The sequence below is a fragment of the Thrips palmi genome, unplaced genomic scaffold (genome assembly GCF_012932325.1).
Source record: "Thrips palmi isolate BJ-2018 unplaced genomic scaffold, TpBJ-2018v1 HiC_scaffold_12, whole genome shotgun sequence".
NCBI classification, from domain to species: domain Eukaryota; kingdom Metazoa; phylum Arthropoda; class Insecta; order Thysanoptera; family Thripidae; genus Thrips; species Thrips palmi.
The window spans coordinates 2,858,637-2,997,279 of NW_023144623.1; the positions used below are offsets into that span (position 1 = coordinate 2,858,637).

The following is a 138,643-nucleotide window of genomic DNA, read 5'->3' on the forward strand; positions in this document are numbered from 1 at the left end:
CTTTCTTGAGATTTGTGGGCCCAAAAAGGACGATCCAATCACCTACCTTCAGGGCATGGCTTTCGGAGGGCACGACCTCAGGGATTTGAAATTGACAGTTGTGTCACTCTTGCGTCTTTTTGAGTGGCAAAATCCATTCAAAGACAAGGGATTCTTAAGGCCAGGGACAGGTGAAAAAATGATCTCAGAAACTGCTGGTCCAAAACTTCTTATTTTCTGTCAAAATCTTACTCTTGATGATAAACTATTTCACCCAAAATCCCATCCCATAATATCAAGCGGTTCCTGAGATACAGGCTTTTTTATAATTTTTTAAGTGTTTGTTAAAAAATTCCTGTGCGTTTCCCATTTTGGGTTATTGACCTGACCGACATATTTTTTTGTTCGTCTAAGTCCAAAGAACAAACGCAAGTGACAGATTTTAGTTTCCGGCACTGATAGCAAAATACCAACTTTTCAATTTTGACATTTTTCAAAAACCAAAGATTTTCCCTTTTTTTGTAAAAACCGATATCCAAAACCATACTTCTGGGTGGAATATACAAAATCTGTCACTTGCGTTTCCTCGTAATAACCTACTGAGTCAGTGGAAAAAATATCATTGACGACACTTCAAACTGTATGCGCACAGGACCATTCAAATGTTAAAAAAATGTCTTCGGAGAAAAGGGCGTTTAAAGTTTGGTGACAGATTCTAATGGATTTTCAGCCAAAAAAATCTCCTTGCGCATACTATTTTGTCGTAAAAGGTTGACCTGGATATTTTTCACTTCTTCGATTCATTTTTAAAAGATCCCAGCATGCACAACTGAAAATGTCCATTACATTATCATTGGCAAGCTTCTAAAGCATGCATTTCACTTAAATTGATCAACAATGTACAAAATAGACAAGTTTTAGTGACTTCTTAGATGAAAAAGCATGTGATTACTAATATAATAGAAATTTTGAACTAGGCATGCTGGAATCTTTTTAAAATGAATCGAAGAAGTGAAAAATATCCAGGTCAACCTTTTACGACAAAATAGTATGCGCAAGAGTATTGTTCAAGATACGGCTAAATAAAGCCAAAACAGTCCAATAAAGACAATTCGACTGGGTTCAAGACCTAGCATATGCCTTCAAAAATCAAATCTTAGTCTCTTTGAAGTATGATTTCATATTCCCAACAAATTATGACAGTGGGGTTCATTTTGAAAATGGCAAGATTTTCGCTAGAACCCCCCCCCCTCCCCCTTGATGGCAAAACGGACAATTTTACTAAAGTGTCGTAAATGCAGGAGTGTGCGAAAAGATGTATTTTAAGCACTTCCAGGTCCCGGATAGTCGAAGTCCCGACAGATCCTGAAAGAGGAAGGTCCAAAGGACCATTTTCCACCCAGAACTCATTTCATTCAATTTCACCAAACTTCTTCATTTTTTCACCTGTCCCTGGCCTTAACTTAACATGTAACTAGCACTGGTTTCATAACGTAACATAAGACAATGTTCGCTTAAGGTTAAGGGTACGGACTTCCAAAAGTATCTCCACACAAATTCGAGACACAAGAAAAATAACTTATCCTTTTGAAAAGAATTCAGAAGTTAAGGGTTATAACTTTAACTCGTACGATATCGTTATGATGCCCTTGTGAGGTAAGTTAGGGATCCCTGTCAAAGACGCATTGTTTTTAAAAAATGAAGGTGTAAAGGTATTATAGGCGAATAAGCTCAAGTAAACACGGAGGCGAATTCGAGAAAGCGGTACAGTAAAATCTCCACGAAGGATCGCTTCGCAATACGAAGAAAACGAAGGCATAGTAAAATCTGCGAAGGAATGCTTCAAAGCAAAATCCTTCGCAATACGAAACATTTCTTCATAATTTGAAGCATTTCTTCAAAGTACGAAGTAATTTTAACAACGCCTTTATTTTCTTCGAAGTTATGAAGCCAATGCTTCGTGAATTTGAATGTACTATGGGGGAAAGGTACGGAAAATTCTGTTAATTTTTTTTGCCAGGATTCTCCGTAGCCCTCTTATCAATATTCTCCGTAGGCTCTTAGAGTATTCTCCGTAGGGCCGTACAGTGTTCTCCGTAGGACTACACAGTCTTCTCCGTAGGACCTGGAAGACTGTGAGGTCCTACGGAGAAGACTGTAAGACGGAGAATACTGACAAGGGGGCTATGGAGAATTACCACAAGCTGTTAACAGAATTTTCCGTAGCTTTTTGCCACAGTGTGTGCGCTGCATGACTCGCGTACCGAATGCTTTGGCCGGCTGATGACTTTGAGCCACTGGCATCAGCTGCAAGCGCTCCTGGCGTGCGTACTCGCAGGCACGGGCAGGGTCGGCCGCGACCGAGGCGGATGCCAGAGCGGAGCAGTCGCGCCTCAGGTCGGCGCTCAGCCCGGCCAGAATGATGACAGGGAACGTGACGAGGACGTAGTAGATGTTCCACTGCAGCCCCGTGATGGCAGTGTAGAACTGTTCCGTCGGACTGCCGCAGTCGCTCGCGAACGCGAGGATGCCGACGCTGGTGACGGACAGAGAGGCTGCCAGGATGACCACCACCACCGGCCACCACGCGGAGGAGGCGGGCGGGTGCCGGTCGCAGACGATCCACAGGCACCTGGAAAACGGAGGAGTGCGCTCCGAAGTTACCACGCTCTGAAAATGGGCACCCAGATTCTGGGCACCTTTCGCACCTTAAGCGCTGCCGACCATGGCCTATGGGTGAAGGCATGTTGCTTGATGATTTGTGGACCCTGAGACGAGGCGTCAAAGGTGCCTAGAACGGGGTGCCATTTACGTAACGTCGTATCAACACGGTAAAAAAACGGATCCTGGTTTTCCCAGAAAGAGTACTGTACTGTCATACGAATATTGACAAGAATGCTATACAGAGAACTACCACAAGCTGTTAACAGAATTTTTCGTAGCCTTTTTGTCAGTGTAACCCTCTAAGGAGTCTCATATCGTCAATAGAGGGTTATCTTGAAAAGAAACAAGGGCTAGACGGGATCGTGCCCGAACATTTTTCGGTGATACTTTTGTCAGGGGGCGGCAACGGCCTAGGAACACTGCAAGAAAAAGTGTGGATAGTACAACAAAAGTACAACAAAAACTGTACAATAAAAGTACAACAGGGGTTGTAGAAAGTACAACGAGAATTGTACAAACCACAACCAGCCCTGGACTGCCCAGCACTCGTCATGCCGGTTCCGTTGTACTTTGTACAACAATTGTTGTACTTAAAAAGTACACTAAATTCCTGATAAAAAATTTGCCAGAAATTTGTGTACTTTTGTTGTGGTTATTTTCTGCAGTGAAGCGCGTGAAGCCATGTGCGAGGAAGGTGCAGGGCAGGGGTTACTTATTTTGCTTCGATTGGAAGATCTAGCCCATTGATTGCAAAACGTTTTTCGCAGATCAAAAGAGCACAAACTTTAAGGTGCATTAGGCGTAGTAGACTGCCCGCTACTTCCAATTCAACCGAACACAAGGGCGGAATCATTTACATCAACATGGCGCATTCGAGTTTTTCCTGAATTTTATGATTTCTCGTGTTTTTCGGTGTTTTCACTGCACCTTAATATAAAATCAGAGGGGAGTTTCGAGAAGAGGAATTAGCCTAATGCACCATAAATTTCAAGCCCTATCCATCGGTGCAAAGCGTTTTGAAAAACACTGTCTAGTTTTCATGATCTCGAACAAGTGCGCAACCTCTGCACTGACAGCGCGAGCATCGCTTCACGCTCTCCCTAGGCCGTTGCCACCCCCTGCTTTTGTGCGTACATCAGGCGCGGATCTGGCCGTCCGTCCTAGGGGGGGCATACATGGTGGGTTGCCTACTTTCAGGGGCCGCCGGACAAAGACAAACACGGCAATGAGGGTTGCCTCAGGGGGTTATGGGGGGTTCAGGGGGTCTCAGGGGGTTCTGCAGGTGCTTTTTTCAATTTTTAACACAAGATTGAATGTATTAAGGGGAGGTTCTGGTGAAAATCTTGCCGTTTTCCAAATGGATCCTACAGTCATAATTTGTTCGGAATATAAAATTTTTCCTTGGGGAGACTAAAATTTGACTTTTGAAGGCACATGCCAGGCTGTAAACCCAGTCGAAGAGTCTTTTTGAGCCTATTTTGGCTGTATCTTAAAAAATCTCCTTGCGCATACTATTTTGTCGTAAAAGGTTGACCTTGACATTTTTCACTTCTTCGACTCATTTTCAAAAGATTCCGGCATGCATAGCTCAAAACTTCCATTATATTATTAATTATTAGCTTTTTAAGCTGAAAAGTCCCTAAAATTTGTCTATTTTGTACATTTTTGATCAATTTTAGTGAAATGCTTGGTTAGAAAGCTTGCGAATAAAAATGCAATTGACATTTTGAGATGGGCATGCCGGCATTTTTAAAAAATGAATCGAAGAAGTGAAAAATGTCTAAGCCAACCTTTTACGACAAAATAGTATGCGCAAGAAGATTTTTAAAGTTATAGCCTAAATGGGAGAAAAAGGCTCTGCGACTGGATTCAGGGCATAGAATGTGCCTCCCCAATGAAAAATTTTAATAAATACTTGATAAGAAATTAAATTTTTAACAAATTTTCACAGTGGGACCTATTTAGGAGAAAATAGCATTTTCACCAGAACCTCCCCTTAAAGGAGTGGTAAATGTAAATTGTGTGCGAGCGAAGCAAGCTCAGAAAATTTGCAGTTCAAAGGATCTTTTGGTACTAAACGTGTGCGAGCGAAGCGAGCTCAGAAAATTTGCGGTTCTTAGGGCTTTAAAGGGTGGCAAACGTTATTTGTTTGCGAGCGAAGCGAGCTTAGAAAATTTGCACCTCTTAGGACTTTTTAGAGTGGTAAACGCGTTATTTTTTTAAGCGAAGTGAGCACTGAAAAAATTTGCGGTTCTCACGACCTTCGAGGGTGGTCAGCGTTTGTTTGCGAGCCGAGAAAATTTGCGGTTCTCAGAGTTATTCAGGTTGGTAAAAGTGAATCGTTTGCAAGCGAAGCGAGCTGAGAAAATTTTCAGTTCTTGTCTAGTTCCACTAGTCAATGACAGGGCAAATGCGTGGTTCTTTTTTCAGCATGCCTTAGCTTCTGGGGGGGGGGGCAAAACACCCTTTGCCCCCACCCCCCCACCCCGTGTATCCGCGCCTGGCGCACATGACCTTTTCTTCGATGATTCTGTTTGTGTCGCCGAATATCAGTCAGGTGTCTCACCATTACGAGTTCAGTGCTGGTGAGTGTTGGCGTGGCAAAAGTGTCAACCTTAATAGATGAACCTAGCAAAGAGTACTGCTCACAAGGGAACCTATTCAGGGGGTACACTCAGATTTCGACCAAACTTTTTTTTTTCGTAAGAATAACCTATAAGATTAAGAATGCACCTCAAAGTTGGTGCCAAGAAATATATCTTCACCCTGTACCAATTTTTTAAAACCTAAACAAGCTAGGGCCCGCCCTTCCGTCGAACCGAGTTGCCAGCTCCGCTTCGCTGCGCCGGCAACTCGGTTCGACAGGGGGCCGGCCCAGCTTGGCCTGCCGGCGGCCTTTCCTCGGGCCTTCGGCCCTCGCATCAGACCCAACTTGGCCAGTCGAAGGCCCGGGCCTTCGGCCCGCTCGCATCACGCACACCGTGAGCGGGTAAAGCAAAGTTATCGATGTACCATCGTGACTTAGGCCCGCCCTTCTATTCACAATATGCAATAGTCCTTACACTTTTTACTCCAACTGTCCTTAGAATATGCCCATTTCATTTGTCTCTTCGCCCTCATTCCGAAAATACCCGTATTTGCCATGCTACTGCAACTCCTTGCAATAGAGGCACAGCAGGAGCTCAAAACGAGTCCGTCGCACTTTTTCCCATAACTCATGAAGGCGGGCTCCTGGACCCCCCTTCTGACCCCTCGTTGAAGAGGTCTTGCCAAGACCTATCCAAAACTTAAGTAAAAATTTTCAGTCGGTCGACCCCCTTTTTTCAAGATCCTGATGTGACTAATAGACGAAGTCGGGCTCCTGGACCCCCTTTCCGACCCTTCGTTGAAAAGGTCTTGCTGAGACCAATCGAAATCTGCAATAAATTTTTTTAGTCGGTCGACCCCCTTTTTTGAAGATCCTGATCTGGCCAACTGGTAAAATCGGCCGATGGGGTCGGGACCAGGTCCATTCATCTTGTCTCGTCGCCCCGATTCCAAAAATACCCCTATGTGCCCTGCTAGCACCAATAATGGCGGAAATCCCCCTCCCGCTCATGTTAACCATGATGCACCTGCAGCAGCCCTTGTGCGACCCGGACGGGATTTGCACCACCGGATTATTTGTTTGGACGGTACTCCTGAAGTACCCTCCAAATCTGGTTACTCTAGCTCAACTCCTTCCTTGTACACAGACGCCAACAACAACAACAACAACAACAACACACAGACACAAAGGCAAATGCATAGGCCCTCCCCCTATTTTTTGAATAGAAGGGCGGGCCAAAAAGGGGTAAAATAAGCCTTTTAGCATTGTATGGGTCATTTTCGGACATCGAATCGGAAAATTTGAAGTCGAGTTTTTTGTCATTTCCTTCAATGTTTGGTCCCCTTGTGACGAAAATGAGAGAAAATTTTGGTCTGTATCATATCATATTTTGCTCAAATTTGGTGCGACTGCCCAATTACGACCGAAAATCTGCTCGTTGCATGTAAAATCATGGGCCATTTTACCCCTTTTTTTCTGTTTAAAAAAGTCAGGAGGGGTGTGGATATGTATCTTGGCACCAACTTTGGGGTGCATTCTTAATTTTATATGTTATTCTTACGAAAAAAAAAGTTTGGTCGAAATCTGAGTGTACCCCCTGAATAGGTTCCCTTGTCAGGCATAAAGTTTGCTTTCAAAAGCGGAATGGACGAGCAATGGTACAAACAACATTTGTACACAGAAATTCAAGGGTAATCTATAGTAACGCTCAAATTTCTTCAAAATTCATGAAATCTTGTAAAAGTTCATAGAAATTCTTTAGACTTCAGTGAAAAGTTCATCTAGCAATTAAAAGACATTTGGCTGTCATTCATTAAACATTATGTAAAATTCAAAAATTTGTTCGCTTAAGTTCAATATTTTGTATCCTAAAATCCAAATATTTGTACCCTGAAATTAATTTATTTTACACTGAACTTCAAAAAATTGTACACTGAAGTTTAGAGTCCCCTTGGGTCAGCGTACCGCATCATGTCGCAGGTTGTTTGGCGTTGCACGGCTTCCTTGACCACCAGGACGGTCTTGTACAGCGAACTGCCGACCGTCGTCATTCTCGTGAGGGTGACGTAGGATTTCCACAGGACGCCCGTCATTTCGACGGAGACCAATTCTATCGAGGCGCATCCGTAGGCCGCCCAGGCCGGCCAGGGCCGCGGCTCGAGCAGCCAGTCGTGCAGCGGCAGCACGCCCACCGGCCCGGCCACCGCGCCCAGCGCACGCAGGGACGCCAAGGAGAAGCGGCGGCACAGCACTGCCAGGAAAGCCAGGGCTGCGAAAAGGGGGGACAAATTTGAGGGCAGCCTGCATTTCTCCCGGATCGAAATGTGGAATGAGAATTATGGTGGATGCTACTCGGTCCAAAATTTAAGGTCTGCTCGGCAAACTCAAGTGTGTGCCAGGGATGCACTTCTTGGTGCATGCCTGGCAGGCAGGGCACCGTAACGTCACAAAACTGTCGTTACTTTTCATCAGTTACCCGCGGTACGTTACAAGTTTTAGACCAAGTTCCAAAGCAACCATCGTTACGTTACGCATAACGTACCCGGTGAAAAAGGTAGTTCTGTAACGTTACGGGAAAAGTATCAAAGCTCTCGGGACGCCGTGGTACCGGTACAATACCCTTATCTCCCAGAAGTAACGTTATCAACGATTGGTTTAACCCTGCGGTACGTTACGCGGAACCGTTCCAGCTGGAACTCATTGAACGGTCACGTTTGGAACGGAAATGTAACGTTACTCCAGCAATGCCCAAAATTGTGAAAATGAGACTGCTGCACCTCCGATCCCCCGTCCTCGCCACTGTTACCCTTGCCCACTTCTCCCATAAATTTCCCCTTCCACCATAGTGACGTGGTCAAAATCTTACCCCGCCACGGGCCCCAACCACGAACCAGACGAATGTGGGCGCGAGCCGCTACCGAAGTAGCGACAACATTTCCTCGGTGGAGAGAAAAGCTCACGCTATTTTGTTACGACAGTGGAGAAGATATGATCCAGGAAGCGGAAGAAGGGGATAACTCAATTTTGGCCATTTTTCAGGAGAAACAAAAAACTGTTAGCAGGGAAAAGTAAAACAAAGCAAATGAATGTTGCAAATGTTAATAATTTCAAAAAGCATTAGTAAAATTTTGGAAAAAAATCAAAAGTGTAAGGTCACTCCGTAGAGGATTTCTGCGACTTATCACTTTCCGTTGAAATGGAAAACAGAGTCAGCTCACCTTATATTTCCTAAACAAAGAGGAATTTGGAGACAAGTCAAGTGGAACAATAGTCTGCATAAAGTGTATGCTACTCTGGTGTATTTTTTGGACTTAGCTCTTTTTTCCAAATTGAAATTTAAAATTTAGGGGGGGTTAAGTTGAGTTGATTCTTTTTACACTAGATTCATAAAAACACAAGTTGAGTTATATCCTTTTGCCAATTTGTCAAACGGACTCATGTAGACTAAGGTTGAGTTATCTCCATTTTCCAATGAAATTTAGACTGTAAAAGGGGTTAAGTTGAGTTATACCCTTTTTCCATGTGGATTTTCTCCTAAACTGCTTGGAATTCAGTCAAATAATTTGGTGTAATGATGTAAACCATTCTAAGGCACAATAATTAAATAAAAACTCAATTTGGGGATAAGTCAAGTTATTCCCTTCCTTCGCTTCCTGGATCATATTTGGCTCGGCCAGCAGTGTTGCCGTCTCCCATGAAGGCGACATCGCAACGCTGCACCTCGTCTGCTGTTCGCGACGGATTTGCGACGGCGACGGGCCCGGGCCCGCCCGCTGGACTCTGACTCTGGCCCGTTCAGCCAGCAGGCCGCAGCAGGGCTGAGTTCGGAGCGCGCCGGCAGAATGACACTCTACTAGACCACACCTCTCTCAGACGTCGCTCTGGCGCTGCGGCTTCGAGCACCGGTATCCCAGGCGAAAGGTCTGGGGATCGATTCTCGAGCGGTTTGTTTTCGTCCGCCGCGTCGTTTTCCTCGCTGTGGACCCATTGCCGTCTCAACTTTTCAACCGCATGTCTGCTTCTCGTCTTTATTTCGAATAAATAAAGTCGCAGACCACTTTGCGACGAGAAAAACACACGGACGCGCCCGCCGCTCACGCTGTTTCTGTTTGGCTCCCGTCTCAAAGTCGTCTCAAAACCGTCGAGCAGCCGTCTTGTTATGCTCTTTGCGCCGTCTCAGACTTGACTTCGCTCGAAGACCTTCTGACCGAGTGCAGACGATTTTCAGCCAACTCCTTCCGTACCGGGCGCCATCGAGAAGCTAACTTGGTGAATTGCCGCCGCCCCGAGCCAGCCGCTAGATGGCGTGCGCGCCATGACGCGGGGCTTGCCTCGCGTTTGTAAGTTCTTTGTCATTTTGACTAGGTCCGGGCGGGTTTCCGTTGAGGGCGCGGGAGTCCCTTTCAATGCGACGCCCCATGACCACCAGACGGGAGGGCGGGGGAATTCAGCAGATTGTTGCATCCTGATCTCAGGTCTGGCCCGAGTCACCGCGGCTGCAGTGGTCCTTCGGTTGGTCATTGGCCGACCATCTCTTCCATCTTCGTACTGCTAAACTAGTTGCAGTCGAAGACTGGTGGAGGAGCGTTAGGGCCCTTCCGGGCGAACAGTTTAAATTTTTTATTCATGGTAAAAAGATTTAGACTCAGATTCTCATCTCGATGGGACGATTCGCACGAAAAGGGAGCTGCGCGTAGGGCGCGTGGTTGGTTAATTTGTTTCCTGCGATGAGGTGTCGTGGGCACTAAATGATATTCGCAAGTACAAATCTTGAAAACTATCTAATGGGTTGCAAACAATTCTAACCTAACCTAACCTAGTCGTGACAGATCTTTCGCTATTCTCGACAGATCTTTGCTTTCCTGCGAATAGCGTTTTTTGCATGTTCCCGCCTCTTTGCAGGATGATTTTCCTGCACAGAGAGATGGTTGTGCAGTTTCTCATACGTCGTCTACAGTGTTCCCACAACGTTGTTAGCCCGTTGTTTTTTAAAACTAAAATCACAATTCCATCAAATGAATTATTAAAAAAACAGCACAAATAACATTTCACAAATATGATGATAAAAAAACCCATTCATATTCATTCTGTAGTCAATTTCCAAAGTCAAAAAAGGGCGAAAATGTTACATTTTAAGTTGGCGACAGTGGATGTGAATCTTCAGGAAAATGAAAGGGTCCCGTACCGGGACACCGATAACCAGGGACTCGCTGGTCAAGGACAAGACTGGTTGAAGTCAAAGTTTAAGTCCAAGTTTATGTTTGCTCCTCCAAAAACGCACTCAACAACTCATTCAATCTCAACATTTGTGTGTCTTTGTGAAATTTTTTTGGAGGGGGGACGGTCGAGGGGCTGGGGTTTGTAACGTACCCAAGCATAAGCAGTTCCCGTTACGGTATACGTAACGTTCCAAAAGGTAACTGAACATCTTACGGTATCCCTCTATGGTACACAGATGGAACGGGTACTGTAACGTAACGCGGCGTCAAAAATGTAACGGATCGTGACAAAATTTGTAACGCTACTGAGGTAACGTTTAAGCGTAACGTTACAGTTTGTAACCGAACCGTTACTGAGGATGAATTGGTCCACGGTACAAAAACGTAACGAACCGTGTATCGAACGATACGGTACCAGCCAAATTTTGTAACGTACCCGCGTTACGGTACGTTACGGAGCCCTGCTGGCAGGCACACACTTCACACACTTGAGTTTGCAGATTGTCTCGTGGAACTGCACTGTTAAAAATCGTCGTAAATTTACGACAATTATGTCGTTTTAAAACGACATATTTTGTTACGACTCAAGTCGTAAATATACGACTTGAGTCGTAAATTTACGACATATTTGTCGCTAATTTTGATAGTGAGACGTTCCGTTTTGAAACGAATTAAGTCGTAAATTTACAACTTAATCGTAATTTTACGAACGATCGTAATTTATCTTTTGAATATGTCGTGCAGTTATGACTTCAGTCGTACATTTACGAATCTTGTCGTAAATTTGTGTCATGAATCGTAAATGAACGACACAAATCGTAAATAAGCGAGCACAATTGCAACTTTTCATCAACTTTTCGGGGATTTCAGATTTCAAAATATGTAATCGCGATTACGACATTGTCGTAGAGAAATGATTTTTTCGTCGTTCAGTTACGACGAAGTAGTTTCAGAACGATTTCTGTCGCTATCAAAATTAGCGACGTTTTTGTCGCTAATTTACGACAAAATTTCTAACAGTGTGGAATGACCGAACCACTCTTTAATTTGGAATTTTCTTCGGCTATCAAAAACACACACACTCACACACACAAATAAATAAAGAAAAAACAAATGGAAAACATCATTATACATGACCCTGGAACACAGAATGTTAAAAATGTTTACATTGTACAACTTGAAATTAAAATTCCGGGGTCACATTGTAAACTCTCCGGAATTCTGAAAATTCTCCCTAAAATTGGTGAGATACACTGTGAAAATTTGAGTCGTCACTTTATGACAATTTCAAGGCTAATTTTCCCTACAAATATGTCATCAAAAAAATTGATGACATTGTTGTCTCGCCCATGCATTAAGTATAGGAGCTTTGATGAAAATGTCATTAATTTGTGATGAGATTGTCATGATTTTAAAGTGATGAAAATGTCATCCGCGTTTTTGTCATAAAGTGACAACAAATTTTCACAGTGAATTTGAAAATTTGGGAAACGGAAAAAGTTCTTGTGCTGACCAGATTCGAAGCGGTGCCCTCCAGGAATATCTTCGGGAGCCATGCTGCCGTCAAGGTCCCTCCGCTGTCTTGGGCCTGCTGCCTTCTACTGCCCTCAGGTCGATGCGCCTCAGCCCATGGAAGTGCACAATTAATTTCGAAAGGGTTGCTCACGAGTGGCCGCGCGCGTCCATTCGCTTGATTGTATGCACTCAAACAACCTGATGTCAGTTCGCCTAAACCTCTTCTCCGCGTTGGACTTGAGTTTCATTTTAAAATCTGAATATCGTATATAGCACTGGACTGTTGCCAGTCCCTACCCACCAAATGTCTTACGGTGAAAGGCTGCAGCAACCAACCTATAAGGGTGGAGATTTTATCCAAAATTCCAAGGAGATTTGACAAAATACCTGTAGAATACAACGAATTTTCGAAGGCAAGTCAGCTGCACCAACACAAAATAGAGGATTTCCACCAGAATGTGGAGCATTTTTTCGATAAGACTTCCAGAGTGCGGAGTTCAGCAAGGTTCAGACAGATGTGACGATGCTGCCGACCGTGGGCGCGAAGCAACGTCGCTCCACTCGGGGACCGCCGACCAACGCCACGTCGCGCCTCCGAGGCAGGCAACCCATCTCACTCGGCCCGACCTCGGCATGGCCTAACGTGAGAAGGGATTCCGAAGTCCTATGCAGGCGCGTTGGAAACAACAGAGAAGTCACGAGTCACGCTTAATGAATATGGTGAGACATCTCTCAACTACGGTGATTTTTGGAATGACTTTTTCCTGTCATGCCATTTTTTAGCACACTGTTAAAAAAAATTAATTACATTTTCATTACATGGTAGTGAAGCTATAATCATTACAATGTAATTAAGTTTTCATTAAGTTTAAATTTAAACATTTTGTGCTTACTGACCTATCCTATGAAAAGGATCTACTGTTGATAGCTCAGCCAAAAAAAAAAAAAAAAAAAAAAAAAAAATTCCAATGCTAATCGCATTGCACGGTGTTCCCGTTTCCATAACTGGTTGAAAATCGAGGAAAACATGACAAGACAACCGCAGCCTTTGAGAGCATGCCAAACAATCCAACCTCAGCAACAATGGAGGGGCAGTTTCAATGGGCGCCTGTTCGTTCTTTCAGCCTCGCGATTTTCGAAAGGGCGCAGACGGGAAGCATATTCAAATTTCACGGCGTTTAGATTTTTTTAATGGGCGACTTTAAATTTTGACGGGTGGTACGATGGGACCATGCCGTTGCCATGGAGATTTTTTTTCATGTTTTGACCATTTGCTCAGAACATATACGATTTCTTGTTACTTTGATGAGCCAGGAGGTTTAGTTTTGAGGATTGGCACATTTTTTATTTGAACCATTTTTTCATATCATTAACGGTTCTCGTTTTCGATAGTTGCAAATTTATGTTTTTCGCGTTTACGGAAAATTTCCACGATGAATTTTCGAAAAAAATTGGAATTTTCGTTTTTTTCATGGTTGAAATAGTTTACAGTTGTTTATTTGAAAATCGGAGAGGGGGGGGGGGAAGAATCCACGGACCTCGGACAATAGGGGTTCTTGGGAACCCCTAAAAAGTATAAGACAAGGTAGGTTTACGCCAGACCGCGTCTTGTCGTAACAGGCTTCGCGATGTCTCGCGGCCTGTTCCTCCAATCCGCGCCTGGCGCACCTACCTTGGCCTTCGGCGCTAGCCTGCCTTCGGCAGGCATTGGCTTGTCCCTCGTCGGTTACTTCTTACTTGTTGCATGCTGGGGGCCTACGCCCCCAGAGCCCCCTTTACTCTTCATAGAGTTGCTTCATCTACAAATTACACGACCTTGACCCTTGTAACTTTTCAACTTGTCAGGTTGGGGGGCTCCGCCCCCTGACTGTGAATTTTTCTTGTATTCTTGAAATTCTACGATAGGATCCTCGTGCTCACTCAATGCAAAATGAGAGATCAGAGACTTCAAAAGTCCTTTCTTCATGCTAGCCTGGATATTGTTGAAATAAGCATTTCAGAGATTTAGAAGAACCTACTCTTATATCAGAAGCAGTAACAAAAGAACTTACTGGATAGAAGGGCGGATGCACATTACTAAGTTCAACAAAGCTAGATTGCGGATTTGAAAACCCTTCTGAGTCAAACATGCAAGTTGACACCAATTCGTAGTTGTACTCAAAATTCTTCAGCCCGTTTACTACCTCAAGGGCAGCATCTGGAGATTCAAACTGGCAAGGAAGAGGGAGCAGTGTTCAATCTCAATATATGACTTAAATGCCAGCAAAATTAAATTATAATTACCTTCACAACGACACTTTTCTTTACAGCATCATAGCCTTCGAAAAGCATGAAGCGTTCCTCATCACTGGATTTCCATTCACATGTTTTGTCCAGGAGAACCTTCAACCCTTTTCTCAGAGTGACCTTATCAAAACAGGATCACATACAGAACGTTATAAGGAAATTTCATAAGACATTGCACTAGTTCAAAATTTACCTCACTGAATGGTGGCACAACATTTTCAAACAAAACTTTGCATGACCTTGGTGCGCTCTTTCGTTGCAACTGCTGCTCACAAACAAGTGAGCTGTTTCTGTATTTGAATCTATTTTCTGTGTTGAAGCTGCAAAACTTGGTTGCAGCAGCAGCATTTTCAAACTAGAAATGAAATGCGAATGTTGGGATGTATTGGTGACTAAATAATAACATTTAAAGTAAGCAATATCCTCAACATTTTTTGTGTACCTCAACAATGACAGATGAATTGTAAGCACAAGGTAGGTTTACGCCAGACCGCGTCTTGTCGTAACAGGCTTCGCGATGTGTCGCTGCCTGTTTCTCCAATCCGCGCCTGGCGTACCTACCTTGGCCTGCGGCGCTAGGCTGCCTTCGGCAGACAATGCTTGTCCATCATCAGTTACTTCAGAACTGTTGCATGCTGCTGGGGGCCCCCAGACCCCCCTTCATTCTAGATAGAGGTGCTTCATCTACAAATTCCACGATCTTGACCCTTGTAACTTTTTAACTTGTCGTGGCTGGGGGGCTCCGCCCCCCCAGACCCCCCTTTCATCCAGACAGGAGAGGTCTACCGACAGAAAACTCGATTTTTCGCCGTTTTTTAGGTGTTTTTCGGCTATAAAAACTGAACCACTTGAGATAGGATGGTGAAATTTCGCGTGTGCCGAGCCAAGAACATACCTAATAACCCTGCGAAATCTCAGCCAGATCGGCCGAGCCGTTCAGGAGGAGTAGTGTACACACACACACAGACAGACAGACAGACAGACAGACAAAACTTTTCAACCGCACTGGAGTAACAGGCTTCGCTATCGCTCAGCCAACAATATTCTCCAACTCTAAAATCTCCTGGTATCTCCCCTAGAGTCATGTGCATCTTCAGCCTTTCTTTGAAATACAACTGCATCAAGGAGAAAGGACAGTAAATCGAAACCGTTTTGAGATCCTATGGTACACATAGTGAAGAAAATGCGAATCTCACCTCAAATTGTTCACAAAAGGGCCCCGGTACACCTGTCACCAGGACCTCTGGGGAAGGTTCAGTTGGCTGAGGGGCAGGCTCGGAAGGATCATGTCGGGATAGCTGAAGCTCCTTGCCTTCAAAATCAAAGTACAACCCTAGCACATCTTCGGCTGCTTCAGCATCACTCATCTGTAAAACATGATGTAAACAAAGGGGAATAAAATGCCCTCAATTATTTAATACAACAATGCAGCAAAATTTGTGCCATACACCACTGTACCTCCACAATAGCCGTATTGTTGCCAATGTACTGTATGTTTCTCACAAAGTAATCAGAGTGAAACTGGTTTACCTTGGCATTGAAATCACGATCAAACACAGCCTGTAAGTACAAGAGGGAGAAAAATTAGGAACACTGAAATGAAAAGGAATGCATAATTAAGAAGCGCTCTTGGTCTCAAACAAACCCTTGCCTCAAAATAAGGGGTGTTTGGATGTTGGGTGTTTTCAAAACTGTCTGCTCGGCATCCAAAATTGAGTTGGTCTACCACGAGAGGAGCGCGTTTAAACAGTCATAACAATGTCGACTGTTGACGACGAAAGTAAAACTCGGGGTCGATTGGCTTCATAATCGATGTTGGTACGCGTTCGGTGTCACTCCTCACCTATTATTTTCAAAACGAAACGTAGATTCGTTCACTTGTGTGCACACACTGAGTTTCCAGAAACGTTTCCTGCTAGCAGGCAGAAGTGCGATAGGATTGTATGCATTGATGACGTATGATGCATTAACGATGTACGTCCACCCTAAATGCGTTTGCACAAAATTTGTACGAGACATCACAGTTTTTGTGCACATGAACTTTTCGAACAAATTGGTACACGTGTGATTTTGCACAAAGATAAAGGCAGTTTTATGTACAAAATTTGTACAAAAAGTTCGTGTGCACAAAAAAAAAACTGTGATGTCTCGTACAAAATTGTACAAAACATTTAGTGTGTCGTACGGCGATGAGACTTGGGAGGGAAACTTGCAATGACTGCGGAATAGGAAGAGAAGGCGCTCGAAACATAGGCTCCGGTCAAAAAATTCTTGAGACAATCGTTCAAAGTCGACCGATGACAACTTAAACCTTGGTCTGCCACAATCCTTTTGTTTTCCCCTGCCATTTGTGCTTCGGGTCGCTGCCTACCTCCGCTTGCCATGAAGTCCGTCGCGCCTACTCGGTCACAAGTTGTTGTGCGGTCCTATATAAGGCATGTGGTGTCGCGATGTTTCGACCCGAAAGCCACGTCGCCCGCGATAAGAAACCCACACATTGATGTAGGACGGGTCAAAAAGAGCCCTTCAGAGAAGCCGGAGAAAGCAGGATCAATAGGCAAGGCAATTATTGAAGGTTTTAGCTGTGGCAGAAAAGAAGCGCATTGAGCTGCCTAAGCTGTTGCATTATACAGCGGTAAGTATTCCCAGCAAAATTCAGAGGCTTCAGCAGTTGAAACGACGAGTCGTAGTTTAGGTTGAAACACTTTTTCTGTATGTATGTGTGTGTCACTTCTGAACGGCTTGGCTGATTCGACTGAGATTTTTCAGGGCCATTACGCATATCCTTGGCTCGCAACACAGTAAAACTCTGCCTCAAATCTCAATCCATTTAACAAAAATAAAAAAACACTGTATAAAAACGGCAGGAAATATGGAATTTTTCAGTGACATATTTGAAATACTCAGATTTATATCATTTCCTGTCCTTTTAAGAGTGCTGATAACGAAAATGGAATCCATTTTGACTTTCAAACCAGGTTGAATTCTGGTGTGGCTTATTTAGATGAAAATTTTTACAACGACTTTTATTCCTTCCTATCCCTCGTTTGCGAAGAAGTGGAGCCAATTGACATGTTGTTTAACCAGCGTACCTTCTCCCTCTGTTTCCAAATCCCGGAGTGGGAGTTTGAGACCGGAAGCCCCCAGCATATGACCCAAAGTCAAAGGCTATTTTTGCCTAGTGCTATCATGTCGATTTGATTACAGGAGCCTGCCGAAGGCACACTAGCACCGTAGGCCAAGGTGAGGGTAAAGCGCCGGCGTGGATTGTCGCCACTAGGGCAGCATTGTAAACCCTGTTACGGCACACAGTAAAAACTCTACGAAAAATCACTTCATAATACGAAGAAAATGAAGGCATTGCAAAATCTACGAAGAAATGCTTCGTATCATGAAGCAAAATGCTTCGTATCATGAAGCAAAATGCTTCGCAATACGAAGCAAAATACTTGGTAATATGAAGCAATTCTACAACGCCTTCATTTCCTTCGCAGTTATGAAGCAAATGCTTCTTTGGATTTTTAGAGTGCAAGACTCGTTCGTAAATCGATGGTTAATCCCGTAGGTCTTCTAACTTATTCGCCGTTACACATTGCGAAAATCCTGCTGTTTTAGGTCTTCTGGGAATGGGTGATGACGAAGCGGCATCTAGAATCAGGCCCCGACCTTGGCAGTGGCAGATGGGTTGCCTGAACGCTAGGCGCTCGCCTGGTGACCATGCCTTCTCCAAAACATACGGATAAGGTAAAAATTCAATTGTGGGTCACGTTTATGAAAAATGCACATTTAACGTATAAATATTTAACATGGGTCGCCAAAGTAGCTTCGGCCGTTACGAAAATAACAGGCTGTTTTGGCTCACAATTAATTTTTGGGAACCAATTGTTGGTCACCAATTTTTAAAGCTTTCGGCAAGGGCGTTCCCCTTCACTCCATAATTCGATTTTCTGAAAATGTTCCTAAAACATCTCTGTTTTCCCTTTTCCTTGCCCTCGGATAGGCCCAATTTTAGGCACGAAGTAGCCTTATAGTATACCCAGGATTCAGCCGGCCCGAGATTCAATTTGTGTGGCCCTTTATGCATTTCGGAAATTTTCCATACGATTTTAATGAGATTTTGCAGACTTGTAGAACTTGAACGCTGATTCTTATGCTGAAATCTGGTTAAAAAGTTAACGGCCAATTTTGAGAAATTTGCTGTCAAAATCGCCGTTTCCATGGCAAAACTCGACTCGTCAAAGGGAGTGGGGGGAGCCGAGCCGGGGAGGACCAATAGCCGAGCTTCATTTTGGGTCTGTACAGCTTACTCCAAAAGCTGAAATGGCACGTTCGAAATGAAAAATTTCTTTGACTGCAGGTAGACAAGATGCAACAATAGAATTGGTGTCGGTTCGAACGCAGTTTTTCGGGTAGAACTATCCAATAATACTTCTTGATCGGAGTGTTTTTGGACATGCGCAGTAGGTTTGCAACCTGTTAACAGTTTAACCAACTGTAGCATTTGAAATCTGTATTAATTTTGCTCTCTTTTTTGTTTTTCTTTGTTTCCTGCTAATGAAAATTCATATAAGACAAATTTTCAATTTTAATGTGATAACTTTCTAAAAAAATTTTCACAAAAAATTAGCAATACAAAAGTTCTTTTTTTCTGACATAAAGTTTTTCAAATATCACTTTTTTTTCTGTCAACAAAACAATTTTGTTGTTGTTGTGATTCAGTTAGCACTAGGACCACTTCGCTCCACCTCGCGACTTGCAGTGCTCATGTTCCTCGAACAAGACTCACCCGCGTTTCGAAACCTTCCCTCCCGAGTTTATGAAGTTTGTCAAACCAACCGTCGTGGTGTTAATACGTTGTGAGTGAGAACTATTACACAGAATTGAAGAAAACATGACTAGAGAACCATAGCCTTTTGAAACAACCCAAACAATTCAACGTCAGCAACAATGGAGGGGCATTTTTAATGCGCGACTGCTGGTGCTTTCAGCTTCGCGATTTTCGCAAGGGCGCAGACGCCGAGAAGATGTTGCCAACCCGTGAAAAAAATTTTACTGCCTTCTTTCTGCTAAGAACATTTTAATAATGATGGACTTTAAAGATGTTCCATTGTCAGAACACTGCGGAATACATTAGCATTGGAATATTTTGAATTTACCAGCATTTTGATTTCTATTTATTGTCAAGTTTAAATTTCGACGGGTGGCACATCGACCACATTGGTACCACTGCCATTGGTAGTCCCCTGAGCCACAACTTCACAACACCACTTCTTTTCTTTCTCCACACTCTTACACAATAATCAAATTGACTTCGTGACTCCTAGGATTTCTTGAAATCGTATTTTTTTTTTTAATTTCAGGGCCTTTCTCCCGCTCCCGCAGGGAGCGTTGTGGTCGTTGCTCGGACATCCGCGACATTTCGGGTGATACAGGAAGGCTGTGGGAAGACCCATACCGAAATTAAAATCGATTCGCTCATATTCATGAATTTCTAGCGGCCCGTCAAATCTAGGTCTCTAGTCAAACCAAATGGCCGATATTTGATTCGTGACCTACAATTGATATTTTACCTTCTCAGCTAGAGCAAACGCGGCCACTTTTAGATTCTACATGAAATTTTATCTCTGATAGTTATAATTACTTTTCAATTTGACGAAAAAGTGCGCTTTGGAAGTGGAGGCCAGCGCTCGCAGCATCTGTCAGCCTGTTTCGAGCTTACCTCGTTTCCGAAAGGTGCTTTCCGTTCGTTTTCCTCCCATCAAAATATTCGCTATAAAATCGACACAATGAAAAGACACACTCTGTTACACATCCCACGTCAAAAGGGCACGTCATGCAAGGCTAGAAAATAAAGAGTCGTGGGCTGCTTCACAGTTCTTTATTGATAAATATTCTTTTTGGCATAGAGATAGGGTTTCACGTCAGGCGAAGATTGCTGTACATTTGCACTTCGAAGCGTAACAATTCATTCTAAAATTGTAAGTGACTCACAGTGCTTGATTTCAGAGTATTGTTTTAAAGTACCCCAAACAAAGTCACTTCATCTCTCGTAAAAAGTAGCCCATTTAATTAGGAAAAATAAATACTAATGCTCGTTTTTAAACTAGTGCCTAACTATACCCGTGACCACCTTGACTGGCACGTTTATTGATTAAGGCCCGGAGGAACTGTCCACGTTCGCGTTTCATACAACAATGATCCAGCAACATTTCTGCAATGCAGGACTGGACGTGCTTGGTAAAGTCCACAACGGAGAAATTATTCCGTCTATCCGTGCGACTGCAAACTTCCTGGAAGCCACATTGCAGGGGGCACGACAGAACGCCCTTCTCTCCGAGTGAGAACACCTTTGCTTTAACGTCGCTTCTCGCAAAGCTGGCCCATTCGAAGAGATTTCCGATAGCACTCAGAGCCGCGTCTGCTAATTCCTCCTCCTCTTTCGAAACTTGTGATCCGCTCTGAGAGCCAAATGGTCCCGGGGGCGATGGCAGGCCTTGCGCTGCGACCGATGTGCCTGGGCTGTTGTAAGATTCGTTGCCGTTGTCATTTCGACTCCTTTTCCGTGAGGGAGTGCCTGAGGTTCCAGCGATCGGCGTACTAGCTTCTTGGTGGACAGGTCCCGTACCGCGCGCCACGGGAGGTGTTTGAGACGCAGACTGAGCATAAGCCAGTAACTGACCGAGGAGCTGTAGCTGTGAGAGCTGTAGCTGCGCCATCACTTCGGGATCGGTCTGAAACAAAAATCGAACCACTCGGTTAGGTTGTGACAGGTTGAGGCTCAGGTCTGAACGAGGGGTAGTCTAGATGCTGTCGGAACCTGTGACCTGACTATTATGCTTATCACTCGCTTATCACGCTCTTTTACGCCTCAAACTCATCAAGAATTGGCTAACAGCCAAAAGCAACCAAAAACTACTTAAAATTTTGAGGATTAATTTTCGGGTATCACGCCGCTATTTCGCGTTATTATGCGAGTGCACCCGTCGTCGGTTTGTGATGTGATAGCCTCAAGAGTCACAGTAAAAACTGTACGGAGCGATATCGCTTCGTATATAACGGAAAACGTAGGCATTGTAAAATCTACGAAGAAATCCTTCGTAGTACGACGCATTTCTTCAAAAGTTGTTAAACCTACCTGTGAGTTTCCGTTGTTGTTGGATACCATATCGAAGCCTGATAAGCGCTTGACTTGGAGTGACGCGAACACCGGTACGCACTGCGTGGGGACTCAGGAGCAAGTGGCGGCGAGAGGACACTGGCGCCTCGTTTTATGTTCGCCAAACGGAGCCGGTTCTCCCCACGCGCTAGAGGCAGTATTCCCCCTGTTCTACCGTATATTCCCCTTCAGCTGTTTCTGAGAAAGAATGCGTCATCGCGAGGGCAGCCAATGAACTGGGTGAATTTAAATCGTTCTGTGTAATCTTTGAAAGGAGCGGAAGCACGCCCCGTCCACCCACTGGCCTCTATCTGACTTTATCAGGCCTGACCATCGAGCATACACTGGTGAAACAAAGGCATAAAAATTATGCCCTTAAAGGGCGTAAACGATTTAACTTTGGGAAGGGCATTAAAATTTTGCTTGAAATTCCTATACCATTTACGCCCTTCCCAAGGGCATAAAACGATTTATGCCCTTGGGAAGGGCGTAAAAGAGTATTTATGCCCTAAAGGGCGTAGTTTTTATGCCTTTGTTTTACCAGTGTATAAATGCAATGAGTTGAGGATGCATTGGTGTCATTCCACGCCAAGTCGTCAAGGTTTTGAGGGACGTGTCGGCCGAACCCAGCGGTATTTTCAGGGATTGTAGGCACTACGGGCCCATTGAAGGCCCGGTACTTTTTTCCCCGGAAAGTCGACAGGGGTCTGAGATATCTCAAACTTCATTTTTGGTAAAAGAAATTACCTATCAACCTAAAAAAAAATATATTTCGGAAAGTATTTGTCCTTTCTCAAAACCGCTTATACCGTTGGAAAGAGGAAGAAAAACTGAAAACGATAGGATTTTTTCCAAAAATTCTTGGACACTTTTACTTTTTGCACTTTTATAGTGAAATGTTAAAAATTATGCAACTTTTTTGTACCCTGATCAAAAATGGCGTTCTATGGCTCAAAATGTACCTTGATATGTCCTCTAAACGAAAAGATCAACGCCCCAATGTATTTTGTTTAGTTCGAACTAAACAAGAACTCGAGAACGAGCGGTTCTTGTGGACCACTGCAAGGCTACTTTCCCGCTGGAACGGCTCCCACGCCACGCTCGCCTTCTCTGTGTTAGCGGACGTGATCGCCAGGGTTCGGCGACCGTCAGGTAGGATTCCCACCTCACTTTCCAGCCCACTAAGGAAGCGCTGGACCTCAGCGCCTGAAGGGCAAGCAAGGGAGAGACTGGGAAGCACGAAGGGTCACCTACACACACATTTTTGGGGGTTGGCCGCGACTGTGCTCCGCGGTGCGCGTCGCCGCCGGTGGCGGACTGCGGAACTAACGAACTTGGTGGTGTGTGTTGTTTCTGACCATCGCTTGTTTGGATTAGGTGTCAGGCAGAAAGGTTCGGATACTTGCTGAATCACGCCCTGCGTTTGTTCCTGGCAGTTTGGAGGTGAACTATATAAGTTCTACACTGGAGAATATCTTTGCGTGGCTTAAGTCTGATTCATTTGCTGGTTCAGATTCACGACGGGCTCTCTGCCGTAGTTTGATTTTTGTTTCCCTTTCCAACCCAACCACTTTTTAGTCATCTTTTACTGGCTTTGTCACTCTTGTCAAAATGTTTCAAGTATGCACTTGTTCAGTGTTCTCGGAGGGGTCAGTGCGGAGAAAATATGGGCAGGGGAATAACTGAACACCAAATATTTTACTTTGACTGCAGGTGTGTTTTTCATAGTTGATATTTGTTTGGCATAGAGGACACGATCCTTGTACCCCTGTGACCAGAAACCCAACCTGAATCCCAACCCCAAACCGAGTTGAGCCCCGGCGTGAGCTTGATACGGCCCCGATCTCAGCCCGGACTCGAGCCTCAGGTCGGGGCTCAATCCGGGCTCATGTCGGACCTCCAGATATTAGGGCTTTGGGTCAAGGCTCAAGTCTTGGCACAAATAGGTAATACAAACAGGCATATTTGCAATATTTTGACAGCAGTGACAAAACTAGTTAAAGATGACTAAAAGCTGGTTGGGTTGGGAAGAGAAACGAAAATCTACATTCAAGAAACGTTCATGGAAGCATACGATACTCGTTTGGTGCTGTCCGCACACGCCGAGCCGTGCCGACCCGTAGGGCTGTACCTGGGGAGTATCGGTGTTCCACGCAGGCTGCGAGCCACCCATTTACTCACTCTCCCCCCCGGCAGGCAGCCCCTAAAGTTGTTAGGATACGCACTTGGTTTCTGGACGTGGTCTATACGCACCAACTGGTGTGGTCAAATGGGTGCCAACCACGTTTGGTGCGTTGCAAATATTGCAAATATGCCTATTCTATAGAACTTACATAGTTCACCTCCAAACTGCCAGGAACAAACGCAGGGCGTGATTCAGCAAGTATCCGAACCTTTCTGCCTGACACCTAATCCAAACAAGCGATGGTCAGAAACAACACACACCACCAAGTTCGTTAGTTCCGCAGTCCGCCACCGGCGGCGACGCGCACCGCGGAGCACAGTCGCGGCCAACCCCCAAAAATGTGTGTGTAGGTGACCCTTCGTGCTTCCCAGTCTCTCCCTTGCTTGCCCTTCAGGCGCTGAGGTCCAGCGCTTCCTTAGTGGGCTGGAAAGTGAGGTGGGAATCCTACCTGACGGTCGCCGAACCCTGGCGATCACGTCCGCTAACACAGAGAAGGCGAGCGTGGCGTGGGAGCCGTTCCAGCGGGAAAGTAGCCTTGCAGTGGTCCACAAGAACCGCTCGTTCTCGAGTTCTTGTTTAGTTCGAACTAAACAAAATACATTGGGGCGTTGATCTTTTCGTTTAGAGGACATATCAAGGTACATTTTGAGCCATAGAACGTCATTTTTGATCAGGGTACAAAAAAGTTGCATAATTTTTAACATTTCACTATAAAAGTGCAAAAAGTAAAAGTGTCCAAGAATTTTTGGAAAAAATCCTATCGTTTTCAGTTTTTCTTCCTCTTTCCAACGGTATAAGCGGTTTTGAGAAAGGACAAATACTTTCCGAAATATATTTTTTTTAGGTTGATAGGTAATTTCTTTTACCAAAAATGAAGTTTGAGATATCTCAGACCCCTGTCGACTTTCCGGGGAAAAAAGTACCGGGCCTTCAATGGGCCCATAGTGCCTACAACCCCTGAAAATACCGCTGGGTTCGGCCGACACGTCCCTCAAAACCTTGACGACTTGGCGTGGAATGACCCATTGGTGCAATGGTAGGCCGCTGCTCGTGAAGTGCGAAAGCGCACGCACACTTTTGCAAACATTTTTGCAATGCCCACACGGCAAAAGTACCGCCTGGGATTCCCAGGCGCATCATGGGGAAAAGGGCCTATTTTCCAGGCACCGCCTGGGAATCCCAGGCGGTAGTTTTGCCGTGCATGGGCATTTTGGGCACTCGTTTCGATTGATGTAGACAACACTCCGAATGCAGAGTTAAAATTTCGATTATTTTCTTGCATCGGAGCTAGATGTACTTCGTTCGTTTCTTATTCGCTCGATGTTTTCTCAGCCATACGCTTGAAGGATCTTCTACAGTATTTGAAAAGGGTAGTCTAAGGTGCCGTCCGTGAGTTTACGAATTTTCGAAAATAAACAATGCATGTGAAACATTTGAGTTTGCACAAAGTGTACAAGAAAATTTACGTTCAGAGCTACTGGCGAGTCTCATGGGCATATCCTTAAGTGATGGGACGACTGAATGGCTACACTGCAAGAAATAACCACAACAAAAGCACATATATTTCTGACAAATTTTTTATCAGGAATCAGGAACAATTGTTGTAGAAAGTACAATGGAACCGGCATGACGAGTGCTGTGCAGTCCAGGCCTCGTTGAGGTTTGTTTCGTTGTACTTTACACAACTCCTGTTGTACTTTAATTGTACAGTTTTACTTTGATTGAACTATCCACACTTTTTCTCGAAGTGTACTCCGGCCGAATATCAAAGTGACCCAAAATCACGGGAAGTGCTGCGCCTAATATTTAAAGCGGCACCAAACCTCTTTAAAGCGTAATGTGATCACTCTTGATATTGCCGTTTTGTTAACTGCCTATACTTTTTTGTTGTTTGGTTTTGTTATTCTTATTTAACTTTTTTCCTCTCTGCCAGCACCAGAAAAACGTTTCATTGCTGTCCCTTGAAAACCCTTCTAAAAGTGAAATAAACCTCTTTTTAAACAAAAATATGCCCAAATGCTGCAAAACCAAGAGTGTGAAAGAGGATGGCAGTGGGTGCCAATCGGAGGACTCCTGTTCAGGATCCAACCAACGGTGGCAAAAGGAGACTAAGTATGGTGCGCACCCAGCGACTCAAGAACATTTAGTCGTCGCGCGGTAAAAACGGTTCCTGGTTTTCGCAGGAATCAACGAAATGCCTGGAAATCGCCTATATCTTTACCATAGGCGCTCTGGGAAAGCCATGGTTTATACTATTAACACTGTAACCGTTTTTATCGTGCGGCTTGCGTGACTTTACAGACTTGCCTTCGAGGGGCTAGAAGAGCCCTAGTGGCGGTCAACTTGGAGGTCCTCATGAACTCGCCGATGTGCCCGGTGCTCGCAGGCCTGTCCCCCGCCCCCCCTTAATGCCTTGAAAGGAAAAGGGGGGGGGAGGGGATGGCTGAAACAGCTGTTAAGTTTTAGCGTGTGCCACTGCCATAAAAGATCTCTCTCACGTTCCGAGGAGGTGCACTACAAGATCAAATGTGTGCTTAGTACACAGCTATGGGAGCGTACTTGCAAGCACACATCTATAGCTGTATGCTTGGACAAGCACACATCTATAGGTGTGTGCTTGGCAAGCACACAGCTACAGGTGTATGCTTGGCAAGTACACATCTATAGGTGTATGCTTGGCCAAGCACACTCTAATCCCACCCATTTAAAGGCATACTCCTACACCTGTGTGCTTGGCCAAGCATACATCTATAGATGTGTGCTTGTCCAAGCATACATCTATAGATGTGTGCTTGTCCAAGCATACACCTATAGATGTGTACTTGCCAAGCATACACCTATAGATGTGTACTTGCAAGTACGCTCCCACAGCTGTGTACTAAGCACACATTTGATCTTGTAGTGTGGGCAACTCCACCGCCGCCACCCGTTGCTTCCAAGACTCGCCTAAATGACGTCAGAATCTCGCCAGGCTGATCGGCGCGGACCAGCTGGGGCCCCACCACACTCCGCTCCACGAAACCGTGGTCAGGGATCACCCAGAGCTAGCGCACGTGTGAGCGGAGAGGGGAGCGGGTCCTTGCCAGAGAATCGGCCGCGTGCCTCGCTCAACAAAACCGGTGCGCAGTTCCCCCTCCTCGACACTTCGTCTGGTGCGCGCGGGCGAGGCACACGGCACACTGGCATCTCGCAGTCGGGAAGAAAAGAAGACGCTTCAGTAGAAGTTCTCAACATCGACAAAATTAAGCAGGTACGACTCATGCATGCACTCCCATCACGTTGAAATGAATGGGACAAAATGTCACGTTACTTTGAGCATTTTGTGCTGGACTGAAGCCCAACTGCAACGTACCAAGTTACCGTGGAGACGCTGTTGGAGTCGGCAACGTACTGGACTCAGCACACCGTCACCAAGTGAACGCCTCCGCCCAAGTGACTCATCCACGTGAACGTCTGAGGAAATCTTTGAAAAGACCCAAAGCCAAGACCTAACCAAAAATGAAGTCTGAAGACGGAGTATTCAAAGTACTGACACTTAATACCTCTAGAATTTCATCCCGCGCAAAACTGGGAAAGCTCGCTGACCTGCTACGGCGGAACGACGTTGACCTTGCCCTGCTCCAAGAGGTGGCCGTTCCTCGCCTGGCCATTCCTGGGTATGACGAGTTGGTGAACGCGAGCTCCTCACGCAGTGGCACTGCCGTCCTGGTGAAGAAGGGCGGTCCCTTGCATATAAACGAGGTCCACTGCAATTGGTGGACGCACGGTGAGCGAGCGATCATCACGCTCGTCCGCAATCTCGCGGTGGTCAACGTGTACGCGCCGTCAGGGCCGAAAGCGCGCCCTAGACGGGAAAAGTTCTTCGCCTTAATTTCCTTGGAAATGCAGCGACTGCTCTCCGGTCGTGCTCCGGACTGTGTCGTGCTTGCAGGGGATTTCAATTGTGTGTTCAGTAAGGCAGACACGACGAGTACAGTTCGCTCGTCCAGGGGACTCAAGAGCCTTGTGAAGAACCTGGACTTGAGAGACGCGTGGCGGCAACGCCACCCGATGTCGCCCGGCTTCACGTTTTCAAGGGGAAGCTCGGCTGCCCGGCTGGATCGGTTCTACGTTAGCCGCAGGTTGGTGAATTCGGTCCCAGCCGTGACCGTACTTCATCCGGCTTTCATCGACCACCACCCTGTGCTGCTTTCCATGACTCTTGGGGCAGTTGGACTTAGGCCTCCTCGGATACCAGCTGTTTTTGCCCAGTCACCATCTCAGTACGCTATTTCACCAGCCCAGCGTTTCTCTGAAGTTAGTGTATCAATTGACTGTAAATCGGCTGTCGCTGCAAAGATATCTCGAAACGACTACAGCAGGGTTCACGTCAGTGTAACGTCATCACAGCCAGCATGGCAAGGACGCAAACCTACTTTGGCGCAGTTGTCCCACAACGCATCGCATTTTTCTGAGCAAGAGTTAGAACTAGCAGACGCTGCCTTGAGTGCACTCAGGACTCTGTTTGAGTGGGCTGAGTACGAGAGAGCCGACGTGAAGGTGAGGGTGATTTCCCGGGGCGAGAAAGGCATTTTGTCCTGCCCCTTGCGGTGCGGCTACGAGGAGTGGTCCAGTCGGAGCGGCAGGGCGAGGTGGTCAGTTGTGGACTTCGTCAAACACGTCCAGTTGTGCACTGCACAGTTATTGATGGAGTATTGCTGCACCAATAATGATCCTTGCCGAACGTTAAAAGACTTGATCGCGAACCGAGTGCTTGTTAAGTGTGGCTCAGGCATCAATAGTTACTAGACAATTCAGCCAAACTTTGTGCCTAGTGTCAGAATTGTTAAGAGGATGTTTGTAAATATTGTTAAACAACAGTTATGCATGTAGAGTGAGCTCTGGTACAAAGGGTGCACTACGTTAACTTCAGTTTTTCAACAAGAATTACATTATTTTAACATTGTTACGTGTTTTTAAATTCCTTAAATTTGTAAGGCTCTATTTAATTATTTATGAATCAAAAAATAAATATTTATATTAATTTTTATGAAGTTAAAAACTTACTATCTGAACTCCAAAATCCTAACTCAACATCGAAAGAATTTGAATCGTTGGTGTTCTTAACGATTCGTCAGTAATGTTAGTTCACAAAAAGGAAACACAGGCCAAACGAATAAAGTCTCGCTGCTTATTGACTCAATGTTTTCTCTTCCCTGATAGAAATGAAGCTCTTATGACTGCTGAAAAAAATTACAGGGAACACGGTAAAAACGGTTCCTGGTTTTCCCAGGAACTCCCTGGAAACCGCCTATGTCTCTACCACAGGCTTCCTGGGAAAACCAGGTTACGTTTTTACCGTGAAAGTAGCGATATTCATCGGCAACTTTGGCCCGTCCCGTACATTAAGAAGCGTACAAATTTCGCCTATGTTTGACCCTGACGGGAATTAAACCTGAGTCTGGGGTTAAAATAAATGTAGTTTTCGTCATCAGTACCCTGAAAAGCATCAGAAACAATGCGAACACTCGAATAAAAAGAATGTTCAAAATATACCCCACTGGGATTTGAACCCGGGTCCAAACTTCTCCGATTTGCTTGAAATTGGCACCATTGGTTTTGTCTTGTCACCCTGATTCCAAAAATACCCCTACATGCCCTCCTAGCTGTATCCGTCGCCGAAATCCTCCTCGACCCCATGTAGGCCATGATGCACCTGCAGCAGCGCCCCCGGGGCTCGGATTTGCTGCCACCGGGCGGTTCTAAGGATCACCCAAGGAGGCTGCATACCAAATTTGGTCAAGATCGGACCACGGGAAGTCCTCGGACGGACGGACGGAGGCACAGCAGGGATCATACTATCCGTCATTTTTTTACAAAAAATAAACGGAACGGGCCAAAAACCTTCCAAACATTGTTGACGATTATCTCAAACTCTTCTGACAAACATCGGAGCCGACTGGATCCTCCCTATACCGTAAGCCGGGGTAATATGGGACAATTTCGGAGTATGAGACGGAGTTTGGTTCGCGTAAGATTCACTCTGAGCCCGCTTTTCAGCCACAAAGAGAGCCACTTCTGTAAAAAGCTAATTACTCTAGACGGTACTATTTTTCGCCGTGAAGTTTGACAGGGATGAGTCATCAAATGCCTCGAGCATTATAATTCTAACGATAAAAATCATGCGTCTCATATTACCCCGGCTTACGGCATTTTCACAATGGTAGTACAAAAATATAGGCGATAAGGGTGATAAAAGGCGATACCATACCCAATTTGTCATCAAGCTACAGGTTAAAAAAAATCCGTCAGTGACAGTTTCTTTTTTGGCACAAAATGTAACAAAGTTTCGGAAGTATTCCAATAGTTACTTTGAAAATCCGGTAAGCTGTCTTAATAAAAATTCAGTGAAAACCGCGAAGTTTGAGACATCCCACATTTTGAAATAGACACGTCCAAACTGTGTACAGGAATGTGATTTTGAAATCATTACATTGGAAACTCGCAAACGTAAGTTTCTTAAAGATGTCACATGCAATTACGCTTTCAAAGATAACTTTTTTTCTAACGTCCACAAAGATCCTTGTGTGCTTACACATTACAAGTGCAATGCGGAGCATGAGGTTAACAGGGCCAAGGCCAAGAACGCAGTTGTGCAGAACAACGTACTTATTCTAAGTTCACACTTAAAAAAATGTGTTCTCGCCAAGTATGCATTTGTGAGTGCGTTCTTGGCCAAGTATGCATTCAGTTAGTAGACAGCCAATTGTAAAGTGTAACTTTATTAAGAATGAAAGTCGTCAGTAGCTTACGGTCGTGAACCTTCAGCTTAACCCAGGATGGTTTTCCTCAAAACGTTCCGAGGCTTCAGCGGTCGAATGGTGAGTCATGCTTCTGAGAACTTAACGAGGTCGGTCCGTAGTACTTTTACTTACACCGCCGCCGTTGCCCTTGGCAAAACCCCGCAATCTTCTCGGTTTTCTGGGGATCATGTGTGGTCTAGCCCGTAATGGTAATGGTAATGGGTGACGACGAGTCATCCATCCCGACCCCCCCCCCCCCCCCCCCCCCGACACCCCCTCCCCGCCGTCGCCGCCACCGCTGCAGTCAACAGGGGACGCACGGCCTGCCTCCTGCCGAGGTCGCGGTCACAGCGGCGGTGCGGCGCCAACCACCCACGCGCCCGGCGTGTAGGCAGCACCAACAACGGTGGGCTCCAAGGGGTTGCCTACCTATCGGGCGCTCCCATCGGGAGCACGACAAACCCCGTCCGCATGGCGCGGCCGGCTGCCAGCAGGGGCCGCGGTTTGGCGCTCAGCAGACAGACCGGCCGGCCAGCCGGGGCCCGAGGGCAACGCGCTGTCCCACACCCCGAGAGCGGATACAGCGCAACGCCCCTCCAGCCCCCACGACCCTTGTGACCGAAGAACACCAGCCTCGCACCTAACCAGTCGTTGCATGTTGTGTTGCACGGATGAGACGGGGCACATGCCCTCTCTCTCGTAGTCGCAGGCCTGCAACAGCATGCAGAGCGACACAGAGAAGCATCGCGGGGAAGGGCTACAGGCCTCACACCGACGGACGCCGTGGCGGCCGAACACGAGTATGGGGTGGGCGTAATGCCTCGGGTTAGAGTCCTGTTCCAGCCGAGAGGTCGCATCAAGAAAAGGGTAGGGGTGAAGCAAAGTAACAATTGCCAAGACGCGTCAAGAAAGAAGAGAAGAAGACACCGAAAGTGCAACTGTTCCCGAGAACAAGGGACGAAGCAGGCGGGTTCCGGACTCGGTCAAGCTCAAAAGAGGCTCAGGGTTGCCAGATTAGGCTAGAAACCGCCACTTAGGCTATTTTTTGGTCTCAGTCGGCGGGTCGAAATTCCGATTTCCGGGAAATCGCAAATTAGGCTATAAATGAAAAAAAATTGGGCGGTTTTGATTTCAAGGGGTCAAAATGGCCTTTTTTGGTTGCTTCGACTTGTTTCGAGTCCCAGTCGCGAGTATCGATACCTCGCCGCAGAGACAGGTAGCTGCACCGTATTATTTCTCATACCATACACCTAACGGTATCTGGCGGCCATCCAGTAAAGCTGTGCATGCGCTCGAAGTTTTGAATTTGTGTGTGAAATAGCAAGTCAATGTTGACTCACTTACAATAATGGGTAAGCACGGGAAGTATAAGAAAAAGTATAATAAGGAGTGGGAACAAGAACCAGAATTCAAAAGTAAGTAACCTAACCTCTTACTCCGGCACATAAATAGGCTTTTTCGGCGTTTTCTTTTATACATTGGCACTTGTTTAGATTGGCTTGAGAAAACCTCGCAGACTCTACAAAATTTGGGACAAGCCGAGGCATATTGCAAGGTGTGCAAGTGCTGCTTGCGGCCGCAAAAAGCTGATCTGAAAGAACATGCCAAGACAGCTAAACACCGGCAGAACATGAGCGCTGTTCCCACTGTACGCAGCAATAAGCAAAGCACTCTAATGACACATGGTTTGTATCGTTTCTTTACGTTTCATGAATTAAAGGCAAATCGTAAAGACATCACAATAAATTAAATTTATTTTTCTTACATTTCCAGGGTTTAAAGTTAAGTCAGCAGAGTCCAAAATTAATGACTTGAAACTTTCTGCTCATGTAGCATGTCATTCAAGTATCAGAACTATTGACCATTTGGGAGAGCTACTGAAATCTTTGGGCGGCGGCAGTAAGCTTGCTGATTTGAGGCTTCATCGCACTAAGTGTTAGGGATGCAAAAATACCGGTAAGATTCAAAGTTACGTAAATTACGGTAAAATACGGTATTTTACCGTATTATACGGTAAAATTGGGTAAAATTGATTTTTCTTGACTTAAAGAAGTAACTGTGGTTCTTCTTGTGAAATAGGGGGAAAAGAGGTTCATTTGGGTGAGGGTGTATCATTAATTATCGGCCGCATCGTTCCAAACATGGTTGCAAACCATCATGACTCAAGGACAATGTCGCATATTTGAAATAGACAAGGACGAAAGACCCTGTGGGTCAAAAATATGAACTATTCTCCCACTAGACCCTTCCAAATTAATTTTGAATCTGACTGCTTTTCACTTATTCCTACTGGGCTGGATTAAGAAATGCGTAGAGCAGCAAAGTTAACTGCCCAAATATACTTAAGAATTAACAAAACGGGCGCCGTTTTTCTCGTAATCCAAGTAAGTTGTCTCAATTCCATGAAGAAACTTTTTTCCTTAAAGGCTGCAAGGTGTCCAACAACCATACCAATGTTCATTACACTTTTCAGCTCAAATTTCTAACAAATATCTACCCCTAGATTTACCTCTTTTCAATTTTAAGTTAGTTAAAATTATATGAACCTTGGCAACAAAGAAAGGTTTTTGATTTGCCTTTCGGAGATTTGGGTCGCGTAAATGGATTTTGATTTCCACAAGTTTTGCAAAAGAAGAGAACATTAACTTCACATTAATTTTAAGTGGCTAGACGTCTTACACGTACACGGGGTGGCACGAGGGGCAGATACAAACCAAGAGTTTAAAAGAAGCGCTATTTTCAGTCCGTACGTCCTGTCTAATCGTATGGAAGCTAAAGAAGTTCAAATAAGTCAATATTTCAAAATTACCGAAAAATACCAATTTTACCGGGGTCTCCGTAAAATACGGTATTTTACCGTATTATACCGTTCTTTACCGGTAATATTACCGGCCTTTACATCCCTACTAAGTGTAGCAAAATCATATGTAAGGTGATGGCTCCAGCTATGCTAAAAGAGTTGGTGGAGGACATAGGAGACGGCTGGTACTCCCTTATAATAGACGAGTGCACTGACAACACTGCACTGAAAGTGATGGGAGTGATGGTGAGGTACTACAGCTTCAAAAGGAAAAAAATGGTAGTGGATAAATTGGGTATTATTGAAACCCCACGAGCGACTCACGATGTACTGTACGAAGCGCTCATAGCGTTTCTTCTGAAAGTAGGGTTGAAGCCCAACCGCATCTTTGCATTAGGCACTGACGGAGGCCTAAATCTCTGTGGCTCAAACCACTCCGTTTTTGCTCTGCTGAGAAAAAATGACAATCCTAACTTACACCTGATAAAATGCATCTGCCATGGCCTAGACACTAGCGCTAGCAAAGCAAGCGGCGCTATTCCCGGCAGTGTGGAGTACTTGCTTCGTGAATCAAGAAACTGGTTCTCCCATAGTGCCTTGAGAAAGTTTGAATATGAAGAGCTGTACAAGGTAATATATTTTATAATATTTTCATGGTGGTGTTGCGTGAGTTGTCGGTGAGCAGTAGCATAGATTATTAACGCGCGTATTTCTTTGCTTACAGTCAATTACTGAAGGGAATTCCCCGCCTCAGCTTATCAAAATGGGCGCCACCCGCTGGTTATCATGGTATGGAGCTGTCAAGGCACACGCTGCACAATATGACCAACTCAAGACCCTTTTCAGAAATGTGGCCTTGAAGGACCCCAAAATGGACTGCCCCATGTCTCACAAGCTTGCTTCCTTGCATGATGACGGTACTCACGCCTTGTACCTCGCTTTTTTGAATCCAGTCTTAAAGGAATTGGCATCTATCAATGTCACATTCCAAAGCGCCGTGGCAGATATTTCTGTCGCTTATAGTGAGCTGAAAAGACTTGTTTTTACTATTGCCAAATGGTTCATCAAGGACGAAGCCCTCAAGCAGACTCAGTCCGGGATGTTGCGCCTCACAGAATTGCAAGCACTGCAAACTGCACTTTTGAGGGAAGAAAATCTGAAGCCTGTCGAGTTGGTAGAATTTAAAGGCAAATTCTGGGAAACTGCAGCCAAGTACAAGATCCAAGATGAACGTTTGGCCACTGTGCAGCGCAACTGCCGTGACTTTCTCTTCAGACTCTTGCAAGACATGGTGAAGAGACTCCCATCCTGCATTGCAGCTGTTGAGAAAATGGGTGCATTCACGCCTTCTGTTGCCCTCGGTGACAAGGGACGTCCGAAATTCAGAGACCTCCCTTTGGATCTTGTCCGTAAGTAATGTTTGATAAACTAAACAAGTGCACCATTGTTGAAATTGCTGTGTCTTATACCTTAATCTTTTAACACCAGGTGATGATCGAATTGATAAAGAAGCCATGGAAATGCAGTGGGACAAATTGGGATCATTCAAGCTGGAGCAGCTCTGTCCAGGTGAAAAGGATGCGAAGAATATTGACATAATCGAGTTCTGGACGGCCGTGTCCGAGCTCAAGACCGGCGCAGGACAACCTGCCTTCCCCGATCTTTCAAGGTTCGTGCTTACCGCACTGACTCTCCCACTAAGCAATGCCCTGGTGGAGAGGCTTTTCAGCCTGCTGGGGATTGTTAAGACCAAGGTGCGCAATCGCATTGGTCTCGAGATGCTTGAAGCGATTCTCAGAGTCCGCATTCACTTGCAGGTAAGTACTAGGTCTAATGTCATTACTCTGCGCGCGAGAGACACGCGACGGACGCGGAGTATCGGCAGCGCAGCAAGTCTGTAAATTCTCCACCTTTGTTCCAGTCATTGGGCGTATGCTGTCACACATTTGAACCGACCGATGACATGGTGAATAACTTTAACTCAAAGGTCATGTACGCGCCCAAAAAGAAAGTCAGTCACAGTGATCGCGAGCAGGCAGAATCCGAGGAAGAAGATGACCCCGAGGAAATTATCCCAGAAGCTCCAGGACAGGTCCATACATGAAACTTCATTTCTACCCGAGGGAAGTCACCCGAAGTCACTGTAAAAATAATCCATTAATTTCGTGTTCTTATTTTATTTTGAACAGATTCCCATCGGCCTAACCCTTGAAGACGGTGACTTGGACGCCGATGATTTGGCTGCCATCCCAGAATGGGATGAAATGCTTAATCTTGTAGCCGAAGTGGACGCTATGATGGATGGCAATTTACTACTTTAAGTTTTAAAACTTACAAATTTTTACTTTGTTTTTTGTATCGGGCATTAGTCTCCCTTATAATTTTGTAAAGACTGACTTTATTTTTATTTTCGGGAATTAGTCACCCGTTTCATATTTTTATTGATTGGCGAGCCTTAGTCTCCCGTTCACGCACTGTTCCAATGAAAAATAAAGACTGATTACAGCATTGAAATCTGCTTCGCGTTTATTTTTCCCGCGCGCTTGGAGTGGCTGATCGTCTGTGGAATTTCTCATACCACCTGTTTCCTCGACTGTAGCGTCATCGGACGGCGGATTATAGAAGTTTTATTGCGCACGAGCATTTGAATTTGCACCTTGCACCGGTGTGACTTCAAGGAAAGTATAAGTGGACAAGACTAGACCATGGGTAAATACGGAAGAGGCCTGGAAAGGTATAGCCAAGAGTGGGCAGAGCTGCCTGAATTCAAAGGTAAATAACATAACCACAATTTACCCGTGCACCCTTTGTAGGCTATCATTGTTTTCTGTGATTTCAATGGCAACTTTGCTCCAGATTGGTTGGAGAAAACTTCCCAGACATTAATAAATATGGGAATGCCCGAAGCCTTCTGCAAAGTTTGTAAGCGATGCTTGAGGGCCCGACGGTCATGTCTCATTGATCACGCCAAAACGGTCCAACATCAGAGCCGGAGCCGACAGTTACAGCAACAGCAGGATGCAAACGCTGCTGTTCCACAGCCACAAAATTAGGTAGGCAAATCACCGTATTCTCAGGGTTTGTATCTGCTTTACTTTTCATGACTTGAGGCCATTGGTCTTAATCACAATATACTAATGTCATTTTTCTCATTTCTAGGGCTTAAACAAGAAAACTGCATAGGGTTAGGGCCCCCTTTTTATTGTCTTAAAAAAAGAAAAAAAAATAAAGCCTGAAAACATTGAAATGTGGTTTTTTACTATTTTCCCCGCCAATTTAGGCGGGATGGTGCTTTTGTTAGGCGGTTTTAGGCTATTTTGAAAGGTGGCGGGAAGCGGCGGGTTGAGCGCGCTCTGGTGGCGGGACGGTGCACTAGGGGTCTGGCAACCCTGGTGAGGCTGGCCCAGGGTAGGGACGGCACAACCCTCATGGGAAAGGCCTGTCACTAACCCGCGGGGAAGGCACTCTGCGAGCCAGGGGCATGTAGCCGCTTGAGGTTCTTCCCCGCCGAGGTAAAGTTCTCCCCTAGTAAGGACGACCATGTCCCGTTTTGCAGTGCAGGCGGGCATGTGTCGGGCCCGAAATGGCATACGATAATATGTGGTCTAGCCCTTAATGGTAATGGTAATCCCCGACACGGCGAAGGCAGATGGGTTGCCTGAACGCCAGGCGCTTGCGGAGGCCGTCCGTTCCTCACGTTCCGTTCCACAGTGGGCCAGGAGACCAGCACTGGCGCGGGCGGCCAAAACTCTAGACGCGTTTTGAGCTCAAGAGTTGCTAAACAGGACTCGCACCCAACATGTGACCCTACCAATGGGTTCCTCGTTCAAAGAGCAATTCATTGGTGGGGTCACTTGTTCGGTCCTAGTCCCGTGACTCTGGAGCTCGAAAGGGGTCCGAAATTTCGACCGCCTCCACCGGTCTTCTGGCCCACTGTGCGTCCGTTCAGCAATGCAGCTGTCGCTTTCAAGAAGCGTGACGTCACGTCACTTTGAACGTAACTGGTCACACTTGAAGGAACGTGGCAACGTGACAGGCTTGGTTGCTTTGTAGCCTAGCGGCCGTTATTTGCAAATCGTCTGAACACTGCGAGAAAAAAGTACGGAAAAAGTACGGAACATGTCATGTCTGGTCAATAATTTGCCTGGACCGTCCGTGCCTGTCATACTACGGAACTTCTGTACTTTTTTCCGTACCCGATTACATGAGTTCTCATGGGGCAAGTACGGACGTTCCGTACTTTTAACCGTACTTCCATACCGTTTTCGCCTGTACATTTTCCGTACAAAACTACGGAATTTTTGGCTGAGCGATAGCGAAGCCCGTTACTCAGGTGGGGTTGAAAAGTTTTTCCTGTCTGCGTGTGTGCGTGCGTGCGTGCGTGCGTGTGTGTCCGCACTACTCCTCCTGAACGGCTCGGCCGATCTCGGTGAGATTTTGCACACTTTTTGGGTATGTCCTTGGCTCGGCACACGCGAAATTTCACCATCCTAGCTCAACTGGTTCAGTTTTTATAGCCGAAAAACACCTAAAAAACGGCGAAAAATAGAATTTTCTGCAGATAGATCACTTCTGGCTTGGAGAAAGGGGGGTCTGGGGGGCGGAGCCCCCCAGCCTCGACAAGTTAAAAAGTGACAAGGGTCAAGATCCTGTTATCTGCAGATAAGACAACTCTATTCAGAATGTAGGGGGGTCTAGGGGGCGGAGCCCCCCAGCATTCAACAAGTTAAAAAATAACCGACAATGGACAAGCCATTGCCTGCCGGAGGCAGGCTAGCGCCGCAGGCCAAGGTAGGTACGCCAGGCGTGGATTGGAGGAACAGGCAGCGAGACATCGCGAAGCCTGTTACGACAAGACGCGGTCTGGCGTAAACCTACCTTGTTTTACAGTGCAGCTCAACCCCACTCAGCGTTACGCTGGACGTCACTTATCGATTGACATCCAGCAAAAATAGCGACATAGCAGATACCAAGTAAACTAAAGTAAATCGAGAGATACAGATATACTAAGGTTATTCAGATAAAGTATAGCTCTTATACAGACCGGATATACGTGATTAGTCAATGGATATTCAGATCACTGGTAATACTAGAGCGTCTTTGTATGCATGAGTCAAGCATGAAGTTACACTGTAAAAAAATTTCTCGTAAAATAACGAAAAATTTTTGGGTAATTTTCTTTTACGAACTGTTCGTAATTTTACAAAACTGTCGTTTATATACGACACATGTCGTATATTTTCGAAATGTTTTCGGCCCATTGTCAAGATTTTCAGCTTCAACAAGCGTGCTGTAAAAAAATTTCCAAAAAAAAATTTTTTTCTTCGTTACAACAACTGTTTCAGTTCAAAAAGTTTACGAAATGTTTTCATATATAAACGACAACTTCGCAAAAGAAAATTACCCAAAAAATTTTCGTTGTTTTTAGACAATATTTCGTAAAGCCTCACTGAACTTAACATTTCGTAGTGATATTGTCTGTAAATTCGCCAATTTGGGAAGATTTCCCTCTCTACGAAGTAATTTTGTAGGATTACGATACATTTTGTAATGATTTTGTATAATTGCGATACATTTTGTAAATTGACAAAACAATAACCCTTTTTTTATGAAACATATCGTGTAGTAATATTTCGTAAATTCACGACATTTTTTTACAGTGTACGCTTGAAATCAAGCATAGACTAGAAATTTCACCAGGCATAAGATGGGGGATAAACCTGTGACGCTTGATTTCAAGCGTGAACTGGTTACGCTTGAAAACAGTAATACTGCGTAGCAAGCGTAACTAAGTAATATCACGATCTGTTCCTGTCTATGGACATTATGTTGTATATATCTTGTAGAGTGTTTAGCAAGGCTTATAAGCCGTCTATTTAAAGACGGTTATCTTCCGTCTGATACGAGACCCCCACCCCCTTTAGTGTATCTTTACTCAGAATTTCTTATGTAAACCAGAGTGAACACTATTTTTACCCAGATGCGTAATCCCCCTCCCCCATACAATTTTTGGAGTTTCATTTCGGGAACGGTCAGAGATTGAAAGAAGTTACGCAGCGAATTACTTAAATTAAAGATTGGATTTAAAATTTGAGAAATCCTGTGCGAATCCTTTCTTCAATAGATATAAGAGCTTAAAATAATGTCAATAAACGTTAAAAGTGGGCTACCTATGTAAACGAAAGTTTTCTCCCTATGAACTTAAAGTATTAATTACGCCCTGTTTTTACCCTCGTTACCTGTTTGAACTTCTGAGATAAGCTCCCGCATTTAATGTGTTTACCCTAACTTACGCTAGCTCGGACCCAGCTGATCTGCGACCGACCGTTGCCCCGCAGCAGCAAAGCGAGCGCCGGGCTAGGGCCGAGGGTCGTGGTCGGCGGGCCGGCTAGTCAGGACTTCATGACGTCCGAATTCGCTCAAATTAGACAGTGGCGTGTCTGGGCGTCCTCTTACAGAAAAAGCGGGAATCCCTGAATACAAATGGACCCGGCGGCTCATATGTACACTTGATATTTCTGCAAACAATCAGCAGCGGTAAGGCCAATGTGATTCCTTGAAATCATCGCGTCTGTGGCAGCAAACAAAAATTATCGCGTCAAAATGTATTAGGGTCCTTGAGTGTTCGCCGGTTTCGGCCCCGATTTTCACATCGTTATCAGCACCTGAGAAAACGCTTAATATAATGTCAAGCTTGTAATGACTTGAGCCAGATCGTGGCATTTTTGGCCCATCCCGTACTTATGAATTAAACATCAGAGGTCAGGTAAAGATGTGCGCCGTTCCTCCAAGGTTCAATTGACGAGTTCGATGCTAAATATGAAGCGTGTAGCCGGAAAGGCAGCCGTTCTGAAATCGCATTGCGCACTGCAGCATGATAATGAGAAACTCTTTGAAATGTCACTTTCTTTAGGGATCCATGTTTGGGTGTGACCAAAACAGCACCCCCCCTCCCTTCGGGCGTTTTGTCACGAACTTCGCACTTAGGACGGAGCTTTTAGACCTTTTTTATCAGTGGTACGCGTGACAAGCAAGAACTCTTGCGCTACAACAACGCACAAGATGATGTATAAGAATGTGAATGTTTATGCCAAGCTATGCACAAATGTGTGCGTTTTAAAATGCATGCTCAGTTCGGTGCAAAGCTACGCACGAAAAAAAAACTATATAGTAATTAAGTGAGTGATCCTCCTTCACCCCTGACACTTGACACACAACTGGCGCCGCGCTGAGTGCGGCTTACATAATTAAGTTTGGTTGCGTCAATTGCAGGGCACGAACTGCATTAGGCGTACGTAATTACCCAACTGCTTTGTACCAGAATCACGGTTCCACAGTTGATGCTTGCGACCTTAATCAAGGTACGGATCTGTGATCCATCCCACCATCTGCCTCACGCCACCGCGGTCGCCAGTGCCCCGGACGCCACCACGATCCACCCGTGCCCGTGGATTCAAGAGATTGAGTGGCATCTAGCTGAAGAGTTTTATGCATTCAAGAATGGCTGCAGAAGTTCGGCAGCCGGATCACCTAGTTCTGAAAAAGAAAAACAACCCTTGGTTCGAGACAGACATAGTGTGGATTAACGTTTTTCTGCTGGGGCTGGCTCATCTCGTTGCACTTTACGCTTTGCCCCGCTTCGTCCTGTTTCAGGTTAAATGGCAGACGTGGATATTTAGTAAGTATCGTGTTTTTACTGTCGGAGTAAACTAGCGCCGGCTATTTTGTTCTCTTTGTCGTATTTCCTGGCTGTTAGGGTGGGCCCACAAACGCGGCTTTCTGAGATTGTAAACGAAAAAGCCCGTCAAAATAGACGTATAGCGTCATAAGCAAGGCGCAATATTTTTAGGTTTTAGAGTTGAGGCTTGACCTAGACCTTCAAAACTCCGACTACAATTCTATGACGTATGTTAACATTTTTTTTTGTCTCGTGAGATGAAAGCCACCTTACTGGAGTTAAAAAATAAAGCAATTTGGGCGCGAGACTTCCGAATTTCGATGAAAAGAGATCAGATTTCAAAGAATTTTCGTCAAATCGAAAAATATGATATGGAATTAACAAAATGATGAGAAAGTACGTTTACAGTCGAGACCTCAGTCAGCCATGAATACAGGACCACGTCGAGTCCGACTTGACGGACATGCGTCTTAAGGGAAAGATCCTTACTGTTGGGGCATCGCAAGAAAGTTCCCACATATCATTTGCTTTGCACAAAAGTCATCTTAATCATGGTTTTGATGGTCTTTCCCGCTCAGCATGAATATGGACTCGTGTAAATTTTTTCAGAACGTCAGAAACATGTCTGAAATCCTAATGAAAATTCGCGCACCTATCAAACTGAAATTTTGAAAACTTTTTCTATAATTGATGGCTTGAGTTCTACAGTATGTCACATTGGGTTTTCAGCTTTCAGAGGTGCGCGAATTTGCTACATTTTCTGCGGCACACAAACAATTAGGATTTTTCCATTAGGGCGCGTTGTAATATTTTTAGTTTATTTTCCAGGCGTTATTCTTTACTACTTGTCGACCGTGGGCTCAAACGCGGGAGCACACAGACTCTTCTCTCACAGGGCATTCAAAGCGACCCTACCTTTAAAGGTCTTCCTTCTGGCAATGGGTTCGTTGTCCTTTCAGGTAACAACCAACACGGTAAAACGGTACCTGGTTTTTCCAGGAAGCCTATGGTAGAGACTTAGGCGATTTCCAGGGAGTTCCTGGGAAAACCAGGAACCGTTTTTTACCGTGACCATCATCTTTCGCTCTCCTCTTTTGCCCTTCTCTCTAATGCTTGACTTCGGCATACAGCTTTGCTTTAGTTTAGCCAGTCTTCTGTCCCAAAACGCACCTGTGTTGCAGCCATGTGCCTGGAGCTGGGCCAGAGACCACCGCGTTCACCACAAGCACTCGGACACGATGGCCGATCCTTACAGTGCAGGGCGGGGATTCTTCTTCGCCCACCACGGCTGGGCTTTGCTCCGAAGACACCCCGAGGTTTTGGCAAAGTATAAGACAGTCGACATGTCTGATCTCGAAAATGACCCTTACGTTATGTTTCAAAGGAGGTAGGTAGAGGTATTCGATGCATCCTTTTAAATTACACGAAAAAATTCACGAGAGTGTGTACAAACAGACAGGATGTGCGTCTAGCGCACCCAAACACGGAAGGGCTTCGTTACCGCCAATCCACCAAAAAATTAAAAATCACATTAATATGTAATTTGAGCCTTTTTAAAATGAATTTTGGTGATACGGCTCAACCAACTTAAAAAGCTGTTTTTGGTGTGGCGAGCGAAGGCCATGTTTAATGACCCACAAAATCTTATCCAGATCGGTTCAGCCGTGAGAAGTCCGGACAGGCAAAGTTTCCCAGCCCCACTCGGGGGCCTCGCTATGGCTAAGGCAACAACAGTGGTCGTTCTTTTTCAGGCACCAGTACAAGCTGATCCTGCTTTTCGCTGTAGCGCTTCCATTGATCACTGCGGTATACGGATGGAATGAAACATGGCTCAACAGTTTTCTCGTTCCCGTAACTCTGCGTGTTGTGTGGTGCTTGAACTGCACTGCCATGATAAACAGTTGGAGCCACCATTTCGGTACGAAGCCGTACGACAAGTAAGTACACTTCAATGAACGGGTAGAAGTCTTCGGCACATACGATCGTCAACGTACACTCTCAAACTCGTCTTGACTACTTTTATGAATAAGGCTGCACAGAATGAAAATACTTACAGAACTAAATAGCTAATGGGGAATTTTCTGTCTGTCGAAGCTATTTACTGTCATAGAGCTGAAGAAAAGAAATTCTTTAGAAAAATGAACTATGGACAGACATTATGACGAAACCACGAAATCCACCATTGATGCACATGCTCTACAAACTGAAGTGTGTACACAGTATGCGTCTGTAGACGCATACTTGCAAGTACACACCTACAGATGCATACTTACATGAGTACACATCTGCAGATGCATACTTGGGGTAGTTGGGTATGCATTTGTAGGTGTGTACTCAGCCAAGTATGCACCTGTAGACGTGTACTCAGCTAAGTATGCATGTGTAGGTGTGTATCTGCAAGTATGCGTCTACAGACGCATACTGAGTACACACTTCAGTTTGTAGAGTGGCCGTGTAAACGACTTTGGAACCCGTTGCTCTTCTCCCTCAACTGAAAATTTCTTTATGTGCCACAGGACGATTTATCCAGTGCAAAGTTCACTCGTGGCGCATCTGGCTCTTGGAGAAGGATGGCACAACTACCACCACGCGTTCCCCTGGGATTACAAGGCATCTGAGCTTGGGCTCCAGTACAATCCGATGGCAACCTTCATCAAAGCTTGTGCCCGTCTGGGGCTGGCCTACGACCTCAAAGAAGCATCCAGTGACGTCATCAAGGCCAGGATCGCTAGGACAGGCGACGGCACACCTCCACTTGCATGATTATGACTCACGTTTCCATCCTCAACCAATCTTCAAAACTCAAGAGAGTACATGGCATGTATGTATGTATGATGTATGTATGTATGATACCCAGTTGCTTTCTTGGCTTGCTCACTGAGAATGAAAGAGTCATGACCATGACTAAAATTTTGGGTGAGGAATTCTTTATTGCCCAAATTTGGGTGAGGAAAGTTTCCTCACCCAAATTAGGGTCATAATACTATGGAGCTATGTAGGGAGCTGATACACCCTTCCTCGCCCAAATTTGGGTGAGAGAGTAAACCTCGCCCAAAATTGGGTATTGATCATGACTTTTCCATTCTCAGTGGCTGTGTGAGATACTATCGAAGAACAGAGATTCCTTTGTCGCCCCTTTTTCTGATATTTTTTTCAATGAAATACGGTAGAAACAGCTTCCAGGTCTCCAAGGCGCATGCTGGAAAATGCTAGAATAAATTTATTTATTCTAGTAATTATTTAGGCCTTGGAAGCCCGAGCACCGTCTTAAGCCGTGCAAGTCTTTTGTGTGCAATTTATGATGGTTTCGAGAAGGGTTCAAAAACAGAATCGGGAGACAAAGGGTTAAATTATTGCACGACACGCAGTCACTTTATTCTTAAGCATCTATGAAGTATTCCCGTAGTTCAGCCTGAGTTGGACTTTTGCCAGCGAATACACGTTTATAAAATCGAGATATAAGACACTCCTGTACGTGTTTTGAGAAATCCAAAACTGACCACGCTTTTTTCTTATCTGTACGCTTTGTCTCAACAGATTTTGTGCACAGAGGGCAGGTGAGGAGCCCCATTTCCCCGTTTACAGTACTGTGCAGCGTCCCGCACAGATTCTCCCAGTTCCAGGGGAACCAAGGAATGTCCTTCTTGACAGCATGCCAAGCCCGATTCGCCAAATCTTCAGCAGACTCAACTGCGGCCGGGGACGCCGAAGCAGACGCACATTGGTTTTTGACGTCAGAATCGGAGCAATCGTTTCGCGACCTTTTCCGATGTGTGCCCGAAGGTGGAGTGGTCGACGCACTAGCCTCTTCAGGAATACGGCCAACGCTGTGTACTGGGAGACTTTGTCCTCGTGAGCTAGGCTCAGTTTTGGCTGGAGCCTGACTCATACTGGCAGCTACAAAACGAGCAAGGAACGCGAACGCGGGATCAATCTGTAACATAAATAAAACTAGTTTTCTAAAATGCAATGCGTACGTCACCGATTTCTTTGTTAGCAAAGGGAAACACTTTGATAGGAAAATCACATGATACTGAATTCCTCCGAAAGTGGTCAGTCTGGGATGGTAAGAAGGAGCGTCGTGTCAATCCGACTCTCTAATAACTATGTGGCGGCAGAAAGACGGGCCAACGCTGTTGGGTTGTCATATTTCCATTTCGCACGAGATCAGAAAAGATCAGATCAATTTTAAGCGTGATTCCTTCGCTATGCCCGAAGAAGTGCAATATTTACGTTTGGACACAACTTTGGGGCCGTCAAGAAAGTAGTAAAAAGGTTTCCAGGGTTAAAAAAAATTTGGTCCCTGTTCCTGTAGTGCCCTGATACACCCACACTGTGAAGGAAGATTCGACTTAAGTTCCAGCGCTCCACCCTGCTGTACATGAGGCATGGTGATTGACCCCGACCACAATATTGCGCGTATAACCAAAAGAAACGAAATACAGCTTAACATTTTCTGAACGCTGCATTTTGTTTCCAGGAACGTGACATCACGTTGAAACGAACGTGACAAAGTGTCACGTGACAAAGTGTCTCGTGACAAAGTGTCACGTTCGTTTGAGCATTGTGTCACGTTCCTCGAATGAGAGTGTAACCTTACCTGTTCGCTGGCGTTCTTTGATGCCATCTTGAAGGTTTGAACGTCTGTCGACTGTGTGGAATGAAGCGTTCACTGTGCGATGCCAACCCAACAACTGGCGCCTCAGGCAGCCACACGCGGTTTTAAGTGCCTGAGCTCCTGGCTGAATCGCTCGCAACCGGTTTCGCGCTGGAAGCAGTATTCCCCATCTTTTTACAGAAAGCAGCTAATGAATTTTGTGAATCACTCATGTACTGTATTTTACTCTGACAGTTTAAAAGAGCTGATCAATTCCCCATTTTGGGCGAGGTTCACTTCATCACCCAAATTTGCTGAGAATTATTATTAGCACGCAAATTTAGGTGACAAAACCTTCCTCATCCAAATTTGGGTAGCTACATAAATGGTCAGATATTATTATGACCCAAATTTGGATGAGAATGGTTTCGTCACCCCAATTTGCCTGATACAAGGTAGGTTTACGCCAGACCGCGTCTTGTCGTAACAGGCTTCGCGATGTCTCGCGGCCTGTTCCTCCAATCCGCGCCTGGCGTACCTACCTTGGCACTGGCGTAGCCGATGCCTTTATCGGTTAGCATTGACCTTTCCATGTCAGGTAATTGCGTTACTGTTGCATCTGGGGGCTGGCCCAGCCCCCCTTGATTTAGTTAGAGTTCCTTCTGTCTACAGTAACACGTTTACCCTTGACACATGCGTTCACTCAATTACTTAACTTGTCCGATAGTGACTGCGGTCAATGTCGCCCCAACCCCCTTTACTTCAAGACAACGGTGATTCTACCTTGAGAAAACTTCGATTTTTCTGACAGGCACTTTTTTGGGTTTGTTCGGCATAAAAGCTGAACCTTTGAGCAGGTATTGTTGCGTGTGCCGACACCAAGAACTCCTAATAACTGCAAGCTGCGCAGAGGGCCGAGCCGAATTCAGGAGCAGTCAGCTAGTAACACACCGACCACTTTTACACATCCACCCAGCCCACTCTAGCCGTTCACCAGACCGAACGGACAGTTTTCGCAAAGTAACGTTGGAAGTATTCGTTGGTCAACCGCACTGGAGTAACGGGCTTCGCTATCGCTCAGCAAAAAATGGTACGCACCCAAATTTTGGCGACAAAAAAACACCTCAGCCCAAAATTTTAGTCTTTTAGTTCCAGCGAACTGACACAGACAGTATGACAAATGTGACTACGCATTGTCAAAAATGTCATGTCACATCCAATCGAATGTGACACTTAGGTAGTACTATCGTTTTCGTGTTTGAATGTGACCATGTGACTGAGTTTTCAGATTTTCTGACAGAGTGCACATATGTTGGCTGCACGTGACGGTACAAAAAGATGATCATTTTTCCAAGAATCGTTAGGGTAAGGTTACCAAACATGGATCACTTTTAAAATAATCTTCTCTAAATCGAAATTAAGTATGGGTTGACTTCTATTTTTGAATCTAATGTTGATGTTTACCTTACTGGTCATATGGCTACCAAAAGTGGTACCTCTAACTCGAATACTTTGGAGTTGTGAGGACAAGAAAATATGGCTATTTTAGCTAAGGTTAGGTTAGGGTGGTCCAATCATGGATCACCCCACCAGCGTACGGACACAAAGCAAGGTATGCATTCAGTAGTCCCAAAATATCAAAGTAGTCTGTCCAAAGTGCACGATGAAAAATTCTGAAGTGACTGCGGTGATTGCTTGGCCCAGAATCAGGGGTGCAAAAATCACCTTTTTGAACGTCATTTTTCCATCGATTTTCGGAGGCCTGTTTTAGGTGCCTTTCTAAACGCAACCCTGCAGAGTAGAGAGACGCAGTTGCAAACTTGTGAGATTCACATCGAACAGTCAAAGGGTCAGTCTAAGAGGAAAGACAGAAATGTTGGAATGAGCTTTGTCTACACAGTTGTTCAAATTGTACCCGTCCATGTGGATTCCTCAGTACCTTGGTGCACTGGACAAATAGGCAACTTTCCTAGGGATGCGCGTGAGGATGATCCGCCCAGTGCGGTTGACTTGTTCGGATCACTGAAAACTAGGTGCTTTTTGATAAACGCTTGCACACATGGAAAGATCCATGAAATTTAGGTAACCCCTGATCCTTCTCGCAACTTCTACCCTATATTAAGGTGCAGTGAAAACACAAAAAAACACGAGAAATCATAAAATTCAGGAAAAACTGGAATGCGCCATGTTGATGTAAATGATTCCGCCCTTGTGTTCGGTTGAATTGGAAGTATCGGGTAATCTACTACGCCTAATGCACCTTAAAGTTTGTGCTCTTTTGATCTGCGCAAAGCGTTTTGCAATCAATGGGCTAGATCTTCCAATCGAAGCAAAATAAGTAACCCCTGCACCTTCCTCGCGCATGGCTTCACGCGCTTTCTAGGCCGTTGCCGCCCCCTGACTTGGAACACCAAACACAAACGTGACACACGCGAGAAAAAAAAGTACGGAACATGTCTGGTCAACAATTTGCTTGAATCGTCCGACCCTATCCTACTACGAAACTTCCGTACTTTTTTCCGTACCCGATTACATGAAGAAGAAAAAGAAGTACGACAGAGTAAGAAAACCAAGTAAGAAAAAAGTAAGAAAAAGGTTAGAAAAAAGTAAAAGTAAGAAAAACGAGTACGGACGTTCCTTACTTTTCCGTACTATATTTTTCGGTACATTTTGCGTACAAAAGTACGGAATTTTTTAGTTTACTTGACGGTAACGTGTGCCACCATGGCGTCATATTTAAAAGAAAACGCGACACTTGTACTGCTTCTATGAATTCACACTTAAACATGCGTGGCAGCTTTCACGATGGAACAAATTTGATGTCGTTTCCACAGACTACCACTGCCCAGGTGCCCAGCGCCAAGAAGATAGACAACCCATCCAACATCACCAAAGGCACAAGCCCGATAAGTTGCCTACTTGCGGGCTCTGGCCCGCAGTGGACTGTTTCGAGCGATTTAAAGTTGACGTCTTTGAAGATACCAAATAAATGTGAAAGTTTCCCAACTTGAATAACCCACACTATTTTAAAGGCTTATACCTGTGCACTTTTCATTAATGTCTTATTCAGACTTAAGTTTTCTTCCTCTTTCCAAGTCCTCTTCGAATTTGGAAATCTTGAGAATTGGCCTCTATATTCAACGAAGGCTATGAAAGTTTGCCCCGGAACCTACCGGAACAGCCGCACCTCTGCTGGTTGAGCCATCCCCGGCCTTGCCCTCGGCGGGTGCCCTCGCCGCGCGTCGCTAGTCACTTCTAAATAGTGGGGTGCGCGCAGCATCTAGTCAGAAGTGCGCCATGTTGCTGCAATGCCCGCCCCACTTTGGGTGCCAAACTGTCCCCAGCGTCCGCGCAGCGATCTATTCTCGGTACTCGCGTCGAAACCCCAACGTCCCCCTCGGCGTGGACAAACCAGGTATTAAGAAACTTTTAACGCCTTCACTATTGGCTTCACAGCGACCTGGAGACGTGCCTTAAAGGTGCCCAGAATCTAGGGCCAAAGCCCTTAGTCGGGGCCCATTGAGACCTTTTCTGCAGATAGCATTGGCATGCTGGCTACCATGGGAGAGGGACGGTTACTGTATGATTTGTCCACCCGAGACTGGGCGACAAAGGTGCCCAGAAACTGGGCGACATTTGGCACCCTAAAAAGTGGGGCGGGCGACAAAGGCACCCAGTTTCTGGGCACCCCATATTTAGAGTGTAGTTCTCTTGTACGGGAGGCTGTGGGTGCTCGGGTCGCGCGCGCCGCGCATCGCCTCATCTGTCTACGAAGTGCGTACCATGTGTCGCGCAGTGCCCCGGCCCCCTCTGGAGACGCCACGCCCCACCGCGCCGCGCAGCGATCTATCTACGTACTCGCGGACTTGAGACTTAAGCACGCATCGTGCAGCGGCCCCGACCCCCTCCCCCTCTCTACACTCCAAATCCAGGGTGTCTAGAAACTATACGCCTTAGGCGTATGCCACAGAAATGGAACTGCCTTAAGGCGCCTTGACTCTACACGCCAAAGGCGTATACCCCATTGAGCACCTTTTGCAGATGGAAGTTAGCATGTGAACACCATTGGTCGAAGGAAAGGTGCGTGCATTGTATACACCCTGGATCATAGGCACTGAGCTCAACAGGACTCTAGGTGCGTTGAATGCAAACACCGCCCTTGTCCGAGGCCATGGCTACCGAGGCCTTAAAGGGTGTTTACATTCTACGCACCTTGAGTCCTGTTGAGCTCAGTGCCTATGATCCAGGGTGTGTACAATGCACGCACCTTTCCTTCGACCAATGGTGCTCACATGCTAACTTCTATCTGCAAAAGGTGCTCAATGGGGTATACGCCTTTGGCGTGTAGAATCAAGGCGCCTTAAGGCAGTTCCATTTCTGTGGCATACGCCTAAGGCGTATAGTTTCTAGACACCCTGGATTTGGAGTGTAGGCACCGCGCGTCGGGTGTGCGCGCTACTCCTGCTTTTCTCGAGTGTCGAGTGGTGCTCGGAACCGGCTTGCAGACGCCTGAAGGTCGCAAATTTCATACCGACATGCAGCCTACACTACAAACCTAACTGTCTACTAAGTACACACTTTCAAATGCACGCTTGCAAGTACACACTTACAAATGCATGCTTGCAAGCACACACTTACAAACGCATGCTTGACGCATTGAGCTATACGGCGCCAAGCATGCGTTTGTAAGTGTGTACTTGCAAGCATGCATTTGTAAGTGTGTACTTAGTAGACAGTTAGGTTTGCAATGTATTCTTTTTAGACAAGTGCACTGCCAATCCAAGTGTGAGACATTCTCACCCTTGTAGGTGTGGGACATTTTGTCTCACGCTTACAAGTGTGAGCCACGTTTGTCTCACGCTTGCAAGAGTGAGACGCCAGTTTGTCCCACACTTGCTGCCTATGCTAGCTCGTGGTTCAATGCCACGGGTCCCACGCCTGCAAGTGTCAGACAAACCGTGTCTCACACTTGCAAGCGTGAGACAAATTGTCCCACGCCTACAAACTTGGATTGGCAGTGTGGTCTAAAACAAGTCTGAAATATAGATTCAGACCACCAAGTCTCAGAAAAGTAGTCTGAATTTTCAGATTTCAGATTTGAGAGAGAGGAGAGAGAGAGAGAGAGGGAGAGAGAGAGAGAGAGAGAGAGAGAGAGAGAGAGAGAGAGAGAGAGAGAGAGAGAGAGAGAGAGAAGAGAGGGAGAGAGAGAGAAAGAGGGAGAGAGAGAAAGAGAGACCGAGGAAGATAAGTGGGGGACGAGGTGACCCGGTTGACCTGCCCGAATATCGCCGCGCCCAATGCTACCCTCCCCCCCCCTTCCCCCGCTTCCCGGCCTGTTTTCGTCCCACGGTCTGATAGCAGGCATGTGCAGCGCTGGGACGTCTCTGCAGGCTGGCAGCAAGAGGGGGGTCTTTCTCTCTCGCACTCATGAGGCGCCGCGTGCGGGAGTGACAGAGAAACGGACGTCGGGGCGCCCGGACTCGGCCTCCCCTCCTTCCACGCGCGTGCCCTCTGCTCCCTTGACTCGGTTCCTTCCCGCCTGGGACCCTCACTTTTCGTCGCAGTGGCCTCAGTCTGGCCGCGGCCGTGGCGGTGTGCGCCTCGACGCTCTTCTAGTCGTCGAGGCGCCGCGCGGCCGCGCTGCCCGCCAGCTCGCTGTCTCTCTCGCACCCTTACGGGGCGCTCCGTGAGTGCGAGAGAGACAGCGATGGGTGCAGTGCGCGGAATCAGCCGTGCAGGCGCCAACGGAGACCGTGCGTCTGAAGCAAGCGCGGATCCAGAGGGGGGCAAACGGACAACTGCCCCTCCCTGGACCTCTAGATAGCCGCCCTGTAAGTAGGCAACATGTGCTACTTTGACTCCCCCCCTCAGGCCGTCTCTGGATCCGCCACTGGTCTGAAGTCCGATTCAGGGCGTCGTTTTCGTCGCCCTGTCTCTCTCGCACCTACGTGGTTCGCCCGCCGAGTGCGAGAGAGACAGAGCGACTAAAGCGGCGCTGTGAATCAGTCCGCTGTAGGACGCCGTCCGCCGTTCCGTCGTCGTGGGCCTGCTCCCTGCCGTCTGATTCCGAACACTGCTTTCGTCGCTCTGTCTCTCTCGCACTCATGGGGCGGTCCGTAGGGGTGCGACGAAGCAGAGTTCGGAATCAGACGGCTGGCTGAATTCCAGCAGTGGCGTCGCTCCGTCTCTCTCGCACCCCCGCGAGGTGCGGGCTGCGAGCGAGAGAGACGGAGCGGCGACAGCACTGTTCCGATTCAGCCCAGTGCACTTGCAGCACTCTGAGCCCGCCGCAGCCTGCGTTCGTGCACGTAAGTCGTAGTCCAAGTGGCGGTTACGCATTTGTTGTTCGGTGGACGGGAGGGAGCGACGCCATTGCTGCGAAACAACTCAGTCACGGGTGCCCTGTTCCCCAGAAAAATCACCCATCACGCACGCATTTTAAGTGCGTGCGTGGTGTGTGTGTGTGTTTCACACTTTAACCCTCACGAGTGCACGTGTGGAAACAAGGAAAGCCAGGGTGTGTGTGTGTGTGTGTGTGGCCGTTAGAGTTGTCCGCTAGTTCCCCTGCATAGCCAAGCAGTTGCTTCCAAGCCTAGTCACACCTGCGTAATTTATTCTTTGAGCGAAGGTTAAAGAAGTCCGTACGCACGACCTACTGGACTCGTATCGACTTATTTGATCTTGGCACAAATAATCCATACGCTGGTGTGTGATGCCCTGGGGACATCTGGTCGTTTTGCTGTATTTCACGGCAAAAACAACGTCCGGGTTTCCCGGGCGCAGCCTGGAAAAACAGGACATTTTTCCAGGGTGCGCCTGGGAAACCCGGACGTTGTTTTTGCCGTGTTCGTTCACGTTTCTCCGTCGACAACGTACTCCCCCCTTCCCCCGCCCCCTCCACACACACACACACACACACATATTCACACAGCTTGGCTGTTTCGCAGCAATGGCCGTCCGAAACCGAAATGCGTCAGCGCCAGTTGGATTATGAATTTCGTGCGGTAACGCGGTTGGCAGCACAGCGCTCACGAGGAACCGTTTCGTAGCTCCTTCTCTCTCGTACTTACGGACACCGCATGAGTGCGACAGAGACTGAGAAACGAAACGTCTCTCCGAAAGCAGCCTGCAGCTCTGTTCACAACAAGCGTTTTGTCGCTCTGTCTCTCTCGCACCACTGCGTTCTGCCCGCGAAGTGCGAGAGAGACAGAGCGACAGAACTACTTTTGGGAATAGAGTTGCTGCTCTGGAGCAAGCTTGCGACAACGCACCGCTAGTCTTCTCGAGGGAAAATCGGAGACCGAGGGAGCGTGTTGGTATCGGATGAGGTGCTTCTCTTCATCTCGCGGGAGGGAGAGAGACAACGCATCCTAAACCAGGACGTTTGCTGGGTTTCAGAAGGTTTCGCTCACGGGTGAGCGTCTTTGTTTCGGTGGCTGCTGTCTCTCTGTTGTGTCTCGAAAGGTTCATCTCGTTGCTCTGTCTCTCTCGCACGTCTACGGGACGCCCCGTGTGCGCAAGGCAACCCAAAGAACACGAAGCAGTGAAAGGACGTCAACATGACGTCAAAATGATGTTTTTTTGTCCAAATTTTGACTAAAATTTGTCATATTGACATCAAAATGACGTCACTGTGAGCGTTTCGTGTTCTTTGGGAAGACCGGTGTCTGAGTTCCACAGGTAGCCTACATGTGCTCCTTCGGTGCTGGGACCTTTGCGACCCCATTTCCGGTCTCGATATTTTCTTCCTTGTTTTGCTTGCTGACGATTGGACTTTGTTGCCTCACCGCCGCGGCACTCCGCCGCCCAGTGCCAGAGCTTGCTGCACTGATAACGCTCCCCTTTTTCTTCTTGGGGGGACCGCGACCCTGTGGCCCTCGGCCGAATCCCCGGGTGCCTCGCCCGAAATTGGCGCCACAGTGTCGCCCCCTTGCGCCATCATGGCGGCCACGCCATCTGACACAACAACGTATCTTCATAGGGAATCCCACAGTACATACGCTGTTATGTACGAAGGCCACACATTTGACTCCTCTGCAAACCTAACTGTCTACTGAGTACACACTTACAAATAATGCATGCTTGCAAGTACACACTTACAAACGCATACTTGACACATGGAGTGTAACCAGCGGTATGGGGCGTACTACTCAAGGAAACTAGAGTGCAGAGTATATGGTTTATTGGCGCTTACCAGGGAGAGTCGACATGGGACGGGCTCGAAGGCAGACTGGACACGACTCTGCCTCGAGTGCATGATCCCAAGCTTAAATACGCTCGACCCACGTTCCCACGTAGGGGGGGAATAACCAGTGTACCGAGAGGTCGGCCGGGTCAGCCGATGCCGACAAAGTAAGTACAAAGTGGACACATCTTTATCAGAGCCCCATGTTGCTGGGGAAGTAAACACGTACAGCACTTGCTCGTACAGTACCAGACAAAGCATAACTGGTATTATGCAGTTTACACTTCCCCCCGGCTCCCCCAAAAACAAGAAAAAAGGTAAGACTTACGTCAAGAATACATGGAAAAACATATATTGAACGAAGAATAAAGAAGTACAGAAGTATAAAAAGATATAAAAGTATAAAAGTATAAAAGATGCAAAAAGAACATCAGAGCACCGAGAGTGCGAGTAGTTGATTACATGATAAGAGTAAAATAAAGAGTACAAAAGGATTAAGTATACAAGTAAAACCTGTAAAGAAAAAGAGCAGTGTCCGTCACGGTGCAATGAGTGAAGGAAGGTTTTTTTTATTAATATTCGGGTGGGCGAATATAAAGTTTAGGCCTTATGGTTTCCTCGGAAGTTTCAAATTTTCTCATCGCAATGGGGGCTAGTGACGTTGCAGCTGCAGGTGCTGTGGCCACCTGACCACCGGGGCAGCACAAACAACAAAGTTTAAATGCCCCTGGGCAGTACCTGGCAACACAACCACAACAGCAGAGAACGACCACGAGGATCGCTACCAGGGTTCCCGTTACCGAAGCTGTAGTCAAGTTTTCGCGCCAAAAGATGCTAGGCAAAGTCCAGGACTCCTCCAGTGAAGCTTCCAGCGCCTTAAGCGAAACAACTTGTCCCATGCCTAGGGCTGCAGACTTGTTGAAGAGGACGTCCAGCTGGATCAATGCCGCCTTGCGCCTCTCCGTCATGTTGATGAGGGGCGGCAGGGACACGTCGATGTCCGGAAACACGACGTCGTCCATGAGCTCCGCCCTGGACTCGAAAGTGGAGCCGGAGTACAGTGCTGCGTCGTTGCCAATCATGGCCACGGAGTATGGTGGGATGTGGATGAGTTCGCTTCCACCGATGGTAGTGATGGTGCTTCGGATGGGGCGGCCCAGGGCGTCCATCAAAGTGAAGCGCTGTTGATTGGGGATGGAGAACGCCCAGGTGTTGCCTCCTCTGAAGGAGACGTAGGAGGCCGCCGCATTCTTCATGATGAGTGGTTCGCAGAGCTTGTCGACCTTGTCCTTGTCCGACATAAGCAAGGCCATGGCGCAGCTGTACTCCTTCCTTGATGGGGCTGCCGGATGGCAGACGGGCTCTACGGCTGGGTAGCAGGATTTCATATCTGCTTCCGTCAGAAGGAGATGTTCAGTTTGCAGATCGTTTACCGCAATGTACTTGGCGTCCGGCTTGTAGTAGGTGTAGATGTCAGTGCCAGCGACTCGGAACGGGAACGGGACGATCTCGTAAAGTTGAAACTTCCGTGAGGCCATGACCAAGGGGATGTGGATATGCAGACTCATGGTGTCTGACGTCACCACTGGAGTGACTTTGATGAGCTTGTAATAAGCATCCACCTTCGTCAATTGCACCGGCACGGGCAGCGACAGACCTGCAGGCAAGGTAGGTTGCAAGGTTGACAAAATTGCTACAAAAGCCTGAGGGTCTATGAGAGAGGGACTTAACACATTATCGAATTGAGCGAATTCGTATGCTATCATGAATGCCTTGATTTCAGCCCTCATTCGTGCAATGACCGAATGAGCCAAGCGCATTCGAGCTCCGAATTCACGCCCTTCCTTGATATTCTTAAAAATAAAGACATAATCTTGATCAGCTAATTCTTGCAAGTTCTTAATAATTACGTCATGCACCGCTAACCTTTGCAAGGTTAGGTTTGCCACGGAGGCATGCTGATTTTGCACTCGTACCAAACCGTCTAACGTAACTGCTACTTTATCAAACTGCTTGTCAATTACTAGCCTATCTGCGTTACTCATGACACCAAACAGGGACTTCATGGCGTTGCCAATGGAATCAAATGCCCTTTTCTTACGCCATGACGAGGAAGTTACCCACTTTTGATTGGAAACAGGGGCTTGCCTTTCCCCCGTGATAGCAAAAACACGTGAGTAATCTACTGGTAATTCAAGCTTCAAATGCAAAGGGACTGGCAACATTTCATCGGCAAAAGTTACGTTACGTTTAAGGTAAGAAAAATCATAAGGATCATAAAATATACTATCCTCGCGTATCTCGTTGGGCAGTATTATGCAGTTTACAGTGGCAAGCAAACTTACCACTGGCTTTGCAGTGTACAAGTACAGGCTTGCGGGTCTACTTAACGCTGCTGGGACCTCTATTTGAGGGAAAGGGCTGGTGGGCCTTGGGGTGGGGACGCCGGAGTGTAGTCCAAATCCGGGTCCCTTTCCTCTTCAGGGATAGACGGAGACCTGTTCTCTAGGTCCAAACAACTCCTGCTTATCTTCCGACTCACCTATGTACACATAGTAGTGGTCGCCAAAAACTGCTACGTGCGCCCTGTCTTGGGTATACGGGTCATGGCAGAAGCTAGTGTTGTTAGCTCTGCTAGGGCTCGGTTGTGGGTCCTCGGGTTCGGGGGTTGGGTGGGAGGGTTGAGGGGGCTTCGGGTGTTGGTGGGGGCAACAGTTCCTCGCCAAGAGGTTTCTGTGGGGCTTCTAGGCCTGGCTGCGGTCCCTCTACAAGGGGTTCCTCTGGGGGGTTCGGGTGTCCAATCGCCTCCCTGCGGTTCCTCGCCTTCTGGGTCGGAGTCCTCCGCCCAGAACCCGTCGTCCTGCTTTTTGTCCTCGTACAGGCCCTGCAGAGGGTGATGACGGCGTGATGAAGTTCCGGATGCAGATTCTTCGCCAGGTTCCAGATTGGCAAACAGACTTTCCAGATCCGATGCCGCCAGAAGTTTTTTTCTTGAGCTTGCCGACTGTATTTGTTGATGTAGTCTAACGACGGAAACAACGTCAGCTCGATATTGAACCGTCCGGTACTTGGGTCGTAGCCATAGTCGATGCCTCCAATGACGCAACGGCGGAGCACTCGCCCACCGGAAACAGAGACATATTGTAGGAGATTCCAGAAGTGCCGCCGGGTGTAAGATGATGTGGGGTGTACATATCCCCAGTTCCTAATGAAGATTCCATGCTGGAGGGGTTTATGAAGGGCACACATGCATCGCCGGGCCTTGTAGGAGCAGTCATGTACGACATGAACACGTGGACGCCAAACTTACATGAGTTGTCATAGGGTTCATCTGCGTCGTCGGCGTCTCCGTCAGTCTCCGCCATGCCCTGTAGGGGCATTGGGCATTACGTCCGAAACGGACGGTACCCTATTTCGCTAGCCTGAAGAGAAACACAAAGTGTCCTTATAGGAAGCGACGATGCAGCGGAGGGAATCATTGTGCCACACGGCGTGCAGTACAAAGCAGTTACGCTTTACAGCTATCATTCTACTGTTTGTTTACAGGGGGCTTGCCACTGCCCTTGCGTCTCGCACGCGGCCCGCAGCAGCGGCCGCCCTGGTTGGCTCGCTCCGCAACCACTCCCTTCGTCAAAGCGACCTGGGCCGCTCCTTCACGATTGGCAGCTGACAGGACAGATGTCATTGGAACTCGATTCTGAAAAACAGGAGCGGCTATTTGCCGTGTCCGGGTCCAGTCCAGCTCTCCCTGCATTTTCTTGTCCAGTGTAGAAAGTGGCGCTGTTGGATTCCTCTAATTGGCTTGACTGCGTCTGGAAAGGCGCAGGCACAGCAAGATTGTCAAGGGAGGCATGCACCGGTTGTGGCGCCCCAGCCTGCTGCCGGCTGGCCACCGGCACAGCCTCCACTTAACCCCTCTGGGCAACACGTGGAGGCTTCTACTCTCCTGCCCCAGTCCGGCAGCTGGTCCATCGTCATGGGGATCCTCTGAATTGAGTAGGGGGATCACCCAGGGTCAGGCCATGGGACACGTCATCGGGAAGTCCGGGCGCAGCGCAACTCCAGGTCCATGGGGTCTCATGGGAATCCTCTGAACTGAGTAGGGGGATCACCCAGGGACAGGTCACGGGAAACGTCATCGCGAAGTCCGGGCGCTGTTACGCTGTTAAATTATTTTGTGTGCCGGACAGTTACACATCGGACAAGTCTATTTCTGATTCTTCAGATTCAATTAATGATTTTGTAATATCAACGTCATACATATCAAACAGTTCGAAAAGCGCCATAGGATGAGCCTGTCTTAGATTTGCTTAGTTGGGGACAACTGGTCCAACGTTCACGCATAATTCTAGTGGACCAAACGGTGTCACTGGAGGGGAAATTTTGATTATTTGTCATGATAAGAACAGGTGTTCGTTTTATGAGCTGCGCATTTCTGTACTTAACGTTGACATTTATGGCATAGCCGCCAAAGAGCAATTTTAAATTTTCCAGAGAATCAGAACTAGGCAACTGGGGCTCGTCCCAAAACAATAGTCGTTTGTCTACACACGTCTGAAAGGGAAAAGAATGATACCTATTGCAGTTTTCAACGACACCCACACTGAGCATAACGCCCTGAAGTACATTTCCGAAAAAAGTCTTTCCACTGTTAGGGGGGGGGGGCGTACAGAGTTTTTCATGGAATGATCAGACGAAGAACTTTGGGGCGAACCGGACACTGGGGACTGCCCTCATGCCGTTTTGGAGAGTCGGATGTTCCTTGGCTAGATTCCATTGTTCCGCCTCGTCCGAAACGCCCGGATATGCAGCAGCCCAATTGGAACGTTTACAGGCGGCGACAACACTGATCCAGACCTTCGACAAGTCAATGCGGGTACGAGAGGAATACGAATCCAAAAATGTTTCGATACGCTTCACGGTACCAATTATGTCTGAAACACATTTGAATTGACGTTTAAAGCATGGCCCAAGCTGTGCAAAAAAACTAAGAGTGGGTAAACTAGAGATGGTAAACTCACCGTTGACGAAAATGGTCGGCCAAACAATTAGCACACTGGTAAAACTAAGGCGTACTATTACGCCCTTCGTGAAGCGTACAGCTAGTACGCCCTTCTTCAAGCGTACAAGAATTCATGCGCTCCTTTCTTCCTATCTAAATGCATGGGGGAATTGCCTTGGAGCGTAGTTGTAGGCTTCAAGAAGGGCGTACAGTCTTGAAGCGTAGTTGTACGCTTGAATGAAGCGCACAACTACGCTTTAGTTTTACCAGTGCAGCAGGCAGGCGATAGTAATATTCTTCGGCGTTCTCTCCGGGAAAGTATCGCTGATTATGATGTCAAAGCTGTCGTAATCCACAGCAAGTTGAATGAGGGAAGCAAAGTGGACGTCCGTAGCGCTCATTATGCTGGCTGGGATGCAACTGTGACCACCACACAGAGGGCAGCCTTCTTATGCCCCAATGTTCGGCTGGCAAAGTTCTGATGTGCTCTTTTTGATACTGCTTGGGCAACATGAATCTCAGTCGTTTTTGGTCAATCTTCCGCGTCATGCCTTTCTTTTGCTTGACTCTTGTCAGTGGCTCGTCATGGTTTACTTTTCCCGTCGAGTGGACATCCACTGCAAATGTTGAATTTTGCGGTAACGGACCCATCCTCATTCGGTATGATTTACATACACCAGTAGATCAGTAGCCGCATGCGAGAACAGTAACTCTCCCGTCCTGAGACCGATAAGCCATTTGTGCGTTTTTGAAGCAGAATTTGCAGTGACTTTTGCTGACGTGCTTGTTAAACGCTTTTTCCAACTCCAATCTCCACTTATCTGGTTGCTTGCACTGTTTGCTCGCCCAGTTGTCAGTGTACTTGGACGAATGCCCTTAGAAAGAGCCTTCGCAGTTGTTTTATTGCTTTATTGCAAGGGGCGATTCCTTTTTGCGGCCTTTGGGTTTCTTTTCTGAACCTTTCAGCTCGTCTTCATCTGTGAAGCTTCTTCCTCAGTGGAAACTCTTCGGAGGTTCCACCACCCTTCCGTTTATTGCTTTTGTCGCTGTTTGCAACTGAGACTTTGATTCAGAAGTAACACTTTCGGAGTCATACTCTATTTCATTGGAAGAGCTCGCATCGACGTTGGACAGTGAGCTACTAGATAGGGATACGTGTCCGTCTGATATTGATGGCTTTTTATTTTCTGTCAACCTTTGGGGAATGTGTTCTAAGTCAACATGTCCACCTTTACACCTGGTGCATCTGCCACTCTTATTACTGTAAGAGAGAGAACGAAAAGGGCAGTTATTAATGGTTTTTAAAACCAAGTTTACTTGACACTCAATAATATTCAATCCGAAGTATCACAGAAAATAAAATCGTAGTCTCGAAGCATGTAGTCCTTTCTCAAAATCTGGAACACAGCGAAAAACAGCGGTTTTTAGAATGAAAGAAAACACCATTTATTTCGAAACTTCGTTAAAATTTCGAAAGTTACCCTCCTTTTCTCCTTACTTCACCCGCCGACATTAATTTTCCTTGCGCCCATACAATGCCTGTACGGCTTTCATGTCGTCCGGTGTGAAGAAGATTCCGGCTTGCCTCGGAGCGTGATATGACCGGAACATCAAAGCGTCTTTGAATTCAGAATGATCAACATCCAGAGCGTGAAGAAATTCATGCCACACCACTGCGTCGAAGATGAATTCTGTCCAGTTGAGGTTTTGGCGGATGTGGATGTCGCCTCCTGCCCAGGACAGGTAGCATGGGCTAGAACTGACCCTTGAAGTGCGACACGCAGTCATGCACATCCGGCACGAAACTTATTACAATATCAGCCACCTCGGGATGGAAGGCGCTGTTTGAATCGTGCACGGCGAAATCTACGAGTGTGAAGGCAGATACTAAGGTTGTCACTCGGCGAAAGGAATCTATAACTTGAGTGTCACTAATTTGGCCTGTTGGGTCCAAATTGGAAATCCTGTACGTCACTGGAGTCCTTCGCCACCGGGAATTTCCCAGTGCGAAACGGCGGTGGCGCGACGTGCCCGATTTCCAGGAGCGAGTGACCCTGCAGTGCGGCCTGCGCATAATCTCTGCAGTTTGTTCGTCCGGACACCGGTAGCGTTTAGGCCCAACTCTCGCTGGGCGACAGAGATGTAATCTTCCATATTGCTGTGAAGGTTGCGAGGAGACGAAGGGTTTTCGGCAAGGAGTCCATACTCGGAGAGGTACATTAAGATGTCATCGTCCGGAGTCGGGGCACCGAGCGCCGAGGACAGGAGGGCACAGAACACCACGATGACCCACATGGCGGGCCGTGCTAAAGTTACTGACGTGCCTCGCCGCGTGGCTTTGGCCGCGGCCGGGTGCACTGCCCCCTCGCGCCGCAATGCTCTGGCGGCCTCCCCACCCCTTCCCCACGGCTCGCAGCGCGATAACTCTGCAAACTCAACAGTGTACTCAGTACACTAGTTAGAGTGTCGCTCATGAGTACACTCTTACTAGCGTGTACTCAGATGGCGATGGCTTACGCCAGCAGACGCGAGCTGCCAGCAGTCTGCGCTTTTCCCCAAGACGTAAGTTTTGTGCTCTACGAATTTGGGGCAAAGGACGCTACCCGCCAAACTTGGCGGAGTGACTGTGCGGCATCATGCAAAATGCTGACTTTGTCTTTTTGTCTCCATTACGGACGCCAGCCCGACCTGCCCGAGCAGGAGCAATGCCTGGTTGTCCAGTCCACACTTCGGATTGTTGAGACATATGACTGACAAATCACTTAGACGCCACTGGGACAATAACAAATAATTTTACGAAGTTATTTCAGAAAATTATTCAAATTGATTAAAAAACACATGCAAGGATACACTCTAAATGTCTGACGAAGAAATTTCCCATATTATGAAGGAAATGGCGCAAGCATAATACGAAGGTGGTTTTTCTTCGTATTACGAAGGTTTTTCTTTGTATCATACAATGAAAAAGCTAAAAAGATTCGTATTACGAAGGTCTTGGCTGTAGTATCTAGTAGCACGTACTGTTCTTCATTCATAAATCCAGCATCCTTTTGTGTCTTGGCGAACATTTTGACCACAACGAATTCACTGAAACATACGAATAACATCGGTCAAATTTCATTGTAAGACATTTAGAGTGTAGATTGCTGCAGAGGAATTGGAGCCACAAGTCTCCGGCTGCGCATGACTGTGACCTCTTCAAGTACCTGCTGGTTTGGCTATTTGAAGGGAAAAGACAAATGAAGTAAAACCAAGTGCGAGTTCATAAAATTTCTACTTATTTACGATCCTATGGAGCTCGAGTATTTAGAATGCAATAATTAAGGTGATTGCAAGGAAGCAGGCTTCAAATGGAAATTTTTAGGAAGTGCCCATGAAGCACTCTGAAACTTGACATTAATTTGAGTCTGTTGCTATTGTGACTTGCTGTACTAAAAATTAAATTCATGAAATCCTAGGCTCACGAGGAAAATAAGATCTGATTTGACCGCATATCGTTGGATTACAAAGCTCGTATATATATAAAACCTAGAGTTGAAGGCAACCGTTGCAAATAACACGATTTTTCGAAAATACTTCCAAAACACATAGTTTGGAGTGTACAGACCGCAATTTTCAGCGGATTTGGCAAAGGTTTCGCGCATACACGCTCGAGACCCTTAATTTTGGCTTACGCCAAACAATGAGAATTGCGATTTTTTTATACTAAGCACAGTAAAAACTCAACGAAGAGTCGCCTCGTAATACGAAGAAAATGAAGGCATTGTAAAATCTACGAAGAAATGCTTCGCAAACTCCTTTGTAATACGAAGCACTTCTTCATAATACGAAGCAATTCCGCAATGCCTTCATTTTCTTCGTAGTTATGAAGCAAATGCTTCGTCGGCTTTTAAGAGTGCTGTTTTTGGAAAGACACGGTGGCTACAAAAGTAACGTTTTCTGAACTTTCTTTGGACGTGCTTACAGAGATACTTCAAGTTTTCCAAATCACGTAAACGACCGAACTGTGAAATTCTTGCAGTGGTTCAGAGAATTTGACAAACTTGCTACCATCTGCTTAACACGCCTGAATAGATTTGTGATTTTTATCTTCAGTAGCAGTGTGCAAACAAGGTAAGAATACGTCAGACAGGCTTTTCGAAACAGACTTCGCGCTGCTGCGCCAGTTCCGACAATCCACGCTTCGCGTTTACACCTTCGCACCGCAAAGTCGGACGTGCGTGAAGGTGGCCACCAAATTGGTGGCCACCATAGCCACCAAAGCTCTTTTCCATTCACCAAAGTCCTTTCTTCTCAAAATACATACACAAGTTAAAAATTGACTCAAAATGAAGAAAAAACATAATAATAGTCCCTCGTAAGCGTTTTCAAACAATCTAAAACTTGGTACTTGGCAACAGCAGCTTGTAGCGCGATGTACCAACTTTGCGGCCTTGCTGCTGGCCAACCGTTCGACCCACAGGGGTCCGCCTAGTCTTAAAATGAAGGTCTTGTAGAGTACTTCTAGAATCTATGCTCGTTTGAACCCTCACGGATTCGCTGATAGATCGCCCCGAACTTGCAACATTGAACAGCCGAGTGGCACGAAGTACCGACTTTGCGGCCTCGCTGCTGGCCAACCGTTCGACCCACTGGGGTCCGCCTAGTCTTAAAATGAAGGTCTTGTAGAGTACTTCAAGAATCTATGCTCGTTTGAATTTTAACCCTCACGGATTCGCTGATAAATCGCCCCGAACTTGCAACATTCAGCAACAACTTGCAGCATTCATGCAACAAATAGCTCCCCCCAGCCATTCCAGGTCTTCGAGGACGCTGCCTCTTCTTTTTCGAATTTGGCTGTTGTCTACCTGTCTGTGCGTCAAATTCTGAATGAGCAAATATGCATTATTCTGAAGCTCTTCGGCCATTCGAACAAAGTCACAGAAGATCTTAAAGTTTCTTGCCACATCTCCTTCATGTTGGACCTTCCCATTACTTCCCACGATGGATGAACAGTTCCCATTTTGGGAAACTATATATGGGTTGACTTTTTGAATTTTTATGTGTGGAAAATTCTCAACGAAGTGAATGTTATAAGTTCCTCTGTATATGACTGAATCTATGTGTTGGACATGGATCCCAACGTGTATTCCTACCTCCAAGGGATCCGCACCAATTGTTTGTCGTAGCCCAGCCAGTATTATCAGCAGCAGATGAAAGTGTCGGAATAATGTGGAGGCCATAGTCTGCAACAATGTCAAAAGAAAACAACACACACAGATAAGTCAGCCAAGGTAACGAAACGGACTCAATGTAACGTTACACTGTAAAAAAATATCGTGAATTTACGAAATATTACTACTCGATATGTTTCATAAAAAAAAGGTTATTGTTTTGTCAATTTACAAAATGTATCGCAATTATACAAAATCATTACAAAATGTATCGTAATCCTACAAAATCACTTCGTAAAGAGAGGGAAATCTTCCCAAATCGGCGAATTTACAGACAATATCACTACGAAATGTTAAGTTCAGTGAGGCTTTACGAAATATTGTCCAAAAACAACGAAATTTTTTTGGGTAATTTTCTTTTGCGAAGTTGTCGGTTATATATGAAAACATTTCGTAAACTTTTTGAACTGAAACAGTTGTTGTTACGAAGAAAAAAAAAATATTGTTTTGGAAGATTGTTTACAGCACGCTTGTTGAAGCTGAAAATCTTGATAATGGGCCGAAAACATTTCATAAATATACGACATGTGTCGTATATAAACGTCATTTTTGTAAAATTACGAACAGTTCGTAAAAGAAAATTACCCCAAAAAATTTCGTTATTTTACGAGAAATTTTTTTACAGTGTACTCGTCCGCTCGTCTCAAAAACCACACTGAAAATTCCGGATAGGATTACGGCTGGAAACACTGACCACGGCCGGAATTTGAATCCTTGGCGGCCCTTCACTGTGAAAATTTGAGTCGTCACCTGATGACAATTTCAAGGCTAATTTTCCTTACAACAATGTCATCAAAGCAATGAATGTCATTGTTGTGTCGCCAATGCAAGAAGTATAGGAGCTTCAGTCAAAATGTCATCAATTTGTGATGGGACTGTCATCATTTGAAAGTGATGAAATATAATCTACGTTTTTGTCATAAAGTGATAACAAATTTTCAGTGTTATTCCTCCCGGATTTGTTCCGACAGGAATAAAAAATTCCGGTCGGACTTCAAAAATGGCCGGCTGAACCGAAAAATCCGGCTGGAACAAAGGCCACATCCAGCCCGAAGATACAAATACCGCCCGGAAAATCTGATTCCAGCCGGAATCCTTGCCGGGTAGTCGCGGGAAGACAAACGCAACACGGTTCTCCACAAAGATTACCTTGCTTCAAGTGTCGTGTCCTTTGGGCATTTGGAGTGGGCCGCTTACGATGCCAGTGGAAAAAGGATTCACCAACCCCTGAAAGTGGTCTTTGCTAATTTAAAATGAAAAAAAAAAAGCTGAATCCACTGCAGGCTAGCGATTTACGCACGTCAGGTGGTCAAAACAGGCGCCCTTGAATAAGTCTATAAGGTCCCCAATTAAGGATTCCGGGCAGCTCCGGCCGGAAAATATTCCGGGCGGAGTTCGTTCGGGGCTCCGACCTCATGCAGTGTGTCGAGGAGAGGGGGGGTGGGGATGGGGGTCGGAAGGTCAATTTTTAATCCTGAGTCGACTGGCACCATCGCCATGCCCGTGGACCAACCGTTCGCAAAATGCCCCAAAAAGTGGAGCGGGTTGCCTACCTAATTGTCGCACAATTTTGCCTACCTTCTGGGCGGTGGCCTAGGTCCGGCCGGAGATTTTAAATGGTTCCGCCCGGAATAAAAATTTCGAGAAAACCGACCGGAATAAAAGCCGCCTCCGGCTGGAGATACAAATACTGGCCGGAAAAAGATAAAAAGCCGTCCGTAATCCTACACACTAAATGTTTATGTAGAATTTTGTACGTGCCACTTGCACCATTTTGTGAATTTGGGGAATTTACATAAAATTATGCGTGAAAATGCATAAATTTATGCAAATTCACGCACAATTTTATGCACGACGGCACACAAGTTTTAAATTATGCATCACCACGTATAAAATTGTACATAAACATTTAGTGTGTAGGCAGAATTTTCGGCTGGGTGAGAGTCAGTGGATAGTCCCATTGTGTCCAGACCGGGTCTGTCCCATTGAGCACCGAACGACACATCCGATCGGCCGCGGTCTAGCAACATGACCAACTTATCCGGCGGCGGGGCGACCGAGGGGTTACCCGCTCGGTACTTGGGCGTACACACGATTCCGGATTCCCGCGATTCCTGAACAAATGTTGCATAAAAGGAGAGGTTTTTGAAGATTTTTCTTAGCTTTTGAGTGTTTTGTGTCTATTTCATATCCCTCTCCATTGAAACTTTAAAGATTTTCGATAAAATTTTGTGCAAATTGAGAACGATTTCCGGACTTAGTGTACACACGATTCCCGGAGTGGGTAACCCCTCGGGGGCGACGCGAGTCACTAGAGCAAGAGTCAAGGAACATGCCCCTGTCTCAAAATCTGATCTACCGTTATTATCTTCAGAGCTGCACGTAATAATAAATCGAGTGGCGATGCTGGATTTTCCTCGATTTTAGTGTTTGTAAACTTCGTAGTCACCTGCCCTGGCGGGAGAGGGTCGATCGGGGTCACCGCCTTGCATCAACGTGTCTACTACTCCTGGGCTATCTCACCTCGTTATTGGGCGATCCCACGGTAACCGGAAGGAGACGAATTAGAATGTGCCCCATTGCGCCCCGTGTCCCATTGAGCCCCACCGTCCCTCACTTGTAAGTGCATGCCGAATAAATTGTACTGAGCGCACTGCAAAGTTTGCAGAGTGCACTGTTAAATAAAAAGTTCCATACATGAAAAATTTGGGATAAAATACACACTTTGTCAAATAACCAGTTTTTCCTCATTTCTTTTCTATGAGTTTCTTAAAGATACAAGTGGCTTAGCAAACTCACGAGTTGATTTATGACACCATGAAGTGAAAATCTTACTTAATGTTTCATTATTTTTTTTTAAAAAAGGTAAGAAATGTTTCATTACGAGTGTTTTACGAAAGAAACGGTAAAATAACGATGAAATCGCTGGAAATGTCACCTGCCGCGAACTCTTCACGCTTCGCCTGCCGCCAATTCACCTGCCGTGAACGTTTCGCTTGTCGCAAACCTTTTGCGCTTCGCCTGCCGCGAACTCGTCGCTTGTCGCGAACCTCCAGCACTTCGCCTGTCGTGAATTTTTCGCGCCTGCCGCGAAGAGTTCCTGGCAGTTGGTTTGTGGTTTGGCGCGAAGGCTCAGCAGCCTTGCAGCCAGAGGCTATTGAGGCGAATTTTCAATTTCTCAAACGTCTCCTGAATATGTAGCCTCGTTAAGAGAGTCTCGTCTTGTGTGGCTTATCTGAAACCTATGCCTAGGCACCCATCATACCAGCAGGTGCTTGTGAGCGATTCTCACGTTTCGGGGTAGTTTCGTTTCTTCTGACTCCTGTGCCCAAACGAGCGCAGATATCGACATGGGGTTTGCTTCTGATGTTAGGGAGGGCCATTGCCTACTAAACGCACACATTTCGAAGAGTTAACGTTCGTTGGATTGGTCTACGTAGCGTTTGGAATACCCCAAATGTAACTTCCGTGATTGTCCAAAGAGAACATACTCGAACTTTCCACCCCCAGTGTGGCGGTGTAGTTCGAAAATGCTGCCAACTGTCGATGGGGATTCGAAGCTTGGCATGTCTCGAGCTAATTTGAACTGAAGACCAATACGCCAGACTTCTTTCAAAGGTACTTGTGCTGCAACGAAAAATGTCCACCGTATGTTCAATTTCACTACACAAATTTCGAAAAGGCAGCTCTGGACTTCTCGCCAAGCCCAACTTTTAACTTTCCATGACACAAGCCATCAAAGTGGAGTCCCTGGGATATAATTGCATGGGTCGCAGAAATGTAAGATGCTGTACACGGTCTCAAAGCGGGCTAGAGCATTATAAAATGGCGTGTATCAACAATTACCTGTAACTTCCGTGGCACCCTTTACCCAATGTTGCAGCAGCACTAGGTGAAAAATTTTTCCGCTTGAATGTCGGGCTTAGAGTATCATTTGACCCTGGAACGACTTTTAAGCCACAGCAAGCCGGAGTCAGCCGTTAAAGCCGATTTTCACACTTTGTAACTTCCGTGATAACGTAATTTCCGTGATCAAAACACCCATTAAAACGTATGGGAATACCTTATGGCTCATGTTTTTAGGAAGGTAGTACAAGGTCTTTACTATAAATACCATTGCCATAACTCAAGTATCATCCAGGACCCCAATAATCAGAAAAACTTAATTGAATATTTCTCACTTTCGGCAAATCAGCGACGCCAAAACTACCCCGAAACGTGAGAATCGCTCTTGTACTTAATTCTCCTGCAGGGCCACCCAAATAAGTAAAAAGAAATGTTTTTTTTTTAAATTAGCTGAATTTAAAATTGAAACCGATTTCAATTTTATATTAATAAATGAAAAATAAAAAGAATTTAAAGTTGGTTTAATTTTCATTTTCGGCCCTGTTCGGTCCTGTTTGGTTTACGAACGCACCATAAAACTATAAAAGCAGCCGATCAGCAGAGCCCGCCTGAGATCGGGATCTGACAGTTAAAAATTAATTTTGGACCTAAAATGAGAGTATATTAACATTTTAACAGACGTCATTTCAGCGCATCAAACATGTTAAATTTACCAAAGCAGAGAAACTGCGTTTCCTTCACTTTATCCTGGAAAGCACTGCATCGTTCAGGTTAATTTTTCACAGATGAGGAACTGTTTTTCTGTATTTCTCTGTTAAATACTCTCAATTTGACAACACAGTGGCCTTCAGAGACCCCTGAAACTATCGAAACGACCCCAACTCGACGGGTTGCGGAGCCGTTCGAAATCCGAAGAATTTGGCTGCCATTATCCAAAATGGCGGCCATTTCCGGTACTTCCGGTGACCTCATCGTTGTTCTGACATCGCCAATGAATTCCCCGACCTCAAATGATGCGGAAACCACTCGTCGCACGATTTTAACTGTCAAAATTGAAACTTCGAAAATTTTGAACCCTTTTAACCTTTAACGCCCCCGCATTTGAGTCCTAAGGGAAATTTTGACGTGTGCTTCGGGCCAAATCGACCATTTGGGTCAATAGAAGACGCGTGCAAAGAGGCTTACTTGTAACCCAATTTGCAACGTTCTATGGGGTTTTTCTGTTTCATTACCCCCACTATGTCTCATAGTGCGATGTACACGTTAACGTATTGACATGCTTTCCATCTAGCAATTTATCCGTTGCTCCTGGAACTCCCCCGAAATACCCTATTTTGCATTTAACGTGGGCGGGTGCACCCTGTCGGGCCGCATCTTAGCGTAACAGCCGTGGTGTTGCTTCGCGTTCATATGCTGGTTCCACGTGAGGGGTTTTTCATTCTTGACTTTCGATTAGGAGTTTAAATATCGTTGAACATTTACACTTGAAGAAGTAAGTTCGGTGAAAGTATATACGGAACGAGTCTAGTGAATGATTTGCCAAGACCATCCGTACCTCAACTACGGAAACCCGTACTCTGTACCCGATTACATCAATTCATGCGGAACAGTCCGTTTCCGTACCCCTGTACTTGTGCGTTATTCTTCTGAACAGCCTTCGTACGGAATTTCTTACAGTGAATGACACGCCTGTCACGCGGTACTACGTGTAGATATAGGTTTACTGTGCTGTCTACGCATCAATACACGTCAGTACGAGAAGCTCCTCGTGATACGGTACTGCGAGGGAAATCCCGACCGGAAGTTAGCGACAGAACGGGAGAAACAAACGAGCGTCGCGAGGCCGTGCTGAGCGGTGGTGGTGGGGGCTAGGATGGGCAGAGTGGGGTCAGGGTGCGCGTGCCGCCTTGTCCCCCACTCCGCAGATTTCGACCCCCTCCACCACTCAGCACATAGCCGCGCGACTCTCTTTTGTTTCTCCCGTTCTGTCGCTGACTTCCGGTCTAGGTTTTCTCTTGAGTACTATGCGCATGACCTGCGGAACAATACGCGAGTCAAATGTCTCTCGATTCCACTTATCCGCGTCCAGCGGCAGCGGTCATGACAGGAGTCTTCAATGATATTTTTTATTCTGTGCACAGGTTTGGGAGTCTGCGCCTGACTATTGGTCGAACAGTTAAAGGATACTTCTTTCGTTGAACATGTAAGTCCTTCGCAGTTTCTGTAACTCGCTTGGTTTGTTACTCGCATTCTCACAAGTCCGCAAAGCTTCGTAACCTCACACTAAATTACTATATAGGTTTTTCTGCGCGCCAATGCACGAAATTAAACATGCACTCCGTAACGCACGAATTGGTGCGCGAAAATGCACGATTTTCTGCATACTTGCGCACGAAATCGTGCATTGTCGCGCAGAAAAACCTACATAGTAATTTAGTGTGCTTGAAGAAAATAGGGTAAAGTGCCGAACATGGATCGGGGTACCAAACATGGATCATTTCTGTTTGTGGGTCTATCACTAAAGACCAGGTGACCAGATTCTAAATTTCTGTCTTTCCTTGCTTAGACTGACCCTTTGACTGTTCGATGTTCTCACAAGTTTGCAACTGCGTCTCTCTACTCTGCAGGGTGCGTTTAAAAGGCACCTAAAACAGGCCCCCGAAAATCGATGGAAAAATGACGTTCAAAGGTGGGATTTTGTCCCACCCCAGATTTCTGCGCCAAGCAATACCGCGCACTTCAAATTTTTTCCCCTTCGTGCACTTCCGGACTAGGGTTTCTTTGATACTATGGGACCCACGGAAAAAGCATAAACCTTGATTTTATCCGCGTACCGCGGTTTGGGGTTTTATTTTCCCTGATTTGGGGGTCTGCCCTAACCTAATTAGGCGAAATAAAGCCATATTTTCTTTCCTCAACTTAAAATCCTTCGAGTTAGGTAAACCCCTTTTTGTTACTCCATTTTCACAAGTAAAAGGGAAACATAAAACATTAGGTTTCCCCCAAAAATTTAAAAGTCCAACCCAATTTAAAATGCAATTTTTTGATCTTTCGAGAAATTATTTGCAAAATGATACCCTGTTTGGTACCTTAAACTAAAGGCATTGTGGAATCGCTTCGTATTAAGAAAAAATTCTTCGTAATACTAAGCGATTTTTTTTTGAGAATTTCGTTAAGCTGGTATTACGAAGCGATGCTTTTTATCTGCCTGGACAACCACTTCAATGCCGCTTTTTTTTTTTTAAATTAAATTGAGGTAATCGTTTTTTTTGAGGTTTCCTATAAACTGACCACCACCGAATGCAATAAACTGAAACTCGAAAATAAATTTCTGAAAAGTTGTGAAATTTCCGAACATTTTTGGCCGGCAACTTGTGCGTAGGAGTCCCCCGTAACCAAGGGGCAAACAACTTGAATTTTGGAGCACATTTTCCATGAAATAACGTGAAATAACGTTGAAACACCGCTGAAAAACGCAAAATAACGTGAAGGTACGGTGTGAAATATCGCGAAATAATATTGAAATAACTTAGAAATACCGTTGGAATACCAGTGAAATGACGTGAATTTGAAATAACGGTGTGTAAACTTTGACGAAGTTGTTTGCCCCTCGCCCGTAACTCAACATGGAACTTCACTGTGTTTTCTTCTCAGGCCGGGTAACACTGCCCGGTTCTGGTGCGAAAGCTGCAAGAGGGAAGCGTCCGCCCAGTGCGTGGAGGAGCACCTCATCCGCAGCCTCAAGAAGGCCCGAGTGGAGGAGGCCGGGCCGCTGCTGCAGACTCTGCAGCAGGCCGACGCGGCCTTGGACCAGGTGTCCGAGATGCTGCGAGGCCTCCAGGCGAAGGCGGAGCAGGAGAAGGCCGGGGTCGCCGCTGCGCTGAAAGGACTGGAGGACGCCATGGGTGCGGACGGGGCTGCCTGGGAGCAGGCCAAGCAGGCTGCCCTGCAGGCCGGTAAGGATCAGACTTCGGCGTAACCTCTCAGCACTGAATGACCCCATCTGAAATACAGTTAAAGATGGCGTCATATACGAATAACTTTTTTTACTCTAGCCGTTTACGAGATACGGAAATAACGTTAATTGCAAAAGCCAAATGTTAGCACACTCTGCTTTTTTACATTGAAACGAATGTGATTCAATGCTCAAACAGAACGTGACATTTTGTCATGTAGGTTTTAACGCGATTCACATTCCTGGAATGAGTGCCGTTTTCACGTGGAAACGAACATTCGTTGGCTACCAGTGTCCGGCGCAGCATTTTTATCGTTGTCTATTCCGCCAGGAGTGTCGAAGAGCACGGCCCAGCTCGCCACCGATCTGTTCGACGCCACCACCAGGTGCCGTGTGACGGTGCTGCGCGGTGCGGCCGGCGTGGCGGCCTGGCAGAGCGACGTGCGGCCCGCGACGGACGCTGCGGCGCGGCTGCTGCTGCTCCAACTGGCGTGCCGTGGACATCTGGAGGAACCTGGACAGCAGCCACGGCAACCGAGCCCTGCCCCTTCCGGTGAGTCGTAAGGCCTTTCCACCCCCTTTGCAAAGTCCTCTTTGTGTACTTGAAGCATCTGCTAAGGGGGCTCATACATGTTAAAAGCACTTTGTTAAAAAAAATTTGATGTAGACTGATTAAGATCTTACAACTTATGTTTTAAAACCCTTTTAGATAATTGAGTAAGCTTAATTTTGGCTTAAACTAAAGTGACTTTGGGAATTTCTTTGGAAATTTAGTCGAAATGTTTAAAATTTTGGTGCTCGTAAGATTTTGTTCGCATACTTGCTCAGATCTGTGGGGGGAAAATCAGGGAGACTCATACCTAATAGCGTCATAGAATTGACTAAAATGGGCTTTTTTTCTGCAATAGTTTTTAAAAAAAGTAAAAACAATTTTTTGTTTGCAAAATTTGTTAAAAAATTGTTTTTATTTTTTTCTCTGAAAACTATTGCAGATCTGGTCAATTCTATGACACTACAAGGGATGAGTCTCCCTGATTTTTCCCCCACAGATCTGAGCAAGTGTGTGAACAAAATCTGAAGAGAACCAAAATATTAAACGTTTCGACTAAATTTCCAAAAACTGTCCTAGTCACTTTACTTTTAGCCAAAATGTACCTTACTCAATTATCTAAAAGGGTTCTAACACAGAAATTGCAAAATCTTGATCCGTCTACATTTAAAAAAAATTTACGAAGTGCTTTTAACATGTATGAGCCCCCTTAAAGAGGGCTTCTCTGGAGCATTTTTAGTCTAAAATGATGAAAGAAAGAACCTCCTCAGAGCGTTTTTTACCTACATATTGTAGCTTTCCCGTAATGTTATGAAAACTGATCTGCACAAAGAAGGGGTTCGCTTTTCTTATATTTTTGTTAACATTGAAACATGCATGTCATAGTTTGTTTTTAAGGAGAAATAACGTTGAAATTACTATGAAATAACGTAAATTTGAAATAGTGGTGTACGAATTTTGACGAAGTTGAAGTTGTTAGCCCCTCGCTCCATACACATGTTTCGGAAAAGCTTTAGGACTTTTCCGTTTTCTTTTTTTTTTACGGAAACTTCCGACTGAAATTCTCTTATTCCGGGTGAACACGTTCAGTTCGAGCTCCGTGCTATTTGTCGAGCGAGTGTCTATGTTCCTTTCTCTGTGTCGCAGCCCCGCGCTGGAAGGAACGTCCCAACGAGGGCAAGTGGGCGATGACCGAGGCGGACATGGCGGCCTCTATGGCGGTGGGCTCCAGGGTGGCCCGCGGGAGGAACTGGTCGAAAGGGTGCGATGCTGACGGGGAGCCTCCTGGGCTCGGTACCGTCACCGCAAAGAAGGAAAAAGGAGCTGTGTCTGTGCGGTGGGACTACAGTGGTGTCGTCCGTTGTCATTGTATGGGGTTCGATGGAACGTACCAACTTCGCCTGCTGCCCACTCCATTGGTAAGCAGGCCTACAAACCTACCTTTCTCCTTAGTGCACTCTTCCAAATGCATACTTAGCAAGCACTCACCCATTAACGCGCCTGGCTCCGTAACTACATGCTAAGCATATGCAACTAGTCAAGTATGCAATTGTGAGTATTTACTAAGTAGACAATTAGGTATGAAGTGTGCGGTTCGTTCTCGGATCACTGCACTGAGAATCCAAACGCTATGAGTATAGCGTCAATTGGTGCAATGCAAAAGCATTGCACGTGACGTGCAATGCCTCCCACTTCCCATGCATTAGCATAGGGCATTTTCGGACCGCATTGCACGTAAGGTGCAAATGGCTATGGCATTGCACGTATGGTGCGATATCTCAGGTGCATTGCACCATACGTGCTACACTCATAGCGTTTGGAATCTCAGTGTGTCCTACACCTGGAAGCGCAGGAAGCAGACACTTAAAAAAACTGGGCCATCTCCCGTTTACGGAAATTTTTAAATTAGTTACGAAGTATTTCCGTTGTAAACTTATGTATGCTCAAAATGCTTCGGTGTAACGAAGCTTTTTTGTTTCTATAGCCCAAATTAGTTTGTATGGTTTTCTGCGTGTCGACTTTTCCTGGAGACGACTCCATACGTCCTAAATGCAAACTTCTGTTGCAGAAGCCACACATTGGAGCGGTGGAAGGGGAATCCTTCTTGGATGTGAAAACCACCTGCCCCATGTTCCTTCCGAAGGGCATGTCCACGTTACTGACAGATGGACGTCTCGCACATGTAAGTATTTTGCTCGGAAAGGGATTAAATTAGCTATCAATACACCGAAACATTTTGTGCTTCAATCGACTTTTGTATTTCAAAGCGTTTTTTTTTCTTCACCACGGGAAAACACGGAGCAGTTGTATTACAAAATTATTCCGTAGTATTAAAAACTATATTTTGTATTTAACCTTTTATTTGAGTTACGAAAGAAATTGCGTACAATGGCGTTTCTATGTTTTTTGGTGGATTATATCTCCGCTTGAACTTATCGTAAAGGGTTTTGCGTCATTGGAGAAGTTTCGTAGTTGTAACTGCAGTGATTTCTGAAAGGAATTAAGAAAGTTGTGTCAAACAGGTCTCATGCAGACTTTGTATCCACGGGATAACGGTTCCTGGATTTCCCAGGAACTCCCTGGGAAGTGCATAAGTCTGTACTATGGGCTACCTGGAAAAATCAGGAACTGTTTTTGCCGCGTTAAACGTTACACTGAGAATGAAAGAGTCATGATCAGGATTCAAATTTTGGGTGAGGAATTCTTCCTAACTAAATTTGGGTGAGGAAGGTTTCCTCTTTTCGGTGATGTTACGACGTAGCCATTCACGAAGGTGATAGGGTAAGGTTACCAAACATGGATCACTTTTAAAATAATCTTCTCTAGATCGAAATTAAGTATGGGTTGACTTCTATTTTTGAATCTAATGTTGATGTTTACCTTACTGGTCATATGGCTACCAAAAATGGTACCTCTAACTCGAATACTTTGGAAGTTGTGAGGACAAGAAAATATGGCTATTTTAGCTAAGGTTAGGTTAGGGTGGTCCAATCATGGATCACCCCACCAGCGTACGGACACAAAGCAAGGTATGCATTCAGTAGTCCCAAAATATCAAAGTAGTCTGTCCAAAGTGCACGATGAAAAATTTTGAAGTGACTGCGGTGATTGCTTGGCCCAGAATCAGGGGTGCAAAAAACTTTTTGACGTCTTTCCATCGATTTTCGGGGCCTGTTTTAGGTGCCTTTCTAAACGCAACCCTCCAGAGTAGAGAGACGCAGTTGCAAACTGTGAGATTACATCGAACAGTCAAAGGGTCAGTCTAAGCAAGGAAAGACAGAAATTTAGAATCTGGTCACCTGGTCTTTAGTGATAGACCCACAAACAGAAATGATCCATGTTTGGTACCCCGATCCATGTTCGGCACTTTACCCTAACCCCTTTCTCGTCCAAATTTGGGTGCTCTGCATACTGAAGTGTGTACATAGTACACTCTTATTAGAGCATGCTTCCAAGTACACTCGTATTTACAGCATACTTGCTAGGCACACGCTAAAATAGAGCGTGTCTGGCAAGTACGCTAAATAAGTGTGTACCTTCCATGTACACGCTAAAATATACACTCGATAAGTCCTATCTACTAAAAGCATGGGCCAGTTTAAGTGTACTTGCCAGGTACACTCTTATTTAGCGTGTACATGCAATGTACACTCTATGTAAGTGTGTACCTAGCAAGTATGCTGTAAATAAGAGTGTACTTGGAAGCATGCTCTAATAAGAGTGTACTATGTGCACACTTTAGTTTGCAGAGTGAGGAAGCCTTCCACACCCCAATTCTGGTGCTAAAGTGTACCTCGCCCAAAATGGGGTACTGATCAAGTCTGCTTCATTCTCAGTGTACGCCCCCTATGACTAACGCCTCTGCTGTCCCCTGCCGCAGGTGCGTTACTTGGCGGGCCTGCCCTGCGATGTGGCCCCGTTCTGGAGCTGCAAGGTGCTGGACCTGGTGGCGCCTCGCCTGGAGGGCCTGCAGATGGTGTCCCCCCTGCAGCGGCACGTGGACTTGGCCCTGGCGATGCCGCACCTGCGCTCCCTGGCCATCACCGGCGTGACTGGAGAGCACCTGGAGCTGGTGAACAAGATGGCGTCGCTGCGCAGCCTGGAGCTGCACTGCAAGCTGGAGTGCTGCCGGAGCTGACCTTCTTCTCCGCGACACCCGCCTCCAGCCTGCAGTGGCTGCGCTGCGGCGTGCACCCGCTGTCCACTGCCCTGGCCCTGGCGAGCGCGCACGCCGACACACTGGAGGAGCTGCAGCTGGTGGCGGCCTCCACGGAGCCCTACGGCTGCCCCGACCTGGCCCAGGAGCTGCAGCGCTGCGGACTCAAGTGCCTCAGGAGGATGGTGCTGCTGCGGCAGACGGGCTGGAACGATCCCTGTCGCCACGACAAGGACTCCTGCACTGTGCAGACGCGACGCGTGTGGGACATGTTTGTGGAGAGTGGCGTGAATGTTGATGTCATTTGTAGTGTGTGCGACGGCGCAGAGTTCCGTTAGACGGAAAAGTTTAATTGTGAGCTCTTGATCTTGCATCCGCTGACTCTGAAATGTTTCGTCCTTGGCCCTGTTTCCTGGTAATTACTGTTTGTTCTGGTTACTGTCTCGTAGTTTCTTGTTTGTACAAAGGCTTATTTGGTTTTCTAATTGTCAATGCGTGCTTCTAATCACTTATCCGTCCAGTTGTCAGAAACACTTGTCGAAATAAAGAAGTGTACGCAACGCAGTCTATATCGATTTCAATAATTTTCATGGATGCATTCCAGAGGCGATTGACAGTAGTCGAGATTGACAATTGACGATTTTGCTCACACTGTTAAAAATAATCGTAAATTTACGACATTTTGTAGAACAATTATGTCGTTTTTAAACGACATATTTTGTTACGACTCAAGTCGTAAATTTACGACATATTTGTCACTACATTTTGAAGCGACCCGTTCCGTTTTGAAACAAATTAAGCGTAATTTACACTTAATGTATTTGAACATCGTAATTATCTATTAAATGTTGAGTTATGCTTAGTAATTTCATTTGTCGTAAATTTGTTTGAACGTAAATAACGACACAAATGTAAATAAGCGACAAATTTTCAGCATTTCATCAACTTTTCGGGGATCCCAGATTTGCAAATATGTAATCGCGATACGACATTGTCGTGAGAAATGATTTTAGTCGTTTAGTTACGACGAAGTTGTTTCAGAACGATTTCTGTCGCTATCAAAATTAGCGACGTTTTTGTCGCTAATTTACGACAAAATTCCTGACAGCGCATTTTTGTCTCAAATGTCACCTACCGATAGGTTAACACCCCTCTAAATGAATTAGCATGGGAACTGTGAGCAATCAAAGTTTTTGGCTTTTTCTCTTAGGTCGTTTTTGACCAAATTGCACTTTTTTACTGAAATGCTCCGGAATTTTTTTCTTTTGGGTCCTGAGGTATGCAAATGGGTAACCAGGATGTTAAATTGAGTGGCCAGTCCGAATCTGCACGCAGAATCGACCATAAAACAGTCCATCGCTGATAAAAATGAACTCGAAGTCAAAAAATAACTTTTTTCAGTGTCTTACAAGTTTTAATTTTCTCCCCATCCTGGAATCCGTACTGGACCCGTTCCAAGCGGGAAATCATTCCTCAGACGACTACCTAAAAACAAGCGACTCGAGTGAGATACCGAGGGTATGGGTATGGTTTGGGCACTGCAGTGCTCGCGCAACATTGACACCTGCAGAATGTTCAATCCAATGAGATCTCATTGATCGGTGCGTCCGACAGCAATTTGCAGAAAGACTTTTTTTTGTTAAAACTCGGATTCCTGACAAGTTGTTCACAGACAATTTGGTTGTATCTTCTTACGGTTTGCGGAATATGAGGCTTAGATGGTTTTGGACCAAAAAATATGTCTCTGGAGTACTATCTACGTAGTTTTGATCAGCACCTTAAACGCCTCTTGAAACGTGTTTTTGTTAATAATTATGTAATACTCGAATCATTGGCTGAGCGATAGTGAAGCCCGTCATATGGGTGGGGTTAGGTTCACAAGCTTGCCAAATTTTGGCATTCCAAAGGGCTTGCCAAATTTGTGGCAAGTAAACTTACCACTGGCTTTGCAGTGTCCTTGAAACAACGTGAAATAACGTGACATGACGTCGAAATACCGATGAAACAACGTTGAACTAAGGGTGGTGTGGCAACACTCTACAAAAAATGTCCTGTCAACGCCGTTAATTTATTACCAATGTTTGCTGTTATGCAATTCACGGCGTTTGCTGTGAACTAGTTCACGGCGTTCACTGTGATCTCGGTCACAGTGATCACTGTGATCTGGCCACAGTAAACGCCGTGAATTGGAGCCTGATTTGCAGTACTTCGGTGCTCAGCGGCGTCAAACTCACAGTGTTTACTGGGGACCAGATCACAGTGAACACTGTAACCGAGATCACAGTAAACGCCGTGAACTAGTTCACAGCAAACGCTGTGAATTGACCTACAGTGAAAACTGGTAATAAATTAACGGCATTTACAGGACATTTTTGGTAGAGTGAACGCAAAATAACATACAATAACGGGGAATAACGTTGAAATACCCTTAAAATAACGTTCAAATATCAATGGAATAACGTGAATTTGAATTAACGGTGTACAAATTTTGAGAGAGTTGTTTGCCCCTCGACCTCATCATCTTTGACTCAAGTTTGTTCGAAACCCCTTGTTACCAGCCTCGCCCTTTTCCTTCCACCAGCTGAGTAGATCCGGGCCCGTCCGCGGGGAAGTGAGCGAGCGAGAGGTAGACCTTCGGGAGAGGGGGGTCGCCCATTGGTCGCCCACTCGATGCGCCCGCCGCCATCAGTAGCGACACAGACGCCGCGCGTGCCGGTGGCCTGTCGTGTCGGTGATAACGATAGCTTGGGCTCAAGCGCGAACGCCAAGACGACGCAGGTGTGTGCAAACGACTTGTTTTCAGCTGGTTTAGAGCACGGCGTCGCGGAATGTTGGTCAGCCGGGAGTAGGGGGCGGCAACGGCCTAGGAAGCGCGTGAAGCCATGCGCGAGTAAGGTGCATCCCGCGCGAAAGGATCAGTAGTCAAACTGTATTTGAAACTGCAGTGGCTCATCTGCAGTTCCTTTCTGCAGTTCTTTTCTGCCCTTAAATTGCATTAAAAGTGCCATCAGTTCTGTATTGCTGGCTGCAGTCAATTTTGTGCTTTAAAGTGCACAGAAACTGTCCTTCAACTGCATTTTTGTTGCCAGATCCAACTGCAGTCTGCTTTGGCAGTCCAGAATGTAGTTCAAACGACAGTCAAAGTTCAACTTATTTCCAAATCCAAATGCCGTGACAAATATACTTCTAATTTGCTCTTTGCTTACACATGGAGAGTAAAAAAAGGTGTATGACAAATGCATTCCCGGGGTCAATTGGGAATGCAGTCAAAAACTACAATTAAAGTTTATTGCTGTAGAAGTCAAAGAGTACTTCCAACTTCACCCTGAATGCCCTTTCACGTCACGGCCTTGGAATGATTCTAATGTTCTAAATTTCACCGAGCGAAGCTCGGCAATGCTTCCAGATCAGCTTGTCTCGGCAAATGACGGGAAAATTCCTCGTGGAGTGGAGCGCGCCGAGCGCGGAGTGGCGGTAATCCCTCGTCTACCTGAGCGCGCGGGCATGGCCAGTGGCATCGCCCGCGCTGGCGCCAGACCCTCACACGTCTCCGTAGCGCAGTTGGCAGCGTTGCGGTCTGACAACCCTGAGGCCCGGGTTCGACTACTGACTGACAAACTTCAACGACTAAAAAAAAAAAAAAAAAAAAAAAAGGGAGAGAGTGGGAGGGAGGGAGGGAGGCAACATAAGGCTGGAAATCAAAAATTTTGAATTTTTATGGCAAAACCGTATTTTTGTCAAAACTGTCGTGAACTGTCCGCAAAACTGCAGTTGAAACTGAAAAGGTCCTAAAAAACTACTAGTTTTTCGGCAGTTAGAGCACAGTTCAAGTACAGTTAAGTGTACTTAAACTGTATTTTAACCGTACTCGAACTGCAGCCGGTCATCTGCAGTTAGACTATGCCCGATGCATACTTCATTCTACACACAAAATAGCACATCTGTGAACACTTTCAGAACAATTGAGCCACACTACAACTACCCTCCTTGTTCACTTAAAAGCATAGTGTGACATCAGTTCCTGGGTACAATTCAGACTGCAGATTCTCCCGCGCGGGATTGGTTACTTATTTTGCTTCGATTGTAAGATCTAGCCCGTTGATTGCAAAACGCTTTGCACAGATCAAAAGGGCACAAAATTTGGGGTGCATTAGGCCTAGTAGACTGCCCGATACTTCCAATTCAACCGAACACAAGGGTGGAACCATTTACATCAACATGGCGCATTCGAGTTTTTCCTAAATTTTATGATTTCTCGTGTTTCTCGGTGTTTTCACTGCACCTTAATATCAGGTAAGGTGAGAGTTTGGAGAAGAGCAATTAGCCTAATGCACCCTAAATTTCAAGCCCTTTCCATCGGTGCAAAGCGTTTTGAAGAACACAGTCTAGTTTTCATAATCTCGAACAAGTGCGCAACCTCTGCACTGACGGCGCGAGCATCGCTTCACGCTCTTCCTAGGCCGTTGCCACCCCCTGGCCGGGAGTGACTGAACAGGACAGAGCATTTTCAAAAGTGGCTTTGGGTAAAAAATAGAAGTTGTTCATGTAGGCGTCGACCAAATCTAATTTTAAAATGCCCTATTTGCTGATTTGTGAGTAGTCACCATGCGCCCTAGAGTTAAAGTGGCGCGGTTGGTGAGTCATGTCGTACTTGCTGCAGCCTGATAGTTCGGAGACGACTGTCTCTGTACTGTACTAGACATCAACCTGGATCCGAAGCGAACCGAGTTCTGTCTTCGTAATCTCAGCTGCGCCGCGCAGCATAGAATCTCGCACAAGCGAAGTGCCTTGCCCTGATAAAGCTCGATACCGCAACGAAATTCGAGCCTAGCTAGGGTCATCGAGTTAAGGACAAGGCCATTACATGTTAATCCAAATGGACGCGTCACAAGATCGTGGACTAGGCTGTGGTGGCCTGGTCCTTACATGAATAGACTTTTATATCTTATAAGTTTGCGCGCCAAGCATTTTTGTTTCATGCCGAAACAAGCTCTAATTCACCCGAAAGAAGTTATTTTGCTGAAAGTGTGCGGTGTTATTGAGAGGTGTTAAACCGTCTGGGAGTCAAAATTTTATCTTTGAAAATCAGGAACAATCAATTTTTAAGACAACTTAGCCATATCAAAGTAATCTCGTATACACTCGCACTGCAAATCCAAAGGCGATACTTGCATTTTTAAGGCGATACAATTGAGTATTGCCAAAAAAACAGACATAACCGAAAAGTATTGCCTTCTTAACGGCGATATATCGCCTTGGCAATACTTTCGAGTATCGACAAAATCTGGCAATAAACAAAGCACTAATCCCCCTGATGTGAAAGTAAACTGTCGAACCTTGACAGTTCTCCAAAGTACTGTACCGTTTTGATAGTAAGATTTTTCGGTAAGGCTGTTTGGTTGCGATACTCCATAGTATTGCGAAAAAAGATACCAAAAGTATCACCTTTGGATAGAGCGCGTATTGCTCCTGAAAACGCGTTTCATTTCTGCCAATTTTAATCCAACAAATACATCAAACTCGTAAGACTGATATTTTTCTGTTTTTACCTCACAAGTCAGTTTACGTGAGCTTGTCGCAGACTAATGATCAGTTTGTTTATGGAGATTGATGCTCTCGAGAAGAAAGGATTTGAATTTCAAAACGGAACGACGGAATATTCTTGTTTAGCCACCGGTAGAGGAGTGAAAGAAGCAGAAAGCAGTCCAAGCCTGACCCTCGGAAGGTTCATTGCCCCGTGACAAAATGGAAAAAGAAAGACGGGGTGGTAAAAATTAGAGATCTGCGTTGGCAGAAACTCGCTCTGGTGACTTCAGCCGAAACGGCCGCACTGGCGTGAGCCGGCCGAATCTCATTACAAATCAGCATCTTTGGCCAGTCCCGCATTCTCTTACTTCTGCTCAATACAGACCCAAAAAGATCAGGAAAAGAACAGCCACAATCGTCTGAAACCTCAGTTGCACTCAACTTTTCACCGACAAGTGCTTTCAAAGCGCCTCTCGTCGGTGAAATCCCTCTAAAACCTTTTTCGATTGGCAAGTAGCATCATCGACGGAAGTGCTTTAAATAGCGTCATACGAACAAACAAAAATGCCATGACATTTTGTGATTTTGTGCGGGGTTCCACTGTCAGTTTAAATTCTGTATCCCTTGGAATTGATGTTTCCGCAATTTGAGGTATAACTTGGCTCGCCTTGGCTACTGTCAACTTGCTGAAGTCAACAACAAATTTTCGAAAGGGCCAACACATGCACACTAAATGTTTTTGTACAAATTTTGTACGAGACATCCACTGAAAAAACTTGTCGTAAATTTACGACATATTTGGCGATGAACGCTTCATAATTTTATGAATGGCTCGTTTTATGCTCACTACGAAAAAATCATAAATGAGCAATTATGAACCTTTCATATTTTGGTTGAAAAAAGTGCCTGAAAATGCCCGAAAGGTATTCAGATTTTACGAACCATTCATAAAATAATGAACCATTCATCGTTCAATTGTTCCTAAATTTACGATTTTTTAATGGGAAAATAGTGTACAAGAATGGCTCATGTAAAACTTTACGAAACATTCATAAATTTATGAACGATTCGTAAAATTATGAATTACTCATACTACATTATGAAACATTCGTAAAATTACGAATGGCTTGTGATGCTGTTACGTAAAAATTGGGGAATGAAACATTCATTTTGGGGTGTTTATGAATTATTCATTTATTGAATGAAGCATTCGTAAAATAATGAGTGTTTCATAAAAATAATGAATCATTCGTCGTGAAATTATTCGTAAAATTATGAATTTTATGTGGGAAAATACTATACAAGAATGGTTCGTAATATTACGACTTTTTTCTCTCAGTGTCACAATTTTTAGTGCACATGAACTTTTTGTACAATTTTGTACAAAAATGGCAAAAAATGTGCAGTTTTTCATACGAAAATTGTACGAAAATTTCGTGTGCACAAAAAACTTTGATGTCTCGTACAAAATTGTACATAACATTTAGTGTGTGCCATTCTTGACCCCCTGGAAGTAACTTTGGAGCAGTCATCAATGAATGTAAACAGCAGAAAGTTGCCGACACGAAGTCTACTTTCCTATGTTGTCGTCAAAAAGGTCACCGCCCCCTCGCTGCCATGGACGCCGAAGGCCTCCAGCCGGTCGCGCGGCCGCTCCCTCGTCGCTGGCTCATGCTGGCCGTCTTCAGCGTCGTGTCGCTGAGCAACGGTTTCCAGTGGATCCAGTTCGCCATAATCTCCGACTCGGTAGCGGCGTACTACAACGTATCCGAGCAAGCCGTGGCCTGGACCTCTCTTGTTTATATGGTGGTGTACATCCCGTGCATCCTACCCGCCTCGTGGTTCCTCGACAAAAAGGTGCGTGCATTAAGTGTACACTAAATCGACGCGTCCTAATAGAATAATCCTAACTGCTAGGGTAGACCCAAGACAATACTGTCAGAGCACAGCCAAGACAATCCTAACTTTCCGTGTCAATGCAGAAAAATCCTAACTGCACATCACGTGAAACGCGGTGTTTTCTCAAAGTCCGTGACGCCTACATACTTCATAAAATTACTCGCCGAAGGGCTTGTTACAAAGTTTCATCCTTATATAAATACGTGGACGTTGTATTTCAGGTATATTGAGATTCTCTGATTCTTCAATGCATGAAGATACGTCATGGACACTTTTAGGTACCTCTGCAGTTAGGATAGTTCTAAACTTGCACTGACAGTTAAGATTGTCTTGGATCAGCTCTGGCAGTTAGGATTGTCTTGGATCTGCTCTGACAGTTAGGATTATTCTATTAGGACGCGACGAAATGCCATGAGCCATTCTTTGTCCCAGGCATTTGCTAGAATTCTAAGGACATCAGTCGGTGATAGAATTTAGTGTCCACTGGTACAAATTGTCCAATGTCTATTGCAATACACTCTCATTACAGGAATGTAAAATCACGTTAAAACGAATGTGACAAAATGTCACGTTCGTTTGAGCATTGTGTCACATTCGTTTGGGTGTGAATTGGCCAAAAATCAGCTTGTTCACGTTCAAACACAATGCTCAAACGGACGTGACATTCTGTCACGCTCGGTTTAACGTGACCACGTTCCTGAAATGACAGTGTAGCTACTCATTGAACAATACGTATCACCTGGCGGACACAAAACAGCATCATTATAATTGACAAGATTGCATCATGCCTGGGACAAAAATAGTCCCATGACATTAAGTGTGTCGCGACGGTATACAAGATTTGGCTTCAACCAAGGGCATAAGGAAAAGCTGAAAACTATCATGCTGAAATATATTTGCATTTTAAAATAAGGTATTACTAACAATGTACAAAAAAAGATCAAACGATTAGATAGAACTTATTGTAACCTAACTGGTCATGATTTCCATCGCTAGGACGCCTCGATGAGGACGAACATCACTTCATGCATATTTAAACATTGCAGATTGCATTAACAATGGAAATTTTATCTTACTAATTACACTAAAATAATTAGTTTATCTTAAATACTACCCTAGTAACCCAGCATGCATGAATTTAACAGTAATTAAGCTTGACAGTGCACTCACGACAGTACGACAGATTAAGGGGGCTCATACATGTTAAAAGCACTTTGTAAAAATTTTCTTTTGATGTAGACGGATCAAGATTTTACAATTTCTGTGTTAAAACCCTTTTAGATAATTGAGTAAGCTTCATTTTGGCTTAAAGGAAAGTGACTTTGGACATTTTTTGGAGATTTAGTCGAAACGTTTAAAATTTTGGTTCTCGTAAGATTTTGTTCGCATACTTGCTCAGATCTGTGGGAAAAAAATCAGGGAGACTCATCCCTAGTAGTGTCATAGAATTGACTACAATGGGCTTTATATCTGCAATAGTTTTCAAGAAAAAAAATAAAAACAATTTTTTGTTAAAAAATTGTTCAAAAAATTGTTAAAAAAATTGTTTTTATTTTTTTTCTTGAAAACTATTGTAGATATTAAGCCCATTGTAGTCAATTCTATGACACTACTAGGGATGAGTCTCCCTGATTTTTTCCCCACAGATCTGAGCAAGTATGCGAACAAAATCTTACGAGAACCAAAATTTTAAACGTTTCGACTAAATCTCCAAAAAATGTCCAAAGTCACTTTCCTTTAAGCCAAAATGAAGCTTACTCAATTATCTAAAAGGGTTTTAACACAGAAATTGTAAAATCTTAATCCATCTACATCAAAAAAATTTTTTTTACAAAGTGTGTTTAACATGTATGAGCCCCCTTAAGTTAAGTATAATGAGTTCTGAAGATATTCGTAAGTTACAATGTCTTTCAAACATGAGCCATCTTGTGCCTGGATAAGTTAGTTAGCAACTGTCCTAAATTTCTCACGACAATCACAACACACAAATGCCCGTCTTGACCGTTCGATCGACTGATTACGATTTAAGTGAACCCGTAGAATCCCTAACGAAAGACTTTCGACGTTTTGAACCGGTCATTCGACGGTGCATCTTCATGTGCACCTCTACCATAGTTTGCCGAGTGAACATTTTGTGGCACACACTGCACATGAAAGGCTTACATCTGGAATGCGCTGTTAAGTGATGCTTTTGAGTGAACGTTTTACGACAAACAGGGCATTGATGCTTGCGCGTCTTCAAGGAGTTGATACTGGACTCCCCATCTTCGTAAACATCGATGAAGCCAGATGGTCCATCTTGCGCGATTCTCAAATCAAGCTCACCGATCTCATGATCGGTGTCCATTGGACAAGGACTGGGACTCTTGATAGCAAGTTGTCCATCGCAGGTGTCTTCGAGTTTCCGACGATTCGGAAGCGAATACTCCAGCCGACCTGTACGACAATTAATATCAGATTAACAACAAGCCACCCGAAATCAGCCGCCACTGAACACGTTTAAAACCTAACGAAGTATTATGAGCATACGTAGTACAAACTAATCGTACTTTGTTAGACGAAGGAATAGTACGTTAATTACAAACTATTTTATTTGTAACCTTCCGTAGACTATGCTCAATATACTGTATTGTGACAAGCTACTCTGCTAAGACCTAAAGTAGTTTTGCAAGGTTCGCAGAGTGCACTGCCGCAAAGAATCACGAAAAAACTTAAGATAGAATGTATACAGGGTACCTACAACCTAAGGACCTTGACGCTCAATTTCTTACGATCGTTTCAATAGGTATCACGATAATGGGGTGTTTAAATATCACATACGTAATATGCATAGTCGTCAACGTAAGGAATGCTTCATTTAATCGTATCACGCACGTTATCTACATAAAGGATTACGTCTGATTTCATCGTATTACGCGTGGTTTATCGTAAGGTACGATTAATTCCATCAGAGTACGAATGTTTTTGTTTCAACATGCTACACAGACCGTTTCATCGTAAGATTCTTAGAGTGCAAATGACTAGCGGAAATAGGCGATTATGAATTACCGTAACTGGAGCAGGCCCGCTACACGAAACTTGGCTAGTACAAATTACGAGAATCGAGTTTACCTGATGGATTGGTTGACGTCGTCTCGTAGGATTCTCGTGGATTGGTAACGTTGTCTTTGGACTGAAAGCTGGCAACATCCTGCCTGGGTCCTGAAACCGAATCATGTGTTTAGACAGTAGCCTATGCACTTACAGCTGCCCCAACCATGCTCGATCCGCGTACCGAACATGAACCACCTTATAAACCAATACCTTGACAAAAATCTACCGCCCCGAAGTTACAAACGAGTAATCTGCTTCAAATTGAAATCACCCTTTCCTTTCTGAAAATTCCCCAAAGAAAAAGTTTGAAAGAGATTAGGGCGAGTTTATGAAATCAAGCGTCAGGGTTTAAGCCTGATAACGTAAACTTGTCATAAGCATTAACAAACATTTTTAGAGGTAATATTTACAGGGGAAAGGGGAAGGCAACTTGTAAACAGTTAAGATAACGTTAATTTAATTCAGTAATGGCTCTACGGCCCACCTCGTAAAGTGACATGATGTTTGATTGCACATGACAAAACTTGTATTCAACTTCATCAAATATCATGCCAACGTCACTCATTATTTTCACGCCGCCTAAGCAGAGACTATCATTGTCAATAACAAAGAACTTCCAGAATAAAACGATTATGCATGATAAAAAGGCAACTTGGTTCAGATTAGATACACAACGTTTAATTTAACCACCACCAAATTATTATTACATAAACGAAACGAATGATTGAAATAAAAATAAAGTCGAGTCCGCGATTGCCCATTGATACAAACTGAAATCCTTGCTTCGCAAATTCAAGAATTCACACTTCAACTCCGGTGTGAGGCATCTTCCTGGAGAGTAAAAAAAAGTCGAGTCCACGCTTGTCCATTTGGTGCGAACTGAAATCGCTGCTTCCCAAATGCTAGAATTCACACTTCAACATCGGTGTGAGGCATCTTCCTGGAGCGTTCACGGTGGCTTGGATGGGCCCTAACGTGCGACGCCAGACTGGTCCTGTGCCTGAACTTCTTGTCGCAAGTCCCACATGCGTACGTCTTCTCAGGAATGTGAACCACCGTGTGGTCCAGCAGTGAGCTCTTGGTGTTGAAGCTCTTGGCACAGACGCCGCAGACGTGCGGCTTCTCGCCAGTGTGCGTGCGTCGATGCACGACCAGCCTGGATGGATGCGGGAACACCTTCTTGCAGACGGGACATTCAAGTGGCTTCTCATCATGACTTTTCATGTGGGCGGCTAATTGCTTTCCGTCAGCAAAGTTGCTTTGACACTCGTGACATGTGAATTCATTCTTGCCGTCGTTGGATTTGAGCTCGGCATCCCCTTCCTCAGTCGCAGAGAGAGGAACGGTTTGTTCAAAGTGGACTTCTTTGTGTCTATTTAGCTCAAACATCAACCAAAATCTTTTACCACAGACATCGCACTTGTGAGGCTTTTCACCAACATGCAGCTGGCGGTGCTTCAAATACTGACTCTTGCTGGAGAAAACTCGACCATTGCAATCGGAGCACTTGAACTTGCCTCGACTTAGCTTCGACCCAAACTTGGCTTTCACCTTCTTGGCTGCAACCTGGCTTTTAACCTGGCTGCTGCCTGCACTCTTATTCCCATCATGCCGTCCCTGCTTGCTCTCACTTTCACCTGAAACACAAGGAAACAGCAATTAGTTACACTTACAATCGGTATGCAGAGCAGGCAAGTACCTAACTAATAAATTTTCGCAGTTCGAACACGGACGGGGATAATTTTACTATTACTATCAACTCATTCAGATCGAGAGTAAAAACGAAGGACGAGACCCATAGTACATCCCAGTACAACCAAACTCAACATTCCAAACTATTTCTACCGAGCATGCATAAAGCCCACGTAAAAACAACTGTAAAACAAGACAACAGGACTTAGTCAGGAATTGGAGAAAGTCATGCAGAGGTGCAAACAGAACTCATCGAAAACTGAGCACGAGGAAAAAGTTTTGGACTGTGTAAAGCCAACGCCTTAACTGCTTGAATCCAGCCTCTGATGAGCCGTGAAAGGACATCACAACAACTGTCTCGACTCGAATCAATAAGATCCCATGGCCAACTCAAAATCACAATAACAGACAATGACAAAATGCCAGACACAGAGAAGCATTGCTTCGTAATACGAAGAAAACAAAGGCATTGGTAAACCCGGGTAAACCAACGAGGAAATGCCTCGCATTAAGAAGCAAAATTCTTTGTGATACGGAGTATCTCTTCACGATACGAAGTTTCAAAGGAGATGCTTAGCGGTCTTTTTCGAGTGCACCCTCCAAGGCTTCCGATAACGAGGGACTGTCTTCGCAGGGCTTGCGCTGGACCGTCGTATTGGCTGCGCTCGGCAACTGCGGCGCCGCGTGGCTCAAGGTGGTGGCTGTGCGACCAGACCTATGGCCAGTGCTGTTCCTCGGGCAGGCGGTGGCGGCTGTTACCCAAGTAAGTACGCCTGCCAGAAAAAAGATTAGAAAGAAGTTAAGTAAAGAAAGAAACGCATCGGATTTGCAGTAGGAACTCCACGAGAAACGACTTTACAGTTGATTACTACGTAGAATTCGTGTAAACAGCTTTGAACCAAAAGGCGGAATGCACGTATTACTACTGCGTAACATGCATATTGTCGTCCCGTACTATTTGAAAACGTAGCTGAACTTCCTTCCAAGCTGCTCAAAAAAAGCTAAGTAATTAAATCAGTTCAGTATCAGGCGGGTATAAATCAATAGAAGCCCAAAAAACGAAAAAGCCACGAAACTCAGCGATTTTTTTGCCAAATTTGCGCCATGTGATACTGTCATGTATCTCTCCAACCAAGAATCTGCCTACCCATCGTTAATTTTGATTTGACTAAAACTTCGTGAAAAACCTGGAATGTGTACACTGTGTCCCAATAAGAAAATGAGACCTGATGGCTGGCCAGAGACAGGGAATTGTCGATGAAATCTTTGTGGATCCTAGACCGAAAGTCAAAACATGTCTTCGTAAGATGTCTTCTTAACAGTACAAATTGTGCAACAGGATACGCAACAACGGACACATTCGTGCAATTTTAATGCATGTCTAAATTGGACCAAAGCTTAAGCACGAAGAACCATATTGTAATTTAGGGTGAATTCAATTGAAAAACGCAATTCAACGACTCAAATGTCTTACTAAACCGTAATATATCGATTCACGTCTTGTTATAACGTCTGACTTCTGGGGAAATTCCGCCAACATGCCGTAGGTTGACTTTAGGTCTAGGCTCCACAAATATACCCTATTCTACCGAAATTGTTTTCATGCGTTCTGGCACTATTGACACTTAACTCTTGAGGACTTTTAAAACGCATAATAATGCACTTTGGATGCGTTAATATACATGCACAATACATAAGTAAGGTGTGTATAATATTAAGCATCATTGCGTACATTTTATGCATATTCCTGCATAAAATGTACACAGTGGTGCATAGTCTCATGCACGCCTTGCGAACGTATTTGCGCTTGCATTATTATGCATTAAATAGTGCGCAAGAATTTAGTGTATTCAAAGTCTAAGAAGACGCTTCGCAGACTTTAAAATAAGCGTGTAAGAGTTCGTAAGATGTCACTGTGGCCGACTTAGAGTCGCTAAGAGTAAATAAGAAAGAGTTGGCTTTACCTTTTGAAATCTGTAAAGACTTCGGCCTCAAAATGCAGCATGTTTCCAAATCCAAATGCAGGGCTTCGTTCTCAGTGTGCCACCCCGGCTTGCAGCGGTGTGGTTCGGTGCCAACGAGGTGTCGACCGCAACAGCCATTGGAGTCCTCGGAAACCAGGTGGGTACAATGCCAAGGAATTGCCTCACTCCACCACTCGGCATTCAGGCGGCCTGTAAAAAAGAAAAACATGTTTCACAAATCTGCAGCAAAACACTGTTAAAACAAAGGCATAAAAGCGACGCCCTTTAGGCGAAATTTTGATGCCCTTCCCTAGGCATTAACGATTCACACCGTTTCAGGGACGTAAACAGTGAACGCCCTTGAGGAGCGTAATTTTAATGCCGTTGATTCACAAGTGAAGTTTTGAACAATCCAGTACGTTTCCCCCCAATCAAACACTAAAGACGCAGAAAAGCGTAGAGAGAATCATAGCCAGCGTAGGTCTACGGTAAACACGCGTAGGTGAGAAACACACTGAGATTCCAAACGCTTTGAGTATAGCGTCAATTGGTGCAATGCATAAGCATTGCACATGAAGTGCAATGCCTCCCCATTCCCATGCATTAGCATAGGGCCTTTTCGGGATGCATTGCACGTAAGGTGCAATATGACTATGGCATTGCACGTATGGTGCGATATCTCAGCTGCATTGCACCATACGTGCTACACTCATAGCGTTTGGAATCTAAGTGTAGTCCTGTGCATTTAGATAGGCGGGGAAGAGCGGAATAACGTTGAAGGAATGCGTGAAACTAAGCTTCAGATCAACCTGTCTTCTGAAAAGAAAATTCCAGTAACGATGCGTTGTTGAGGGGACCCGTGTGACAAACCACGACACTATTTAAGGGGAGGTTCTGGTGAAAATCTTGCCATTTTCCAAATGGATCCTACAGTCATAATTTGTTCCGAATATAAAATTTTTCATTAAGGAGACTAAAATTTGACTTTTGAAGACACATGCCAGGCTGTAAACCCAGTCGAAGAGTCTTTTTGAGCCTATTTTGGCTGTATCTTAAAAAATCTCCTTGCGCATACTATTTTGTCGTAAAAGGTTGACCTTGACATTTTTCACTTCTTCAATTCATTTTCAAAAGATTCCGGCATGCATAGCTCAAAACTTCCATTATACTAATAATTATTAGCTTTTTAAGCTGAAAAGTCCCTAAAATTTGCCTATTTTGTACATTTTTGATCAATTACAGTGAAATGCTTGATTAGAAAGCTTGCGAATAAAAATGCAATGGACATTTTGAGATGTGCATGCCGGCATTTTTAAAAAATGAATCGAAGAAGTGAAAAATGTCTAAGCCAACCTTTTACGACAAAATAGTATGCGCAAGAAGATTTTTAAAGTTATAGCCTAAATGGGAGAAAAAGGCTCTGCGACTGGGTTCAGGGCATAGAATGTGCCTCCCCAATGAAAAATTTTAACAAATACTTGATAAGACATCAAATTTTTAACAAATTTTCACAGTGGGACCCATTTAGTACAAAATAGCATTTTCACCAGAACCTCCCCTTAAGGATAAAACTAACTTGAACTTATGGTACGTCCTGGCGTAACACCATTAGGCAATAGGTTACTCCGATGGATCTTAAAACGTAGGATGAGACGCTTTTGACCATGCGCACCTGGTGTTGCGGGGAACATTGCGCATACGCAGAAACTGTTTAAAGGGCTTATCTTGTGATCTTATCACGTTTCAATATTTATTGAAGTATCCTTTAAACCAGCAAAGCGAAAGCAGTTAGGAACCCCCGAAAACACCTGATTTCGAAAATAGACTAATGCAGGGAACAGGGAGGTGGGGAGGTGCACTCAGATTTTGACTAGATTTTGTTTTTTTCGTGAGGGGGAGGGGGGTAACGGAGGGTCCACGCCAGAGTACAGTTGCAATCATAATAATTAGAGAGCACTTCATAGGAATTCTTAGTCAAGGAAGGTTAAAAAAGAGGGTCACCTAAGGAATTGGGCGTAACGTTATGCTGTAGACAGAGGGTGGGTGATTCTGACCCAGCGTAACAGCGGGAGTGGCGTAATGAATGAACGGCCCAAACCTACAACTTTCTAGAAACGTCCTGACGTCACGTGGAAACGAATGTGACAAAATGTCGCAGTTTCCTTGAGCATTGTCACATTCGTGTGAACGTGATTAAGCTAAGGCTGATTCACTTGCACACGAATATGACACAGTGAGCCAGCGTAACAGTAGGCAAAACACGCTAAATGAATGTCAATACATTACAGAAAATAAGCAGCAAATAGGGTACTTTCGTAGATCCCTGAACCGGAAGCACACAGACGCCATGTTGGCGGAAGTAGATCCAAACTTGACATGGGAAAGAGACGTTCGTCAAAGGTATCGGCCACACTTGAACATAAACAGTCGTTTGATACTTGTTTGCAGTGCATGTGTGTTTCGCGAGCAATATTTGTACAGCTCGGATATAGTTTTGAATCCGAAGAGAGGTTAGTTTCCGGCCAATTTGGCGTCTGCTGGTCTGCTTGCTTCCGGTTCAGGATTCTACGAAAGTACCCTATTGGAGAGCACTTCATAGGAATTCTTACAGTTCATGAAGGTTAAGAAAGGGGGTCGCGTAAGAAATTTGGCGTAACGTTATGCTGCGGACAGCGGGTGGGTGACTCTGACCCAGCGTAACAGCGGGAGTAGCGTAATGAATGAACGGCCCATACATATAACTTTCTAGGAACGTCCTGACGTCACGTGGAAACGAATGTGACAAAATGTCGCAGTTTCCTTGAGCGTTGTCACATTCGTGTGAACGTGATTAAGCTAAGGCTGATTCACTTACACACGAACATGACACAGTGAGCCAGCGTAACAGTAGGCAAAACACGCTAAATGAATGTCAATACATTACAGAAAGTAAGCAGCACATTGGAGGAGAATCGCGTTTTAAAGGATATTTAACCAACGTCACTCTGAGCGAGCGGTGAGGGATAGGGACCAGCGTAACCCCACGATACATCGAATGGAAAGAGAGAGATCGACGTTTAGCACGCAGAAGAAACTCTACAAGCGTCACTTCGTAACGAAGAAAACAAGGGCGTTGTATAATCTACAACAATCTAGCTTCGTATTGCGTATCGTCATCGTACTACGAAGAAAAATCCTGTTGTTTTTATTTTTTTCATGCAGCACTTATGCAATGCTTTCACTTTCTTCGGAAATACGAAGCAAAAGCTTCGTAGACGGTTTTAGGTCCGCGGGTTTTGCTGCACAAGCTCGCCGCTCATGGATTTGCAGTGCCCTGACGAGCCTAACGCAGCACTTACTTGTTACAGATTGGCAATGCTGTCGGCTTCGCCGTGCCGTCGCTCCTCGTGCGATCGCCGTCTGCAGACGGCAGCAACATCGTCGGCATTGGCTTTGACATGAGGGCGCTGGGTTACGGCCTTGCCATCGTGTCATCGGTGACCCTTGTCGTCTCGCTGTTAGGTAGAGGGCCCACACCTTTTTCTCAACTTTTCTCTAGAAGTTACAGGATTTTGAGCACACTCTACAAAATATGTCCTGTCAACGCCGTTAATTTATTACCAATGTTTGCTGTTATGCAATTCACGGCGTTTGCTGTGAACTTGTTCACGGCGTTCACTGTGATCTCGGTTACAGTGTTCACTGTGATCTGGCCACAGTAAACGCCGTGAATTGGAGCCTGATTTACAGTCCTTCGGTGCTCAGCGGCGTCAAACTCACAGTGTTTACTGGGGACCAGATCACAGTGAACACCGCGACCAAGATCACAGTGAATCCCGTGAGCAGATCACAGTAAACGCTGTGAATTTGACCTACAGTGAAAACTGGTAATAAATTAACGGCATTTACAGGACATTTTTGGTAGAGTGCAATGCCAAAATATTGGGGGGGCAGTCGCAACAGGGTGTATCCGTGGGTCCGGGACCGGAAGTAGAAGAACAAAAGTAAGCCCTACAGTGGAAGCTGCTCGGGACCCGCCGCGCTCGGTATGTCTAATAGAGTAGCTGAGCTAACGCCGGACAAGAAGAAGAAAGGAAGAACATTGCTTCAAGAACATGGCCGCCAGGGGCTTTGTCGGCTGTTAGGCCCAATCAGGAGCCTCCGGCGGCCATGTTCTTGAAACATTTCTTCCTTTCTTCTTCTTGTCCGGCGTTAGCTCAACTACTCTAATTGCTTGCGTTCGTCGCTTGTTGTATTGGTTGCGGCCGCTGCTTTGTCGCGCCCGCGTTGACAGTAACTCTCTCATATACATCACAAATGTCATAGAAGTGAATGACAATAACAAAAGTCAACACGCTCGCGAAAGAAGAGCTGTAAGCAAATAAAACAAACGCGAACCAGGGGCGGTAACACACTAAAGCGGCAGTGAGGCGAAGCTCTCACTCCGATCTTGCTCCGTGCAGGGGTCACGGACTTCTTCGAGATTATTCAAACTAGGCCATTGTTTGCAAATCGCTTTGCACATATCGAAATAGCATCACATAAAGGGTGCATAGAGGGTGATTATCACCGTAGGTTGTCACTCGCGTTCCCCGGGGAAGTGCTTCTTAACTAGACCACATAGGATGTTGAAATTTGTTTTGAGCTCGCCCCTTGGGGTCCTTTATCACCCCCAATATTGAGTTTTGAGCTGCCACTTCTGAATCGGCCTTAATAGTATCGAGAAGTGGTCAAAAAGTGAACTCCGTCCACTTCCCCCGCACCAAGTCGATTTCGAAAAGTGGTGTTTAACAACCTCCTGCGAGATGAAAGCAGACTTTCTTCTGACCAACATGAAAGAAAAAGTATGTGGGGTCACATCATCGGCCACGGTGACTTTCTGAAAGCAACAAGCGTGAAACAGCACGTCATCAAAATTGTTCCCCCAGTTTTCATGTGAACTCCGTCCACAGTGCTTATTTTGGCACCAAAATCGCTAAAATAGCTTTAATAACACGACCCGACTCGGGAATTGTGCATCTTTCTGTTCTCCATCCGCCACCACCAAAATCAGCTGGCTGGTGTTGCGCGAAGGGAGTCCAAGTGGAATTTAGTCTTCGATTCCGCTGCGTATGTTTTTAAAAACGAACTCCGTCCACCCCCTTTTCTCAAAAACCAATGTTCCAAAAGTGCCCCGATTTCTTCAAAAGTTAGGTTTTAGTGGCCCCTTTGATAAGCGCTTGGTCGGAAGAATCGTATCTCAGCCTAGCGACCAGTGCGTGGCGAGATACAGTGGTTGTAAACGGTACAAGAAATGAACTCCGTCCACCCCTTTTCAAACTGCATATTTCAGCATAAAAATCAGGTTGTCCCGTAACAAGATTGATCAGAATGAAGTGTGTCGTCACTTATATGCACTTAATAGGCACCACAGTTCCTCAGACCTGCATTTAAATCGTTTTTTTTTTAAGGGGAAATGGCGAACATAACCTCAAATTGCTGTACGGCGCATGGCACCCATACACCTATGGTTGCCGGTTTGCCCGGCGCCTCTCTCTGTTCTGTTCAGCGCTGTGCTGTGCACTTAGCTGGGGATCATTTTACTTTCTTCCACTTCTGTTTTGACCACTCTTTGGCATAATCTACGACCGTTACCTAGCCTTAGAACTTGAAAACACAGCAATTTGAAATTTGATTATGAACTACAAGGTAGGTTTACGCCAGACCGCGTCTTGTCGTAACAGGCTTCGCGATGTCTCGCTGCCTGTTCCCCAAATCTACGCCTGGCGTACCTACCTTGGCCTGCGGCGCTAGCCTGCCTGCGGCAGGCAATGGCTTGTCCGTTGTCGGTTATTTTTTAACTTGTTGAATGCTGGGGGGCTCCGCCCCCCAGACCCCCCTACATTGTAAATAGAGTTGTTTTATCTACAGATAACACGATCTTGACCCTTGTCACTTTTTAACTTGTCAAGGCTGGGGGACTCCGCCCCCCAGACCCCCCTTTCTCCAAGACAGAAGTGGTCTATCTGCAGAAATCTCTATTTTTCGCCGTTTTTTAGGTGTTTTTCGCCTATAAAAACTGAACCAGTTGAGCTAGGATAGTGAAATTTCGCGTGTGCCGAGCCAAGGACATACCTAAGAAGTGTGCAAAATCTCACCGAGATCGGCCGAGCCGTTCAGGAGGAGTAGTGCGGACAGACAGACAGACCGACAGACAGACAAAACTTTTCAACCCCACTGGAGTAACAGGCTTCGCTATCGCTCAGCCAATAAATTTCTCCCAATCTTTTTTGGGCTGTCATTTCTAAACCCGTGGGCCGATTTCGCGGAGGCTACGTATTTTTACCCTTCTAGTAGTCCCATATCGCCTCCGTGCAAAAAGAAATTTTTTCGGGAACCTTTTATTTCAAAAGTATCCTCGGGCTAAAATGACAACCTACGCTGATAATCACCCTAGACTCATGGGCAGTCCCTTAACTGCTACTTCAGCCCTCAAAAAATTAAAGTGAAAACACCGAAAAATGCAATAAGTCTAACAATTAAGGAAAAAACGTCGGGGGCGCCATCTTTGTGTAAACATTACCGCGATTTTCTCTTTTGTGCTAAGTGAAATTGGGTGTTTTGGGAAGGTCAATGGGTCTTATGCATCCTAAATTTGATGCTCTTTCAATCTGTGCAAAGCGTTTTGAAAACTGGCCTAGTTTTAAAAATCTCGAAGAAGTCCGTAACCGTAACCCCTGCACGAGGCGAGAGCTTCGCCTCACTCCGTTTTTGTAGTGTTACCGCCCCCTGCACGAACGCGAACTATATTTTTCATACCAGGCGCTGCCGGCCCCGAGCGGCTTCCGTTTTAGGGCTTCCTTCTATTCTTCTTACTTGCGGGCCAGGACCCTCGGAACACTGGTGAAACTAGAGGTAACTCTATGCTTGACTCAAGCATAGAGTTACGCTTGAAGACGTTACGCTTGAAATCAAGCATACTCTGGAAATTCCCCCATGCATTTAGATAGGGGGAATCTTGGCGGATGAGCCTGTTACGCTTGATTTCAAGCGTAAACTGATTACGCTTGAAAACAGAGGGTAGTACTACGCTTTAGTTTTACCAGTGAATTATCTTTTAGGAAATTAAACTTATTTTTTTGTATTTTTCACAGAAAAGTCAAACAGTATTCGTAACATCGTAACTTAAGGTCGTAATGCGCTCGAAGTTTTGGAGTATTTCTCAGACCCTATAGGACTATCTTTGGGTCTATAAAGGTGGAAATAGTCATGGGACTTCTTTCAAATGAGAAAGCATGCCTCATAACATCCACGAACATAAATGGCACACTAGTGTTCCAGGCCGCCCCTCCACACCCCCCGAGCCGCTCCCAGGCAGCTGCCGAATCGCTCAACGAGAGGAAATCCGTTCGGGACTTCATGCTGTCGCTGAAATCGTTGGTCACGAGCCCAGGCTTTCCGCAGCTAACCGTGGCGTACGGCATAAGTACTGGTGTGTGTTTTGCAGCCAGTACCGTGCTCAACAGACTCATCCTCGGTGTGTTTCCTGTAAGAAATTAACCCGTCACAATTTTCAGTTGGTACACTGTCACACTCAAGGCGATACCCACTTTCCTTAATTTGCTATGGTGTCCTTATTTAAACGTTTTGTAATTCACTGCGAACATTACGCAGTAATAAGAAACGGCAAATTTTTGCGATGAATGCACTTTAAATTTGCTAATTTTAGCGTTGTTTGCTGTAATGTTTAGTACTGCATTCTTCTAATCGGTATTTTAATACCGGTATTAAAATACCGATTAGAAGAATGCAGTACTTAACATTACAGCAAACAACGTTGCGTTGCAATCTAGGACTTGCTCGAGGCTCGCGTAGGTTACAGAAAGGTTGTAGTGGAATAATGCACCAACAGAACAGGTTCCGATATATCCCTGGGAACTGCCAACTCGATTTTAGGCCCAAATTTAGGGTAAAATTATCTCAAATTGAATTTTAGTGTAACCAAATGGAAACAAATTTAGCAGTAGAATGTATTCTAGCACAAGCATACAGGTCAAGTAAAGTTCGACAGCCTCTGAGATATAAGTTCCATTCGTTAGAACGATAGCCTTTTGCCGCCTGGGTTAATTCTTTGAAGTAAGAAACACACCATGTACCTCTTTCAGCAATTGTGTCTAGAAGCATTTGAAAGAACTCGCGGCATTAATTTGAGCATTCAGTCATGAGTGATTCTGTGTTTTTCAAGACCAGCGAAGATGATGCGGGCTTCATCGGACTGACCATGACCTTCGCTGGCCTTGTGAGTGCTATCATGAGCGGTGTGCTCCTCGACGCCACTGGGAAATTCAAGTGAGTATCTTTTAGTAAAGGACCCTCGTTTTGAAGCAACGTAACCCCCCGAGGCGTGAATCACTCAACGGTTTGGAGTACACATTTAAGGACCTTTCAACACCCACTACCTAATTTCACATACATACGCAATTTTAGGGTTTTCTCAGCGTTTTAGACGATAAATAACGCCAAATAATTCAACAAAGTGAAAGTTCCGATTTTTAAATACGTGTAAGTACACAGAGTGGGGGCCAATCTGTACACACGCTAGTGATTCACCCCTCGGTATTGCCACATTTCGGAGCCACGAGCTACTTTGAACCTGATCGACTACTGTAGAAACTCAAGAGGCGTGTCACGGGAGTAAACCACAAAGCACGCCTTATCCTAGAGTGTTCTTTGAGTGCAAGCACCTCTCCAGGATAAAGCATGCCACGTAGCTGTAACAAGGCCTCATGTCAACGGAAAGGCACACTCCATCCTAAAGACTGTAAGAAATTTGTTCGTGAAATTACAAACATCTCTTGGGTAATTTTGTTCCACGAATGATTTGTTAAGTTACCACGTTTTTATGTTTCTATACGATTTATGAAATATTCTTCATGCAGGAGTTTGTAAAATTACACACATTTTACACGTTCCAAATTACGTAATGCATAAAACGGCCTCGACAGTTAAATTTCATTAAGTAACGAAATATTTTCGTTACTGACGAGGAATTTGTAACAATTTGTTCTTTCGTCAATACAGTATTTTTTTACAGTGTTGCATCATGGTTGCAAACACACTCCAAGATGAAGCCGTGCTTTCCGGCTCACTCTCAGATCGAGCATGCCTTGCACTCTCTTTAGTTTCCAGACTAATAAGGGAAGGTGGGGTACCATGTGACGGTTTTTGTAAAGTGCCCATCAACCCAATACTACCAATCACATTACATCAATAAGTAGTCATGTGAACGAAATGATTCTTCACCTTAAAATTTCTGTTGAGATTTCTAATTTATCTGTTTTGGTTGCTGAGTTATCCCGAGTTGAATGGGCCAAGTCAAAGTGTCACTTCGTACCCCACGTAGTACACTATGTGACAGCCTTAGTGTACCATGTGACAGTGGCCTTTTGTGTGGGTTTAAATCCTATTCAGCGTACCTGTACGCAAAGAATGAACGAAGAAGTCTTCCAGCTTTTTATTTCCGTTGAGTTTATCAATTTATCATCTTTGGTTCCCGAGCAATAAAGGTTTTAGTTACTAGTGTACAAATGTCACAGACTGAACACATTCAACTGAGTGAATCGTGGAATCCCATAGCGAATGACAGTAGTGTCACATGGTGCCCAGATCAACAGTTTTAGGGGAAACAGCAATAACGCTCAAAGTTTATGCCGTAGAGAATCGAGCCAAAGCTTGTTTTGCGCTTAAAACATCAAAGAAGAACATCTTGCAGAGCATATGTCCTTAAAATGTATTTTAAGGGTAAAAAGCGGACGCGGCGGGAAATAGAAAAAGTTTCCAATGGGCTATTTTAAGACGGTTTTCAATTCCGATTGCTACCATTCCCGTCCTTTTCGAAGGAGAGTCACGACCTATTGCACGTCAATTCTCCTTCATGATACCTTCCTTTGAATCTTCTTACCGCTGTTGGATAGCAAGCCGTTTGGGAGAAAAAGCCAAAGTCACATGGTGGCCGTGTCACATGGTACCCCACCTTCCCTTATCTGACTGTTGCGCGTTGCTTTGGCAGGGAGCTCACCATTGGATTGTACTGCTTGTCGGTGGTTGCGTTGGCAGCCTTCACGGCGGCCCTTTTCTCCGGCACGATTTGGATCGTCTACATCACCGGTGGTCTGGCAGGGTGCGTACACTGCAACACGGAAAGGATGATGATCGTGTCTTCGTCACTTCCCATTCACTGGTGTGCTCATGCCAATCATTCGAAAAAAAAAAAAGTAAAGAAAATAATCAATTTAGAGAAAAGTCAGTTATTCTATTCTTGCAGTTCATGGATCGATAGGGTACTTCGGAGAAGGGCTGGACCAAAAGTTGAGAAGAAATCAAGAAGAGCAAATGCCGGACTTGTATGAGACTATAACTGCCGAAGCGGCAGAACGACGACGCAGACGCTCATTCCCACAAATTTCGCGTATTTTGTTCTTCTTGTTCTCTTCTCAACTTCCGCTCCAGTTCTTCTCCGAAGTACCTTGTAGAGTCAAATAATTTGGTGCGGTCATGCTAACAATTCGAAAGAACAAAAATGATGAAAAACCTCAGTTTGGAGATTAGTTATTCCTTTTTCCGCTTCACTAATAAATCCCTTGTGTACTTACTGTACATCTATAGGAGTGTACTTGGCAAGTACACATCTATAGGAGTATACTTGTGAAAGCGGATGGGCGGTTTAAGTACACTCCTATGGGTGTATACTTGCCCAAGTATACTCCCATAGATGTCTACTTGGCAAGTATACACCTGTAGATGTGTACTTGGCAAGTACACTCCTATAGATGGATACTAAGTACACAGTAGATTTTGTAGAGTTCATGGCTCAATGTGAACGCCCTGCGTAACACGCACTTGAACGTGAACGCTGCTTGTGTGCAGGTTCGCCCTGGCGGGCTACGTCCCGGTGGGCTTCGAGTTCGCGGCCGAGCTCACCTACCCCGCGTCGGAAGGGACGTCGTCCGGCATCCTGAGCGCCGCGGCGCAGCTCCTCGGCGTCGTGTTCACGGTGGCGTGCGGCCGCCTGCTGGACGAGCCCCGCGGCTGGACCTGGGCGTGTGCCGGCATGGGGGGCGTGCTGGCCGTCGGCGCCGTCTTCGCGTGCACCATCCCCAACAACTTGCGGCGCCAGGCCGCGCAGCGCGCGGAGACCTAGCGTCAGGGCGAACAACTGCCCCAAGGGGAAACAACTTTAGCAATCTGTACACCGAAATTCATCAAACATGTAAAATTCATGTAAATTCATCGAAATAGGACCAAAACTCATTGGATTACCGAAATTACACCGAAATTCAGTGATTTCCCCTTGAACTGCCCACATTCAGACTGCCAACCTTTCGTAGCGAAACAATCTGAAATGAAGTTGTTAAGATCTCACTCATGGCCTCCTTCAGGGCGCATTGCACTGATAAGTGCCAATATTTCACCCCCCGAAATGGCGTAAAGGTGCCTAGTCTGGTTGCACTGATCATAACACAAGGTTTGATCACATACCTCATGCACGTGACTACGCCGGTTGACAGGCAACACGTGTGGCAAATGTATTCATTAATCTTGCACATTCCAACACATTAACACAATCACTACTCAAATTTTTCAGTAGGTTCGGCCATATCCAGATGTAAATTATAAATAAATATGACTTGTACAATGCTCTTTGTTCTTTGGTTACCCAACTCCCCTTGAAAATTCCTTCGTAACTTCGAACACATTTCACCTGCTGATGTTGCTAATGAAATGGGCTTAATCGAGCCGCAAGTAGCAAGCCGGCTAGGACCCTTCATTTTTCGCTAGTCTGTCAAAGCAAATTTGCTTGTAGGATTTGGTATCCGAACAGCGAGCAAAGGACCGCACCGGAGCGCTAAGCAAACAAGCTGAATCATCCACAGCAACCTCTGTGGGAGAAAGTGCAACCCTACAGGTCCACTCATTGGTCCAGTGTACGATGCTGCTCGCATCCTGTTGTTCAGACAAAAGCTGATTTAACTTAACCCCGACAAGCCATTTCCCTTTTTCATTCGACGGATGAGGCTGCTTGTGGCATCAAGAGAATTAGAGCAACAGCCTTGCTTCTGCAGTAGACTTTGGCCTGGGTAATAAAGTAACCTTAATTAGGTCTAGATCGATGTAGTGAATGCTGCCGAGATATCTGGGATCACATTTCAGTTTCTGCAGACTCAGCAAAGCATCGTTGGATTTAGGCAGATTCAAGACTTTATCTCGCGCTTCTTGTTCGGCCTTTCGGTAAACATGAGGTGGAAATAAAAGAGGGGAGTTAGGATTCTCCGGTTTCTTGATATACCTATTGGCCTCATGACGCCTGACAACAATAGCAGACATGTCTGTAACACCTTCCTGCACTCGAAGTCTTTCTGATCCAGCACACTGGCGAGTCTTCAAATACACTTGGGGTCCTCTGCTCCATCCAGAAGATTTGACAAAACCTTGCCATACGCTGTGTTTAGGTGTTTGAGGCTTCCCAGAGCTGTCCAAAATGCCCTCCACCCATGTTTCAGCTGTGGCGAGTCTGTCCTTCATGGCGTGTTGATCCTGAAGTGGGTAGACAAGGTAGGTGTACGCCAGACAGGGACTTGTAACAGGCTTCGCGATGCTGCGCCAGTTCCGTCAATCCACGCCAGGCGTTTACACCCACCTTGGTCTGCGGCGCTACACAAAGGGTCCCATATCCTCACCTTACTCTTTTACTTAACACCTGTATACAGTAGCAGATAATAGGGGGCAATAGCCTCAAAAATATTTGCGTCCCAAAATTCATTGACTTTTTCGAACTTAACACAAGTTTCTTCAAAATTTACGACAATTACTTAACTTTTAAATTAAATCTCCATAAACCAGTGAAATTTATTTCGGAGGCCAAGGTGGTTACAATTCTTTTAATTTTATTTGAACTCATTCTTACTTCATTAGTAATTCCACTCGTCAAACATTCAGCTGAACTATCATTTGAATAGGGTACTTTAGTAGATCCCTGAGCCGGAAGCACACAGACGCCATGTTGGCGGAAGTAGATCCAAACTTGACATGGGAAAGAGACGTTCGTCAAACGTATCGGCCACACTTGTACATAAACAGTCGTTTGATACTTGTTTGCAGTGCATGTGTGTTTCGCGAGCAATATTAGTACACCTCGGCTATAGTTTTGGATCCGAAGAGAGGTTAGTGTCCGGCCAATAGGGTACTTTCGTAGAATCCTGAACCGGAAGCAAGTAGACCAGCAGACGCCAAATTGGCCGGAAACTAACTCTCTTCGGATCCAAACTATAGCCGAGCTGTACAAATATTGCTCGCGAAACACATATGCACTGCAAACAGTATCAAACGACTGTTTATGTTCAAGTGTGGCCGTACCTTTGACGAACGTCTCTTTCCCATGTCAAATTTGGATCTACTTCCGCCAACATGGCGTCTGTGTGCTTCCGGCTCAGGGATCTACGAAAGTACCCTATTTGGCGTCTGCTGGTCTGCTTGCTTCCGGTGCAGGATCTACGAAAGTACCCTATCGAGCACCGGTCTCAGAGCTGTGGTTCTGGCTACAGTCGGCAGAGTTGTAGAGCTGTGGTACATGTCCTGCGACCGTCACAGCATTGATCACTCATATCCTTCAACAGATGCTTTTTCTCATTCCCGACATTTTACTTCCGGTGTGGAAGCGCCACTTCGACTTCACTGAATGAATGATATGAGCGGCACTGTCCTCTGATCATCGTAACGCTCTAAAGCGTCGTTTTCCGTTACCGTGCTCTTGGGAACCAGAACTGAGCGTTACGAAGCATGGAAGTTTCGAATTAGACTTTCGACGCTACACTGCCAATCCAAGTGTGAGACAGTCTCACACTATTTAGTGTGAACCACGATGTCTCACGCTTACAATTGTGAGCCACGTTTGTCCCACGCTTGCAAGTGTGAGACATCATTTGTCTCACACTTACAAGTGTGAGACACGGTCTGTCCCACACTTACTGCCTATGGTTCCCTGTGGTTTAGTGCCACAAGACCCACGCTCGTAAGTGTGAGACAAAACGAGTCTCACGCTTGCAAGTGTGAGACAAACCGTGTCCCACACTTGCAAGCGTGGGACACACGTGGCTCACACTTGTAAGTGTGAGACATCGGTTCACACTTAATAGTGTGAGACTGTCTCACACTTGGATTGGCAGTGTACACATAATGTGCTAATCTTCCCCGTTTGATCGAATTCATGTAGGCACTCTAAATCCAGAGGGGAAATAGAGTACTCCAAAGAAGCTCTGGCCCGGAAGAAGAAGAACAAAAACGGAAGTAAGAAATTGCAGTATCTATGTGAAACATACCTACGCTGCGCTTGAGGGTCCGCAGCGCATATTTCTCATAGAAACTGCAATTTCTTACTTCCGTTTTTGTTCTTGTTCTTCCGGGCCAGAGCTTCTTTGGAGTACTCTATGTAAAGTATCTTTTTTTGCGACACCATTGAGTATCGCCCTAAAACGGCCTTACCGAAAAATCTTACCTTCTAAACGGCAATACTCAATAGTACCGCCAAAATTTGGCTATATTTTAGTGAATAGGGTACTTCGGAGAAAGCGTAGGCCGGAAGTCAGCGACAGAACAGGAGAAACAAAAGAGCATCGCGCGGCCGTGCTGAGCGGTGGTGGGGGTCGAAATCGGCGGAGTGGGGGTGAAGGCGGCGCGCGCATGCTACCCCCACTCTGCCGATTCCGGCCCCCACCACCGCTCAGCACAGCCGCGCGACGCTTCTTCGTTTCTCCCGTTCTGTCGCTGACTTCCGGTCTAGGTTTCCTCCGAAGTACCCTATTGTGAACTGATCAAGGGGAATAGTACTTTCTGTATTGCCAGATTTTGGCGATACTCCAAAGTATTGCCGAAGTTTGTAGATACTTTTGTGCGCCGCAGTTAAAAGGCGTGATTTTTCGGTAAGGCCGTTTGCTGGCGATACTACTCAATTGAATCGCCACAAAAGATACTCAAGTATCGCCCTAGTGCCAGAAGATTCCGATGTCTAGACAGCGGGGAAAAACACTTACGGCCGAATACCGCCAGTGTGAAACCTAGGGACAGAAAGCGTGAGACGTCGAGGCGTTCTGTTTTCAGTTGCAAGCACGTCCAAGAACCAATAGAGCCTTGGATTTGGACAGGGGGCGCAACGGCCTTATTATTAGGTAAGGGGGGAGTTTCGAGAAGAGCAATAAGCCTAATGCACCCTAAATTTCAAGCCCTTTCCATCGGTGCAAAGCGTTTTGGAAAACACAGTCTAGTTTTCATAATCTCGAACAAGTGCGCAACCTCTGCACTGACGGCGCGAGCGTCGCTTCACGCTCTCCCTAGGCCGTTGCCACCCCCTGATTTGGAGTTGACCACTTGAGCGTCTTGATGAATGCCCTCTTCACGAGGGTGCTTATTAGGGTTCCGTTCCACTGTGAAGTCTTCGTGAAGTTCCGGTTTTGTTTTCGCAGGCTACACGTTTATGACCTTACCATGTACTTTGAGAAGATTTAAGGATTTAACTTAAGTTTCTTACGAAAAAACGGCTTTGTAAATTAAGATGCAAGCATAAGTATGCTCATCATACCTCGTCGAAACAATGAAACTTGCATCGGCCCACCCTTCAAACTTTACGAAGTATTTTGTGTATATGTTAGGTCCAAACTTTTGAGCTTGTATTCCGAAGAAATTGTTCGTTAAGAGGTTAATTCAGAGATGGTCCGGACCGGAAGGCACGAGCCGCTTTCTTGGCCGGAAACTCATTTCCGACGAGCCTGTTCCGAAGGAAAACGTCCCAAACTTTGGATAATTGTCTTACTTTCTTATAATTTCAGTTCAGAAATACGGTAACATACTGCACGCTCAGCCTTTTACTGACTTTTTCCCATTAGCTTACGCATTTCTGTAAGCAACCATAATACTTAGTATTTTTTGTCAGTATTACTTAGCAATTGCCAATTACTGTACTGATATTGCCGTCTTCTTAGTAAATTACAAAGAAATTTTTAAGTATTTGAGAACTTAATACTAAGTATTTTGGTTGCTTACAGAAATACGTCTGCTAATGAGAAGTAGTCAGTAAACGGCTGAGAGTGTGGGGCATCCATCTAAAGAAGCGCGTTTACTCGTGTGTTCTTGGTTCAGGTCTGCGCTTCCAGCCCGCACTCTTAAAACCTTACGAAGTATTTTGAGCATACATATAACAAACAAAAATACTTTGTTGTACGAAGAAATAGTTCGTAAATTACAAAGTATTTTCTTTGTAAGCTTACGTATGCTCAAAATACTTTGTTATACAAACTACTTTTCTTTGTAAGGCCCAAAATAGTTTGTAAGGTTTTCTCAGTGCAGACTCCCTCCGAAATACTCTATAACCCTTATTACTATTTTCTTTGTAAGCTTATGTATGCTCAAAACACTTTGCTATAGCAAGTCACTTTTCTCTGTACGGCTCTAAATAGTTTGTCTGGTTTCCAGAGTGCCTGAAATAGTATGCAATTTTTTGAGAGCGAGCCCTGTGTGTTTCAGCACCAGACCCTCAATTCAGAAGGCTGCCCCTGAAGCCTGTGCTTCCTGCGGTGTTGGCGGCACGTTTGGACCATGTTGACCCGGCGGCGAGCGAGGCTTGAACGATGGATCGTTGAAGAGAAACCTCAAGAAGAAGAAATTGTGAGTCCGGACGTCAGCTCACTGTACGAAAAAACCACAGTAAATCCCGTTAATTTTTTTGCCGGGATTTATTGTAGTTCAGAACACATGATTTACTGTGCCTGGCTACAGTGTTTACTGTACCTGGTACAGGATATTCCGTACTCCACTCCTGTGGTACAGTGAATCCCGTACAAAGTACAGCAGATCCTGTAAAAAAGTACAGTAAATCCTGTACTCTGAACTACAGTGACAGCTGTACTAATCACTACAGGATTTCCTGTGATTTTTTCCCACAGTGCTCTTGGAAGGGGAATGGGGCCGATGAATGTAGGTTTCGAGTCATTGAGGGGAGTTCAGGCCAGGGCCAAAAGTTGGAGGCTGTTACCGTCTGTCCCATCCTCGAACAGCAGTTTAGACCGTTGTTCGAAATTTGGGTAGTTAACGGCACGATAACAACTTGTCTCTAAATTTAGGTGAGAATACGACATCTATCGGGCATTTTAAGGGCTTATCCCCTTTTCAATATGAAAGATTCTATAATTTCATACGACATTGTCGTTATTTTCAATGTTCAAAGCAATTGTCGTGTTGTGAGATGATTGGTGACTATGCATCATCAAATTTGTCGGAAAATTCACGCTAAGCTGTTTCTGTTACGGTAAAGGTCAATGACAATCCATCTCGTTTTCTCATCTATTGAGTAGTTTCTTTTGTGACTCTTCTTCATCTCTGGTATTTTCAGGCCCAGATCAACGCCCTGAGTGATCTCGCCCTTGAACTTGTGTTTTCGTTCCTGGATGTGGAACACATTGTAGTGGCGTCGCAGGTGAGTTATGTCCCGTCAAATACGAAGTCTGGAGGAATTGAACTTCATTCTGCATTGGTCAGTAAATTCACTGATATCTCTAATGTGATAAGTTTCACACAAGTTGCTGCGATAAGAAGGCTAAAGTGATTCCTTCAAATTATCGCATAAGTGGCAGCAATAAAAAAATTATCGCATTAAAAATGCAGTAATTCTCTTTTGTTTTGGCCGGTCTGGGCCCAGGTTATCACAGTTTTGGTGTAATAATGGTTTATCTTTATTTATTTATCTCACCTATCATTTGCGTACGAAAAACTGCTCATATTTCCTCACACTACAAACCTAACTGTCTACTAAGTACACACTTACAAATGCATGCCTGCAGGTACACACTTGCAAACGCATCCTTGGCCAAGTACACACTTACAAATGTATGCTTGACGCATGGAGTTATACGGCGTCAAGCATGCGTTTGTAAGTGTGTACTTGCAAGCATGCATTTGTAAGTGTGTACTTGCCAAGCATGCGTTTGTAAGTGTGTACTTAGTAGACAGTTAGGTTTGCAGTGCAGTTTTGTACAAAATTGCGTACATAAATGTACGGAAAGTTAATCCGCACTAAATTAAAGGTGACGTCTCTTACAAAATTTTGTGCAAAACCATGTACCGTAAGCCGGGGTATTATGAGACAATTTCAGGGTAATACGAGACGGAGTTTGGTTTGCGTAAGATTCGCTCAGAGCTCGCTATTCGGCCACAAAGAGAGCCACTGCTCTAACAAATTAATTACTCTTTGTTGGTACCATTTTTCGCCGTGAAGTTTGACAGGGATAAGTAATCAAATGCCACGAGCATCATTATTCTAACGATAAAAATCATGCGTCTCATATTACCTCGGTCTACGGTAGTGGGCGGGCCTTGTCAAGCGGGAACTTAATGCACTCTCAGCACCTTACTGACTCTTTCCTCATTAATTACGTATTCGCATGAGCAACAATAATTAAATTAGTATTTTATAAGTTCCCAACCTAACCAAATTCAAATTGTCAGTACATTATTAAATATCTCCCAAGTAGTTCTTTAAAAAAGGAAAAGACGTATTATGGTGGCATAAATTACTTGCATCAGTACTGACGATAAATGAGCAAATAGTCCGTAACGTGCGGAGAGTGTGCGCTGTTCTTTCACGTTGTGTGCACTGAAAATCTATGTGTGTACTCAGTACATACTTGAGTGCTCTGATTGTGTACTCAGTGCACACTTAAATCATCAGTGTGTGTGTGTCCGACTGACTGACTCGGTGTTTCGTCCCAGGTGTGCACGCGGTGGCGGGACATCTGCAGTTCGAGGCGGCTGTGGACGTCGCGCAGGGTGCCCTACGGCTACCCCATCAAGGCGGAGTCCCTGCGCGTGGTGCGCCTCCTCCGCCGCCAGCACGGCGTGCCTCCCTACTGCAAGATCATGGTCGCGCGGGGCAACAGTCCCCTCGCGCTCTTCTTGGTAAGTTGGACGGACAGCAAGGAGTCTTTGCTTGCTTTTGGCATTGTTCAGAGTTCATACCGGCGGGTTCCATTCTGAACATCTTATCGAGCCCCCCCGCCCCCTTTTCCAAATGAAGGACCTCACTGAAGACGCAGGCGAATTTTACTCAGTTTTATCATTTGATACAGCTATAGTCTAACAGAACTTGTGATTTAATTCACTTAAACTTGAAGATGAAAGATCGAAGATAGCAATAGTTTATGTAGGAAGATGTGCCACTTACTCTCGTATGCGTTCCAAATCATCAAGCTTGGCCAAAATTTTTTGCGTTTTTGATAAGATTCCTCAAGGGGAATGCTTAGATAAGATCTTCTATAAAGGACCCCTCAATATATCTTGCAGGGGTGCATAAGCACACTAAATGTTAACCTGCTTTTATTGTCCATAACTTTTGTCACACTCTCAGCCGTTTACTGACTATTTCTCATTAGCAGACGTATTTCTGTAAGCAACCATAATACTTAGTATTTAGTTCTTAAATACTTAAAAATTTATTTGTAATTTATTAAGAAAACGGTAAGGGAGTATGGGGCTATTTGTAACAGATTTCGGAATTCTCTATACAAAATTAAGAACATTCTGCATATCGGTGTCAAACATGTGCCAGTTGAGCAGTCTGGCCCTCCATCTAGACTGTGCAGCTCCATTGGATCATTCTGGAGTCCGTAATCTTTGAAATCTAAGACGTTTTCCAAACCCTTGCATGCTGTTTCGAATCGCCCCAACATGAGGTGAATTGTAACAGTCATGGGGCTTTTCATAACATCCTACACATTAAATGAAACATCGTCGGGAATGTTATCTTCTCCACCAGTTGTTCTTCGGGTGTCCTGCAGAGGTCTAAAAATCTACATTACAAGCTGCCGTTGACCGCCTCAGCATTAACTGATTGGCTATGTCAATCCTAACCTCACTTTTTTCAATTTTAGAGGAAAGCATAGAAAAACTCGCTTTAAAATGCATTTCGAGCTGTGTAAATGTATTGGAATAAAACAGCAGATGATTCGAGAAATAATTCAAGCATTTAACAGCATAAACTACTTAAATTCTTGATTTTATACGGGTCTGTTACGAATCACCCCAAATGCGTGTTCCGCAAGAAATCCGTCCCTAACTATCACTGGACAAAGTAAAAGCAACTTATGCCACGTGTTTATATTGTAAAAGGGTCACGCTTCAAGGCCCCAACGGTACTTCGATGGTGATTCATACCTGGGGAGCCTCAGACAGAAACTTCCTAAAACTCAAAATAAAAGATTTGCCTGTTTGCCGAAATTTCGGTGTACCCTATATTTCAGACGCCCTCCAAAACTATACCTGAGCACCGATCACATCCGCTTCGATTGTTCAAGGACCCTGTACTTGAAGCGAAAGAGGGGCCATACTCAGATTTTCCTCTGCTCCCTCCACTTAAATTAATAAACGCATTTGTTACGAATCGCCCCTGTTACAAATCGCCTCATACTCCCTTAGTATCAGTACAGTAATTAGCAATTGCTAAGTAATACTGTCAAAAAATACTAAGTATTATGGTTGGTTACAGGAATGCGTCTGCTAATGAGAAATAGTCAGTAAAACGCCGAGAGTGCATAATTGTGCATGCAGAAGCTATTGCATACGGACAATTATTCCATATTGTAGTCGACATTGTACCTAGTTTATGTTTTTTAATGTGTTCACAACTTACGCAAAACACACTCATTCCAGGAAGGTGACATCACGTTGAAACGAATATGTCAAAATCTCACGTTCCTTTAGGCATTGTGTCATATTTGTTGAAATGTGAACAAGTCAAACGATAAAGAGACGGTCCTGAAATGAACGTGACGTTTTGTCACATCACGGTAAAAAACGGCTCCTGGTTTTCCCAGGAACTCCCTGGAAATCGCCTATGTCTCTACCATAGGCTTCCCGGGAAAACCAGGTACCGTTTTAACCGTGATTCGTTGTGATGTCACGTGCCTGAAATGAGAATGAAATAAGGCAATACGGGTTACCAAGTTCGTAGGCATTTTATGAGCATGCATGCGTCATTAAAGCGTTTTTGGTGAAATTTTTCCTATTTTCACATATTTTTGGGTGGTTTTGGTTTGCTTTATCCTAATCCCCATTAGGTAGAGGCTAGGGGTAAACAACTTGAATTTTGGTGAACGTTTCCCTTGAGATAATGTCGAAATGTCGCTAAATGGCGTTAAAATTACGTTGAAATGGTTTGAAACGATTTTAAAATTTTAAATAACTGTGTACTAAGTTTTTCGAAGCTGTTTGCCCCTCGGTTCAAGGCGAAATAGAGTTAAAAGTGTGCTCACAGGTCGAGAGAGCATACCCCTTGGTCGACGCTTGTTGAGTCACACACACTGGTCATATGTCGACATTTCTCGGTTTTCAGGAGAACGGCGATAAGTTGGTGATTTTCACGCCGTCGTCGCTGATGGTGCTGCTCTGTCTGCGACACCTAATCAAAGACAACGTCTTCTCCTTAGACCTGTGTGTGGGAAACCTGCTCACGGACTTCGAGGCCCTGGTTGTCTGGGAAACCATTGCCAGCAAACCGCACCTTGTCGCCTTAAACATTATCATGCGCAGGTAAGCCGAGTAATGCTCTCTCAGCTACGTGCCTTACTCGGGAATATAACTTAATCGAACCTACTCTGCAAATTGAAGTGTGTACATAGTACACTCTTATTGGAGCATACTTCCAAGTACACTCTTAGTTACAGCATACTTGCTAGGCACACGCTAAAATAGAGTGTACATTGCATGTACACGCTAAATAAGAGTGTACCTGGAGAGTACACTTAAACTAGCCCATGCTTTTAGATAGGACTAATCGACTGCATTTTAGCGTGTACTTGCAAGGTACACACTTATTTAGCGTGTACATGCCAGGCACACTCTATTTTAGCGTGTGCCTAGCATGTATGCTGTAAATAAGAGTGTACTTGGAAGTATGCTCTAATAAGAGTGTACTATGTACACACTTCAGTTTGCAGAGTATTTCTCAGTCAAAAGTCTGCAAAGCTGTCCTGCGACCTTTCCTGTGCAATGCTTTCACGGGACAGGAATTGAAATGGTTGGTCAATGCATACCATGTACCTTTCCTTTCAGTTCATTTCAATCCGCATTTGTGTGCGTTTCTTTATTGTTTACTTTACACATCTCACAATTCAGCAATTGACCTTTTAGGGTGAAATGGGCGCACCGCGGTGATACGAATCCTTTTAGGATTTCCATCGCAAGATTCAATGAAAATCCTTCCTGACGCGAAGAAAACCTCCGTTCCCACCCCGCTAGCGCCGTATCCGTCGTATGGTGGCAACACTGAGAATGAAAAAGTCATGATCAATACCCAATTTTGAGCGAGCTCGCTCCTAGGTTTACTTTTTCACCCAAATTTGGGCGAGGAAGGGTGTACCAGCTCCCTATATAGCTCCATAGTATTATGACCCAAATTTGGGTGAGGAAACTTTCCTCACCCAAAATTTTAGTCATGATCATGACTCTTTCATTCTAAGTGAAATGTCTTCGCAAGTCTTTCAGCGTGTTAACTCGCTGACTCGCTCCCTTCGTGTTGCAGTTGCAGTGCTTTGCTCAGGACAAACTACAAGTGGCTCAGGAGGGGCTCCCTCTGCGCCTTCTCCATGTCCTTCGGGGATGTCAGCGACGATTCGGACGACTCTGACAGCGACAGTGACGACGGCCATCTCGAGGAGGCAGTGGCCCTGCCGGTCCGCTCCCTGCTTCAGGTCCACCGTCATCAGCTGCTGCGACTTGATGTCGAACCAGAGGTGACTTATCCACACTGGTAGGAAAAAGTACGGAACGTGTCTGGTCAATTTTTTACCCGTACCTTGCCAACCATGGAAGTCGTGTACATGTTTTCCGTACCAGTTCACACATGAGATCCTTATGGAGACCACAGAGAACCAGTACGGAAGGTCCGTACCTTTTCACTACCCCATTTTCCGGACCAAACCAAGGAATTTTTTGCATTGCAATACTGGGTGCAATCCGAGGGGTCCTATTCGACAGATCTTATCTAGGCGCTCTTGTTCTTTCCTGCTACGCCAGCAAATTTCACGAAGTTTGATCATTTGAGACAGCGACAAATCAAAACAATTTGTGATTTAAGTCACCGAAACTTGAAGATGAAAGAAACCAATAGTGCGTGCTCTACAAATCAAAGAGTGTACATAGTATGCTCTAACTGGAGCATGCCTGCAAGCACGCTCTAGCTAGCGCATGCCTGCCAAGCTTGCACTAACTAGTGCATACATGCCATGTACACGCTTCCTGATGCAGAAAACTCCCTATCCCTTATGCAGTAAATGTACGCTTCAGTTATCGTGTACATGGCATGTATGCACTAGTTAGTGCATGCTTGGCAGGCATGCGCTAGTTAGAGCGTGCTTGCAGGCATGCTCCAGTTAGAGCGTACCATGTACACTCTTTGATTTGTAGAGTGTAGAAATATGTTCCGCTTGCCCCCTTATCCGTCCCAAATGGTCAAACTTAGTGAAACTCGCTTGCGTTGCAGATAAGATTCTTTGAATGGGAGTGCCCGGATAAGATCTTTTGAATAGGATTTGTTTATGCCCAATTTTGTCCCTCCAGTGTTTTAACACAACTCAAATTTGGAGACGTTTGTGCTGTTCACTTGCATGACGTCTCGTACAGGATAGTTCTTAGAATTGGCTGTGGTAATTAAATGATTGAGACCACGTTCAAACTGTTCGAATATCTGTGGTGTGCACAACGACGTTCCCAGACATTAAGTGCATCTATCCTCAGAAACGGAACGATTTCATTCTGTGTGGTAAAAGGAAGTCTGGAAAATAGGGCGTAAATTAGTTCAGAACTTTCTTGTAAACGCCGGGCCTTCGGCATTATCTCCCTGGTACCGAGGGGTGAATCACTCAGCGTTCTGGTTTTCACATGAGTACAGGAGTACGGATGAGTACACCTTGGTTTACTCATAACTTTCACAATTTAAAACGTTTTAAGGCTTCATTTAGCGTTTTTAACGGCGCTCAACGTTAATTCGGTTGAAAAGCTAGAGAATTTCACCCTTTTTAAACTTGTGAGTACACTGAGCACGGGCAATTGTGTACACATGAGTACACTAGTGATTCACCCCTCGCCTGGTACGCCCTTGTGTGTTAAAGTGTTTGCCTGTGCCCTTACGGACGTAGTCTTTTTTTGCCTTTTTACAGTTCCATGCATCCAAATTTTGTTCCAGAGTCAGCAGCCTTTGTTGGATGTACGGCCCCGCTCTTTGCGTGTGCTCACTGCCGTCGTGTTGCCCAGCCTGGTGAACGTGGTGAAGCCTTTGAAGTACCTTTCCTCTCTGTTCCTGATTTCCAAACGAAGTGCACCCCGACAGCAAAGTTACGAGGTTCTGAGCAAGATACTCTCCATGCGCAAAATTCGCCGCACGCTGGAACTACTGGACATCTCCCTTGCGTTAGGTAAGCATACTAAATGCCAATGCACAATTGCTGTATTTGTGGAGGTGCAAGTAGTGCACAGATTTGTAATAAATGAAAAATTAGGTACAAATGTTGGAAATAGCCGAGCACAAATGTGTAGTATATTTTTTGGCGATACAATTGAATATCGCCAACAAAGAGTCTTACCGAAAAATATTGCCTTCAAAACGGCGATGCACAAAAGTATCACCAAAATTTGGCGGATACTTTTAAGTATTGCCAAGATTGAGCAATAAAGTCAACAAATCAAGGGGACGAGTCCCCTTCTTTGTTTATTGACAGATTTTGGCGATACTGGCGATGCTCAATTGTATCGCCTTTGGATTTGTAGTGTAATTTTAAACTGTACCTTGGTCACAGGAACATATATGGAGCTAGCTATGAACATCAAATGTACATAAACGTAGAGTTTGCAAGACGAAATCATGAAGTATTTCCTTCAAAGATTGTATAAGCTGAAAATACTCTGTTGTATCAAGCAACCGACTTTACTTCACAAAGCTCAAATATCTAGTTTGCAAGGTTCTCTACAAATCAAAGAGTGTACATGGTACGCTCTAACTGGAGCATGCCTGCAAGCACGCTCTAACTAGCGCATGCCTGCCAAGCATGCACTAACTAGTGCATACATGCCATGTACACGATAACTGAAGCGTACATTTACTGCATAAGGGATAGGGAGTTTTCTGCATCAGGAAGCGTGTACATGGCATGTATGCACTAGTTAGTGCATGCTTGCACTGGTAAAACTAAAGCGTAGTATTACCCTCTGTTTTCAAGCGTAATCAGGTTACGCTTGAAATCAAGCGTAACAGGCCCAACCGCCCATATTCCCCCTATCTAAATGCGTGGTGGAATTTCCAGAGTATGCTTCATTTCAAGCGTAACGTCTTCAATTTGCGCTCAACTGTTAGCTTGTAACCATGAGGTTGCGCTTAGTGTTACCGTGTTGGCAGGCATGCAGGCTACTAGAGCTCTTGCAGGCAGCTCCAGAGAGTCATTAAATGTGACATCTTCGATCTGTGCAAAGGTATGTTTGTGCAGCATCATACGGGCTAGATTCTCCCATTTTTGGAGCGCACTAATACGTAGGATCTCTGCACACTTACTCCCATTGGCCAACGCGCTCATTTAACGACTAGGTCACGTCTGCCATGGACACCTCTTTGCAGGAACGTGACATCACGTTTAAACGAACGTGACGAAATGTCACGTTTCTTTGACCATGTGAGTCACGTTCGTTTGGACGCGAATCAGCTCGAAATTAGCTTATCTTCGTTTAAACGAACGTGACTCAATGGTCAAACGAACTTGACATTTCGTCACGTTTTCAACGTGATGTCACGTTCCTGAAATAAGAGTGTAACTGCACTGTAAAAAAAATTTCGTACCTTTTTACGGAAATGGTACAGAAAAATTTAGCCCAGAGGTACGGAGGAAACCGCAAGTACGGACGGTCCAGGCACATTATTGACCAGACATGTTCCGTACCTTTTCCTTACGTTTTTGGCCCGTCCCGTGTATTTTTTGTAAAAAAAAATGACGGAGGGACGGGGATATAGTGTGATGCTTGCTGTGCGTCCGTCCGTCCGTCCGAGGACTTCCCGTGGTCCGATCTTGACCAAATTTGGTATGCAGCCTTCCTGGGTGATCCTAAGAACCGCCCGGTGGCAGCAAATCCGACCCGAGCCCCGGGGGCGCTGCTGCAGGTGCATCATGGTCCTCATGGGGTCGAGGAGGATTTCGGCAACGGATACAGCTAGCAGGGCATGTAGGGGTATTTTTGGAATCAGGGCGACAAGACAATACTAACGGTGCCAGTTTCAAGCGAATCGGAGAAGTTTGGACCCGGGTTCAAATCCCAGTGGGGTATATTTTGAATATTCTTTTTATTCGAGTTTTTGCATTACTTCTGATGTTTTTGAGGGTGCTGATGACGAAAATAACATCTATTTTGACCCCAAACTCAGGGTCAAATCCCGTTAGGGTTAAACATAGGCAAAATTCGCACATCTCCTAATATACGGGACGGGCCAAAGTTGCCGATGGTTATCATTACTTTTCCTGTTACTCTCACTGTGTGTTATGTCTCGTTCTGAATGGGTCCCCTTTGTCCTCCGAAGATGTCAGCACTCCGCACAGCGAGGCACTCCTGTCGCTGCTGTCCGACTTCGAGCGCTTGGAGAGCGTCGCGCTCCGTGGCGTGTGCAGAGCCCTGTCCGACCCGGACCGCGGGCCCGAGGCGCTCAAGACCCTCTGGTCGGGGCTGCGGTCGGTGAGGAGGCTGACAGTGGAGGAGGAGCCGAGCATGTTCCCCCTGCACGCCCTGCTGCCCCGCACGGTGGATGGGTGAGTGCACTGTGAAAATTTAAGTCGTCACTTGATGACAATTTCAAGGCTAATTTTCCTTACAAGGATGTCATCAAAACAATTGATGACATTGTTGTCACGCCCATGCAATAAGTATAGGGGCTTTGACGAAAATGTCATCAGTTTGTGATGAGATTGTCATCATATGAAAGTGATGAAAATGTCATCCACGATTTCAACAGTGTGTCCGAGCGTCCTCTCAACTCCATTGAACGCCTCACCACTGTCGATGAGAGCGGTGCGGTTCAGGAGCACATCCTAAATGTGGTCGTGCGGCTTTATTTATCAAATAAGACAGACTCCAAGAGCACTAGGCTCCATGTTCAAACGGTTCCTGTTTCTTTGGATGGCCTCTTACTGATACCAAGTCTTGGTCATTACCAAATTTTAGGTGAGGTTTAATTAATCACCTAAATCGAGAAATGAACCGTTTTATCACCCAAATTCAGTGTAGAAAGGTTCCCTCGCTCAAATTTAGTCAGTGAGAAAAAGCGTATCAGCTACTTGTCACCGAAATGTAGGTGAGCAAACCTTCCTTTTTTAGGGGTGTTATATTAGGCGATGAAATTGAAGTCACCCAATAATTTTGGCGATAATAATCATGGAAAATTTTAGCGATATACATCGGCCAACTTTGGCTTTCGCGCCCTTAGGTCCAATTCCAGTACTTAAAAACGTACGAATTTCTCCTATGTTTGACCCTGCACGGGATTAAATCTGAGTCGGGGTTAAAATAAGATGTCGTTTTCGGTCATCAGGCACATCCTCAATAGCGTGCAGAAACAGTGCAAAAACTTCTGATAAATAAAAGAGTTCCAAGGAACTACGCTGCATTTGCAACCCGGTCAAAACTGATTTGCTCGAAATGGCACCATTGGTTTCTCTGTCCTTTTGATCCAAAAGTACTCTGGCCTCTCCTAGCTGCAATTTTGCCGAGATTCCTCGAATTAGACATTCACCTGCAGCATCGCCGGAGAGAATCGGATTTATCACCCAAATTCTAGTGTCACCCAAAGGTCTCGCATCAAATTTAGGTCAAGTGAGAAAAGTGGTATCCTACGTGCGACGAATGTAGGTGAGCAAAGCATTCATACTATATCTCCCTCCGTAGGTGTTATATTAGGCGATGAAATTGAAGTCACCCAATAATTTTGGCGATAAAAAATACCTCATGCAAAATTTTAGTCGTGACTATGACTCATTCACTCTCTCAGACCTCTTATTGACTGTATCGTCAGTAACTAGGTTCTATAGCTTACAACAATAATACTTAGTATTTTCTTCTTAAAAACGAACAATTTACTGCATAAAATTATGTAGGAATTAGCCCTTACTCACAAGCTTACAGGTGTTTGTTTGATAGATGTATTAAATCTTATATCCATTATAAAATTATGTTAAAAAAACAACTTTAAAACTTCTTTACAATATTTTAAGAAGTACTTTTCATACCTACAAGGTCCAAAGTCCATTGATTATTATTGTTCTGTGTGCTACAAACAATTAGCTAAAATACTGTCTGTGATAAGTACTTGTTAAAATAGTTAAGTGTGCTCCCTTGTGAAGATATCTCTAGACCATCAAATTCAAACGCTTAAACGCTTATGTCAAGAGGTGGATTTTTCACTTATCTTAATTTGCAGCAAAAAAGTGACACTGATAAGCTAAGAGATGTAAGATAATACGAACAAAAGTCAGAAGTACATATTACTGTTGCACAAAAAACCTGAGGTGCTACCGACAAAATGTCAATACTATGCACTCAAAGTCAACAGTCTGTCTGAGAGTGTATCAGTGAACTGCCTGTTGCTGCAGGGGCACCGTGGATCCGCTGGTGAGGGTGCCGGCCCAGCTGAGCCACCTGGTGCTGGGCAACGTCAAGGCGTCGTGGCAGCTGTGCGACGCCAAGTGGCTGCAGCAGCTGCGGCGCGTCATGGACGCCGCGCCCAAGCTGCACGTCTTGCTGCAAGGCAAGTGCCTTGAGGTCCCGCAGCGCCGCGGCCCCACCTCCATCTACGTCCTCAGGCATGGCGGGATGGAGCATCGCCAGGAACCGGCCCGCATCGAGATGGGGCGCCCGGAGTACATCGCCATCTACCCGCACCCGTGCAGCCACACCTGCCAGGTACGTCTGCACCAATGAAACTAAAGCGTAACTCTATGCCGGAGTCAAGCATAAAGTTACGCTTGAAGACGTTACGCTTGAAATGAAGCATACTGTGGAAATTCCCCCATGCATTTAGATAGGGGGAATCTTGGTGGGTGAGCCGGTTACGCTTGATCTCAAGCGTAACCTGATTACGCTTGAAAACAGGGGGTAATACTGCGCTTTAGTTTTACCAGAGGTGCCTGACATTTTGTGACACAGTGATCCATCCATAGGCGTCCATAGGGTCGGGGGGCTAGTGGCACTTTTTGTCCCCTTACAGGGGCAACGTATGGCAAGTTAGGGGGCTCCCTCCCTTACGGCTCGTCAAGGGGTTAGCTGGGGAAGATAAGTTCAAGGTAGAGACAAAATGTTGCGAACAATTTTGGTCGAGACGTTGCAAATTTTCAGGCAGTCGAACTTTTCGTACGGTTTTAGTACGAAAAACTGCAGCACCCATTGCTCTACTTGTGCGCCGAATCGTTTGTCTTGTGCTCTACTAACTTAACGTCTCCTATAAAATTCGTTTCAAATTATGTAATGTTCTAGTAAAGTATAAACTTCGAGCCAATGTCTTGACTTAAAGCTCGCTCTCGACCAGTTATTTGAACACAATATGAAAATGTGAGTCTGAGCCACCCTAATGTATAAAGATGTCGAGGATGGAAGTGTACGTACTCTTCCTACCCTGTGTTCCCCGACAGTTGTCCGTGACTGGACACAATTTTGTGCAAATCTGTGCGAAGAACACTACCACATTAAATTTTGTGAGACCACATTTCAAAATTGTACCAAAGCCATGTAGTGTCTCGTCGTGTGCGCGGACAATCTTGCGCACAGTTCGTTCTCAAATGTCATGACCTCGAAAACATTCAGAACAACATTATCAGAACAAATGTCCTTAGCTTCTAACCATGAAGTTCCATTTTAAAACTAAAGCCACCTCCCACCTGTTTGTTCTGCAATACGGAACTTGTCTCACTGCTTAACGACCTTTTACCTGCACTTTCCGATAATTAAAGCATAAAATTGATTTCCAATCCTACTTTTGATTCGGAAAAGGTCCCAGCAAATAATAACTATTTTGATTAGGTTGTGCTGCTTGAATTTTGCGCAAGGGTCGCATGTGCGAATCATTATAATCGTGTTTCTTGGGAATATTTTCTTTCTCAGAGAGCACACTTTAAATGTCTTTACCGATGTTAGATTGAATTCAGCGCAAGCATAATATGAAGCAATATTTCGTTGCAATACCGTAGACAGGGGTAATATGAGACAATTTCGGGGTAATATGAGACGCATGATTTTTATCGTTAGAATTATGATGCTCGTGGCATTTGATGACCTATCCCTGTCAAACTTCACGGCGAAAAATGGTTCCAACAAAGAGTAATTAATTTTTTAGAGCAGTGGCTCTCTTTGTGGCCGGATAGCGAGCTCAGAGCGAATCTTACGCAAACCAAACTCAGTCTCATAATATATTATTACCCCGAAATTGTCTCATATTACCCCGGCTTACGGTATCAATCCTTTTAGCATTTTCATTTTAAGATACAATGACAAACCTTCCGAATTCGAATAAGAACCACCTTCGTATTGTGCTTGCATCATTTCCATCGTGTGATGGTAAATTTCTTCCTAAGACATTTAGAGTGCAGTCGAAATCGTTCGCAAAGTTGAGGCAGTGTACTTTACAAATCTTAGCTTGGTTTATTATAAAATAGTTTACAGATTCATCTGCCCTTTTTTTGACGCGGTATCTGATTTCTGATTACAGGATTGCCAAAATTTCGCTGAACAGAAGAAAGGATGCGTGAAAATGTACATTGGAGACTTGTGCGAGCCGAAACAAGGCTAGTGCGGGGCACCTGCTTCGTTTCTCGCTGCCACGCAGCGTGGTCTCGTCAGATGGCTGTCTACAGCATTTGTTTGCAATCTTCGGACCTACTTTTATTGAGTTGTGATTCAAATAATTGACGTAAATATTGTGCATGCTTCAGTGTGGAATTCTCCGCTTTGGGGCATGTTTGCACCTTGCATTGTGTAGTAAATTTATCACTGATAACTAATGACGGTGTTGTGGGCCTGTGATGTCCAACTTGACTATTGTAAAGTAAAGTGACTTTCTTGCTGCGCGTCTCTTTCCTCTTAAATTTGGCCTTTTTCGTTGGCTTGAAGCTGTTTTAAATACATGATCACCGTACAAGCCTATCAACACATCGAGAGGATGTTCCGTCGCCGATGACAACCAAAGCAGGGCGCACAAACTTAATATTGTTGGCATTTTGGGCGCATATAGCTCAGAGCTAGGGAATAATGCTCAGGACTACAAGGTAGGTGTACGCCAGACCGTGCCTTGTCGTGACAGGCTTCGCGATGCTGCGCCAGTTTCGACCATCCACGCCTGGCGTATACACCTACTTTGGCCTGCGGCGCTAACCTGCCTTCGGCAGGCTGCTTTCCTAGGCAGACCGTAGAAATGGGCGTGATCCCCTCAAAAAATAGCATTTGGTCATCAAAATCTACACCAATGGGATTCAACTTTCGGTCGGGGGTCCGAACGGGTTCTATTTTCGTCATCAGCAGCCTCCAAACCATATGTAACGATATGAAACATGACAAAAAGTTGAAAATACCTAAAAAGTTGTCTTTTTTCTGCCGTTTTTTAAGTGTTTTTTGGCCAATACGACCGAATGGATTAAGATAGAAAGCTGAATTTTGGTGTGTGGAGAGCCAAGGACATACCTAATGACCCTGCAAAATCTCGGTCAGATCGGCCGAGCCGTTCAGGAGGAGTAGTGCACACACACACACACACGCAGACAGACAGACAAAACTTTTCAACCCCACTGGAGTAACGGGCTTCGCTATCGCTCAGCCAATTATCTCTAACCGTTTCCGAAGTTACACTGCCAATCCAAGTGTGAGACAGTCTCACACTTTTTAGTGCGAACCACGATGTATCACGCTTACAAGTGAGGGCCACGTGAGTCCCACGCTTGCAAGTGTGAGATACGGTATGTCTCACACTTGCAAGCGTGAGACATGGTTTGTCTCACACTTGCGAGCGTGAGACACGGTTTGTCTCACTCTTACGAGCCTGGATCCTGTGGCATTATGGTTCATAGGCAGTAAGAGTGGGACAAACCATGTCTCACACTTGTAAGTGTGAGACAAATGATATCTCACACTTGCAAGCGTGGGACAAACGTGGCTCACACTTGTAAGCGTGAGACATCGTGGTTCGCACTAAGTAGTGTGAGACTGTCTCACACACTGCGGCAAAAAGGTACGGAAAATCCTGTTAATTTTTTTGCCAGGATTCTCCGTAGCCCTCTTATCAATATTCTCCGTAGGCTCTTACAGTATTCTCCGTAGGGCCGCACAGTATTCTCTGTAAATCCGCACAGTCTTCTCCGTAGTACCTCGAAGACTGTATAGTCCTACGGAGATCACTGTGCGGTCCTACGGAGAATACTGTGCGGTCCTACGGAGAATATTGATAAGGGGCCTACGGACAATTACCACAAGCTGTTTACAGAATTTTCCGTAGCTTTTTGCCACAGTGCACTTGGATTGGCAGTGTACAATAGCAAAATAATGCTAAGTTTGCACGCCGTCCGCTACCTACTCTTTCCTTTAACCTTTGTGTGGACAGACAAAATGGCGCACGAGAAGGTTTTTGACTCAACGGCATCGTTTGTAGCTCAGCCGAAATAGCAAGCTGGCTTTTCCGCGAATGAACGGGAATGACGGCGTACACAATGTATGTCGTGTCTGCGGAAAGTTATCTATCCGTCATGGCACTCTGGAATGTTGGGCACCCGCGCGTGTTTCGTGAATGAGCCTCGATCGTCCATTCGGATCACCGGTGTCGCGCTCACATAACAGTTCAGAGATTCCGAGCAGAGTTAAACGAGACCTGAGATAAATAGCTCGACTGGTGCCCAGGGCCTGAGCTGGTGATACGGTATGATGCAGCTGAAACCTTACACTATTGGCAGAAAATCAGCCAGAGTCAACGCAGATCTGCAACGTTCGTTCTAGTTTTGTAAGACGTTCGCTTGAATGTGACGTTGGGTTAAATGCAAGATACACCATTTACGTTTAAACGTTACATCACATACCTGAATTCCGATGAATCCCACTAGCGGTTGCAAGAGTGGAAAGGTTGTCAAAAAGTGGCTGGAAATCGGTCTCGTAAAAGCTTGCAAAGAACAGAACTTCGCCACACGGGGTGTTACTCCAGCTCTTTATAAAAGAGCACCTGCGGGGGTTTTTCTTCTCTTTGCCAATTTGTACACATGAGTGCACCAGTGATTCACCCCTCGCACCTCCCTTCCCCCAATCCAGACTGGCCACGTCGTCCTTGAGATGCTTGCGTCTCGCATCTCGCGGTCGCCGCTTCCTTCCCTCGCAGTGTGGGCGCTGTTACTCCCACCACTGGCCTTGGACTGCGTTCGGAGCAAGCGCCTGCACTCTTATGCTGTAAGAATATACGTACCTTATACGTGCTCTGTTTATGCAACGGTGGGGATGTCATATTCGTTGGGATAAGAATTTCGTCACGTTAGTTTGAATACGGTGTCACATTCGTTTGAAGGTGAACCAACATTCGCATTCCCATGAACGTGGCCTTTGTCGCCCAGTCTCGAGGTGGGCAAATCATGCAGTAACCGGCCTTCTCCCGAGCATGCTTAGGTGTCTAGTTCCGTGGCGACTTAGGTGCCCAGATTCTGGCACCTTAGTCGCCGCTGAGCCACGGGTGAAGGCAGGTTCTTTAATGGTTTGTCCTCCGAGACTAAACGCAAAAAATATAAATCTCCTGGGAGCTAGAAATATAGCATCAATGCAAATTTATACAGCTGTATAGGCCCTGCAATTTTTTTAGCTGTATGGCTAAAAGACATTAGCTGGGGAACACTAGTACTGGCCAAAACGGAGACTAGCTAAATTGAAAAGAACTCTTGCTGCATTGTCATTTTGAATATCTACAAGTATAGGTTCGGGTGTGACTACTCTACAAACTCAAGTGTGTACATGGTACACTCCACCTGGAGTGTACATGCATGTACACTTCACCCTGGAGTGTACTTGGCATGTACACTTCACCCTGGAGTGTACTTGGCATGTACACTTCACCCTGGAGTGTACTTGGCATGTACACTTCACCCTGAAGTGTACTTGGCATGTACACTCCAGGTTGGCGTGTACTTGCCAAGTCCATGCCAGGTGGCTCATACCTGCAGCAGGGAGCCAGCAACAGTGTACCTGAAGGTACACGCCACCGTGGAGTGTACATGCCAAGTACACTTCAGGTTGAAGTGTACATGCATGTACACTCCAGGTGGAGTGTACTATGTACACAGTTGAGTTTGTAGAGTACAATTTGGATGTCTTCCTCGTTTCCACTCAGATGTCACCGTAAAGTTTTTTAAAATTCTCGCATCCCCTCAGAAGGAGAAGGAGTCTCAAGAGAAACGGTTCTGTCCCCCAGGCTTCAATGATCGGAGTCCATGTGGCGGCACATGGTCGATGCGTCGTGAGTTTCCGCTCCCCACATAACGCAGGCTCCACTGCTAGTCATCAGCGCGAGCGAAGCGACACGGAACGACCATGTTGTTGCCCTGTCTCTTCAAAATATTTTGCAGAATTGCAAAACAAATTTTGAAACCATCGATCAGCACTGCAGCACACGAAGGTTGCTAAAACAGCCAAAAGTACACGTTTCGCGAACACTGAAATCGAAAGTGTGGTGAAGTTACCACATTTGGCTGTGGTGAGACTAAAAGTGTGGTTACCGCATTCTACCACACGTACAAATGTGGTAAGAATTACACCACTTCAAATCAAATGCGTACAAGCCTACAATTTAGCCGTTACCTCATGTATTGCGTGGTCAAGACCACCCTTTAATGAGGTATGGAGGACTGACCATATATTTGCTGGTATTCACCATGAATTTTATGTGGTACTTTACTGACCACTGATTTTTAGGGGTATTGACCGCATTTCCACGTGTGGTAAATTTGGGTAACCATAGTTTTGCGCCTACCACACATTACCTGTAGGCTGTACCACACTTCGAAGGACAGTGAAAGTCGAAGTCTGGCAAACACTAAGCTAAACGAGCACCTCGACTCCGCACATGTCGCTAGTAGAGCTGCAATTTTTGTAGTTGTGGTGCTAAAAGTTGTTTACTAAAAAAATTATCTCAGATCTGATTGGGCTTTTTTTGCGTGTAGGCGACAAAGGTGTTCAGAAACTGGGTGACATTTGGCACCCTAAGAAGTGGGGCAGGCGACAAAGGCGCCCAGTTTCTGGGCACCCCATGTTTAGAGTGTACACACGTGTAGTCCGGAAGCGGTGTTTTACTATCCGTCGCGGTACCGCACTTGCGTTGCAGGGGCCTTACATCGTGTTTCTGCACACGTGGAAGGCCTGCCCGTCTGACAAGATCGTGGAGGCGAACTTTCGACCGGGTCCCTTCAGCCGAAGCCGACCTTATGACCTGCAGACGCTGTCAGGAAACTTGACGATTAGGGCACCATTCACGGATCACGTTTGGGTAAAATGCAAATGTCATGCACTGCTGGAAATAAATAAAAAAAACCTACGAAAATTCCTGGCCATTTTTTTATAATCAGAAATTAATTTAACTTTTAAAGTCTAGCAATTGTTTGCTAGACCATGCCGGTTAACCGGCGACGAGTGTGGTGCAGTTCAGGCCTCGTGGTAGTTTGTACAATTCTCTTTTTTTTTTTCAATTTTCGTTGTACATTTGTTGTACTGTTCACACTTTTTTTTTGCAGTGTTCGACTTTTTTTGTACCACGAATAATGTAGTTTTGTGTCCACCACGTGGTAAAGATAGCGCGACGGATATGCAAATTGTAATAGATGACAACCACCTGTTAGGTCCGCGAGATCTGCAGAGCAGAGCCATTGCGGCGACGGCTTGAACTACGTCGAGAAAACGAGTGTAGTAGACGTTTGTTGGGTTGCGTAGTTCTCAGGCGCCTCAACACCACGCGTGTACAGGGAGAATCGGCTCACGATGAAAGGCCTGTTTGCCTTTCCCAAAAACAGGATGTTACCACTGTAACACACCTGGCGGACACAAAACTACCTTGGATGTTTTCAAAATTGTATCATTATGGAAAAAAGCCCCAAGGCATTTATCACTGAGATTGAAATGACCTTGGTATACTTTATCACCCAAATTTGAGCGAGGAAACCTTCCTAAAATATTGGTATACTTATTCATGTTTCTGTACATTACGACGGTGCTTTTAACTTCCATACTCTACTATATATTTCTTTTTGAAGGTGTTTTTCGCCAGAAGTTCACAGGCCTTGCATTATGTAAAAATAGTACTTACACTCCACAGAAGTGTTAAGATCTCGTGCATGGCTCGAGATACCTGCGACCCCTGAGGAAGCATGATGGAAAGGCTGCAGATTTTAAAACAAAAATATTTGGAGAAGCAGAATGACGCATTTTCAGTTTCTTTGCAAATAAACTGTAACATGCACACACTCCTCGCTATGCTGTCCACTCTACAAAAAATGTCCTGTCAACGCCGTTAATTTATTACCAATGTTTGCTGTTATGCAATTCACGGCGTTTGCTGTGAACTAGTTCACGGCGTTTACTGTGATCTCGGTTACAGTGTTCACTGTGATCTGGCCACAGTAAACGCCGTGAATTGGAGAACTGATTTGCAGTACTTCGGTGCTCAGCGCGTCAAACTCACAGATTACTGGGGACCAGATCACAGTGAACACTGTAACCGAGATCACAGTGAACGCCGTGAACTAGTTCACAGCAAACGCTGTGAATTGACCTACAGTGAAAACTGGTAATAAATTAACGGCATTTACAGGACATTTTTGGTAGAGTGTCAGGGCGTTTCTGCTCGTTTGCATTATTTTTCCATGCATTAAGCGATGACTGTTCTGCGTTTCAGACAGAAACCGATCTTGCTGTCTGGGCAAACAACCAATGGAAAGAAAACGCTTTCAAGTTTCCCTTTCCCAAAAACGGGTGCTCAGAATTGCGCGAGCAGATGCCTGACTATTTTCGCGTTATTGCAAAACACACTGGGGCTTCGACGGACTTGAGGGACCCATGTGTCTTACCAGTGGTACGTGTATTTGCGCCTTCGTGCAGTAAATTCACTTAAATTACGTAAATTCTCTTAAGGGAGAGAGTAATCAGCTACTCTTTCCGTTGATATTCCAGGGACACAGCGTGTTGAAGGATGAACCGGTGAACTGGACATTCCCCAACTTCCCGACCATGCCGTATGGGCGCTATCGGTATCGAATGCGATCGCGCCCGACGCGCAACAGCCCCATCATTCGCATGTGTGTGGCGGTCGACTGCGAGGTCATCCCAAAGCCATGATGCCTCAGACAGAAACTTCCTGGAACTCAAAATAAAAGATTTGCCTGTTTTCGGTGTACCCTATATTTCAGACGCCCTCCAAAACCATACCTGGGCACCGATCACATCCGCTTCCATTGTTCAAGGACCCTCTACTTGAAGCGAAGGAGGGGCCATACTCAGATTTTCCCCTGCTCCCTCCACTTAAATTAATAAACGCATTTGTTACGAATCGCCCCACTCTCCCTTAAAATCTGCAGCGTTTGCATCATGCTTCCTCAGGGGTCGCAGGTCGAGCCATGCACGAGAGCTGAACACTACTGAGGAGTGTAAATACTGTTTTTTACAAAATGTGTAGCAATGTACTTCCTAGTGGGAGATCTTGCTCATTGTTAGAATCTCAGGCCCATAGACTAGGCCCGTAAACTTAAGAATTCTGGCGGAAAACAACTTCGAGATGCACCAGTAAAAAGGCAGAGGTTTCGAAAAACGACAGTTTAGAGAAAAGAAACATATGTCTTCGATTGATACTTTATTCTTGGCTCAAAATTATATCAATGGAAAGAAAAATCAGTATGGGAGGGCAGGGTGGCGATTGCAAGTGCTCTTCATTTTTCTTCGACCTTTGCTTCACTCCTGCCACGATTCCGCCTCTCTGGATTGAGCCTCGAGCACGGGATTTGAAAATTTCTCACCAGGACACATGTGGCTATGGTCTGAACCACGGGCATTCAAAAATAATGATTATGAATTTGTGTTTTCAAAAGGCAAAAATAGAAACAAATTTTTTAACCAATTTTTTCGCTCTTTCATGGGTGGGACATTCCAGGTGAAGTCAACCAGGCCTTAGCCACCATGGGCTCCGATCCGGTTCTCGTTTTCAGGGTTTGTTACCCCTATGGTCCCATAAAATAATCGGTACTTGGTTTGGGGTCCGGCCCCCCAGGGGCTGGGCTATGGCCAATTTACTTTTTTGCTAAATATTGGAACAACGCAACTTTGGAGGGCAATATCTCAGCAACCATTGGTCGTAGGTCAAATCCGAGACCAGATTTGGAAAGAGGATGAAAAACTGAATCTTTTTTGGCTTTGAAGTTTTTACGTCCAAAAACTTTTTAAAACTTTAAAACTTTAGTGAAGTTTTCAAATTAGCGCCACTTCCTAGATCCTCAACCGATTTTGACCAATCTGGGCTTAAAAGATAGCTTAAACCCTTCCCTAAACGAAAATGTTAACCAAAAAATGTGTTCGGCTTCGTTCCCGAGAGCGAGCCATTTTCGTGAACCCCTGCAACCACGTATTTCACCAAATTGTAGTGACGGCCGCACTCGATACCACACTGGACGCTCTCTTCGGTGTTTTCGGCTCAAAGCAAGTCTTCGGGTTGCTTTTCTGAGGTCAGAGGACCCAAGCGCCTGTCAGGTAGACCAACAACCAGCAGACCTGCAACGCACTAGTAACAACAGGGTGGCCTACCCCCGCCACCTCGCCGTGATATCCACACGTGGGGTGGGTGTTGTTGTTGTTAGTTATTGTTGCACGCCAGGGTAAGGGATGTTTCAGGCGTTTCAGTCAGCAATCGGGTAAAAATACATGTTTGAGTTTTCTTTGTCAGTCCCAGCAGATTTGACAGCACGCTTCCAGGGCATTTTAGAATTAATCTGAAGGCATACCATAGTCAATGACATTGAAGATAGAGGTTAGTAGTGTTAAAGATGATACTTTTATTAAGCTGTAGTTAAACGAGATACTTTTCTTTATGCTTTCCCGCAGACTTGACAGCACGCTTTAACGGCATTTTGGCATTGATCTGAAGGCATACCAAGAAGGTACTTTCCTTGACCAGCTAAATAAAAGTATCTTCTTTAACACTTCTAACCTTTATCTTCAATGTCATTGACTATGGTATGCCTTCAGATTAATTCTAAAATGCCGTTGAAGCGTGCTGTCAAATCCGCTGGGACTGACAAAGAAAACTCAAACATGTATTTTTACCCGATTGCTGACTGAAACGCCTGAAACATCCCTTACCCTGGCGTCGTGCAACAATAACTAACAACAACAACACCCACCCCACGTGTGGATATCACGGCGAGGTGGCGGGGTGTACACCCTCAGATTCTCATGATGAAAGGGCCATTGTAACATACGTTGAAATGAGAACATACGTACTACAATAAAATTCATGCGTAATACGATAATATACATGCGTAATACGATGATATACATGCGTAATACGATGAAATTCAAGCGTAATACGATGAAAAATTAAGCATATTACGTATGTGCAAATTTATCACTCGTGTAAATTTTGTCAGAATGTCAGAAACATGTCTGAAATCCTGATCAAAATTCGCGCACCTCTGAAAGCTGAAATTCTGAAAACTTACTCTGATATTGATGGTGTGAGTTCTACAGAATGTCAGGAGATGTTTTCAGCTTTCAGAGGTGCGCGAATTTTGATCAGGTTTTCAGACAGGTTTCTGACATTGTGATAACATTTACACGAGTGATGCGCACCTTACGATGAAAAACCATCGTAATACGTATAAAAACGATCGTAAGATGTTGAGTGTGTAGTACTGGTCCGATCGCCCAGAGCGCGCTGCCTGTCCCACTATTCAGGGGCAAGGTACACTGCAAGATCAGATGTGTGCTTAGTACACAGCTGTGGGAGTATACTTGTAAGCACACAGCTATAGGAGTATGCTTGGGTAAGCATACATCTATAGATGTGTACTTGGGCAAGCATGCATCTGTAACTGTGTCCTTGGAGAAGCATGCATTCCTCTCACCCATTTAAAAGCACACAGCCATAGATGCATGCTTGCCCAAGTACACAGCTATAGGTGCATGAGGTGCATGCTTGCTCAAGTACACTTCTATAGATGTATGCTTGACAAGCACACTCCTACAGATGTATGCTTCCAAGCATACTCCCACAGCTGTGAAATAAGCAGACTTTTGATTTTGTAGTGTAGGCCACCCAGTCGTCACTAGTGCGTTACAGGTCTGCTGGTTGTTGGTCTACCTGACAGGCGCTTGGGTCCTCTGACCTCAGAAAAGCAACCCGGAGACTTGCTTTGAGCCGAAAACACCGAAGAGAGCGTCCAGTGTGGTATCGAGTGCGGCCGTCACTACAATTTGGTGAAATACGTGGTTGCAGGGGTTCACGAAAATGGCTCGTTCTCGGGAACGAAGCCGAACACATTTTTTGGTTAACATTTTCGTTTAGGGAAGGGTTTAAGCTATCTTTTAAGCCCAGATTGGTCAAAATCGGTTGAGGATCTAGGAAATGGCGCTAATTTGAAAACTTCACTAAAGTTTTAAAAAGTTTTTGGACGTAAAAACTTCAAAGCCAAAAAAGATTCAGTTTTTCATCCTCTTTCCAAATCTGGTCTCGGATTTGACCTACGACCAATGGTTGCTGAGATATTGCCCTCCAAAGTTGCGTTGTTCCGATATTTAGCAAAAAAGTAAATTGGCCATAGCCCCGCCCCTGGGGCGCCGGACCCCAAACCAAGTACCGATTATTTTATGGGACCATAGGGGTAACAAACCCTGAAAACGAGAACCGGATCGGAGCCCATGGTGGCTAAGGCCTGGTTGACTTCACATGGAATGTCCCGGGTGCTGTTCATGTCCTATTTATGGGATGGCCATTTCCGAAGTTCAGACCATAGACGCAAGTTTAAGGAACATTTTGCTGCAAACCGCATTAAATTATCTCAATTTTTGCGTCCGTGAGAGTGGCACAAAGATACAAAAAAGGTGTTTTGAGAAAAAGCCCTTTATGTAGAAACATAGATTTCACGCGTTTTTTCCGGATAATAAATGCGCCTTTTGACGTATTTTAGTTAGGTATTGCGCCAAAATATTCCTTTTTTCAACTGCGTTTGGGTGGTTTAAGGGTTTTGTAATTGAAATTCAAGTGAAAAACCTGAACATTAACAATTGGTCTAAAATATGCAAAAATAATTACTGTTTTATCAACTTCAAAAATGTGCACAAGCCAAAGTAATTGGAACTTTGGGGTGGGGCGACGGCGGCGGTCAAGGTGCAGGCGCTGACGGAGATGATTCTGGAGGTGACCCCGGACGTGGTGCTGCTGCAGGAGGTGCGCGCCCCCGTCCGCGGCGTCCCCGGCTAGGACGTCGTCAACGGGGGCGCGGACGCCCGTGGCACCGCCCTGCTCGTCCGCCCCCTGCTCGAGGCCGAGAACATCAAGGCGCTGCCCAGCGGCCGCGGCCTCAGCGCCCTCGTCGCCCTCGTCGCCGGAAAGACCATCGCCAAGGTCTACGGATCGGCGCTCCCAGGGCAGAGGTGAGAGGCCAGACTTCTTAATAAACCAGCTCGTGATTCTTCTGGCAGACGCTGTGGGGCCGGTATGGGATCAAAAGGTGCATCCCAGACTAATATCTGGAAAGCGGCAAAACTGTCTGGAAATTCCAGACATCGTTTTAGCCGTGTGTTTCATGGCGATCGAGATGAATTGGAGAATACTTTAATCTCGTGAGGTTTTGATTCGAGTTTAACTTCCCGCATCTGCAAGATGAGGACGAAAAAGTTGACCACCGATCCCAATCCCTAGAGCATGAAATCAAGAAATTCGCAATTAAATCAAGAGTGAAAACTCTTTCGTGAGTCACAAAAAAAGTGTTTGCACGTTTCTCCTATTTCTTTTATACAGTTCCCAGACTTACCGACAATGCCAAACTGAGGTCCAACGTTACAACGCGACAGAGGCGGACGGCAGCGGCGCGCTGGGAGAGTTGTGTGGTGAAAATTTCCACCTGCAAAATATGAATAAGCTACAGACGCGATTGTGTGGATCAGACGTGGATACAGAGAGGAAAGAAAGAGGGTTAAAGCCTGAAACCTGGGGTAAAGTGACGAACGTGGATCGGGGTACAATCATGGCTCATTTTTGTTAGCGAGCCCGTACTGTCAAACCAATCGACCAATTTAATTTTTTCTAAGTTTTTCATGAAGTCTATACTTTTAACTTTCATATCACGCGCGGGGGGGGGGGGGTCTGATTAATCTTACCGTTACCGTAAACCGGGGTAACTTGAGACAGCAAGGGTAACTTGAGACACTTCTGCTTTTCCACCTTTTCGGAGCTGCCACCTGGCTCGGCACATTCGGAGGGCAAAACTGCCCCAGCACTTTTTTTCATACTTCTTTGGAAAGACGATTAAGCGTTTGCATGGCGGGTTAGGACCAAGCTGGTCAGTTCTATAACGATTTTTCAATTTTTGGCTGAGCGATAGCGAAGCCTGTTACTCCAGTGGGGTTGAAAAGTTTTTCATGTCTGTCTGTCTGTCTGTCTGTCTGTCTGTCTGTGTGTGTGTCTGTGTGTCCGCACTACTCCTCCTAAACGGCTCGGCCGATTCTGCTGAGATTTTGCAGGGTCATTGGGCATATCCTTGGCTCGCCACACACCAAAATTCAGCTTTCTATCTCAATCCATTCGGTCATATTAGACAAAAAACACTTAAAAAACGGCAGGAAAAAGACAACTTTTTTGGAACTTTCAACTTTTTGTCAAATTCAATGTCGTTATAATTGTTTTTGAGACTGCTGATGACGAAAATAGAACCCATTCAGACCTCCGACCGAAAGTTTAGCCCCATTAGTGAAGATTTTGATGACCAAATGCTCTTTTTGAGGGGATCACGCCCATTTCCACGGTCTGCCAAGGAAGGCAGCCTGCCGAAGGCAGGTTAGCGCCGCAGGCCAAGGTAGGTGTATTCGCCAGGCGTGGATTGTCGCAACTGGCGCAGCATCGCGAAGCCTGTTACGACAAGACACAGTCTGGCGTACACCTACCTTGTAGTAAATTTGACAATTTTAGAGAAGTGTTACAAGTCTCCCTTGGTGCTCGAAACACGTCTCGCTGAGACCCAAATGACCATAGCATCTTTCAACCCCATTATTTCAACATTCTAAATGCAGCATTGGTTTTGAGGGAAACACATCATTCATCGGGTAATACTGACTTTTATAGAAAATGGTAACTGTGCGGGGTAACTTGAGACACTAAACTTCATTGAATTTGACGGAAGTTGAGAGGCGTAACTTGACACTGGCACCTCCTTGTACTACAGGGTGGTTTAAAGTAACGGACCTCGTCGTTCTAAGATCAAAACTAAGCCGCATTTGATCGGGAATCACTTTTTTAGACAGTGTAAAGGGTCCCAAGTTGATATGCAGCGTAAAGTTAGAGTGTTTTCTCAACTACTCACGGACCAGACGAGACATAATAAATCTTGAAGTCTCAAAAGATGGGGAATTTAATTATCTTTCCAACGAGCTAACAGTCATTGAAATCGGACAACTTATAGCCCAAGAACCGTCGATTTTTTGAAGAAAAACAACTGTAAAAATAGTTAAGGGATTTTGAGTAAATTTTAAAAATTGACTAAGACTATATACCTTTGCAGGAATGGACTTGTGTACGTAGAAATAACGAAAAATGTCTTAACAGGTGTCAGGGTTGAATGCGAAATGAGAGAATCGCTGTACTTCGTTGACAGGGTTGGATGTGAACTGGGAGAATCGTTGCGCTTCTGAAGTGCCGTTATCCCTCAAATTACCAAATGTGACTTTGACGAAAAAATCTTAATATAACGATCTAAAATCTTCCAATATATTCCACAAGTAGTACTTTTCATTGAAAATAAGTTAAATGTCTCAGAATCAGTATGGACTGGCAAAAACCCCACTTCCGTGAAAAAGCAAAGTGAAAACTAGGAGTGTCTCAAGTTACCCCAAATGACGGGGTAACTTGAGACAACTTTAGAGGCCCATTAGGGTAAGGTGCCCAGTGATGGCCATGGTACCAGTGATGGCCACTTAAGACTTTGCGCTGACTTCACATCCAGGCGAGAGAAGTTAAACAATTGAGCTTTTGGGGTTTTGTACCTCACCTATTAGCAACACAACACCGCAAAAATTTTGTCTCGTTACCGTACTGGGTGGCCGCAGTGGCTCAGCGCACTGAATGCTGCGTTGACATGTTGTGTTCATTTTGTGAAGGTGAGATCAAACCAGTAATCACAGCGTTTCTTTCACAGATCTTGAATTTTTACTTTATTTCTCACTTATTTCTGTCAGAAACGGAAGCATAGAGCTAGTCCTCTCTCAAAACCTAAAGTAGCCATCACCGAAGCAGGGCACAGGCCATCAGTAAGCGAAGGGTGGCCATCACTGGGCAAACTGGTCTGATACTTTGGCCACTTATTTCACAAAGATAAAATTAAATTTTGCTCCTTTTCAAACTGGAGAACCTTTACTCTATCCTTCTTGTATGCCCCTGAAAATGTTTCAAACGATACGACGATTGAGAGACTTCGTACACGGATGAAAAGCGCAGCCGCGCGCTAAAAGTGGCCATCACTGGGCACCTTACCCTACTCCCATTTTAGGTGACCCCCAAAAACTTCATGGGGTCCAAACCGAATGTTATCATGTGAAATTAAACATAGTTGGGATTCGAGTTGGTGAGAGAAGTTTTGTGGACATACGGTCCAAAAAACGTGAAATATTGTCTCAAGTTACCCCGGTTTACGGTACCCTTGCAGTATGCAAGTAAAAAAATGCCTCTGAAAAGGGGTCCGAAAACGGCCTGCTTTCAGGTTAGGTTAGGAGCCAACTTCAAACCCTTATTAAAATGTCTCCATTCATCAGAAATGTCTCAAAAATTTTTTCGTAGTTACCTTTAGAGTGTACCCTTTTCAAATTGAGGTGACCGGAAGTTATCAAAACGCCCCTGTCAAAACGCGAAGGGGGGGGGGGGGGGTGATTCATGTTTGGGTCTGACCCTGACCGCCAAAATCAGTGAAATTTCAAAGCCCTGTAAATTTCAAAGTATTTGTTATCAAGTGTTCAGTTCTTGGGAGGAGGTCGTCTTTGTGATAATAAAAAAAATTTAGGTCATCGCTTGTTTGAGCCGAAATTTAGGACATTTCTAAAAAGTGATCCATGTTTGGTAACCTTACCCTCAGTCGTAATCGTTTCGTAGATTTCCACTAATATACGCTGAGGTTCACTTTGAGTATGTAACTAACTAACGTGACATCACGTTGAAACGAATGTGACTAACTGTCACGTTCCTTTTAGCATTGATTTACGTTCCTTTCTAGGTGAATAAACTAATTGATGGCTGATTCACAGTGATTCACGTCCAAACGAACGTGACACATTGACACAATGCTCAAAGGAACGTGACATTTTGTCACATTCATTTCAACGCGATGTCACGTTCCTAGGATGAGAGTGTGCATAACGAACACACGACTATCTATCTGACTGCAAAACTCAAGGATATACTCTCTGGGTCCACCACTGACGTGGGTCTAAGGATTGGGGCGCCTGATGGATGCTTGCCTGTTCTGTTTCCTTGGAAGTTAAACGACTCACACTTGCCAGTGAGTGAGCGACGGTCATGGCTCTGTTTCCCTGCCAACAAAGAGACGCGTCACAGTGGACTCTAGTTAAAAATTACCAATTTATTTCAGTATCCTATGAACCAAGCTCCTTCGCAGCTGAGAAAGTCAAATCATTTTCAGTAAAGTGACAAAGTGCAGATCCTGAAATATTTACACCAAACTGCGCATGGCATCAGCAGCAAAGCAGGAAACTAAACGGATTTTACAACGTTCAAAAAGCGCTTGGTTATTTATACAATGTTTATTGAAAGCAGGGTGTGCTGTTGTGCACGCTTAATGACTATTGATATTTTGTCCGTAACTGTTGCCATATTTGTACATATGTAAGTTGTGCACAAATTTGCACATAAAGTTGGTGCAATTTTATAAAATTTATACGTAAATACTTGAGCCAAAAAACTGTCCCAATACATGAATCACATTGCATATAGCTTTCGTACGCACAAATGTTGCCACATTTGTGGACAATAAAAGTGCATAACCACGCACAAAATCTGATCCAGGAAGCGGAAGAAGGGGATAACTCAATTTTGGCCACTTTTCAGGAGAAACAAAAAACTGTTAGCAGGGAAAACTAAAACAAAACAAATGAATGTTGTAGATGTTAATAATTTCAAAAAGCATTAGTAAAATTTTGGAAAAAAATCAAAAGTGGAAGGTCACTCCGTAGAGGATTTCTGCGACTTATCACTTTCCGTTGAAATGGAAAACAGAGTCAGCTCACCTTATATTTCCTAAACGAAGTGGAATTTGGAGACAAGTCAAGTGGAACTATAGTCTGCATAAAGTGTATGTTACTCTGGTGTATTTTTTGGACTTAGCTCTTTTTTCCAAATTGAAATTTAAAATTAAGGGGGGGTTAAGTTGAGTTGATTCTTTTTACACTAGATTCATAAAAACACAAGTTGAGTTATATCCTTTTGCCAATTTGTCAAACGGACTCATGTAGACTAAGGTTGAGTTATCTCCATTTTCCAATGAAATTTAGACTGTAAAAGGGGTTAAGTTGAGTTATACCCTTTTTCCATGTGGATTTTCTCCTAAACTGCTTGGAATTCAGTCAAATAATTTGGTGTAGTGATGTAAACCATTCTAAGGCACAATAATAAAATAAAAACTCAATTTGGGGATAAGTCAAGTTATTCCCTTCTTCCGCTTCCTGGATCATCTATGTGTGTACTCAGTACACACTTCTAGGTGCGTGCTTACAAGCATGCACTTCTAGGTGTGTACTTGCCTAAGCACGCACCTAGAAGTGTGTACTTGAATGAGTACACACTTTAAAGTGTGTACTCAGTGAGTACACACATAGAAGTGCATGCGTTTCACTGAGTACACACTTCTAGGTGCGTGCTTAGGCAAGTACACACCTAGAAGTGCGTGCTTAGGCAAGTACACACCTAGAAGTGCGTGCTTAGGCAAGTACACACCTAGAAGTGCATGCTTGTAAGCACGCACCTAGAAGTGTGTACTGAGTACACACATAGATTTAGTGTGCATTCACGGTGAAAACAGTTTCTTGTTTTCCCAAGTAGCCTATCGCAGTGGTTCTCAACCTTGGCGTCACTCCGTAACAAAGGCATAAAGGAAGGTCCAATGACCAAATGCCCGTTGAGAAAGGACGAAGGCCCGCCTCGGATCAGACGCAATGGCTGCTTAAAGTCGGCCCAAAACACTTTTTTTTAAGGCATTTTTTTACTGTTTTGATCAACTTTGAGAGAATACTGCTCCCAAACTCACTGCTTTTTTAAGTGTAATAATGAACTTATTTAAAAAGCAATAACATTTTTATTGCATTAATAGCACCATGAAAAAGTTATTGCAATATAAGTGTCATAATAATCGTATGGCATTGGCGCATTTAACGCATTATTAGCGCAGTTATCATTTTATCACACCAAAACTGTGATAATCTGGGCCCAGACCGGCCAAAACCTACGGAACTTATTGCATTTTTAATGCGATAATATTTTTTATTGCTGCCACAGATGCGATAATTTGAAGGAATCACACTAGCCTTTTAATCGCAGCAAGTTGTATGAAACTAATCACATTAGAAATTCCAGGGCTGATGCGGATATTCGCACTCCATAAGAAAGGCAAGCTAAAGGAGGGGTCCCGTGGTGTTGCGAAAATATTCCTGGGGGTCGCTGAAATTTGCTACATATTTGGGGTTGCGAGCCGAAAAAGGCTGAGAACCGCTGCACTGTTATTTCACTTACGATGCAGACCGCACTTTCTGCGCAATACAAATTTCATCGCACTTTTC

The 138,643-nt window shown here is 45.1% G+C and overlaps 7 protein-coding genes and 1 long non-coding RNA gene across 36 annotated transcripts; 5 read left to right on the forward strand and 3 right to left on the reverse strand.

Moving 5' to 3' along the window:
- Nucleotides 1-14,271: 14,271 nt before the first annotated feature.
- Nucleotides 14,272-14,823, reverse strand: LOC117639931. The gene is made up of 3 exons (XR_004587390.1): nucleotides 14,693-14,823; nucleotides 14,444-14,605; nucleotides 14,272-14,370 (listed from the first exon to the last, which is right to left on the reverse strand). It is a non-coding gene; the product is annotated as an uncharacterized LOC117639931 (long non-coding RNA).
- A 5,290-nt stretch (nucleotides 14,824-20,113) lies between these two features.
- LOC117639924 lies at nucleotides 20,114-21,539 on the reverse strand. The gene is made up of 2 exons (XM_034375998.1): nucleotides 21,386-21,539; nucleotides 20,114-20,981 (listed from the first exon to the last, which is right to left on the reverse strand). The coding sequence occupies exons 1-2, from the start codon at nucleotides 21,413-21,415 to the stop codon at nucleotides 20,361-20,363; spliced, it is 651 nt and encodes a 216-aa protein (XP_034231889.1). The 5' UTR covers nucleotides 21,416-21,539; the 3' UTR covers nucleotides 20,114-20,360.
- An 18,933-nt stretch (nucleotides 21,540-40,472) lies between these two features.
- On the forward strand, nucleotides 40,473-44,821 carry LOC117639918 (acyl-CoA Delta(11) desaturase-like). Of its 2 annotated transcripts, none has more exons than XM_034375980.1 (6): nucleotides 40,473-40,851; nucleotides 41,680-41,810; nucleotides 42,033-42,238; nucleotides 42,603-42,788; nucleotides 43,368-43,676; nucleotides 44,389-44,821. In XM_034375980.1, the coding sequence occupies exons 1-5, from the start codon at nucleotides 40,662-40,664 to the stop codon at nucleotides 43,612-43,614; spliced, it is 960 nt and encodes a 319-aa protein (XP_034231871.1). In that variant the 5' UTR covers nucleotides 40,473-40,661; the 3' UTR covers nucleotides 43,615-43,676; nucleotides 44,389-44,821. The 2 variants fall into 2 exon arrangements, with proteins under 2 accessions (XP_034231871.1, XP_034231870.1); XM_034375979.1 differs by having other exon boundaries at nucleotides 40,476-40,851; nucleotides 43,368-43,672.
- On the reverse strand, nucleotides 44,197-53,684 carry LOC117639922. 3 transcript variants are annotated; one of them, XM_034375989.1, is made up of 3 exons: nucleotides 53,643-53,684; nucleotides 45,452-45,619; nucleotides 44,197-44,785 (listed from the first exon to the last, which is right to left on the reverse strand). In XM_034375989.1, exons 2-3 carry the CDS (start codon nucleotides 45,476-45,478, stop codon nucleotides 44,231-44,233), a joined length of 582 nt encoding a protein of 193 aa, XP_034231880.1. In that variant the 5' UTR covers nucleotides 45,479-45,619; nucleotides 53,643-53,684; the 3' UTR covers nucleotides 44,197-44,230. The 3 variants fall into 3 exon arrangements, with proteins under 3 accessions (XP_034231880.1, XP_034231879.1, XP_034231882.1); XM_034375988.1 differs by having other exon boundaries at nucleotides 44,197-44,802; nucleotides 53,643-53,678; XM_034375991.1 differs by having other exon boundaries at nucleotides 45,452-45,639; nucleotides 53,643-53,662.
- On the forward strand, nucleotides 51,036-76,919 carry LOC117639916. Of its 15 annotated transcripts, none has more exons than XM_034375975.1 (8): nucleotides 51,036-51,279; nucleotides 57,180-58,509; nucleotides 69,836-69,897; nucleotides 71,349-71,650; nucleotides 71,981-72,202; nucleotides 73,346-73,617; nucleotides 74,268-74,381; nucleotides 76,080-76,919. In XM_034375975.1, coding segments are annotated over exons 3-8 (1,170 nt in total). In that variant the 5' UTR covers nucleotides 51,036-51,279; nucleotides 57,180-58,509; nucleotides 69,836-69,895; the 3' UTR covers nucleotides 76,338-76,919. The 15 variants fall into 15 exon arrangements, with proteins under 15 accessions (XP_034231866.1, XP_034231858.1, XP_034231862.1 ...); XM_034375967.1 differs by lacking the exon at nucleotides 57,180-58,509 and adding an exon at nucleotides 62,602-62,748; XM_034375971.1 differs by lacking the exon at nucleotides 57,180-58,509.
- A 2,127-nt stretch (nucleotides 76,920-79,046) lies between these two features.
- Nucleotides 79,047-102,115, forward strand: LOC117639911 (uncharacterized MFS-type transporter C09D4.1-like). The gene is made up of 9 exons (XM_034375948.1): nucleotides 79,047-79,133; nucleotides 83,479-83,738; nucleotides 89,200-89,328; nucleotides 90,591-90,686; nucleotides 93,877-94,030; nucleotides 97,821-98,035; nucleotides 98,733-98,836; nucleotides 100,557-100,667; nucleotides 101,414-102,115. Exons 2-9 carry the CDS (start codon nucleotides 83,499-83,501, stop codon nucleotides 101,685-101,687), a joined length of 1,323 nt encoding a protein of 440 aa, XP_034231839.1. The 5' UTR covers nucleotides 79,047-79,133; nucleotides 83,479-83,498; the 3' UTR covers nucleotides 101,688-102,115.
- Nucleotides 102,116-102,467: 352 nt separating this feature from the next.
- Nucleotides 102,468-121,666, forward strand: LOC117639907. Of its 12 annotated transcripts, none has more exons than XM_034375921.1 (11): nucleotides 102,646-102,775; nucleotides 102,997-103,099; nucleotides 107,060-107,200; nucleotides 107,925-108,008; nucleotides 109,301-109,486; nucleotides 111,918-112,114; nucleotides 113,106-113,316; nucleotides 114,768-114,996; nucleotides 117,141-117,366; nucleotides 119,203-119,512; nucleotides 121,311-121,446. In XM_034375921.1, exons 3-11 carry the CDS (start codon nucleotides 107,132-107,134, stop codon nucleotides 121,389-121,391), a joined length of 1,593 nt encoding a protein of 530 aa, XP_034231812.1. In that variant the 5' UTR covers nucleotides 102,646-102,775; nucleotides 102,997-103,099; nucleotides 107,060-107,131; the 3' UTR covers nucleotides 121,392-121,446. The 12 variants fall into 12 exon arrangements, with proteins under 12 accessions (XP_034231813.1, XP_034231819.1, XP_034231812.1 ...); XM_034375923.1 differs by lacking the exons at nucleotides 102,646-102,775; nucleotides 102,997-103,099 and adding exons at nucleotides 104,315-104,352; nucleotides 104,712-104,752; XM_034375922.1 differs by lacking the exons at nucleotides 102,646-102,775; nucleotides 102,997-103,099 and adding an exon at nucleotides 102,468-102,624.
- Nucleotides 121,667-123,571: 1,905 nt separating this feature from the next.
- On the forward strand, nucleotides 123,572-127,942 carry LOC117640442. Its single transcript, XM_034376944.1, has 6 exons — nucleotides 123,572-123,584; nucleotides 123,887-124,021; nucleotides 125,031-125,075; nucleotides 125,940-126,101; nucleotides 127,503-127,679; nucleotides 127,778-127,942. Exons 2-6 carry the CDS (start codon nucleotides 123,908-123,910, stop codon nucleotides 127,940-127,942), a joined length of 663 nt encoding a protein of 220 aa, XP_034232835.1. The 5' UTR covers nucleotides 123,572-123,584; nucleotides 123,887-123,907.
- The last annotated feature ends 10,701 nt before the right edge of the window (nucleotides 127,943-138,643 follow it).

Excerpts from the sequence above, each read along its gene's own strand:
- LOC117639924 (XM_034375998.1), bottom strand. The coding sequence starts at position 21,415 with ATGGTATCCAACAACAACGGAAACTCACAG. Across the intron at positions 20,982-21,385 it reads ACAACAACGGAAACTCACAG|ACCGATCCCGAAGTGATGGC; the intron begins GTAGGTTTAACA and ends TTTTTGTTTCAG.
- LOC117639918 (XM_034375980.1), top strand. The coding sequence starts at position 40,662 with ATGCATTCAAGAATGGCTGCAGAAGTTCGGCAGCCGGATCACCTAGTT. Across the intron at positions 40,852-41,679 it reads ATGGCAGACGTGGATATTTA|GCGTTATTCTTTACTACTTG; the intron begins GTAAGTATCGTG and ends TTTATTTTCCAG. Across the intron at positions 41,811-42,032 it reads TGGGTTCGTTGTCCTTTCAG|CCATGTGCCTGGAGCTGGGC; the intron begins GTAACAACCAAC and ends CCTGTGTTGCAG.
- LOC117639922 (XM_034375988.1), bottom strand. Across the intron at positions 44,803-45,451 it reads CAAAGAACGCCAGCGAACAG|TTTTATTTATGTTACAGATT; the intron begins GTAAGGTTACAC and ends TTAGAAAACTAG.
- LOC117639916 (XM_034375975.1), top strand. Across the intron at positions 71,651-71,980 it reads GCAGGCTGCCCTGCAGGCCG|GAGTGTCGAAGAGCACGGCC; the intron begins GTAAGGATCAGA and ends CTATTCCGCCAG. Across the intron at positions 73,618-74,267 it reads GCCTGCTGCCCACTCCATTG|AAGCCACACATTGGAGCGGT; the intron begins GTAAGCAGGCCT and ends CTTCTGTTGCAG.
- LOC117639911 (XM_034375948.1), top strand. The coding sequence starts at position 83,499 with ATGGACGCCGAAGGCCTCCAGCCGGTCGCGCGGCCGCTCCCTCGTCGC. Across the intron at positions 94,031-97,820 it reads CCTTGTCGTCTCGCTGTTAG|TGTTCCAGGCCGCCCCTCCA; the intron begins GTAGAGGGCCCA and ends ATGGCACACTAG. Across the intron at positions 98,036-98,732 it reads TCATCCTCGGTGTGTTTCCT|ACCAGCGAAGATGATGCGGG; the intron begins GTAAGAAATTAA and ends GTGTTTTTCAAG.
- LOC117639907 (XM_034375922.1), top strand. The coding sequence starts at position 107,132 with ATGTTGACCCGGCGGCGAGCGAGGCTTGAACGATGGATCGTTGAAGAG. Across the intron at positions 107,201-107,924 it reads AACCTCAAGAAGAAGAAATT|GCCCAGATCAACGCCCTGAG; the intron begins GTGAGTCCGGAC and ends TGGTATTTTCAG. Across the intron at positions 109,487-111,917 it reads GTCCCCTCGCGCTCTTCTTG|GAGAACGGCGATAAGTTGGT; the intron begins GTAAGTTGGACG and ends CTCGGTTTTCAG.
- LOC117640442 (XM_034376944.1), top strand. The coding sequence starts at position 123,908 with ATGCTTGCGTCTCGCATCTCGCGGTCGCCGCTTCCTTCCCTCGCAGTG. Across the intron at positions 125,076-125,939 it reads CGGCACATGGTCGATGCGTC|GGGCCTTACATCGTGTTTCT; the intron begins GTGAGTTTCCGC and ends CTTGCGTTGCAG. Across the intron at positions 126,102-127,502 it reads CATTCACGGATCACGTTTGG|ACAGAAACCGATCTTGCTGT; the intron begins GTAAAATGCAAA and ends TCTGCGTTTCAG.